This window comes from Acartia tonsa, chromosome 1 (genome assembly GCF_053477335.1).
Source record: "Acartia tonsa isolate MP-2025a chromosome 1, ASM5347733v1, whole genome shotgun sequence".
NCBI lineage: Eukaryota > Metazoa > Arthropoda > Copepoda > Calanoida > Acartiidae > Acartia > Acartia tonsa.
Genome location: NC_137260.1, coordinates 12461228 through 12574047, shown reverse-complemented (window position 1 = coordinate 12574047; position 112820 = coordinate 12461228). Strand labels below are relative to the sequence as shown.

The window sequence follows — 112820 nt, the reverse complement described above, 5'->3', positions numbered from 1 at the left end:
GTTTTTTAAGCAAACAAAAGCGCGTTTTGCTCTATCTGTGAGATATTATGAATAAGATAATGTTAAGATTTGATATTAAGATGAGAAAAATTTACGTTCACAGTCCCTTTAAAGACACAATACCTGTAATAATAATGTACAAACTTTTCAACCACTAATAATACCCTGGCCTTTCTAATTATAAGCCTAGGCAGAGCCATGCTGGTGATGCTAGCTCAAGCGTGTACCGTGGTTTCTGTAGAACTGTACTTCTGAAGCCAATACAGGGTTACGAAAGTTTAAATTGATGTTTTTTTTTTAATGTTAATATTAAATGTAATATAGTTTTGTAATGACATATAAAATATATATTCAATAGAATATAAAAAAAATATAGTGCATTCAATATTAAAAAAAAATATTTAAATATATATATAGTTGTTAACCATATATGAACATATATGAATCTATTTCCGGCCGGGTTCTTAAAAGATATTGCCGCGTTTTTTCGACATTTTTTACGCTATGAATAACAAGCGCGACATTCGCGAAATCTAAAAGAGTATACAATGATTTATTTAATTATTTCGCTTTTGATGGTACGGCCTTCATAGAAAAAAAAAGATTATCTTCAATCCATTTTTGCTGCATATTAATTAATGCATCTTTTTAGAGCTGTGTTAGACATTAGAAAAATTGCTAAAAAAATAATTTAAAATTCAGTATTTTTATGTTATATACTCTGTTTGAAATTCTATCGTCAACGTTCAATCAATCAATGTCTAAAAAACGCCGAAAAAATGTGGCATTCATCTTTTAAAAACCCATCTCGGTGGTATTTCCGGTTGGCAAAGACAACATAAATATAGAAATCATGAAACATTGTTGTTCCACAATTTTGCCACATTTTTAAACATCTTGCTTAAAAAAAATCTTCCTTGTAAATTCTACAAATTTAAATATTTAGAGAAAATTGAGTAGTAATTTACTTCTTGATTCAAAATATTTGATTAAATTGAATCAAAACTAATAATTATTTTTGGCACTCTATATTCAAATAATCATAAGCTTATCAATAGTGCGCATGCGCGCACAGAGGTGCCATAAATTTCAAAACTTAAAAATATAAGTTTTGTAGCGAAATTACTCTATAATTCGAAATCTCTGTCTTTCTTTTAGAAACATTCAGGGGAATATACGAAAGCTTATATTTATATTAAAGATGAAAAATCGATAAATTCAAATGCACACGGCACATCTGCATAAACACACCCTGGATTTTTTTTCTTTTAATTTTAATTCGTATGAAGCTAGCTCAAATAAGTAAATATTAAATTTGATATATTTTTGACGATGCGGGAGGATGTTTTAAAAGAAATGATGAAATAATTTTCAAGGTTTTAAAAAAAAGTTAGCTTCTTTTATGCGAAAAAATTCAATAAAAAGTAAAAATTTTTACCAAAAAGTTGGTCAAATTTTACCAAGTTTTTTTTTTTGTTAAAGTCCAAAAATCTGGACTTAGCCTAAAAATTTACCTTGTCAATTTTTACCAAAAAGTTGGTCAAATTTTACCAAGTTTTTTTTTTGTTAAAGTCCAAAAATCTGGACTTAGCCTAAAAATTTACCTTGTCAATTTTTACCAAAAAGTTGGTCAAATTTTACCAAGTTCATTTTTTTTGTCAGAGTCCAAAAATCTGGACTTAGCCTAAAAAAATACCTTGTCAAATTTTACCAACTTTTTGGTAAAAATTGACCAAATTGCGTTTTTTGTCTAAGTCCGAAAATTCGGACTTAACCTGAAAAATAGAGTTGTAAAATTGACCACATTTTTGGTAAAACTTCCAAAAGTGGTAAAATTTAAAAAAAAAAAAAAAAAATTTAAATTTAGGCTTCATTGTATAGAAGTCATTATTTTAAAGTACTACAACTGATTATGAAGAGCTGTTTTTAATTTAAAACACAAAAAACGGGGTTTTTTGTTTCGTCAAATTTTACAAAAAAAATGGTAAAAATTTACTACTTTTTTGGCTAAAATTTTTGCTGGTAAAATTTACCACGAAACTGGTAAATTTTACCAGGTTGACCAGCTTTACCACTTTTCTGGTAAAAGAATTTTTTTTTCTGGTATTTCGTAGAACCTGGGATATAAATTTTGACTCTTTAAAAAGTAAAATATCCCTTATCTTTAGTCCCTGAGTAAATGAATATATAATTTTTAAATCAAAATAAAGTACGCTAACTTTTCATCTCTGATTATATTTTGGCATTCAAAAGTTACAAAACATAGTTATAGTTTGATTTTAATGCTATAGTAATATTAACAAATATATTTTTTAATAGTTCTTGATACTTTTTAAAACTTGTTATATTCACTGATTACTTTGCCCATAGCCTCTAGAGGAAGGGCGGTTGAGGTCTGAAAATAGCCTAAAACCATCTTAAGATATTTGAAAAGAATCCAGAAAAGTGCAACTCATTCGGACCAGCATTATCCGAGATCTTTATCTTCAGACAAAAAACCTACTTCTTTATATTAAAGATCTAGCGCCTACGCCCCTAGAGGCCTCTCGGGGCACTTGAGGAAGGGGGAGTTGAATCCCAAAATCTGTTTTTTTATTAAGATTTAAAAAAAAAAAAATTTTTTTTGGGGGGGGGGGGAATTTTTTTTTCTAGGGGCGATTTCTCTTCGGAGGGTGGTGGTACTCTCCCCAAAAATAGTTATAACCTTCCCAGGACCTATGAGAAGCTACCCTGTTAAGAAGAACCCGTTCGGTTCAGCGGTTAGCGAGACCCTTTGATACAGACAGACAAACACACATCCTGTTACTTTATTTTAAGGATAGCATATAGAAAAGTCTATTGCAAGGTTTGCATTGCAAAGATGCTTCGCTTCTTGGGTTAACCCTATACTATAATAAGTTAGGGTCGAAGCGACAAGTATTTTGATAAAGTGCAATAAAATAGTCCCACTAACCCAGAGAAAATGTTCATGAACAATGTTGGAAAAACCATTAGTTTTCTTAATTTTCATTAAGTCCTTAATTTTAAATTTAATTAGATATCCTACATCCCATGCGTCTGCTACACGGGTAGAATCTTAATGGAAAATTATTTTTTTTAAAACCAAGATCAACTTTGTCCATTGGGCTTCATACAACTATAAATATCATGCTTACAATATATACAAAAAAAACTTTTTTTGGCAGGTATTGTCATTGCATCATCATATTTAAATAGATATCTGTAATACATGGTTTTACATGGGTGGAGGGGGGGGGGGGGGTGTAATGTGTAAATTTGTAATTTCTAAACGCCTTTCCTCTATCTCCCCTTAATTCCCCATCTACGGAAAATTTATTCAGAAAGGGAAGGATGCAGGTAACTTTTTTGGATGAATCTGCAATTCTACCACCTCTCAACCCCTCCAACAACCCATTTCCGTAGCTAAATCTTGAGCACGGCCTAAAAATAGATTCAAAAATTTATTATAATTCTAAAGTTTTTATTTATGCTATTATATGAGGTAGGAATGTTTTATGTCTGACCGTTAAGATTTTTTGAACAACGTTGAATCGATTGAGTTCTTCGGCAAAACTAGGGAAGCTTTATTTAGTCACTATAGGGTAATTTTGTGCTTTTTCATTTTTATCAGATAAAGTATTGCTTTTTTATATTTTACTGCATCCCTCCATCCCCTTCGAATACAAAGCCCCTATATACTAGAGTCGAAGCAATAAATTTATATTATATTATTTATATTTTATTATTTATATTACTTTAATGTCGAAGTAAATGGTCTCATTTTAACTTACTTATCCAAATATAGCAATTAAATCAAATTCCTTACTACAGCTTTTAGTTACGATTATTCTAAGTTTTTAGTCTGCTTACAAAAGGTGTTTAGTCAAAATATTGAGACGAAATTTTTGTTTGTAGTTTTAAGCGTCAGCTTTATTGTATTATTTTTTTAAATAAAAACTTTAACATTAAAAGTGTGATTTATTAGAAATAATAATTAATATTTAAAATGTAAAGCTAGCTCCTATTAAGTTGCGTGAAAAAAATCCCGATAATTCGTCTGCTTCCTGCATCCACTGCTTGAACCGGTTTCTGTGTCTGCTCTGAGTTGGAACTTTAGTGTTGTCAGTTACAACACGAATAAATAAAAGTAATAGTTTCAACATTTTGAGTTTTGACTTCCACCTAAGTTAAGGAGTCATAGTAGGTTATAATAGGTTTTTTATTAATTATTTTATAGTTTCTTATATTAAACTGTAACACTTATTACATTTCCCCCCATTTTATTGATTTATTTATATATTTTAGACAATTTAGATTAATAAAATGAAGTTATTTACGACAAAGAATATTTTACTTTTCTTTATTGTTTCACAGGTTGGTTAAATTTTGTTTATATTATTATGATTAAGTATATTTTAAGCTAAATTTCAATCTATTTTAACTAAATTTATGTATTTTTTTACTTAAGTATTTGTATAATTTTAAATTAGTTTGGACAGGTACATACTGTTCGGCTATATCATCAATATACAATTTCTATTTAGGTCAAAACAATTCGCCTCGCTAAAGTCTGTATTTAGCATTTTTTTTCGCCCTAGCTTACGCCCAATGTAATAATTGGATGTCTAACTAATAGAATAATGGGATGTAAGGTTGTCTGTTTTTAAGAAAAATCGTGTGACTTGGCCAATTTCATCGGTCGTATTTTTGTTCTCCATATATTAGATATATATATATGCTTAAGTAGTAGGTAGGATGTAGTTTTACCTAATAAAATGAAATTTCAGGTTTCTTAAATGTTAATGCTTTTAGGTATTAAAAATTTAAATTTAGACGTTCCTTTGTGTTCGTATGTCTGTTTCATGAAAGGACATTCTTTACATTCCATAAATGCATCAGTTTTCACAAAATGTAATCTTGTTATATTTAGTGTATGATTGGATTGAGCAGCGTGAGAGCGGAGGAAGATGAAGTTGATGAGGGAGAGGATGAAGGAGTTGTAGAGGTACGCAGCTCATATCTTTGTTAATACCAGCTACTCTAAAATTAAATTAACTTAGAATGTTCATCCGTCCGTACGTACGGGATTTCAGTATTTGATTGTACTGTGTATACCCCCCATAATCAATATATTATTACTTTGATATTGCACCAGTATTTCATGTACTCTAATAAAGTAATACTCGCAGCTGGCTATGCTGCAATGGCGATACCCCCTTTACCTAATATACTGGATGAACAATATTATCAATAAATGGGGCAATATAAGCAACTTCAATTGTCGACTAATTTCCCCTCGTCAATATACCCACGTATATTCTACATCCATTTGTAAATATGGACTTCCATCAATTCCTTGCTAATTTACATACCTAGTATTTTGAATATTGTGTAATTTCTGTAAATACATCAGCTAATCTTGAATAGTGTCAATTTTAGCCTTTTTTATTGTTATAAACTTATCTACAGCTTAAAAACAACGAACTTATTTCTTTAACCATTAGAGATAAGTGTCCCATAACTTATATACTAAAAATAAATTTAAATTTACTTTGCTAGGAGGAGGGAGGTGAGCCTGTTGAGCCTGAAGCTGACGCTGAAGAGACTACAACCTCCAAGGATGCCGACACAACGATTTTGTTCACTAAACCCGCTGGAACCACAAATATGGGTAAGATATAAAAAAAACATTTAACTAGAAAAATCTTGAATGTTTTAGACATATAGTTCCAACTTTTTTGAAGTCTTAGCGGACACACTGGCAAGTATTCCAATTTTTTTCATAGGCAATTAACATCCTTTTTAAATTTGAGTTAATCCTTAATTTTTTACAAACCTTATTGTCTCAGAACTGCCTGCTGGCCAGATTACCGAGTTCCTGGTTGGATTCACCAACAAGGGTGAGGGTGATATGATTGTGGACCATGTCGAGGCTTCCCTCAGATATCCCATGGACTTCACCTATCACATCCAGAACTTTTCTGCTGTTGTATATGAAAAGGTGAGTTGGCAAGTTCCCTTAAATGGGTTGGATAATAAAAAGAAGTGTTGAAACCTTTTTATTACCTAATCTATACCTAATAAAAAAAGGTAGACAGACTAAATTATAGTAAATTGATTTTTAGTTTTGTTTATTTTCTTCAATTATATTACGTCTAAGAAATTCTAATTCAAATTAAATGGTATAGGATGCAGGTAGGTAATAGAGTTTTACAAACAAAAGTTGTGTTTACTTACAAGTTTAAAACAAGATTAATTCCAGTTTTGCTTAATGAATAATTACAATGTCTTACGTTTATTTTAATTTAGACTGTGAAGCCTAAGCAACAAGCTACTGTGATCTACTCTTTCATCCCCGCTGACGCTTTCGCTGGTAGACCCATCGGTCTCGTCATCAACCTTAACTACAGGTCAGTCAAGAATAATTTCAGAAACTTTCATTTTAAGAAAATTAAAGAATAACTACCTGGGTAGTTTGATTGTCAAAACTATTAAAACAGATGTAGAGTCAAGTTAGATAAACTGAATAATATAATAGAGATGCTTCACTCATGATATATTGTACACAATCGCCCTTAAAATCCGCTTTCCAACAATTATATATGTAAATATAGGTAATAAGGGGGGTGGGGGGGTTTCAATGCAACCATCTCGTAATCATTGTATAAATGGCACTTAGAATTCAAATTTCGATCTGGAATTTTGCATGAGTAATCCTTGGTAGGTCTTTTTTCCCTAAATCGAACAAAAAGTTGGAAAAGTAAAGGCTAACGGCTTGCGGCTCAGCCGTTTAGCCATTTTTAGGCTATTTTCAAGGCAAATCATCACGAGACCAAATAATACTCTTTGCTGCTCCAAAACGTTTTTAAAGGTTCTAGCCGGTAGTTGCTGGTACTAGAAATCTAAAAATGATTTTTTTTGTATCATTTCACATGATTTAAACTAAAGTAAAAATATGTTTCAAAAAGTTGATTCCTACGTAATTTATGACAGATGTGCCCTAAAAATAGCCAAAAAACGGCTAAACGGCTGAGCCGTTAGCCGTTACTTTTTAACTTTTTGTTAGATTTAGGGAAAATACACCTACCAAGGAATAATCATGCAAAATTTCAGATCGAAATTCGAATTCTAAGTGCCATATATACATTGATTACGAGATAATGTTTGAATGGACGTTCAAGCTTTGTCAATGATCGATTATATAAGTGTTCAACCTAAAGCTTATTGACACAAAATCCTTTATTTTACAGAGATTCTTTCGGCAACTCCTTCATGGACCCCGTGTTCAACGAGACTGTGCAGATTGTCGAGTTTGACGAGGGATTCGACACCGAGACCTTCTTCATGTACGTGACCCTGGGTGGTGTTATTGTTCTCCTGCTTTTTCTCGTCTTCAACTATCTCTCAGGTATAGTCTACATTTAATGCAGAGAGGGAGAGGACATTGGGCTGTTTATTACACTAGTCCCCAAATTGTTATGATGGCGTTTTCTTATTCGTTGGCTTAACAACTTTGGGGACTTCAAGAGAATTTTGATCGGCAGGTTCATTGAGTTTAGTGTCCAAACGTTTCAACCAATAATTGTAATCTACTCAAGGGGTAATTTTGTCATTATCATAGGGGATGTACATTAAGGGGAGGGGGGGGGGGGGTAATGCAACCATCTCGTAGTCAATGATTAAATGGCACTTAGAATTCGAATTTCGATCTGAAATTTGCATGAATAATCCTTGGTAGGCCTATTTTCCCTAATTCGAACAAAAAGTTGGAAAAGTAACGGCTAACGGCTGGCGGCTCAGCTGTTTGCCTTTCTTTGGCTATCTTAAAACCAAAGTAGTCACGAAACCTATATCCATAATACTTTTTGTCGCTCAAAAACCTTATCAAACGGTTCTAGCCGGTAGCTGTTGGTACGAGAAATTTTAAAAATGGTTATTGCTATCATTTGACATGAATTAAACGAAAAATATGTTTTAAAAAGTTGATTTCTACGTAATTAATGATAAATTTGCCCTGAAAATAGGCAAAAAAAACGGCTAAACGGCTGAGCCGCCAGCCATTACTTTTCGAACTTTTTGTTTGATTTAGGAAAAATAGACCTACCAAGGATTACTCGTGAAAAATTCGAATTCTAAGTGCCATTTAATCATTGATTACGAGATAGTTGCATTACCCCCCCCCCCCCCCCATTTTATCGGCCATTGTCTTATCCATATAGATCCCTTCAATAAATGTCTATAGTTTTTAATAGTTAATGCGTCCCTTGAATCCAGGAAAACTTGAGAATGATCAAATTAAATTAAAAGCCACTGAATTAGAAATTTTATTGGATCAATGGTTCTAAGGATCTTCATGGACAGATAAAAACCTTGGGTACTATTTTAATAATGTAGCAATCTTTGCTAAGTATGAAAGTATCTTTTCTGTGAAATCTTTCTTAATAATGTTTTTATAATGGACAACTGCCATTTTTAAGTCAATACCTATTTGATTGATTTAAGGACCTGGCCTCCAAAACGTCTGGTTCCAAAATTTTATATGTCCTTTACCTATCCTGCTATTACATACCTAGTAGTTTTGTCTATCTCTAATGTTATTTTTGTTCTTATTTTGTGTAGAAATTAATATATTTGAAGATGCATAGGATTGCATTAACACTAATATTGTTTGCAGTAACGTTACTCTATAATTCTTTTTTTGTCTCTTCGTCCGTCTGTAACCCTATAATTCTCTATACCAATTAGCATCCAGTATGTAATTGACTTGCTCCGTCGGTCTATCAGTCATTCTACAAAAAAAAGACATAAAAAAGTGAAGAAATTCCTGAAAGGTTTCGTGATTTCCTGTTTTATTATAGGAGGAAGCAAGAAGAAACTTTCCAAGAAGGCTGCATTTGAGACTGGAACAGGCAAGGGCAACAGCAACGAGGTCGACTTTGAATGGATCCCCAAGAGCTCACTTCTGTCCACACCAGGAGGTAAGGAGATAATATTAGAGTATGTCCCCGCCCTGTGCCTAATTACAATTGGGTCTTAGAAAACAACCAATAGCCTTGGGAATAGTAAACAGCAAAGTTGCTACAAAAGAGCAGAAAGCAATTTGCTAGCAGACGAAAAAAGCTCCCAAACGGGGGAATTTTGATTGTTGTTTGGTTATACATCTATATTATAGATTTATTGAGACAATTTTAATATTAATTTGAAGGAGAAATTAAACAAAATATAGAGAGTAGGTATCAAGGGGCACTCGAGAAGGGGGAGTTAAATTCGAAAACCCCATTTTTAGATTTAAAATAAAATTATGTAGATTTTTTTGGTTGGGGTACAAACATCTCTCCATTTTTAATTTCATTTTTAAAAATCCATTTTTTTCGGAGTGGGCCGGGGGTGGGGGTTTGGGAAAACTAGATCGGTTCAGCGGTTATACAAACACGCAGAATCCTGTTACTTTGTTGTAAGGATTGTTTTCTTAACCTTAAAACTAATTGCATTTCAGGTAGCGGGTCACCTCGCCAGAGGAAGAACAAGAAGTCCGCAGCATCAGACACAGAATAAACAGGTATGTCCGCCGGTTTTTAGGGGAAGGGAGGGGGATTAAGGTAGCTTAAATACATCTTTAACTTAAATCTGTGAAAAAAATAATGTTAAATTATCCTGGGACCTTTTTAAAAAAAACTAAATTTAAAAATAAGTTTTCTTTAATCCAGCTACCTTTCTTCTCAAAATTGCTGTGCTTTTTTTCCGTAGAAAGTAGCTTAAAAAGATTTTTGCTTGAAAAGACAAGTAAGTTTCTGAGTAATTTGGTGAATCTTGTTAGAAAGTTTGCTTGTGGAAAATTGTGCTGAGCAAAGGATAAAGAAATTATTTAGAATTAGAAAAGTTTATTTTGTTAGTCAATGGAAATCTCTCAAGTAAGATCAGGGAGGGGTATTCTGGAGATTTTAATTTTTGGTTATTTTGTTTAAGGCTAAAATTAGTTTCAAACTGTATATTACATAATCTTTTCACTTAAAGGGGTAGTTTCACGAAATGCATTTGAACCTTATTTAGTGAACCGCATATTTTTTCCTGGTTAATTGGTTAAACTACATTTAAATGGCATACATTTGAAAGAATTTTAATTTTTTACCACTTTGTTTTAAAAATATAGTTTTGAAAATCGTCTTTTTAAATTGCATATATCACCAAAAACGATTTTCAAGTCTTGATATTTTAAAAACTATGTGGTAGAAAATTGAAGTTCTTTCAAATATATGCCATATAAATGTAGTCTAACCCATTAACTAGGGAAAAAAGCGGTTTACTAAATTAAGTTCAAATGCATTTTGTGAAACTACCCCTTTAATCAGTCCCCCCTCACCAACCCCCATTAAAAGCAGGTATAACTTGTACAAGGGGATTTATTCTTTTTTTTTTTTTTAATAAATTTTCACATCCTTTATTTAATCATTCATATTTTTTACCTCCTAATTTTATGCAATTTAGGTATTTCATTTTCATTTGAAATGTTTATAAAAGTAATTACTTGCCTATTCTTTTGCATTCACACAAAAACTTTGTCGTAAGTTAAGTCGTAACATAACAGAAACAAGGATGACATCATCCGTAACATCCAAGCTTATCAAAGCAGATGGTCTGACAAACTAAAATTAACAAATAAAGAGTAATAGGTAACGCATTTAATATCCAACAATAATTTGAAATCGACTGGCCAATCCTATTACTTTAAAATATCCGATAAGAGCTAAACTTTATCGACGGACCTACGGACGTATCCACCCCAATTAAAGAAAAGATTTAGGGTAGTGCGGGGTTATTCCGGTCAATTTTTTGCTTCAGCTTAAAAAAAACATACTTCCCAAAAACTTTTACCGGTTTTTAAGAGTGCAAATGAAAGATATGGCAATAACGAAGAGGCCTGTCTTGGTCTCGTTAAGATCTCGCAACTAGAAGTCGGTCAAAAATCGGTTTTAAGGGCGGCGGTTGGCCTATACCGGAATAGCCCCACCGGTGGGGCTATTTCGGTCAGTTGACTTTGGGGGGGTGGAACACCCCCTTAAAATATCTTTTTTTAACATTTTAAACTATGAGTAGAAAGCTGAGGTCATTAGCTTTCTAACGGTACTAGTCGCATGCAGATCAGAAAATTTTTTGACCACATTTTGCCCATTTTAAAAAAGTCGGTAAAATCGCAAAAAAACATCGATTTTTTTCATGCAAACTTTTTTTTAAAAATCATACTTTTTATTATATGATTAGGTTTTTTAAAGCTTTATACATAAATTAGAGGCAATTTCTGATTCGCAGGTCTTGGAATTTCTTGAAAAAAGTGATTTTTTCCAAAAAAAATTTAATTTTAAAAATCCTGCCAGTTTTGACAGCAGTTTTTGATACATTTTTTCTTGTCTCAAATTGGCTAGGATTGACCTACAAGGGTGGTTAAGGTGTCTAAAGATGCAAAATTACATGCGTGACAATTAACTCGAAATGATATGGGGTCTAACTCTAATATTTCAACACATTTTATGCAACAGGAATTTTGAAAATGCAAAATCTTGAATATGTACTCTAAATCTTGGAGATAGAACCCATATCCTGGGGAGTTTTTGTTAGGACATGCAAAGAGCTTTCTATAGACACCTTAAACACCTTTCTAGCTTAATCCTAGCCGATTTGACATAAAAAATCCAAACCGCGCAAAAATCGCGAACACCCTCTTATACGAAAAAGATGCAAGGGTTTCATATGGAATTTTAAATCTTCTAGCGGTCTTTCTAGATAGACATACCCCTTCTTACATGAGCCAATGCAGCTGATACATCTTCAGGCAAATATTTAAGGCGTTCCTTTGGGTGATATACTCTTCCCATTACTATAAAAATGTGTCTGAAAATTTTTTAATGTCTTTACAAATTGAAAAGCTTAGGCAACAAAACATGACATAATACAAGCAGTAAAATGACTAGTAATGTACATCACACAACAGGCAAGGCAATGATTAAAGCTTAGGTCATGTATTTAGGTTGTTTATGCTTCCAGATCACCTAAATTAAACATTAGGGTATTATAAAGTTATAAATACAGTAATAAAAAAAAGTAAAAAAAGTGACCGGAATAGACCCTTTTTTTGAGACGAAAAAAAAATTATGAAAAAATAAAGTTAGAACAACGCCTCCAATTGCAAACGATAAATGAATGCCATATCTTTCATTTTACAAAAACCCGGGGGTCAATAGGACTTACCATTTTTTCACAATTTTAGATTGAACATGGCCTATTTTGAAATTTTTTTTTTGCAAATTTTTTGCAACTTTTTGAGGGCAAAAAAATCATAGAAGGAGTGATCTGACAAAAATTTGCTGAAGTAAGAAATGAAAGTATAGGCAATAAACTACAACTTTGCTTTTCTGAAGATCTCTCGCAAACGTTTAGAACACCGTTAAAAAAGGGTTTTAAAAAAGTTGGTCGAGTGACCGGAATTAGACCCCCCTACCGCATTAACCCCGCACTACCCTACTTTTTTAAAGTTATAATATTTTCAAAGAAGTAAATATAGAGTTTAATAATATATAAACTTAGAAAAAGTTATTATTAAATGTTGCACAGTTTCTAGTATTGGTCAATCTATTTCCTAGAAAACTATGTAAGAAGTAAAACTTTTCTAAACATAAGCTTTTTGGCTTTACGTTAATTCATGCTTTTAAAACTACTGCATAGCTATTTATTAGAAAAAAGAAAATGACCTTATTAAAAGAATGGGTAGGTATCTATTTATTTATCGTATAGTATTATAGTTAAGTTTTCACGAATAATAAAATAGAAAAAAAATCGGATTAATTCAAGTTTTATTGGCCCACCGGGGGCCGGATATTCATCGGTTTTGAAGCTATACTGGAAAGTAATACAAAAATTGTCCTTGACTTTAAAGAAGATTTCGTAATACAGCCTTAGAAACACCGAAAGTTTTCAATCTAAAATTACAATAGATTAGGTAGAGTTTTTACTTTGATCTCACAATCTCAGCAGCATTTTTATGCATTTTTTAACAAAGGTCTTAGTTTAAGATCTTCTATCGACTGAAGTTTTATTTGGTTGTTGTCATTCTTGTTAAATCTACAAATTGTTTAGTAACAACATATTTTTTAGTTCTTATCTAAAATAAGAAGAAAATTATTGTGTAACATACTTAGGTAACCAAGAAATAATATTAAAGAAAGATTGATTTTTTTTTTATCAAACAGTTAGGGAGTTGAATCCATTTTTATAGAAGCAGAAATATAATCTATGATTATGGTTTGGACCCTCTAAAACTGTAATCTACCTTTCCACTTTCCCCTCTCTTGGTGAAGATATCTTCATCAAGAGAGGCAAAAGTGGAATCTTAAATTTCAAAAATCGTATCGGCGTTGAAGATATCTTCACCAAGAGAGGGGAAAGTGGAATCTTATATTTTAAAAATCGTATCGGCGTTGAAGATATCTTCACCAAGAGAAGGGAAAGTAGAATCTTACATTTCAAAAATCGTATCGGTGTTGAAGATATCTTCACCAAGAGAGGGGAAAGTGGAAAGGTAGATTACAGTTTTAGAGGGTCCAAACCATAAACATAGATTATATTTCTGCTTCTATAAAAATGGATTCAACTCCCTAACTGTCAAAGGTAGCGCAACCGCTATAAGTTTTTAAAGCCATAAATTCAGGAAGATGAAGAATAAAAATAATGCTTTCCTCGGATATAGAATGTACAATTATAAGATTAAAACCAGTTTTTTTAGCCCCGAGGTGCCGAAGGCACGGGATAAAAAACTGGTTTTAATCTTTTGATTGTACATTTTTATATTCGTAGAAAGCTGGATATAATACGATGCTAGACAGTTTTTTTCGTATGGATAAGAACCGGTTCCTATCCACCGGATTCGAATGAATACGAGAAAATACAGACTTTATTTAAAATGCTTTTTTTTTTATTGAAAACTAGCATAGAGGGATTTGATAAATCTTGAGGCATTTACAGCAATTAAAGTAGGTATTTTATGGGTATTTTGCTTACAACAGTATTTCCACTTATATCAATCTTTAAATGACATACGAACAAAGTAATGTATAGAGTAGCCATACTCACTTGGCAAGCATACTTTAAAACAAAATAATTGCTTCCACCTTTTTCTGATTTATTTTCATTGGAGAAAAAAGGATTATAAATTCTTGATTAGTAAGTTAGTACGTCATACTTAATCAGCAGATAAAGATTGCCAAATATATTAAGGAGTTACTACTACCTACTATTAAACAGAAATAAAGAAATTGAGGGATTTAGTTTTGATGTGTACAAAATGACAATGTTTACAAAGCCTTTTGTTAAGTATAATTTTTCATACCTAAGGACTAGGTATATTTTTTCCATTATATTCTTGGGTGGGACCAAATCTGCTACTACTACTATACATACATGAACATACATACTGACCTACATGTACATTCAAAAAAAAAATGTTATACTTATTCATTATTTTTTTTCAGGGTTGGGAAGTGGCCGCTGCATTGACCGCCAGCAAATATACCTGCCAAGTTGAATATTGCCAATGTAGCTCTGACAACATGGCTGTGCGCTCCTGTGACCAGCCTGGCGGTGGCAGCAGCAGCAACTACCTGCCCCCTCCTCCGTGTCCTATCTGTGACTGCCACTGCATACTTGTTTCCTGGCGCGGGGCACTCCCGCATTTTCTACCTGGATTTTCTACCAGCCCAGCTGTACCTTGCAAACTTTTTATCTATTCTCAATTTAAATGTTGTCTCAGCAACCTCAGTATTAAATGCCAGCACACCTATCTAGCCCCCAAATTCATGGCTCCAATGTTGTTGTAAGTTACTCAAAACATTGAGTTTTAAACAATTTTATTAATGGTTTATTTAACATGAATGCGGGGGCTCCGACACAGCAATGTGCCGAAAAATATTGTCCTTGTTGATCTTAATTTTTATTTGTGATTATTATTTTTTTATTTAAACACAAACCAGTTCAGTTTGGATGTTGTTTTATTTAAGCCTGTGTTCTGGAAATAAAATATGCATTTCAATTTTTTTCATTTAATTCTTATATTTATATATATGATGTTTCTGTTTGTAAAAGTGCTGCTACTCTGTGTTCATACCTCGTAATTAACACATGTGGTTTAATTTTTGTAATAAATGGATATAAATTAATAGGAACCAATATGATTTTTAGAGTATAAGGTTGTTTCTAAAAAATCTAAACACTTAGTTTTACGAGATCTCCTTATCAGCTATTTTTCCCCTTCTTTGCAGTTGGTTGATTTTATAAATTTTCAAATAAATTTTTATTTAAATAAGCTTCCAACGCTTTGTTGTGTAATTAGAGTATAAGAATAGAGGGGGCATGAGCTATACGTAACTCTACCCACAAGGCGGAGATCCTGTCCCGATTTCGTATTAAATCTTTGAAATCATTTAATAGTGTCGGTGATATGAACACAGCCGAGACGAAATGGGTCTCTACTACTTGGGCCAGATAGTTGTCTGGATTATATATAAAATTATTTCAACAGGAACTTAACCTTGCGGTACGATAATAGTTATTTCTCGTATCGTATTATAAACGGCTTTCCGCGGATATAAAATGTACAATTATAAGATTAAAACTAGTTTTAATCTTATGATTGTACATTTCTATATTCGTAGAAAACTGGATATAATACGGTGCTAGACATAGTTTTTTTCGTATGGATGAGAACCGGTTCCTATCCACCGGATTCGAATGAACGGTTTATAAATGGCTCTAACCCTTTGGGATTCAATTGATCTGGATTCGCCCCGATACTAAAAGAAAAGGTTAACAATACAAATTGCTATTTTTCTGACTGCTACAGATTCTCCAAAATTGGATTGTTAAAAGACTTATGTTATCCAAGGTCAGGAGTATAATATGAAAAGAATTCAAATAGAAACTAAATCAAACTATTACACAAGCTATTATCCTTATACTAAAGTAACAGGATGTTTGTGTGTCTGTCTGTGTGTTTGTTTGTACCGAAGGATCTCGCTAACCGCTGAACCGATCGGGTTCTCCTTAACAGGGTAGCTTCTCTTAGGTCCCGGGAAGGTTCATAACTATTTTCTTGGAGGTGGGACACCCCGAACTCCCCCAAAAAATGAAAAATCCCCCCCCCCCCGAATAAAATTTTTAAAACATTTTTTTAACTAAAAAAAAAAAATTCGCCCCCCACCAAAAAAATTTTTTTTTTACTTTTTCTTTAAAAATCTAAAATAAGAAATTTGGTTATTAAATTCGACTCTCTCCGCCTTAAGTGCCCCTAGAGGCCTCTAGGGGTGTAGCTGCTAGTACTTTATATTTCATTATCAAATTTAAGAAATAAATGTAACAAAGATATTTTTTCTCTAAAATTAACATTATATTTATTTAATGACAATTTCAGCAGAAAATTTAACTTTTAAGTATATATTAGGTAGCTTTGAAGAAAATTTGGCAGTTTCACTCAAAGTGCTTAGAAGAGCTCAGGACCCCCCTCAAATATTATAGATCAGGATAGGCTATGTTATGTCTTGCAGAGATTGGACTTAATACCTTTCCATCATTATTTTAAAAATATTTGGGGGGGGGGGGGTTGTGCTCGGTAGGCACTTTGAAAATTTTAAATTTTTAAAAAGCTTACAAAACTGTAAATAGAGGATATCAACATCAAGAATGTGATTGTGCAAGCAGTGGCGTGCACAGGGTTTTGTCAGGGAAAAATTGGACACTTATACAAAAAACGTAGGTGGCGTAAAACCAGGGATATAGAAAAAACAAAAATAACGGGATTATTTTTTTGGAAAGAAGGTACCTACGAATTTTCATTTGGTAGTTTATAAATTAGATGTTGTATTTTGAATTTTAAAAATTTAGTACGGAATTGTATCAACACCTTAACCCTAATTTTTGTACAATACAACACAGTACAGATATATCATTACAGCATAGTATCCAAAGAACTTGATAGAATGTTACCCAAGTGCATATTTATTTATTTATTTTGAATTTTAATTAGCAATGAAATTTTCAAATCAAATTTTTACTCATTAATAAAAATGCAAATAATACAAACTAAAATCTGTCTGAGGGAAACCCAACGATAGCTTTCTGACAGTTCAAATTACCAAAGTAAAAGATAAAAAATTTTGGGAGAGAAAAAACTTCATTTTAACAAAAGCCATTAATATATAGGTTTATAAAAAGTTATGTTTTTTACTTTAAACTAGCTACCTGAATTTGATTCTATACTTTATCTAGACACACACACACAGCTTTTTCATTAGCATTTTATACGAACCACTGCGCTATCCCAAAACTGGTTTACTAGGCTAGAAATAGGCCTAGGCTTGAAATAGGCCTGAAATAATATTTTCCTACGTTTCCCATCCCTTATCCCTGCGTAAAACAAAATAAGAAAAAGGCGTTAAATTATCCTCTGTGGAATGTGAGCCTTAGGGTCTAACGATAGACGAGGGGAGGTTATAATATAAGTAACATAGGCAGCATCATATCTCCCTTTTCTTTTCTTACAAATGGGGGGGGGGTTCAAATTCCTTATAAGAGGGGTAGGTTTTGATAAGGGGCAGTTAGAGCTGAAGTATTTATTTGCAGAATTCAGACGTAACTAAAATTTTATATAGAAGGAGTCTATCACATATGAAAACAATTTATTGAGTAAAACATCCAAGCTCTAAGCAGCAGTCATACAGAAATCCATTTTGTCAGGTAGAGTGCAGCCAGACCTCTGGATGATGTGTGTAGCCGCCCAAATTCCGCATCTGACCGCCACGTCCAGCGGCCGGCCCTGTACGTACTGCGCCAGAAAGCCGCCAACAAAAGCGTCGCCAGCTCCGTTTGTGTCAACAATTCTAAACAAATTATATTATATTAGCGGCTACGCCCTCAAAAGGCCTCTAGGGGCCCTTGAGGAAGGAAAAGAAGACTTCTCCTCCCCAACTTTTAATTGTAGTTTTAAAAGAAAAAGTTTTAAAAAGTTTGGGGGGGGGGAGCATTTTTTTATAGGGGTGATTTCAGTTAGGAGGGTGGTGGTACCCTCTCCAAACTATATTTAGACCTTCCCAGGTCCTATGAGAAGCAACCATGTATAGGAGAACCATATCGGTTCAGTGGTTAGCGAGATCCTTCGTAGACACACAGAGATCCTGTTACTTTATAATAAGGTTAGGGACGTATAAAAGGATTAGGTACAATGAAAAAAAAGACAAACCCTTAAATCAATTAAGCTTAGCCTACAAGACATAAAAAATAATTTGATCATTTTGAATATGATAATCATTCGTTTGATAACGGACCCTTAATAATAATAATAACAATATAAGTTTTGTAAATCATTATTGTTAAATATCATAATTTATAAATTTCATAAACACTTACACAAAATGTTTATGCGATTAAAGTTTAATAATCCATTTTTAATTAATTTATAATTAATTTGTTTTTAGGAATCTTAAAAAACAAGTTTAATTAGCTGTTTCATAAAAAATGAAAAGGATATTCAATCCTATTATTTAAAGTAGTAAGCTTTTTTGTCTGTAGCGAGAGATCTCGCTAACCGCTGAACCGATATGGTCCTACTTTATTTGAATCTATTTGTATTTTTCGGGGGATGGATTTAGGCTATTGCATTTTACAAAAAGTCTGGGTATGGTTTTAGGCTATATTGTGCCCTTAAACATTCCTTCGAATATAGATCCCCTAGATGCTAGGGGCGCAGCTGCTAGTATTGATGAAAAGTGAAGCTCACAATGTTAAACAAGCTGGGTATTAAAGAAGTGAAAGATAATTATTAATTATGGAGTAGTAGAATGAGAATCCTAACAAAAATCCAGACGCTTCAGAATAAATCTTATTCGCCTCATCGAAATTCTTCATGTGGATTATCTCTAACAATATAGCGTTAATTCTGTCTATAACCAAACATAAGAATCGATTTAGTGGTTAATGAGGTTCAGTGGTTAGCGAGGTCTTTCATTACAAACCAGACAGACAAACATCTTTTTTATAAGGATTTATGGACCCAAACAAACATCCATGAAAATCAAAACATGGTGTAACTATTCAAATTAAATGTATACTTGCCAGAAAATTAAATGTTACATTAATAGAATTTCTGATAATCTCAAGTTAATCTTTTAATTTTGAGTTGGCTAGTAAAACAAATCAAGGATACCTGACAACTGCCATAAGAAGCGATGAAAAGAAATAAATACAAATTAAAAGTTAGGAAGCCAAAGTAAATTCCATACCCGCCCCATTCCCCTCCTACAAAACCCTTAGTTAACAGTGAGATAGAAAGAAAATAATGAATTATATAGTAGTTTTTTAATCATGAAACATCATAAGCTAATTTCATTAGCAGCCTGGAAAATTAAATTCTATCAAAGTACTCAATCTCCTACATTGCTTTATGGACGAACAGACAGACAAATTTATTTGTATAAAAGATGCTTATATGTACGTTAGAGGAATCTTTTCCTACTTAAGCAACCAAGACAGACTGAAAAAGAAAAGCATAGGGTGGCTTTGTCAGAATAAAACGAACATCTCTTAATTAATCGAGGGAATTAAAAGATTTTCTTCGTCCTAGAGATTATTTACTTTTTTACATAAAAAAAAGAAAAAATCTATTCTATTAAAAAAAATGTCTGTCTGTTTGATGCACATAAAGATCTTGCTCACTAATCATAATTTTCATTCAGGGAAGCATAATATTGGCCTTGTCAAAGTTTTATCTATTTCTGGAGAGGGTGTGTCAACCTTGGCCCCCAAAACATTTAATAAATATTACTCATTGTTTTATGAATTTCGTGGTGGACTTGGTAATTTGTTGACAAACAAAGTGAGTTATAGAGAAGTTGATTCACAGAAACTTTCAAATTAAAGAGTATTTTTGCTCCTAAAATACTAAAAAGTTTTTGTTGTCTCGGGAAAAGAGGACTAATGAATTACTTAAAATGTTTTCCTGGTTGTTCAGATTACATTTGAAAAGAATTGATTGTACAGGACAATCAAATTTTATCTTTACGAAAAATACAGTGGAGCTTTAAAATTAAATTTCTTTAAATTAAAAAAAAATCCTTAAATGTAGTACTACAGCTCAGTTTTTTTTTCATTTTCAATTTATAAACGTTCTTTATTGCATCGTGTTATAGACAGATTCCCGCGAGTTATATAATGAAAAATGATAAGATTAATACCAGTTTTGCTGGAACCTACGGACCAAAGGCCCAGGGTGACAAAACAGGAATCAATTTATATTTTTATTTTAATATTCGTACAATATTGTCTGTAATACGATGCTATGCATAATTTTTCAAAAATAAAAATCTTAGCCGAATACCAAACTGCATAACTTTTGTGTCACTTGATTCCTGTGACGTCATAAAATGAGGAAGATGAGAGGAGAAGTGGGAAAGAAAACCCCTAAAAAAGAGATGGAGAATATGACGTCAAAAGTGGGGCAAAAGTTATGCAGTTTGGTCTTCGTCTGAATCTTACTGTCATTTTGACTTTTACAGAGCATTTGACTGTCTTTCTAAATTCAAAAAGAGAATAGTAGCTTTTGCTATAAAATTGTTATTAAATCTAACTTACCAAACGCATGGTATAATTAAACGAATATTTAAAAACCGTTTGACCTTAAAAGAGTAATTGACTGGAATCTTGCTCACAACTTTACAGAACTGATGAAAAAATTTACCTATCAGCGGAAAGTTTTTCTGCAGGGAATTCTAACACATTGCCTTGATATACACACACCACTGGATCGCTTCCCTGAAAAATTTAATTATATTGGGACAGAGCAAATTATTTTTATTTGTTTTGAAGTTACTGAAGTTTTCATTTGCTGGCAGGGGCGTCTATTTGGGGGTTTGTAAAACCCTACCCTAAAAAAAAGTATATCAAAAACCCTTATTTTACTCTCCTTCCCAAAAATAAAAAAAGTTTGAACGTCCTTGCGGGGAATTGTCAGATACGAATCTGGACCACAAAATTCATACAGGAAACTCTTACTGCAACTATATCTGGCACGTGAAATTATTTTGTCATGCATTTGTCTTTTGATTGGTTTGTGGAGATAAGGAAAGTGTCATATGTGACGTCAAAAAAATACGTCTGAAAAGGAAGGATGTGAGGAGAGGTGATAAGGAAACCCCTAAAAAAAAGATGGATTTAGACATAATTTTATGACGTCACACATGACACTTTCCATGTCTTATTTGTTTTTTCACCTGTGTAATGATAACCAGTCTTCCTTTAGATCCATTCACTTTGGGGAGCATGGAAATTCTTCGCGCAATTTCTCTAAAATTATATATTTTATATAGGAGAAACTTGGCTGTTATCTAAGATAGATGGCTAATTTTTATAGAGGTTTTTAAAAAAGTAAGAAAGGTAGGAAAATAGCCTAAAAACCAAACCTATTTAAATATCAGAATTATATAGCCTAATACCATCCATCAGGGACTCATAAGATGCTTCTATAAAATGGAGAACTCAATCAGTTGAGTATTTATAGAAATTTTAAGCTACATAAAAAACCTTAATCTATAATACAAAGTAGTACGATGTCTGTCTGTCTGAAGCTTAAAATCTCAGTAACCACTAAACCGATTGGGCTCTACTCTTCAGATAATATACCTACTGGTCCTGTGATGGTTTTAAGCTACTTTCTTAGGGGGTGGGACACCCCCAACCCCACCAAAAAATGAAATTTCCTCCCCCACCCCCCAATTTTTTTTTGATTTTTATTTTTAAATTTAGATAAAACAAAAATAGGTTGATCAAACCTCTTGGGGCAAAGTCCCTAGAGGCTAAGGGCGAAGCCGCTAGTACTTTATATAATAGGAGGATAAGTTTTCTAACCAATATATTGCCTTACTCTATAGATAACTTTGTCGAGTTGTCTGTATTACTAAAATATATTGGATGTAATTACAGTTCTCGATAGGCACTTTCAGGCAAAGCACAATCTATATAGTTTGTCTATTTTAAAATATTAAAATTAATTAATTATCTTACCGAAAAAAGTTATTATTATCTTATTTTTACATTTATACTAGGAACTGCTAATTTAGTAAAACCATATGATCAATTATATTACCTAATATTAGTATTAAACTTACGTAAATAACAAAATTAATGGTTTTTTAATGAATATTTAATATGAAAAAAATCAAAAGAAATCTGATGAGGATTCTTGCTAAAATCTTTATCAGGACTTCAAAGGATAGTTCAATGCTAAATTTATCTATCAATATCCAATTTGAATAAGGTCAGTTTTTAGGGCAGATTGGCTTATGTTAAGAATATCAAACCAATTGCAAATGCCAATATCTCAATAGTTATTGGCGGATAGTAAATGTAAAAATTATTAAGTAAAGAAGTATTAAAGAAGACTATTAAAGTCCCTCCACAGATTATGACGTCATACGATATAATAGCCAATGAGAAACCAGTCTACACTGTACTTGACCAATATGGTAAAATTTATGCTGGCCTCTCATTGGTTATTTTATCGTATGACGTCATATTTTGTGGAGGTACTTTTTTTCTTCTTCAAGATTAATTCCAGTTTTGATGAAGCTTTTTGTAGTAGGGGATAGATTATAAATTTTGGGCTAAAGTATCCCGAATGACGTCATATTAGAATAATTCATTACTCATACATATATGACATCATCCAGGATACTTCGGTCAACAGTTTTTAAATTTATCACAATTTTTATATGTATCAGAAAGTCCCGGGCTAACAAAACTATAATTAAGAGGATACAACACTGCAAATCCTATATCCTTTCTCCCTGAAGTGAAATATGAGGCTTCCTATATACGTATTTAGGCCTGTACTAAGTATTGACGTCAATCTATAGGTACCATCAAATTAATAACAGGTTAGATCACAATAAAGAGAAACTCTATCTTTTCGTTTTATAGTTTAAGCTTGAGATAAATATTCCCTTTACATTTTAAAAATCTTATATCTGCCATGTTTAAAATTTAAGTCTTCAAAACTCTACAAATTTTCATACGTTTATAAGTAGCGCAATAATAACAATAAAGTTTTTTTGTAATTTAAAAATGTTTTTGATATAACAATTAACTACTTTGAAACTTATTCTAGTTATTTACGTAGTTTATTTTTGAACAATTTTTAATTCCAAAGTTTTTAACATTCGATAAAGAAGAAAAGTTAATTTTGCGTAGAAAATCCTCTTTTTATGTATTAATATCAAATAACTAATAGGATACTGAAATATCTTTTAAAATAGCATATGCAGTGAATATTATGTTAATAGATTTATTGTAACTTGTATCTTACACGAATTTTTATGTTATCGAATAAAGTGAAACTTGCAGCAAGCTCCCTCATTCCACCCTTTCATCCCATCCCTTCCCCTCACACTGGATGAACGAACTGACCAATAAGAGAGTTACATGTTAGCAGCAAACTTAGTTGACGACAATTTTTCCCTTGTCATAACATCCACGTATATTCTACATCCATTTATGTTGTAGTCTCTAAGAATGTATTTTGAATTCTTTGTAAATGTGCATATGATGTCTATATGTCTGTCTGTTCTAATAGTTTTAATATCACGATTAAATTACAGGTGGATTAAATTAATAAAAAGCATCAATATTCTACATTTCAAATAAAAAACACAATCCTCTTATAGAAATATAGGTAAAGTATTAGCTTATTTTACAACTATTATTTTAATTTCCGCGGAAGGCTGTTTATAACACAATGCGATAAATAACTATTATCGAAATTATATGCATTTCATATTGCAGATTTCATACATAGTTTAAAATTAATAGAGCATTTCTAACATAATTTACGTTAATTACCATTGCGTATATAATCTTTACTAAAAATATGCATAATTATTTAAGCAAGAAAAAATCTTCGAAACCAATTATAAAAATCTTCCAAAATTTTGCAAAAAATCTCTGAAATTTTTCTAAACAAATTATCAGTTTAAAGCAATCAATCAACGCGACAAGTCAAAGTACTAAATTAACAATGGATTCAATCTTCAATATTTCTAATAACGAGAACAACATGAATGAGGATACACCTGTATCTAACAATGAAGCTACCAACACCGAAGTCCAAACTGAAGCAATCAACAACGAAGTTCCACCTGAAACTACCAACAACGAACTTCAAGCTGAACCTGAAAGCGCAACAATTCCAGTTGACGATACAAACAACAATTTAGTTGAAAACGAAGATATCTCAACTCTCTTTGCACATATTGCTGCTGTTATAGCTGACGATGCTGCTAACCAAGCAGCTGCTGATGATGAAATGGAAAATATGACAGGACATACAGAAGAAGGAGAAGAACAGCCATCGTTAAACCCTCTTCAAGTGGCTAAAAAGTCCTCTTCAAAAACCAAGAAAATGTCTGCCAAGATACGCAATCAGCCTCCAAGAGTAGCCGCTAAAAAATCCTCATCAAAAGCCAAGAAAATGTCGGTCAAGAGACGCATTCAGCCTTCAAGAATGGCCGCTAAAAAGGCGAACAAAGCTAGCAAAAAGAGTGCCAGAAATGCCCCGAAGAAAAATCTTCTTAGGAAGACAAAGAAGGGGAAGATTATTAAGCAAAAAAAGGTCAAGAAATCAGCAAAAGGAAGAAAGTAACATTATCACAATTTATTAAAATGTATCAAATTAAAAAAATATATTTATTTATTATATTCTAATGTGTTTTTTACATTTGTAAATTTTTTCTTATTTGAACGCATTTTTTGTAGCAGAGCTTCTCTATAAATCAAAATGTCTGCATGTTTTCTTGCGACTAAAACTACTTTGAATAATCGCCTAACCAAAGAGTATTCACTCATAATAAGATATGTTAGTATGTCTGTTCGCGATTGCGGTAAATTTAATAGCCCTTTCTTCGAAAATGTTGTTTTTTAGAATACCATTCAAGTATTAAAGTGATTCAATGTTCAATGGTCGACGGAAATTTTGAATGGTTTAAAATCAGGGCTTGGCAGCAGCACATGAGCCTAAATTTTAGGAACAGGTTTAGGCTGAATTTTAAAGTTATAATATTGCGATTTCACTGAAGTTACACGCGGCAGACGTTCAGCTGACAACCTCTGTTTGATATATTATTGTTAATCCACTAATGGATAGCATCTTTGCTTCTTATTATTCTTATTTTAAATGTTTTTAATAAGTGCAGAGTTTAATGTTTTCAATATTCGTGTGCGTTAATTTAGATTAGAAACCTTATAAATTGTAATTGAACAGAGATGACAACATCCATAAAAGCGAAGCTCTAAAACTGTTGGACAAACGAACATTAACACCTGTATATAGAGTGTCTGAACATAATTTAAATACATTTGTTGCAAAACTACTTTTAAATATAGGATACTGTTTAAGGACATTATAAAGACTTCATTATGTAGATGCTCCATAGGATAATTATATTAAAAAAAACATTTTGTCAATTAATTTAAAACTCAACTTGTTTTAAATGGACGTGTGAACATTCTGTTATAGAGCTTTCACGACCGACCTTAATAGAGAAAAGCTTAACTTTTAATAAAATTTTCCTTCTTAAAATGATGTTTAGATTAAATTAAAGGAAAGGGTACATATTATGTTTGTTGAGGAACAAAATTTTTTTACCCCCCCCCCCCCCAAAAAAAAACATTTACCCTGGGGGTAAAATTTGCTTGGGGGGGGGGGGGAATTATCCCCCCTTAAATCTGTTGGTAAGGGTAAATTTTTTTACCCCCCCCCAAAAAAAATTTACCCCCGGGGTAAAATTTGGGGGGGGGGGGGGGGTAATTTAAGCACTATTAAATATTTAGTAGTAAAAATGCACGCGCAGCACGCCAAAAAAATTTTTGTAAAGGGATTATTTGTTTAATTTTTTTTTGGGGGGGGGTGGTAAATACCCCCAAGGTAGGGGTAAATTTTAAAGAAAATTCTTTTTAAAACTAAAATTTAAAAAGGAGAGTGATCGACTACCGCTCCCCCCCCCCCCCTCCACAAAAAAATCCCCTCCCTCCCAAATTTTTTTACTTCTTTTTAAATCTAAAATAAAAAAATGGGTTAATCAAAGCCACTAGAGGGTAAGGACGAAGCCGCGAGTAGTAAATAAAGTATCTCCTTGCTCATTAGCCTTACCTAATATCTCTAGTATGAAGATTATGAACTTCAGCAAATGTAGTGGCTTCAGTCTCGTTTCCAAAGACAATATCAGCATATGGCATTACAGACATCATTTGATCCTGGGCAACGTCAAATTTAAGTTAAAGTTAATATAAAACTAGTACAAACATAGAAGCCTTTTTTAATTTCTCTTTGAAGAGAGAACGAAGGTTTTTTTCAATATTTAAAAACAATTATTACAGCTTAAATAATTCTTTTATATAAAAGTAACATGATCTGTGTGTTTCTATCTTTACTGAAGGATTTAGCTAACTGCTGAATTGGTAACGTTCTCCTTTTCAATATAGCTTGGCCCTGAGAAGGTTTATAACTATTTTGGAGTTGTACCATCACTCTCATAAGAGAGTTCACCCCAAGAAAAAAAAAACTATTCAAAAACTTTTACTTTTGAAAAGTAAAATTGAAAATTGGGGGAAGGTTGCAACCCCCCCCCCTCTAAAGTGCTTCTAGAGGCGCAAAGTTATGATTTATAATACCTCCCTTTCTATCATTGTCAAAATTTCAAAGTCTTTAATTCTGACACGGCTTTAAAAGTTATAGTTTTTCTAAAATTCAACTCTGCCTTGAAGAACTGGATAAGAAAAGGAGCTGAAAGGTTGAGACAGTAGGTTCTATTCGTTTCAGCACAGAATTTTCCAACCTAGAAAGAAATATATCATTACATAATAAGTTTTAGAGATTGGGCATTCCTCTTATTTAGTAACAGGATTTGTGTCTGTGTGTTTGTCTATCTGTACTGAAGGATCTTTCAAAACGATGAACCGATATTGACTATGGTTCCCCTTTACAGTGTAGCTTCAATACAAGATCCTGTGAAGGTTTATAACTATTTTGGGGGATGGTACTTTGGTCCACCACACTCCCAAAAGAGTTGCCCCTAGGAAAAAAACTCCCACAAAGTTTTGATTTTTCTCTTAAAACAAGAATTGAATGTCGGGGGAGGGGGGGGGGTCACACTTCCCCTTCACTGTTCGTCAATTGCCCCTATAATTAAAAGTTCTGGTTCTACATTTAGGTAATTTTTCTTATCTAAGAATGTATTAAATGGATTGGAATGGGCAATGCAATACAAATAAATCATTAACAGCTGATAAAAGGTTTTGATGATAAAATATGTTCAGGGTCATCTAAGCAAAGATTTTTCTAATAAAGAATATGAATTAAGATACAATATCCCCTTTACCATATATTTGCTGAGATACCAGCAAGGAGGGATGGGACATTGGGCTGTTTATTGTAATAGTCCCCAAAGTCTTATAATAACGTTTTCTTATTTGGTGGCTTAACAAACTTGAAGACTCTTATTTAAATTTGATTGGATTGTTCATTTAGTTAAGTGTCCAAAAAGTTCAACCACTAATTGAAATCTATGCGGGATATACATCAATTTATCGGTCCCTATCTTATCTCTTTTGATCCCTGGATACCAGCAATTCTTTCACAATCCAGGAATGGAACAATTGATAATTCTTACCCCGAAAGTACAGTCGTTGAATTCTGCCTTTGTTATATAGAAAATGTTGCAGGATACAAAATTTCGATTAAAGAAATTGTTCTTCCCCCTCCCTGTTTAAACTCACATGTTGAAAAATTTGTCATTACCAAAATTTGAAGAGTAAGAGGAATATTTGAAGTTTAAATGATGACTCCAAATCAAAAGTGTTCGCTGAAATTTGCACAATTTTTAGATTTTTGAGAAGATAAATCTCATTATCAATTTATTTAACAAAAAAAAAGTAGGAGGAGAAAGTCACTCAAAAATCAGACACGTGACGTCATAAAAATGAGGGAGATGAAATGAGAAGTGGAAAAGAAAACCCCTATGACGTCATATGGCTGATTTTTTAGTCACTTCTTCCCCCTACAACAAAAAATCAATATTAAATTTGAATGATTTATCTACATTTTTTTGTATCTATTTTTTTTAATTAATGGAAAAATGAAATAAACTAAAACTTGATTAGGTTAAATAAATGAAATGGTCAAGTGTCCTTACTAGTGACACACACAAAAAGACATTTTGGATGTTGGAATTTTAGAACTTGAAACCACCTTATCAGAAATATTAACTCAAATTTAAATTTTCCAGAATGTGCATGCGAATTAAAATAATATCTTCTCACATTTATTCATTCTTCAAAGTTAAAATAATTCATTTGTATATCCTTATATAAAAGTAATAGGATCTGTTTCTGTCTACCTGTCTGTTTGTTTGTACCGCTTAACCAATATGGTTCTTCTTTACAATGTAGCTTCTCATATGACCTGGGAAGGTTTAGAGCTATTTTGGGCGAGGGTACTACAAACCTCCCAAAATAATCACTCTAAATTTTTTTAAAATACTAAAATAAAAAATTGGGGGAGGGTGAGGTAGAATTTAACACCCTGCCACCTCAAGTGTCCCTAGAGAGACCTCAAAGGCGTAGTTGTTAGTAATTTATGAGCAACTCCAGTCAATTTAAAAGTAACGAACATTTAATTATAGAAAAGTTTTTTTCATGACAACCTATAAAAATGTCTCAAGAAACTGAAAAATCTGTGCAAAAAAACCTTTGTCTTATTGCAATGTAAGCTGCTAAATCTTAGATCCAATTATGTGCCATTAGAGGATGTGATGATATGTGGGAGTAGAGGGACAACAAAAAACTTACTTTCAGCATAGATTCAACAGAGACAGTGAGAAAGAACCCTGCAGAGTAGACTGTCTGTGCGTCTGTCACCACCTCCCAGTTGGCAGAGTTCTCCAAGTGGCTCACCGTGAAGTGATTGGCAGCATCCAGCTTTGTCACCAGGGATCTACAAATAGGAAAGTTGGTAAGGATTTCAAAGGTGGTTTGTAAAAAGTAGGCTTTGGCAGCCACCTTTAACTTTCAGGGAAATCAGTTTTAAGCAATATTCTAAAATCATCTGGTAGTTCTAAACCTGACTTAAATATGTCAATCCCTCGTTTAAAAATAATTTAAGTATTCAAACGGTTTTAAGTTTAATAAAAGGCTTGATAGCGGCTGTCGCGCGGCTGCTGAACCCTGAGCTTGATCTTTAAATCATTTTAGTGGCGATTCAGATCGGGGCGCGCCAAAATTTTAGCCAATCACAGCGCTGCATTTTGAAAATGCAGCGCTGTGATTGGCTTAAAGTTTGGCGCGCCCCGATCCAAATCACCCCTAAAATGATTTAAAGATCAAGCTCTGGTAAAAAAGTACAGAGTACAACAATGAAGAGGTTTGAAGCTTTATATCGTACTAGCGGCTTCGCCCCTAGCCTCTAGGGGCTTTGCCCCAAAACTAAATTTTAAGAAAATGATGTGAGTATGGGAATCATTACATCTTCTATTTCCTACCCAGCCGAAAAATTTTGAATAAGTCTCAAATCCCAGCTGAAAAAATTGAGAATGAGTCGCCAATTTTCGCAAATAAATGAATAACTCGCAAAATATATGCAAGGCCAAGAAAATAGCCTAAGTCCACCACAGGACCAGTAGATTTTTAAAAAACTACAATGCCACAAAATAAATATTCAGTTTCAAAATTTTTTCATTAAGTTTTAAGTCCATAGAAACTAAAGGATTTAAGTGATAAAAAATAAAAATATATAGTTATTTTTAATATTTAGAAGTCTGTTCAATACCTTCTGTAGGGAAAGAATATAAACATGATTACACACAGTGTCTCTTTTAACTACAATATAGAAAAAGTAAAATTGAGCCAAGTTTAAGGAAATTTTATGAAAATGTTTCATTTCAACTTTACACATAAAAAAATGGTTCATCACACCTGGGGAATTTTAATTCAAAATTTTTTCATACCTTAGTAAAGTTTGGGCTCAATATTGTTTTTATAAATTGTGAAATGCGAATGACTTCCACCCCCCCCCCCCTCCAAGGAATAATTTTCATCTTTTTAAAAATCTATCACATAGGTATTTAACTAGAAAGATGTATGTCTGTCTGAAGCTTAAGATCTCGGTCACTGCTGAACTGATTGGGATCTACTCTTCAGGTAATATTTCTACTGGTCCTGTGTTGTTTTTAAGCCATTTCTTAGGTATTAAGACACATCCAACCCCCCAAAAAGAAAAAATCCACCCCCCCAAAATTTTTTTTTGTAAATAAAAACAAAAAAGGCGGGTGGAGGAACCCTCACCGCACCAATGGCGTAGTCAACTTGAATAAAATCGTTTGTTTTACAAATTCGAACGAACGTTTCTATATAGGAGGGGGGCTTCCCAATACCTCTTGGGGCGAAGACCCTAGGGCCAAAGCCATTAGTTTATAAAACGGGGCTAATTAATTTTGAGAAATACGATAAGGAAATCTAACTTTAAATAGGAACAAGGGCATTTCATATAATTAGAGGATTGAGATGCATAACATGTCATAATCAAATCCAAATTTTTATTTTATGGTGGGGTTAGGATGTTTAGAATCCAGAAAAGGGATTGCAACAAAGTTTATTCTTTAAGTTGTAGAAAGTTTCTGGTTCATTCATTTCTGTCATTCAATTGAAATTGGATTTAACCTCTATCTCACAAATTCTCTAAGAACCCGGTATTAGTGTCTTAGAAATTATCTTAGTGACGTAACTAAAAACGAGGGATTAGAGGGGAGGTGGGAAAGGTAACCCCTAAAAAAGAGATGGATAATAGAGGTGATTGATAATTGATAATTGATAAAGAAAATGTAGGAAATAATTTATACTCTCTGTACTTTCTACCATAGATTAATAAATTTGTATTTTCTAGACAAGGATGACAACATCCATAAAAACGAAGCACAAAAATCAGAAGGTAGAACAAACGCACAATAGCTAGAGTGTCAGAACTTAATAAGCATAATATTAATTTTGAAGTCTAAATGAAATTGCACATAAATTTGTTGCAAAATTGCGTAAATATAGCATACAGTAAAAGGACATACTTCCGTGCAAAATTTGAAATCAATAGTATAATTCTAATATGTCTAATAAATGTTGTCAAAAAAAGGTTGAAAAAAGTCCGCATATTTGATTAAATTTTTCTTAAAATCCGCATATTATGTTGATAAAAACTATAATATATTATCACTAGCAGTAACATCACTAGAAGCTTTTAGGGTGGTAAGGGGGAAAGTTCATTCTTCCAATTTTCAATTTAAGTTTTAAAACAAAGAAGTAAAATTGCGGAGATGGTACTTTTTTTCTAAGTGTTATTTTTTTTTTGAGAGTGGAGAGCCCTCTTCCTAAATAGTTATAAACTTCTCTATACCTATAATAAGCTTCACTGTAAAGAAGAACCCTTTAGGTTCAGCGGTTAACAAGATCCGTTGCTACAGTCAAAAAAAGCTTAGCTTACTAATTTATATAATAGGATATAATAAAGTAACAGGATGTCTGTTTGTCTGTCTCTTTGTTTGTTTGTCTTTTTCTTTTAAAATCTAAAAAAATAAATTGGTTTATTAAATTGGACTCTCTCCTCCTCAAGTGCCCCAAGAGGCCTCTAAGGCGTAGCCGCTAGTAATAGGATACAGTAACAAAATGCTAATCCTTATATCAAAGTAAAAGAATGTTTGTGTGTGTGTGTCTATTTATATGGAAGGATCTTCCTAACTAATATGCTTCTCCTTTGCAGGGACATAGGTCATAGGTCATGGGAAGGTTTATAACTATTTTAGGATAGGGTACCTGCACCCTCACGCGCTTAGAAAAAAAACCACCAACATTTTTTAAATTTTTTTCTTTTAAAACTAAATTGTCCTTTTAAGTATATCTGTCAGACAGACAGACAATTATATGGAGCAGATCTGTATAAATATAAGGTATCTTGACTAAAACTTACAGCTGGCTATCTAAAAAAGCAGTCGTGAAAATAACATTTCTCCAACAATAAGGTTTTTTAAGCATGACCGACAGTCAGACAGACAAAATAATGTATAGAGTAGATGCAGGGGGGGGGGGGGGGGGAAGGGGTGATTACTTGAGGGCACCCTCAAATTTTGGAAGTCGTTAAGTAGATGCACATATATCTTGGGTATAGTCCCTTTCATGACAATGCCTCTTAAGGGACGTTTCTTGGTATTTTCACAGTAGATTTTATCCTATTTCTAGCCACTGCGGGGGGGGGGGGGCTCTATCCATGCGGGGCCATTTTCCTAACCCTGCAGGGCAATCACCTAACCTAACCTAAAATAATCCATCAAAAGCTACTGTAAAAAAAAATACATTAAAACACCCCTTAAAAGACATTTTCACTAAAAATTTCAGTTGTCTTTCTTCAATAGCAGCCAAAAAAACACACAAAGCATGTTTTAAATGGACGTACTGACTTTCTGTTAACAATGATAGAGTTGCTTATAAATTATACCTAACTGTCATAGGAATCATCATGAAGAGTTTGAAATTGATAGGATAATTCTAACATGTCTTGTTTAATAATCTAAAATCAATTAATAATTTTATCTAATTTCAATTTCAATTTATCTATGAAATAAATGTAAAGCTGTACAGGTTAAGGCTACTATCTGACTCAATACATTTCTTTTTCTCCTCTTTTTAGCAACCGAATGAAAGTAATTCTTTTCAATTCCAGATAATTATAAGAATTGATAACATTTGCTTAGATATTTATTTTATAAAAACATAGCAAAAAAAAATAATAACCGTATTATAATACAGGTATTAAATATTTATATACAAACAATAAAATTGAATATGAATTAAAATTAAGGATAGATCAATCAAATAATAATTATGTACAGTGTCAAAGGACTAAACAATCTTGTGAGAGGTAATATAACTTATGCATTTTAAAAAGATATTTGTTAAATAGACTGATTATTTAAAGACATATTTGTTAAATATGTTGCTCTACTGGATATCATTACCCTTGTTAGAATGTACCATTCATAAAGAAGGTTATTTTTTAATGGCAAAACTGTTTAAGCTAGCTTTTTTAACAATTACGTTCAAATTCCGTTAAATTTATTGATATAAATAATCTAATAATTGATTGTTTTGTTTTTATTCGTAATTGTCTTTTTTATATATACATTATTATGCTTAATTAAAAATTTCTGATAAACATCTCATTATATTTAAAGAAAAATTAGCTGTCTCTAAATTTAATATAGAAATAAAATTATTATGGAAAATCAATTGATATAAGGTATAAGTTAAAAAATACAGACGAATTTATAGATGTAATCTTGAAAAGATAGCTTTAATTTAAAATGATAAATATGCATTATTTTTACCAAAAACTAGACAAAACCCTTTTTTGTTGTTGTTGATAGCAATATCTTATTTCTTTACTCTCGTTTATATATAGTTTTAACCTAATATCTTTTGATTTAATTGTTATTGGTTTGAAATTTTGACTAAAAAGCTGGCTTAAAAAATAGCTCATATGTGATAAAATATATAGCATTTTGCGCTAACTTATGAGGGTGTTTATACAATAAGTATAATTATAAAAGCAAATATTTGAAAATTATTCAAAATCATTCAATGTTTAATGTAAGATTAAGCCAATTATTAATCACGAAATTACATATAGGTTTTTTATTATTTTGCTAAATAATCTATAAAATATTTACACATTGTAAGTCAACTCTTGAGTTATGTAAGAAGTACAATATCAGCTGATAGATCTTATTTCAATTTTGAAAGATAATTTTATAAAAAAAAAATAAAAAAAAGTTGATTTTGTTTTTTAAAAGTGAGCAAAAATAATGTAGAATTTTTAGAAATATTTTTAATATTTTTTATCACATTTAATGTAAGAATGTTGCTATTATCATATTCAAAATAAATGCTGTAATAAGCTTTAAAATATTTAAACACTAGTCTCTCATTGGACACCAAATGACGTCCAATAAGAAAAAGGAATAAAAATATTGGAAAGAAAATTATTTTATTTCAAAATTAATTCTTGGCATTTTGGAATAAAAAATATAGGGGAAAGAAAATTATTTATTTCAAATTTATTTCTGGTCTTGAAATAATATTCATTATTTTATTTTAATTCGAGTGTCAACCAATAAGAAATAGGCATGCTGTTTTAAAAGTTTGGAATAAAAATTATTATTTTTTGTTAATTCCTTTTTTCAGAGTATAAAATGAGAATAAATTTTCCAACATCATTATTGATTTCTAATTTAACATTTCATACAGTGGGTAATATTTATTTCAACATTTTTTGTCATTCAAAATCAAGTGTCACAAAAATAATAATATTTAACATAAAAAAGAAATTTTTAAAATAATTTTGTTTTCTTTATTTGTTGAAGATTTAAGCCCAAGCTTTTTCTGAGGGGGGAGACCCCCCTCAACCCCCCCTCTCCTGAGGGGGGAAACCCCCCTCGACGACCCCCCCCCTGACGCTCTCTTCTTAGGGGGGAGACCCCCCTCAACCCCCCCTCTCCTGAGGGGGGAAACCCCCCTCGACCCCCCCCCCCTGACGCTCTCTTCTTTAAAACTTTCATTATTTCTGTAATTTATTCTAACTATCTTATAAATTTCAAAACATGAGATAAAAAGGAAATAATTTGCTGTACATTATTAAAAAATTTAAAAATTGTAAAAAAAATTCCAACATGATTTTTAATTTTAAATACAAGAATATTTTTTCCTATATGATATGTTAAATTTAAATACAGGAATAATTTTGTACTGTGGAATTGAAGAAATAAATGCTGTACATTAGAGTGGCTTGATTTTCAATGATTTTCTAATTTTAAATGTGCTACATACACTTTCTGTCTGAACATCATATAAGAGACCAAAAAACGAAAAGAAAATATTTTGGATAATGGGGAGGCTCGCTGATGCATGTAAACTTTTAATGACACTTGTGGGGAGAATTTTTTTTTTTTTTTTTTTTGGGGGGGGGGGCAATTTTTTTTCTTTCAAAGTATAGCTTTATGTACCTTCCCAATTTTGTCTTGAAGAGTAGAATAAGAATAAAAAATCTGTTTTCAAAACTATTGATCCTAGCAAGAAAAATCCATAAAGAAATTTAAAAACCAAGAGATTTTACATTTAATTTAAGATTTTTCATGCTTGGATGAATATTTTTTAAAACCAATTTGATATTCTTATATTAATCAACAAGACAAATTCAAAAAGATGCATAAAGCAATACTTTGAAAGAAAAAAAGTTGCACCTCCAGAATAAACTTATAAAATTTTTAATGCATGGAAACACCTTCCCCCCATTTCCCCTCAAGGACAAAATAAATTTTTTATATTTAGGTTTCTTATATGACGTTTAAACTGTAGATGTTGATTACAAATTCAATGTCCAAAATTGATCCACTCTACTGTACATTGTTATAATTTAATATTTGATGTGGGTATAAACATTAGACATAGATGGTCAATCTGACCCCATTTTTTTCTTAAAAAGAAACCTTTGTTCACTTTTTGTTGTATATGAAACACAGCCCTATAGGCAACATTATTTGCAACTAAATTTTGCAATGATATAAATTTTAGAAAGATAACTTTATTATAAGAAATTAAATTATTTATAACTAACTTATTATATGTTGTGTCATATGCTTCACATTATATGATGGAAGAAATATTTTCTTCAAATATTTCACCCAAGGAAAGCTTTAACCTAAGATATTCAACAATTTATAGCTGATACATAATGTAAACAAAATTCCCTTGTGCTGTCTCTAGGTTATCTCTATTGTATAAATGAACGTACAAAAGAGGAGGAGAGAGAGAAGGAAATAGACAGAAAAGTGAGGGAGGGGGGAGGGGGAAGAAATATAGAGAAAATAGACAGAGATATTTATTGTCCACCCTTAGATGATGTAAATTTTTTGATAGACTTTTTTGAATTTAAGAAAAAGATAGAGAATGAGACAAAACCAAGTATCATATTTTATTAATATTGCTTATACAAGAAAGGTCATTCAAAATTATTTCACCAATATTAAGGTCAAGTGACAAAAATTTAAATTTCCACCTACTTCGCCCCCAGAGGGGGCAATAGTAGAAGGAAAATTTAAATTTTGATCACATGACCAAAATTGTTGAAATAATTTTAATATCCTTTCTAGCATTCACAATATTACGAAAATATGATAAATAACTATTAAAAGCACAAAAAATCTTGATTTCAGGCCTTTATTAACAATTCTTAAAAATCCTAGTAGTATCGACACATCCTATTTTTTTTACGTCACTAAGATAATTTCTAAGACACTAATACCGGGTTCATTCTCTAAGGATATTCTGCTCCACTTTGGCTCTCAAGGTTGACAAAAAGGTTGGTTGTCTTTATGGGTAAACAAGAATTTATATTTCCAAAGACAAATTTTCTATTGTTTAATTACATTTTTTGATCTCTCCTTCTTAATCCTATTCTAAATAAAATAAATGGTAACACTGAGTTATTTTTAGTTAAGCGGTTAGCAAGATCCTTCGGTACACAGACACAGATCCAGTTACTTTTATATAAGGATAAAGCTAAATGTGAAAGAAATTCGGTCTAAGAACAATGTTATGTGTCCTTCTTGTGTCCTACCTAAATAAATATTCTTGAAAAACTTAGAAACCACATGTCTCAACTCAAGTGATATTGGTAAAAACACGTAGACCATACATGCACATTTCCAGATTTTAAAAATCTATACTACACAAACAAAAAAGAACATTAAAAACATAATCATAATTTAAAAATATGATTTTTATTTTGCTGGATTTCGAACCTTATACATCAGGGTACACACTCTTGTGTCTAATTGTAAAGTAGATTAACATGTTAGATAAATAAAAAATCCGCCAAAAGAATATTCTACAAAACAAAGCGTCATATGCATAGTTATATAGTTACAGGCGTGTTTTAAATCAAGGACGTAAAACACTTGTCGTGTGATTTGAATATTTTATTGTAAAGTGCCATCATGATGTCAAACTTAGGCAAATCAATCATTGGAATTAAAAAATATAAGTAAAATTAATAAAGCTTCGACCATTGTTGTTCCATATAAAAGGCAAAAAAAGAAGCAGCTTATAGTACCTAATAAAAAATTACGTCATACAATACAAATGACCAATGATAGGCCAGTATACATTTTACAATTGGCCTATTCAAATGTATAATGGCCTATAATTGGTCATTTCATTTGTATTTTATATGTAGCGTCATTTTTTGTGAAGAACAATAAGATGCTTCGGGTAAAAACAGTTTTTTTCTCTTTACAATTTACGTTTTGTCTAAAAAAAAATGATATTGCAAAGAAAGATTTAGGTTTCTACATAATATTTCTATCAAAGGATCAAGTATACTAAATCTTTTTGTACTGTGCAATAGGTTACATAGAGTATTTTTTATCAGTTATGCATACTTCTAAACTCCACTCAGCAATCAGATTTCTTTTTGTTAATGGTAACTAAAAAAAAATTGGGGTTTTAAGCTTATATCATTTCTTAAGATAAATCTTTAAACCAATCTAAATATTATGTTTATCAAGTATCAATTCTAATCCAACTGTTTTTACAGTAAAGCAAGAAATGCATATAAACTTTCTTGTAAAAAATATCAAAATTGTGCAATATTATTAGGCTATAAAAAAGTTTGTAATTGAAAAAAAGTTATGTTATCCCTACTTATGGATATTGTCTCAGGGGCGTCCAAGCTTTTTTATTTGGGGGGGGGGGTAAAATTTTGAAAATAAATTTTTTTTTGGGGGGGTAATCTTAATTCATAGAGGCATTTTTTTTATTGGGGGGGGGGGGGGGCGTAAAAATTAAAAATCCAAAATTTTTTTGGGGGGGTTAATCACCCCATTACCCTCCCCCCCCCTTGGACGTCTATGATATTGTCACCTTTTTTCTATTTTCTACTCATCATTTCCTTTCAGAATAATATTTGATATTTTTGCAGTAAATTCTATAGAAACAAGGATGATAACATACACAAAAGTAAGTCTCTAAAAATCAAACAGACTAACATTGACATATTTTCCACAGAAATTTGATCTACTGGCGTTGATAATAAATTAACCATAACTATATCAAGTTTGAAATTGATAGAACAATTATGACATGCCTAATTCTAATGCTTTGGGCTGTTTGTTACAGATGTTGGACAGACCAACATAGATAAATAGAAAAATTCACAAAAGGAGAAATTTTCATAGTCCGATTACCTAAATAAACAAGGATTTATTTTATGTTTAGGCGAAGAAATAATATAAATTATTAGAATATCGTTATAATGATTGATATCTGTTTCCAGGCAGTCGTTATTGTCAGACAGAAGTACAGACAGACAGGCAGACAGACACAAACAATTATAGAATAAACTTTTAAGTAAAAATGCATCATTAAACTTAACCAAAAGTTGGTTTCAAAATGTCACAAATCAAATAGGAAAGATTTTTCTAAATTTTCTATTCTTAGCGGAAATGAAAAGAGATAAGTTGAGTAGATATGTGTTATAGGTTTATTGAAAGATATATATTAGGTGACCTTGGAATTGGGCCACAGTAGAGATAAAAAACGAGTGCTAGAAATTTAAATAATATTGAAAAGATTATAATCACTCTAAAAGGTATAAGCAATGATACCGTCCCACCTAATTTTGAAATGAAATAATTATAAGGGGGGGGGGGGGGGGGAGTTATTTTGGTTTTTATTGTTTATTGCTTAAGGGTAGGTTATATAGGATATGGGGTAGCCCTGCAAGGCTAAGGCCCACAGCAGAGGTTAGAAATAGTCAAGATTTCTGAACTGATTTAAGTAATTATTAAAACTTCATTTTAATGTCCACGAAAAGAATTCATCTTTATTTAAATTTACAGGTAAAAGTGCTCGGTGGAGTTCTAATATAGAGTTTAGAACCTATTTTTTTTGATGACTTTAACTTTTTAATTTTATGGGCTGGTTTCTGTACTCGAACATGGTCATAACCCGAAGTATTCTTTTATAGTGACACAATATATTATGATGACATTACATTTATGTAAACTAGATGAAAGGATTTATATAATTTTCATTTCTGATTGTAATATCTTTTCAGAATTCAGAATCAATTTAGAAATATCTGAATCTGATTTGATTAAAAGACTTCATATATTTAAAGTCTCTTAATTTTATTCGTTTATTCTTGTTTTAGTCTTTATACCTTATTCTCTACAAGATACTACGCTCCTAGCCTCTAGATGCAGAAAGGGGTTAGATAATACCTTTAAACCATCCCTAAACCTAAATCTAAAAAAAGGGCTAAAACAATCACAGGAACTATGTGAAGCTTCAAAGGTAGATCTCATTCGGTCCAGTAGTTATTGAGATCTTAAGTTTCAGACAAGAAAACCCTTACCTCTTTATATAATAGGACTAGAGTTGGCTCGATATAACTATCTCCCTATTGGCTAGTTTTCTATATGCATATATATTTTTCAATAAATATATTTTCCTCATCCGGCATTACTATTTAAACGGAATTAAATATTTAATAATTTAAATGATCTTAAAAAGATCTTTTAAATTATATTTTTTTCTTTACATTACCATCACCAAAGGGTTTATTATATGATTACAATTTTAGTTCAATATTTGAACACACAAAGTGTCGCCACAATCGAATTCTTTTAAAACAGAGTTTTCTTAAATTTATTATATCATAAATTTAAATTTTCTTTTTTATGATTAGAAATTAAATACTTCATTATAATGTAAATAGCAACATGAAATGAAAAAAATGAATTTGTTTTTAATAAAGTAAAATAATGGGTCTTATCGTTCTGGGCAATGAGAGTTTATTATGGATTATTGGACCACTATGAGTTTTCAACGAATAGTCCTTGGAAAACTTGAGCTCGTTTATAGACATTTATTTCCTATATAGATCTGACATGGATCTTGAAGCAATTAAGCAGGCCGTTTTGTACAGGTTAAAAATTGGAAGATTTCATTAAATAAAAGTTATCGCAAATATACTAAGTAAATAATTCATTCGGCCAGTCTTTTGTTTAAAGATTTTTTGACTATTATGAGAGATAGACGGCAACACTTTTTTGTTAAGATTACATTGACCTATAAAACAATTCTCCAGTCGATCTTTCTCCTTTAAGCTAGTCTCTAAAACTCTTTTGGACAGTAAAATAACTACCAGCTGCTATTTCAGATAGGCCGCTATAATTTGTAGCAATTTTTTTCTAATCTACTCTTGTCATCATTGTTTAATTTTTTTAGCTTGACAAAATAAATTTGGACTTTTTATAACTGCTCCTAAAATAACAGTAGTGGATTGTTGAAAAATCTTACCGAGGTCTTCAATGAAGAGCATTTTTCCATTTTGATTATTCATATGGAATATTAAAATAACTTTGCGAACTTAATTAATATTTACCTGTCTTGACCAGTGATTAGAACAGCACATCTGCCAGTAGGCTTGTTCACCTTCTGGTAAACTGGTTTCACTCCATCCTCACGGGCTTTATCCTCGAGAATTTGGGCTGTCTTGTCCTGCAATTAGTAAATACCTATTTAACAAGGATAACAATATCCATAAGTAGCAAAACACAATGATATTCTGGATGGGCATTCGCACAAAGTGCGTAAGGGATCAGATATTCAGTGGTCATAAACCAAAACAATAATTTAAAGAAGCATTTATTATTATTCATAGACATTCTAGTATGACAGAACAACCAACTTACTAAGTAAATTACATACTTGGTGCTCATTGATATAGGAAATATGCACAATAAATTTAATTGACAGAAAAGTCTAGTTTGTGAAAAGGTTGCGAGAATTTTTGATATGAAATCTGAAAAAGGGTTTTTGGTGAAGCATTTAAATTTGTTGCATTCATAGCGTTATTAAATGACAGAATTTTCGAACGTCTATTTTCTATGAAAAATCTAGATAAGGAATTTGTAAATGTTTAATCCTTTTTCACAAAAAGCACAAATTTTCTTTTCTTTACTTTACTTTTATCCATTTAAAATTAGTTTTACACAAACCTTTAACCTATAATTCTGATTAAAATTCCTGAGTTTATTTCTCTGTAAAGGACTTTATAGGGTTTAGGAATACTATGAAATATTTTATTATATTCCCAGATTCTACTGAGAGGGATTAGCTTTTACTTCCTATACAGATCTTATAAGATTAGAGATAAGTTCTGATACAATTCTATTCTGCAAGTAAAGCTGCATTATACAAAATGTTCGTATGTACGACAATCCATCCTCAAAGTACGTAAACAAAAAAGCTGAAACAATTCTTAAGAACTTGTGTTTCTGTTACTAGAGTACTCTAGGGGCACTTGAGGAAAAGGCTGAGGTTAAGTCGACCCCCGACTTTTAATTTCAGTTTTGATAAGAAAAAGTAAGGGAAAAATGTTGGTTGGGGTAATTTTTTTCTCCACAAAAAACGTTATAACCTTTCACTATAAGAAGCTTCTCTATAACAGAAAACCAGTGGTTGAAAAAAATCCTTCGCTACAATAAGACAAATGGACAGACCTAATGTTACTTTTGAATAAGTAATCTAGCCATACATCTTTATTTAAAAATGTTATTAGCTGCGCTCCATACAAATAAAATATTCTTATTGTGTCAGAATGAGTATGAAATCTTGCTGTTACTAACTCTAAAAAGAACTCTAAAACCCACCTTTTTAGGATTTAGTATATCACATATCTACTCTAGGTATAAATTGTACATATTTTTAAAAGCGAAGCTTTTCTATAATTAGGGTCTGTCCATCCGTACGTCCGTCCGTCCGAGACTGATAGCTTTTTTCGTTAATTTAAGCATGTTAGAATTATCCTATCGATTTCAAATTTTGCATGGTGATTACTGTAGTAGTGACTTAGAAAGCTTAGCAACTCTATAATCATTTTTTAAACATGTTGATTTTTCTACTTTTTTAACAACAAATATTTATGTTATCTAATTATCCGATTGATCTGATTTGATTGGTATATTGATTCCTTGGACAACAAAGTACAATATTTTAAGCGAAGCATTTCTATAATCAAGTACTAAAAATGTAAGTATGTCCATAACCATTATCCTGTATCAAGCAGTTTTTCATCAAATTTACTTACAATTTTGTTTCGACTATTATACATTTATTTTCTGATTATTCAGTTCTTACACTGAGTGTAAGTGTAAATGTCCGTTTGTCCTACCGTTTTAGAGCTTCGCTTTTATGGTTGTTGTCAACCTTGTTTTTTTAAATCGAACATTATTACAAAGTGAAGATGATTCCTGAAAGGGCATTGGACACTCAAAATGTAGTTACCCAAAGTTTTTATAAACAATTGTGTTCTTTTATGATTTAACTTAAAAGTGTTTGATAATTTTAGAAAGATTTAAAAAGCCAGTTAGTTTTAGCCATCTATCTTTTACAGATTTTGATTAGGGATAAATCTCGCTAAATTCTTAGTTAATTGAGAACTTCATTTAAGGCAAGCTTAACAAATACATCAGGATGTTATTGGGTTTTGAATTTGGGTCCTTCGGTGGTTTTCGGCAATTTTTATACCCCCTCACTCATCAATCAAATATATAGCATATTCATGATAGGAACGCAGCTGCTTGTGTAACATACAGACCATCAACAAAGTTATTTTTTTTTTATAAATTAAGCAGCTGCGGCTGCTGAGCCTTGAAAAATATTTACCTTGCCAACAGCGCCAAAATAAGAGGTGGCAAACTTCTTGCCAAGAACCCACTGGGCCACACGGATTGAGTTTTGAGTAGCACCGCCAGCTATGTAGTCAACCTTCACAAAACAAGAAAAACTTTAGTAAAAAGATAATAAACTGAGACATTGAGAAAGTTCAAACTTTATTCCTTTTCATTCGGTTGCTGAAAGATCTTGAGAATCATATAATTTTCATTTTAGTTACATTTTATTGAGATTAGCAATCCGTTTTTTTTGTTCTTTACTTAAATACTCTTATACATACAAATGACACTCGGTGAAGCTCAGAGTATATTGAATTGTTCCTTTTAAACCAAAATTTATTTTTTAGGGAGTGTGGAGACACTGGGATGTTTATTACAATAGTCCTCAAAGGTTTATATTAACGGTTCTCGACTTTACAACTTTGTGGACGTTCATTGTTAGTTCAATAAGTTGAGTCTCCAAACGTTTCAACCACTAATTGTAATCTACAGAAGGGGTAATCATCATGGTTTATTTGTTATTTTCTCTGTTAATACAAACCACTACTAATACTTGATGCAAAAGTGAAGTACGATATATCGATAACTATATATTTTAATTTCCTCCATAATACTTTTAGTCTTACTGCAAATACAATAGAAATACAAAAATACCTTATAACCATCCTGCAGATCTTTAAAAATCTGTTCATCTTCTGTAAGAATAGCATCATTTGATTTGAGATTATGTTTGGTGAGCAAGGAGGTTTTCACTACAGCTGAGATGTCCAACAGAGGGTTACCCATGCCCAACAAGATTCCTTCCTGAATTTAAAAAAAAAAATTGGCGACTTGGGTGTATATGTGTTGAATAATAAGGATTCAAGTAAAACTTTTTTTTTTAGAAGGATTAAGATATTTGGATTAGGTTTAGACTTTTAAAATTGTAACAGATTGATTTTCCTGAGCATTACAGATGACGGACGCGCAGCTGCTGAGCCCTAGTGTGAAAAAGCATATACATATAATATTCAATATTACCTTGACTTCCATTATGAGTTTTGTTTCAAAAAGTTATTCAACAGACCTAAAAATAAAAAAAAATATTATTTCAATTTATTATTTCTGATTAAACATATATAGTAGTAAATCTATTTTTTAAAAACTCATGCTTACAAACGTACTCCAACTATGCAAATGTAATTAAACTTTCAAAACTAACGTTATTAATGAATGAAAAAACAAGACTGCTTAAAACCAAAATGAAATTTTTAAAATAAAGTAATATATAAAGTAAGGGGATGATAGTTTTTCCTTCACCTAATATAACCTAACCTAACATGACCTAAAGTAACAAACAAAGACGAAAAAAATAATGGGGAGTGGATTTTTCTGCTTGACTCGGCACTTTTAGGGAAACCGCCTATAATGGTCTTACCAACATACAAGATTTGATAAAATATAACATAATAAATTACATATAGCATCTTTTTCTATATATGTAGTACTAAATGTACTCGCTATCCTGAAAAATCTCGTAAATGGCTTGACCGATCAGTTCACAATTTTCATGGAAGTTTAGTAGTGGTCATGGGTCTATTTGGCAACAAATTAAGAGCGAAGTGAAGCATTAAAGAACATGCTATGCATTTTTAAATTGGGTTTTAATTTGATTATAAAATTTTTACTCCTATTCATATTCAATTCATTAAAGTATTCATTGCTACTGTTTTTTACATACATATACTTTTTGGTATACATAGCCCCCACAAGGGTATAATTCCTTGTAGTATATTTCTAACAAGGATGACAACATCCAAGTAGCAAAGTTTTAAAATTATGGATGGACATACGGAAAAAATTAACTATAGAGCAGTGTAATACAAATTAAACATTAAAATAATATAAATGACGAAACCTTTTATTATTTATAATGTGAAAATCTAGGAATCGATCTAGCACAATAAAAATAAATAAATCTAAAAGAAACTCTGTGAAAATATGTAAAATGTGAACTTATTTAATCCATGAAAATTTCAGCCATCTATCTGGACTATGAGTTTAATAAAACCTTGAACACTTAAAAAAAAACTAGGAATCGAACTAGAACCCCAATCAATGAGCGAATCTCAATGAAATTTTATAGAAGTATTCAGAATTTGAACTTATTTATCCCCTGAAAATTTCAGCCGTCTATATTGAATGGGACTTGAGAAAATCATGAAAACTTAAAAATCTAGAAATCGATCTAGCACCCCAATTAATTGACATATCTTAATGTAACATGGTGAAAATATGAAGAATAGGAACTTATTTAATCTCTGAAAATTTCAGGCGTCTATCTTCAAAAGGAGTCGAGAAAATCACGTTTACCAAAAAACGTTTCAGACGGACATACGGACAGACGGACATTTCAAATTATAGAGTAGCTTCGCTTCTAAAAAGAATAAGGGGTTGGAGGTGAAAGTAGGGGCGGAGTTTTCTACAAATATTGAAATAAAAATCATTATTTTGTTAACCATCGGGGTCAACAAAACTGGTTAAAATCTTATAATTTTTCATTTTAACCCTTTACAGTCGGGCCCCTTGCCGCACCTTAATCGGTCGGGGGGGGGGGGGCGTTCAACGCCCCCCCCCCCTTATTATCTCAGTTCCTATTAGAGCTAGAGGGCTAAATTTTTGCAATTTGTGCAAGTCTATGGTTTGATAATGAATTTCCGACCTTTTATAAGTCTAAGTCAATTTTCGCTTCCTTCACCCTTTTATTTAACAACCTTTGTTTTTAGATCTTTTATTACTAAAAAATTTCAAACGGCTGTAATTTTCTTATTTTTGAACCTAGAAAAAATTTTTTTTTCCAGAAAATGTAAAATCTTTATGTAAATTTTACATTAGAAATATCAAAATATAAATTTCAGCGGCAGCAGCTGCCAGCCGCCGTAGTCGGCGGTCGGCGGGAAAACGGCGGCGGATCTTCATGAAATTTTAATACGTTATGTAGACATGTAAAAAAAGCTTAAGTTTAAAATTTGAAATTAAATTAAAAATTGCGGCCACAGGAACCTGAAAGTGACTTTAACACCTGTATTTCATATAAGGATGTACTACTAGAGGATTTTTTAGTATTTTGCTATGATAAAATGCTTTGTTTTAGTCAAAAAAAATATTTTTGCCCTTTACCTGGATGACTTTGCCAGGTTTGCTGGCATCCTGTGCCCGCCAGAATGGAGATATTCAAAAAATTCCAACTCTCAGTTATGTGTCATACTCATACTTAAAAAGTCAAGCAGTTTGGGCTCTTTATCTTTCACACACAGAAAATGAGATAGAAAAAACCGGATGGGGGGGCGTTCAACGCCTCCCCCCCCCCCCCCCCCACGACCGTTAAAGGTTAATTAATATCAACGGAAAGCTTTTTATAATACAATGCAATAGATAACTTAACTATTATAAAAAAATTAATATTTGATTGACAAAAAGTAGTCTGTAACCAATTTGTGTTAATTTATGTCAACCACGGGACTCGAGATTGAACCTAGTAAAAGTGTCTGACTCTGATTATAACGTAAATAAAAATTAGCCAATGAGAGGCCAGTATACACTGTAATTGACCAATGTTAAAATGTATAGTGACCTCTTATTGGCTAATTTTTTTACGTCATAATCAGAGTCAGACACTTTTACTAGGTTCCTCGAGATTGATTGTGCAGTGCACCAACTATAATTCAATCTCAGAAGAGCAGGGATATAGTGATGGGTCAATGGATAATTGATATTTCTAGCTATATGTCATAAACTTTAAGTACTAGAACCTATGCAACTTTCCTTATTTTGGCTAATAAAAAAGAGTTTTGGGCATACAAGCGCATAGAATGCAGACTAATCTAACTGAACATAACAAACATATAATACAAACAGATAATTTGAATAAAATTAAAAACAAGTTTATTTTGGTGGTAAAAAGATGTTTTTTTTAGTATACAGTAAACCATTCGAATCAAAAAATGGTTCGATCTGAACAAACCCAAAATTTACTATATTATTCTCTTTTTTTTATTTTGTGTTTTTTGTATTTATATTTTATACTTTACCTCGATTTTTTATTTATGTAATTCTGTTTTTTTGTAGGAATGTTCATACAAAATTTCACATATAAAAAAAAACTATTAGGTAAATTATTGGGAATTGCCAAAAAAATAGAAAATAAATTAATATGTTCGATTTAAAAAAAGGCACTAATAGTATTAATATTTGAAATATTCTTGATATAAAATGGATTTAGCCATGCCTATGCTACAAATATTATATTTATTGTCTATTTCTGTAAGTGTGTATGTCTGTTATTATCTTGCAACGCTTGGACAAATTGTTCAACAAAGTTAGGAAAGTTTGGAATTAGTCTAATAAAGGTTTAAAGCTATTTGTCGATCTCTTACATATACCTATAGAGATATTATCTAAAAAATCAGAAGTCAGATGGCTACCATTTTTTCTTCTCTTAAAAGGCACCTTAGTAGCTTGAGGCGAAGCTACTAGTGATCTAAATAATAAGTATATTTTTTTGCTTATGTACTTATTATTAGAGTTAATTAAAAATATCAAGCCCTACACAAATCTCACAATTTTTGGCTAAGAAATATTTTGCTAAATCTATTTTATTGTAAAAAAGTAAAAACTCTATTTGATTGTCTGTGTTAGGTAATTGTTTTACTTTTATATAGTGAACAGATATACTTCTGTATATTTTTGTTATATTTTTCATTTGTACAAAAATAATATAAAAAGTGTAAGACTATGATGTATTTTAAGAAGTAAAACGTTTCTTTAAGTGACCATTTCTGCCTGTCCTTAATGTAACAAGCCTTATTCTGAATTTTACAAAAAAAAATTCCCAACGCTACCTATGCATGATTAATTATGCTTGTTTTTATATTTACTTTTGCTATGTAATATTTACTATGTAAATTTAATCATGTCAAAAATTAACAGAAAACAAGGATGACAACTTTAATAAGAAGTGAAGCACAAAAAACCTAATTATATCAACAAAGTAACATAAATTCTTAATAAAAATTAACAAAATAAAACTACTTTTCTCATATTCATTAGAAACCAATTAATATCCGGCGAATTAGAACAGGTTCTCATCTATATGAAAATATTATTTATAGGATGCTGTGAGTATTGGTGCAAAAAATATGACGTAACAAAAAAAAATAGCCAATGAGAGGCACTATAAATTTTGCCATTGGTCAATAACGGCCTCTCATTGGCTATTTTTTTTTGTTACGTCATATTTTTTGCACCAATACTCACAGCATCTATTTATAGCATCGTATTATATCCAGTTTTCAACGAAAATAGAAATGTACAATCATAAGAATAAAATCACTTTTTATAATATTAATTGTACATTTTAATATCCGCGGAAAGGTGTTAATAATACAATGCGAGAATAACTTTTTCTATTACAGACACAAAAAGACCCTTATAATGAAGGAAAATTTAATTATAATATCTAAGCGAAGAACAAAGTTTTATTATCTTATCAAAGATGTGAGAATCAGTTACAGAAGATTGAGGGTGGGGAGGGTGGGGGGGGGATTCTCAGAGGATTTTGCCCCATGGTATGGTGTGTTTATCCTCCCTATACATTTTTGCTAAAACAAGGATGACAACATCCATAAAAGCGAAGCACTGAAACGGTAGGACAAACGGACAATAACACTTGTATAGTGTCAGAACTAAATAATCAGAATATAAATGTATAAGAATCGGAGGAAAATTGTAAGTAAATTTGTTGAAAAACTGATTGATACAGGATAATGTTTATGGACATATTTACATTTTTAGGACTTGATTATAGAGTTGCTTTGCTTATAACATTATACTTTGTTGTTCCACGAATCAACATACCAAAAATCAGATCAATCGGATGATTATATCACATAAAAATTTGTTGTTAAAAAAGTAAAAAAAATCAACATGTTTAAAATGGACGTACGGACATTCTTGTTATGATTATAGAGTTGCTACGCTTTCTAAATCGTACCTAACTACTAAAGGAATCACAATGCAAAGTTTAAAATCGATAGGACAATTCTAACATGCCTAAATTAACGAAAAAAGCTATCCGTTTGTGGCGGACGGACGGACGGACGGACGGACCGACCCTGATTATAGAAAAGCTTCGCTTTTAAAAACGCCGTCGAACCTTGTGCTACTTCCTATCATAGGTTGTAAACAATTCTTAAACTCAAAACTAGAAGTTTACTATATTGTCATGCGGTGTTTTGCTGGTTTTAATCAGGTTTGGCTTGGATACTCACACACACAAACACAATATTTTTGGTATTTTCTCCATGAATCCTTGTAGTCATGTGTGTTTTCAAAATGCCATTGAAAGCAACTAAAAACCAGTAGCCACCAATTTAGCAAAATACGATATGAGGCAAACTTAGTCCAAAGCCTTAATTCTTTGAAATATAGAAATGTTGCTTTTGAATTCGAAACTTTTTAAACAATATGAATTCAGATTTAAACAAATGTAAAATAATAATCATAGAATTTAAAAAAAGGGTTTTGAGTCAAAGGGTATACCCGCTGGTATAGGCCCCAATTGTGTTCAATTTATTTTAGAAATAGGAACAGGGGTTCTATGCTCGCTTGGTATTGGAGGGAAAGCACCAAACTATTCAACAAAATTAAAACATATAAAGAAAAATATAAAAATATACTTCATATTATTTTGTTAGGGCATGCTTTTCTAAAGTTGTAATCTGTTTTTGTTTAAAATAAGACATCTTCCCTTGACTACTGCAGTTATTTTGCTTTAGTGTTACTAATCAGGTTTTAGTTCAGAAACCTAAAATATATATACCAGTACAGTATGGCTTCAAAATCGATTAATATCCGCTGGATTATAACTGATTCTCAGGCATACAGAAAAATCATGTTTAAAGACAATTTTCCACGAATCATAAAAGTTGAATAGATTTGGGCCTTCGGTTTTAATCTTAAATTTTTACGTTTTAATATCCGTAGAGAGCTGTCTATAATACGATGCAATAGATAGATATTCAAGAAATATGAAATATGTTAAAAATGAAAAGGTTCCGTATATTAGAATTAAACTTGAACAAGGATGCATTAGTTGCGAAACATTGAAAATTAAACTTTTACAGGCAAACGAACAAACTGAGTTAGATGCAACTAACAAATTGGCTGAATCTTCTTCAGTCTTGTAAGTGAAGTAAAGGTGGGCAGACAGAAAAACAGACAAAATAAATATAGAAATCATGTATCACACCGTATTATAGTCTATGCCTTAAGTACGATTCAATAATAATTTTTTCTCGTATCGTATTATAAGCAGCTTTCCGCGGATATAGAATGTACAATTATAAGATTAAAACCAGTTTTTTTAGCCCCGAGATGCCGAAGGCAGGGGATAAAAAACGGGTTTTAATCTTATGATTGTACATTTCTATATTCGTAGAAAGCTGGATATAATACGATGCTAGAAATAAATTTTTCGTATTGATAAAACCGGTTCCTATCCACCGGATTCGAATGAATACGAGAAATAATATTAAAGCAACTACAAAGTATAATTTTTTAAAGGTATAACTTATTTTTTAAAATGTATTTTACAGAGTGGCTTCGCTACTAAAAATAAACATATGTCAGTTATTAATTGCATGAAGAGAAGCATAAACAAATGATAACGTCTGATAATTAGCGAATCTTCTGTATAAATAAAGATAATAATACGAATCTCCTAATGTTTCTTACTTGTGCAAAAAATGTAGGAGGAAGTAAAGAATACTCCCCCCCCCCCCCTCCACCCACTGATAATTTGATAGTTAATAATTTGTAAGATGCATAGTTGAATTTTTGTAGAAAAACTGTTAAATAAGGATATTGTTTAAAGGACATACTTACATTTTTAGGACTTGATAATAGAGATGCTTTGCTTTTAATATTGTATTGTGTAATCCTAGAAATCAGTATTCCAAAAGTCAGATATGTAGAATAATTATATCACTTGAAAATTGTTGTCAAAAAAGTTAAAGATCAACATGATTTAAATAAACATTTTTGGTAACGATTAAAGAGCTGAAAAGCTTTCTTGTATCTTACTATTAAAGAAATCGTCATTTATAGTTTTAAATCGATAAGACAAAGATGCCTGAATAAACGAAAAGAGCTAACCGTTATAAATGGACGGATCTTACCTAATTATAAAAAAGCTTCGCTTTTAAAAACTAATTGCACATTATAAAGTGTACATTAATATTACGAAATTGATCCAATTCTTCACTATAAAATGTATATACATAAATGTATGTACAAGTGTATTTTTAACTAATATATAAAATCAGGATTTTTCCACAACCTGTTGCTTGTCTGACGGCCACAAAACGAATGAGAAATTAAAAAGGATTCACAGCCTGTTTTATACCCTCGGTTTAGGCGTAGTGCTACTAAGACTTCAATTATGTATTTTTATATATTAATACAATTTAGTACTTAAATATAAAAACTAAAAAATTAATAAACCAAAAGTTAAAATGATTCACATTTTTTTTCATTAGAAAAATAATCTTAGATTTTTTTATTGTCAATATGAATATAAAATATAGAAAAGTTGTTATAGTTTGCTGCTAACTTTTTCATTAATCAAATTAAATTAACGATTATATAAGGGGAGTGTACCACTGTACCCCTCTACCATCCCGATAGAAATCGCCCCTTGAAAAAAGCCCTGTCCCTATACTACCCAACCTTTTTTGTTTCTTTTTCAAAACTGAAATATAAAGTGGATTTCTGGCTACACCCTTCCCCCAAGTGCTCCTAGAGGCCTCTAAGGGCGTAGCCGCTAGTTGTCTATAAACCGGAAAAAATTTGATAATAAATAGAAACTGTTCTCAATTTTTTTTTATTTTCCTGTAAATTTGTTGCGCCTAAACCTAATAGATCCCAGCGACTGTCTGTCTTCCTTACTTGATAGCGATTCCCATCTTATTATTTTTAACTTTGTTTTTGTATCTAAAAGTGTTTAATTAAAAATATGAATAAATAATTTTAATGAAATGAATGAAATAAAAATGAATTAATGATTTTATAAATATACCTATGTAACTTTTTTTGTTGTGAAAAAAAGTTAAGTATACAATTTTTTAAAACAAATTGAATATACATAATTCTATTTTTTGATCATTCAAAGTGTTCGTGAAAAAATATTTTCAGCAGTAACATCTATAATTGATGACAGGCAAATTTAGGGTTTAATTATGTACAGTAGATATTCTGTACATTTCTCGAGTATTACAAATATTTTTGAAAAGGTTTATCTAATATTATTTCATTAGAAGCAGCATTTTAGTAGTGCTTTTTTTACTTGCGTACATTAACAAAGTACAAGGTGACCCTATATTATACCAATGAAACATATTTTTGCACAAAAATCTATCGTCTACTTTCTATTTAAATTTAACTATATCTTTTCTTAGCGCTATAGTTCAGGAAGGGAGGGACATTGGGCTAGCTGTTTATTACACAAGTCCCTATATATTTAACTGTGCCCTTAAGTTTTAAATCACGGTCCCTTATAACTTTCTAAAAATGCACTTGAAAGTAAAACATAAAAAGAAAGAAAGAGTAAGAAAGAAATTTATAGAAAAAAAAGAGAAAGATAGAAAGAAATGAGGAGAAAGACATGATTAGATACAACTTAAAGAAACATAACATAGAATAAAAAAAAGAAAGATCAAGAATGAAAGAAAGTGGAAAAGAAAGAAAGAGAAAGAGATTAATTTCTACAAAGTAGAAGAAAAAAAGGTAAAGGAGGAAAGAGAGATTAAGTAAGAGAAAGAAAGAAAGAAGAGAAAGAAAGAAAAGAAAAGAAAGAAAGAAAGAAAGAAGAGAAAGAAAGAAAAGAAAAGAAAGAAAAGACAGAAAGAAAGAAAGAATGAAAGAAAGAAAGAAAGAATGAAAGAAAGAAAGAAAGAAAGAAAGAAAGAAAGAAGAGAAAGAAAGAAAAGAAAAGAAAAGAAAGAAAAGACAGAAAGAAAGAAAGAAAGAAAGAATGAAAGAAAGAAAGAAAGAAAGAAAGAAAGAAAGAAAGAAAGAAAGAAAGAATAAAAGAAAAAAGAAAGAAAGAATGAAAGAATGAAAGAAAGAAAGAAAGAGAGAAAGAATGAAAGAAAGAAAGAAAGAAAGAAAGAAAGAAAGAAAGAAAGAAAGAATGAAAGAAAGAAAGAAAAAAGAAAGAAAGAATGAAAGAAAGAAAGAATGAAAGAATGAAAGAATGAAAGAATGAAAGAAAGAAAGAAAGAAAGAAAGAATGAAAGAAAGAAAGAAAGAAAAAAGAAAGAATGTAAAAGAAAGAAAGAAAAAGCAAAAATAACTTATTTACAGGAATTGACCTTGTAACCCTTTAATTGAACTTAATGCTCGGGCCAAGAGCATCTTAAATAATGTAAAGTATTAAAGTATAAGTAAAGACATTTCCCCCGGTATTATATAAGTGTTCACACAAAGATTATAATACTTTTTTTTAGCAAATAATATCAAATGTTTGATTTAAAATCTTGAAATTGTCAAGGTTTAAATTTATGAAGAAAGCTACTTTTTATGCGATATATTCGCTCTTATTAAAGTAAATTGCGGAAAGTGAGAATAACTTTTTTTATATATATAGTTGAAATGTCATATGCTGTAATCATTTGACAGCTCCTCTTTAATGAAATTAAAGTTCCACCTATAAACTTTGAAGGGGACTTTAAAAGAAACAAACAAAAACAGCTTATGTTATTTTTTTAGTTTAACGTTTAAAAATTTCTAAATTTGTTTCAATTTCCCTAACTAAATTCAAAGCAAATCTTACGCATGCTTTAGATTACATGACAATTTGCTGCTTTAGTTTTAGCCGTTTTATATGCACACCGACAATGAAAATAGAATTATTGGCCGTCCGCCAATTCTTTACTTAGTAGTAAACTTTTACAAGTATCGACAACAGTTATTATTACACATTATATACTTATAATCATTATAATATAGATAGGGTTATTAATAATTATTAGAAAATGACAGGTTAGTGAACTTTTCCTTGTAATTATTGTTATTAATACAAAGCTTCTTTAAAACAATAATATTGATAATAATACACATTATCCTATATATGAAAGATTTACATTTTAAGTACTTCAAAATTTGTATAATTTTTGGGTATTTTTTGCCCTATTATATTAAGACACTATTATAGCTTCAAACTTTTTAAAAGCGAAGTTTTTCTATAATTAGGATAGGTCCGTCCGACTCCGTTCGTATGTCCTTGACGGATAGCTTTTTTCGTTAATTTAGGTTTGTTAGAATTGTCCTATCGATGTCAACTTTGCATGGTTATTCCTTTAGTAGTTAGGTACGATTTATAAAGCGTAGCAACTCTATAATCATTACCAGAATGACCATACGTCCATTTTAAACATGTTGATTTTTATACTTTTTTAACAACAAATTTTTATGTGATCTTATCATCCGATCAATCTGATTTTTGGTATATTAATTCCTGGGACAACAAAGTATAATATAATAAGCGAAGCAACTCTATTATCAAGTAAAAAATGTAAGTATGTCCACAAACATTATCCTGTATCAAGCAAATTTTCAAAAAATTTACTTACAATTTTGCTTTTACTCTTATACATTTATATTATGATTATTCATTTCTTACACTATATAAGTGTTAATGTCCGTTTGTCCTACCATTTCAGTGCTTCTCTTTTATAGATGTTGTCATCCTTGTTAGACCTTAATTTAATTCTGGTTCTTTTGACAGAGGCTGCTGTGAGTCATTTGCTTATTTTAGCAAAACATGTTATTAGGGCATAATATGTTTTTTTTTAAACCATAAAAAAACTCCCCAGACCAATAAGAAATAGGATACTACTGAATAATTTATGTCAAGAGTAAGTTAGTAAATCAATCAATTACACTTTCATTTGCTTCAAATGTGGTTTTCTATATAAGCTGATGTTTTGTTTTCTATTGTATTATTTTTTGTTGTGACATTCTAGATGATGTGTCATCCTTGTTATATTTTCTAATGACGCACGGTTTTATTCAGAAAAATATTTAGTTTTTACCATCTTATAAGCAATAGGATTCTTGTTACTAAATATGCAATAAGGATGACAATATAAGTTATAAAAAAAGTCGATCGCGATTTTAGATTAATGGATTGATTGTCAAAAATGTTTGAGTACTTTTAAACATGATGATTCTCTAAGCTTCAGCTAATAAAAGTTTGAAAAGGCTTCACATTTACAATTTATTAGAGAATCCCTTAGGCCTAAATATAAAAAAGTAAGTTTCTTTAAAAACACCACATGAGTTCCAAAAGAACGTATTCTATTATTTATAAAAAAGTTTTTTTTAATGTACGTTAAGATAAATGTAATAAAATCATTGAATATGCTGGCATAAGAAAATGAGAAACTAAAACTTTGTCTGATCCAAAAAATCTATATAACTTTACTCATTTTAGAGTTAGGTAGAGAGGTTTTTATTGATGAAAAAAAAGAAAACTTCAAATAGTAATTAATGTAAAAAAGGGAAAGTCGTAAACGGAAATACAAAAAAGAAAATATATTTTTGTAAACCTTATCACTACCCTAAGTTTAAAAATTTGCAATTGTTAAGAATAGCTATTGCAAAAAAAAACTCTGGCCTAGTTAAATATAATTATCCGGTAAATTCTTGTATTTTAAAGTTTTTGCTTATTATTCCCCTAAATGAATATAGATTGAGTACTAAGAAGCCTGTATTTTAAGATAATAGCTAAAATCAGAAATGGATTTGCTCTAAAGATATTATCCTAAGATACAATAAATCTTTTTATACAAAGTATATCGAAGTCCGTCTGTCCGCTCATAATTCCCTCAGCGCTGAATTTATAAGGTTTGGCTTCTCAGGGAACATTTTCTTATTTTCTTAGGGTGTGACATGTGAGACAGTTATTCACTAAAAATAAAGTATAAAGTAACACTACGTACATCCACAGAAAGGTCAAATGATATGAATCGCCCTACCTAATCAAACAAGTCAGACACATATTCTTGCCTTTTCGTATATTGCTTAAGGAAAATAAATTATAAGATACAGGCTTTTCATATCCTATCATATAAAGTAGTAAGCTTTTTTTGTCTGTAGCGAAGGATCTCGCTAACCGCTGAACCGATATGGTTCTCCTTTAGAGTGAAGCTTCTTATAGGTCCCTGGGTGGTTTTCGGCTGTTTATTTTTTATAAAAAAAGTCGTTGTAAAGTTTTAAGTTATTTTTCTGCACTTTCATGTCCCTTCTAATTCTAGATACTAGGGACGCAGCCGCTAGTAATATTATAGAGAGCTACGCTTTCTTAATTATACCTACCTGCTCAAGGAATTATCATACAAAGTTTGAAGCGATTCTAATATGACCAGAGCTATTTATTATGAATGGTTTATTGAAAATAAAAAATATTCCCTTTATGCAAAAAATATTACTAACCAAAACTTGTATAAGTAAGAATAGTATAAACTGTGCAGTTTTACTGTTCAATCAAATCCGCAAAATTTTAAAATCTTTACGAATTACATAATGTAAGAAGATAATATTATTTGGCAGTTTCCTTATGTTGCCTAGTCGAACAAAGAAACCCTTTGAAGGAGGGGTCGAGGGTGGGGGTAGATTTTCGTTTATTAATTTAGGCCAGGTTAGATTAGGTTATATTGAGTACTGGTAGCCCCGTAGGATTATAGCACCACAGGTATATGTTCTCCGCAGAGGCTATATTTTTTTGTGATATTGTAACAAAGTAAAATCTTTTATTAATACGAAATATTATTATATACAACCCTTCTAATTTGATATCTACGGATGATATAAAAACTCGGATCAGGGAGAGAAAGAGAGGGGGGCAATGGACAGTAAATTATCCCTAAAGTTTGCCAAAAAATTACTCGTTTGTTTAAAAAACTAATTAAGGAATAAGATCACATCTTAATTGGTTGCTGCAAACTAGTAGTCAACACTTATCCTTAAATAAGTTTGATCTACAGAAGGATTAATTCTGTTTATCGTAATTCAGATTGAACAACAATTTATTGTCCATTGTCTAATTCCTTATGATCCCTGGAAAAACTGCACGATTTTCATATTTCAAAACCATGTTTCCGTTGCAATATTACAAATCTGTCAAAAATCAATTACCATTGAAAAAGTATTGTTATGGATGATGTCATCCTTGTAAAATCAGCAAGGAAATACAAGTTAATAGTAAAGAAAGTAAATACTCTTCAAGAAAAAACATTATTTATTACCTATTCTAGATAAAAAAAACAGCCCTAATTCAATTATTGTATGGATATTTCATTACCTTAAACCATGGTATTGATATTCTACATATATTACTCTGTGTGCGTTGAATTCACTTATATAGATAATTATTGCTCTAAACTGTTGATATTCAATATTATTCTATGTGTTAGATCTAATAATTTATATGGATTTTTAATACTCTAAACTATGGTATTTTACAGGGTATTGGTATTCTGTATTACTCTGTGAGTGTTTAATTCAATTATTTGGATATTTTATAACTTTAAACCAGGGTATTGATATACTATATTATTCTGTGTTAGATTTAATCATTTATATGGATATTTTAATACTCTAAACAAGGGTATTTTACAGGGTGTTGATATTCTATATTATTCTGTGTGTGTTGTATTACTCTAAATCATGGCATAGATATTCTATGTATATTACTCTGTGTATGTTGAATGCAATTATATGGATATTTTATTACTCTAAACTTGGGTGTTGATATTCTATATTATTCTGTGTATGTTCAATTCAATTATATGGATATTTTATTACTCTAAACTTGGGTGTTGATATTCTATATTATTCTGTGTATGTTCAATTCAATTATATGGATATTTTATTGCTATAAACTGTGATATTGGTATTCTAAACCAGGATATTGAAATTCTATATTATTCTGTGTGTGTTGAATTCAATTATATGGATATTTTATTACTCTAAACTTGGGTGTTGATGTTCTATATTATTATGTGTATGTATAATTAAATTATATGGATATTTTATTACTCTAAACTTGGGTGTTGATATTCTATATTATTCTGTGTATGTTCAATTCAATTATGTGGATATTTTATTGCTTTAAATTGTGATATTAGTATTCTAAACCAGGATATTGAAATTCTATATTATTCTGTGTGTGTTGAATTTAATTGTATGGATATTCTATTACTCTAAACTTGGGTGTTGATATTCTATATTATTCTGTGTATGTTCAATTCAATTATATGGATATTTTATTACTCTAAACCAGGAACACTGAGACATATAATTTACAATAAATCTTACTCTTCCAGCATTAATTCAACTCTACTGGAAATATTTTTCAAATATCTTTTATACCATTTAACAAAATCTAACAGAAACCTATTATATTTAATCAAATAAGCTTGACATAACTGCTTGAAGGTGCTCTCGTTTGTGCTTGAATACCATGATATAGAGTGGTTAAATTTTACGTATGTTTGTCCGTTAAGATCTCATCAACCACTACAGAGAGACTTCATGTATTCAGATAAGCATTACAACGTCCATTTTTATTCTTACATTAAAGCTCTATAAATATAATGCCTCCAAGATGCTATGGGCGTAGCTGCTATCTATACGTTTTTACAAATTAAATTTTATCAGCTAATCTAGATTAGACTATCAGAAAAAAATATATAAATTAGAAATATAATTGTATAAAACTAATTAATTTTAAATACTTTCAGTAACAAGTATAAGTTGTTGCGTGTGTGCGGAGAAATCCCCAACTCCTGTTCAGTGTGCTACATGCGAACAAAGGAAAATAAATAGATTAATTTACATGCACTAGGAAACTGAAGAATAATAATTTTGATAACAACTTAATTTTCCTGTAACTTTGAAACCAATTGATATCAGCCATAGTGAAAAATAATGTTTCAAAAATATTAAAGTAAATATTATTAAATTTGATATACGCGGAAAGCTGTGTAAAAAAGGTAAAATTATTGTGCCTCTTTTTTTTGGTAAACTTTTAGTTGAAAATTAATGTTAAAATGCAAATGGAAGAAACTTATTTTCGTAATACAAAAAGGTAAAGCCTAGCAGCCGCTCGTCAGACAACTGTAACCACCAAGAAAATAGTCATTTTATTACTTTAAACTTTAACTATATGTCATTTAATTGCCCAGTACAAAAAAATAATATAATTTTAGGCGTATGCGCTGCTGAAACGCGGCTGCCGAGCCCCGCTGAAAATTGTTCTAAAGTTTTGTAAATGTTAACTATTTATTTATTTGTAAAGTTGTTACTGCTCTAGCACTTGTAAACTTAAGGATAGTACAAGGTAAGATAGAAAGATAGGCAAACAGAAAATAGATAGACAAACAGAGCAGGGGCGTCCAAGCTTTTTATTTTGGGGGGGATAAAAATTTTTTAATGGGGGGGTAATTCGGTTTTGGGGGGGGGGGTAAAATGGCGCGCGAAGCTCGCCGCAAATTGTTTTACCCACCCCAAAATTTTTACCCCGGGGGTAAAATTTGCTTGGGGGGGGTAATTACCCCCCCTGAAATCTGTTGGCAGGGGTAAAATTTGTTTACCCCCCCCCCAAAATTTACCCCCGGGGTAAAATTTTTGGGGGGGGTAATTTAAATGTTATCAGAAATTTAGTATTAAAAATGCGCGCGAAGCGCGCAAAAATTTTTTTTGTTAGAGATTTTCCATTTTCGGGGGGGTATTTACAATCAATCTTTTCAAATTCAAATTGAACTATCCAAACAGGTTTTAATTTGAGAATACGTTGCGGCTAACGCCCGAGCCCTGGTTAAGATAGATAAAACATAATTATAACTGTTTTTAATTTCTTGTAAGATATAATTAAAATTATAGAGAGAAGCACAAGTGCCTACCCTATACTATTCACCATGAAGATAGATGTGGCCGACTTCTTATTGCAGCCAGGTAAATAAATGCATGCAGGGATACAAGGATAGGTAGAAAATTAACGTTAAAAAAATATAAAAATTTGGAATTAATATTTGTACACACGTCCAATCTAGGACTTAAATATTTCTTTTCATTTTTAAGTTATTCAAGAGAGATTTTTGGGTTGCATGACAAAAGTAAAAAGATAACTATTTATGTATAAATTTGTGGAATTTTTAATGTTTAAATGATTTCTTATTTTAGGGATATAAAGGCTGGAGAGATATTGTTTACAGATACACCGGCAGCTGTTGGTCCTGACAACAATCCTAAACCTGTCTGTCTCACATGTTACAAGAGAATACCTGGCATGACCTACAGATGCAGGTACTATTTCATATCTGTTGGTCCTGATAATAATACTAAACCTGTTTGTCTCACATGTTACAAGAGAATACCTGGCATGACCTACAGATGCAGGTACTATTTCATATCTGTTGGTCCTGATAAAAATCCTAAACCTGTTTGTCTCACATGTTACAAGAGAATACCTGGCATGACCTACAGATGCAGGTACTATTTCATATCTGTTGGTCCTGATAATAATACTAAACCTGTTTGTCTCACATGTTACAAGAGAATACCTGGCATGACCTACAGATGCAGGTACTATTTCATATCTGTTGGTCCTGATAAAAATCCTGAACCTGTCTGTCTCACATGTTACAAGAGATGTAGGTACTATTCATATCTGATGGTCCTGATAATAATCCTAAACCTGTTTTCTCACATTCTACAATAAAATAACTGGCATGACCTACAATGAAGGTACTGTTTCATATCTGTTGGTCCTTAAAGTAATTATAAATCTGTATGTCCCTACATGATACATGAGAGTACCTGGCATGACCTACAGATGCAGGTACTATTTCATATCTGTTAGTCCTTATAATAATTATAAATCTGTATGTCCTACGTGCTACATGAGAGTACCTGGCATGACCTACAGATGCAGGTACTATTTCATATCTGTTAGTCCTTATAATAATTATAAATCTGTATGTCCTACGTGCTACATGAGAGTACCTGGCATGACCTACAGATGAAGGTACTGTTTCATATCTGTTGGTCCTGATAAAAATCCTGAACCTGTCTGTCTCACATGTTACAAGAGAATACCTGGTATTACCTACAGATGAAGGTACTATTTTATATCTGTTGGTCCTGATAATAATAATCTTAAACCTGTCTGTCTCACATATTACAAGAGAATACCTGGTATGACCTACAGATGAGGGTACTGTTTCATATCTGTTGGTCCTGATAATAATCCTAAACCTGTCTGAATCACATGTTACAAGAGAATACCTGGCATGACCTACAGATGCAGGTACTGTTTCATATCTGTTAGTCCTTATAATAATCATAAACCTGTCTGTTTCACATGTTACAAGAGAATACCTGGCATGACCTACAATGAAGGTACTGTTTCATATCTGTTGGTCCTTATAATAATCCTAAACCTGTCTGTCTCACATGTTACAAGAGAATACCTGGCATTACCTACAGATGCAGGTACTATTTCATATCTGTTGGTCCTGATAATAATCCTAAACCTGTCTGTCTCACATTCTACAATAGAATAACTGGCATGACCTACAATGAAGGTACTGTTTCATATCTGTTGGTCCTGATAGTAATTATAAATCTGTATGTCCCTACATGCTACATGAGAGTACCTGGTATGAGCCTACATATGAGGGTACTGTGCCATACATGTTGGTCCTGATAATAATTATAAACCTGTCTGTCTCACATTCTACAATAGAATAACTGGTATTGTACAGATGCAGGTACTGTTTCATATCTGTAGGTCCTGATAATAGTCACAAACCTGTCTGCCTCACACGGTGGACTTTTTATAAATTATTTGCAGCAATTTTCATTTTTCTCCCAAATAACAACATTTTTAGGTCAGGTGTGTATGGAAATTTTAATTAAAAATTAATTTGTTAACTTTTTCTAAACAGCAATTCTATATATAGATATTTCTTGAAATAAAATAAAAAGAGTTAAAGATAAAAGGAAACCTAGACTTTTCCTTATGAAACAATTCATGCAAATCAATTATACAATCACATTTAAATAATTTAGAAACGTGAATCCTAATTTTCATACCAAGAACAATTGTGTGTTAAATAGAATAGACAAAACAAATTTAAATATCAAAATGGATCTGTCAACTTTGGATGAGGTCGACTTTTCCTTCTCCTACCAGTGCAGTGCCCCTAAAGGGTTCTAGGGGGCGTAGCCGCTAGTTATTTCTAAGGTAGCTGCGTTTTATCTCCTTCCCATGCCCAGTAGCCCAAAACCTCCCTTCAACCTACCTGACATTGTATAAAAATTAATCTAAACACGTACTTAATAAATTTTTTCAAAATATATTTTAAATATTCATTGGTATAATTGTTTCAGACATTGCAGTTGGCCTCTTTGCAGTCCGTACTGTCAGGTAAATTGATTTAGAAATATTGGTCCAGCTGTTAGAGCGATCTTTCTGTACATACATAGTTCAACCCTTCAACCAAAATTTTTTCTCAATTTATCAAATAAGAATTAACTTTAGCTAGATTCAGCTCATTTTAACAGCTTATGAATTCGTGTTATCAAATTAAATGTTTTTTTAATCATGCATCAGGATCTATAATTAAGTGAAGATTACAAAAAAACACCAGCACCACTTTTGTTATAATATAAAGAAACCATTTGATAAAGTTTTAATCTATTTAAACAATATTCAAAAAGAAGGATTAAGATGAATCACTTTTATGTTGAAGGGATTATTTCTTTTGATGATTTGCTTTTTCTTTCAAAAAAGAATATATGCTAAAAATATTAATTTCTGCAAAAAGTTAGATTAAAAAAAATTTAACTAGAAATTATTTTAGAAATTAATTAGTGAAGGAGATATAAATTTTTCTTCTAGCTATGACTCTTTCAATCCATTAAATAATCTCTTTTTCTATCTTGTATTTTTTTATGAATATAAAAAATCTTTTTAGTTTCCTATTTTCCTGTCTACCTTGCTCTTATCCATCTATTAAATGTACAGAAGATGTCCTTCAATGTATTTCCTTATCATTCTCTCTCTATCTATATAGTATGAAGAGGGATCTCAAAAGAGAGAATGCTCATTCTATCTCTGGACTATCTATATGTCTATCTAGTTCTCTATTTATCTATATATCTATATTTTTAACAATGTATCTATCTATCTATTTATATCTCTAGCAATGTATCTTTCTGTCTAATAATATATCTATCAATGTATCTATCTATTTATATCTCTAGCATTGTATCTATCTATCTAGAATGAAGAGGGACCTCAAAAGAGAGAGTGCTCATTCTATCTCTGGACTATCTATATGTCTATCTATCTATCTATTTATCTATATATCTATATTTCTAACAATGTATCTATCAATCTATTTATATCTCTATCAATGTATCTATCTATTTATATCTCTATCAATGTATCTATATATCTAGGATGAAGAGGGACCTCACAAGAGAGAATGCTCACTTTTTCAAATTCACTCCCCAAGGTATAATTCTTTTCTAAAGCAGAGATAGGTTAATGGCAAATAAATTCATAGCTCAGATATAATATATTATATTTTAACAAGTATACAGGAATAGGTATGTGTAAGAAAAATGTATTCCATATGTAAAATATATTAATGAATATAGAATTTGCATGGATATTATGAATATATATGAGTATTGCTAACATGGAATATCTATTGGTCAGTTTTTTCATCCAGTAGGATGGGGTAATGGAAGTGGGTGGGCACTTAGTAGTTTTAGCCCGCTGCGAGTTTTACTTTATTAGAAAACATGAAAATCTGGTGTAAGATCCAAGTAATACTAATATATCATTATCCATTAATTTATTACTTTGATACATGGGTATGTATAAGGCACATATGAATCATTGAATATACATATACTAGAAATACTTTGTTTCTAAATTAGGGAAACAGGTGGACAAAATAATTTAAAGATTAGATGGGCATATGTCATAGGAATCTTTACTAAAAATTTCGGAGTCGAAAAAAAACTTCGTGACTGATGCACAGACGGACGGACATTGTGAATTATGGGGTAGCTTAGCTACTAAAAACATGATGCTTTTGTTTAGTAAATTTAGGTAAAAGTAAGAAAAGCTCCTTAAGAATAGTTCCCCGTAATGATAAGACCCTACAAGGGATTTTCACTGTTTTTAAAAAGTTTAAAAAGACCTGTTTATAAAGAAGCTAGTAAAAGTGGCTGACTAAGATTATGACATAAAAAAATAACCAATGAGAGGCCACTATAAATTTTACTATTGGTCAATTACAGTGTATACTGGCCTCTCATTGGTTATTTTTTTTGACGTCATAATCTGAGTAGGCAACTTTTACTGCTTCGTTTATAAATTACTTTTACCGTCCGTTTGGTTAATTTTTTATGTGATAAAAATTGTCTTTTTACCGATCGCTGCTGAGATGTTCTTTCTTGTTAAAAGTAAAACAACGCTCAATATTTATCTAAATCAAAGTCGTACTTGTTTAAGGTACAAATAAAAAGGCCTACGCTTACCTTAACTAATTTAATTATATATACATTTGTAAAATGTCTGACAAATCTATTCCCAAAAGTATGTAAGTCCTATTCAACCCATTTAGTTGGTTTAGATAGGTACGCGAATGTAACACTGTGTATCACAAAACCTCTCCTACTTTTATGTGCAATAGATATAGTTGAGTATATTGATGATTTACTAAGCTTAGAAACCTAATAATCTTTTAAAATAAGAAATTAAAATATTTGTTTTGAAATAATCGATATATTATTATTTAGATGTTGCACCAGATTTGAAAGTATTCTAACAAAGTGATACTAGCAACTGGCTAAAAACGATACCCCTCATCCATGCACTTTGCCCCATCCCCTCCCCCTCTTACTGGATGAACAAACTGACCAATAAATGAGGTTCATATTAGCAACAACCTAATTTGACTACAAATTTTCCCAAGTCAATATATCCACGAATTGTATATGTACTTAATTAAAACTAAAATCTTCCTTTTAGAATATTAGCTTCCCAATACACAGTTATGATTTCATGTACCTTACTAATAAAAACGTGAATATGGCCTAAATCAATTCCCAATACACAGTTAAAATTTCATAAAACTTACCAAAAAAAAAAACACGCGAATAGGGCCTAAATCAATTATATTTGCCAAGTACATACCAGGATATTCAGTGCAAATCTGTATTTAGGAAAATATAACATATGTACATTATTTTGTACACTTCATTTTAAAGGCAAACGAATCTTATATAAAATATTATTCACATATTATGTTTTTTTTCCCATTATTCACTTACTCAGGGATCTAATGGAATAAGACAATGTCCGATGCATTATTAATGTACATCCTCAATGTTGATACACAAAATTATCCATTCTGTAGATTAACATTTGTGGTTTAAACGTATTAACACTTAACTTAATGAACCAACCAATCAAAATTCACATAGGTCCCAAAAGTTGTTATTTCTGCGAATATAAAACTTTGGGGACTAGTGTAATACACAGCCCATTGTACCCCTCCCTCTTTGTCAAGTGTTTCTGTATTACTATAAATATTTACACTGTTGTCTCTGATTTAAATTATTTACATAGTTATTAGAAGAAGTAATAAACAAGGATGACAACATCCATAAGTAGCGAAGCACAAAATAATCATTAATGGAAACACATCTTAATAAAAAATATCTTAAATAGCAGCAGAGAAAATGAATCACTCTTCCTCTATACCGTTACAACCTGACAGACAAAAAAATCATGGAGTAGCTTCGCTACTAATAATGTGGCTGTTTAATTGATAAAGTTGGGGAAAACTAAATTATACCAAAAGTCAATAGATTAGATAGTTGTTTAAAAAAATATAAAACAAGGATGATAACAACCATCAAAACGAAGCTCTAAAGTGATATGACAAACGAAATAAACAAAATATAATTTTGTATAAGTCTTAACAAAACTGTAAGCTAATTTGTTGCAAAAAGTACAGGATACTGTTTAGGACATACTTACATTTTTAGGGCTTGATTAAAGAGACGCTTCGCTTAAAACATTGTACTTTGTTGACCTAAAACTCAGTATTCCAAAAATCAGAAGAATGTGATGATCATATTACGTAAATAATAGTTGTCAAAATAGTTAAAAGTCAGCATATTTTGGTTAGACGTACGAACATTTTTATAAAGATTAAAGAGTTGCTACACACTCTAAATCATACCTTACTATTACAGGAATATTCATGTAGAGTTAGAAATCGATCGAAAAATTCTAACGTGCCTTAATTAAGTAAAAAAACAATCCGTTTGGACGGACCGACTACAATTGTTGAAAGGCCTCGCTTTTAATTATTTGGTATAGAAGCTTGGTCAGATACTTGTATCTATAATACAAAGTAGAATGATGTCTGTCCGTCCGTCCCTTAGGATCTCGGTAACCAATGAACCGATCGGATTCTACTCATCAGGGTATATACCTATTGGTCCTGTGGTGGTTTTAAGCTATTTCTTGGGGGGGTGGGACACCCCCAACCCCCCAAAAAATGAAAATTCCCCCCCTCCCCAAAAAAGGTTTCTAGTGCTGCCCATAAATTAAAGGCAGCACCAGAATTTTTTTATATTTTAAAAATATTACCCCAAACATTCTTTGAAACCCCATAAAATACACCTCTCAGAATTTTTAAAAATACATGAGATTAACCCTGTCTAAAAAAGCTTTGACATCTTTAGTCTGCTTGTTACTTTAAATCTCTATAAGATTTTTAATTCTTAAATTCCCTATCTTTGAGGAAAAGTACAATTTTCTTTTCCTCATTAAAGCCTAAACTAGACCAAACTTTACAGATACATTTCTATAAATAATCTATAACAAGAAAAGTTTGTGGCCGACTGCAGTTCATGTTTTGGAACGTGAACACAAGTAGTGAGGCAAGGATTTGATGATACGTTGTCATTAATTTATATTAGTTACTAGCGGTTTCGCCCCTAGCCTCTAGGGGCTTTGTCTCAAGAGGTAATTAAAAAAATGTAGTACATGTGGTGGATCTTCATCTTCATCATCTGCATAAAAAAAAAGATGAGGGGGAACTCTTTTTTGGGGGTGGGGTTGGGGGTGTCCTACGCCCCAAGAAAATAGCCTAAAACCACCACAGGACCAGTAGGTATATTCCCTGAAGAGTAGAATCCGATCGGTTCAGTGGTTACCGAGATCTAAAGGGACAGACGAACAGATGGACAGACAGACAGACGGACAGACAGACAGACATCAAGCTACTTTGTATTATAGATTAGGATCCTACAAAGTACAGTGTAAGAATGTAATTGTAAACACATGTAGGTGTTTTTATACAGGTAACAGGGATCTAAAGGGATAAGACAATAGTCATTAAATTGATAATACCCTAATGATGATAAACAATAATACCCCTTCAGTAGATTACAATTAGTGGCTTAAACGTTTGAACACTTAATGAACCAATTAATAAAAAATTAATAAGAGTCCCAAAAGTTGTTAAGCCTACAAATAAGAAAATATTACTATAAACTTTGGGGACTGGTGTAGTAAACAGCCATCCATCCCTGCGTTAAATAGCAAAGAGAACATCTCTCTAGATTTTTTTGTTAAAAAATCTTACTGAACTTTATAATCTTAACTTTATTGTAATTTGTATTCCTCTTTAAATCGATAATTTCATATGTTTCTTTCAAACTTTCAATTTGCAATTTTTATATTTGCAAGCATTTATAGGCTTGATAGCTAAAAATAGTTGCAACGTCCAAAAATAATGAAATATAATGATTTAATTTTAAAAAATATCAGCTTAACTCCAAAGCAGAAAGTTTCTGCACTGTCTTTATGTCCTTCTGTCTTTTGCCTTCAGATTATAAAAGATGACAATATTGCTTTTATGATCCCCTCAATTTTTTTTGAAGCTTCGAAACGTTTAGGTAAGGTTTTAATTGTCAATGTAAAATTGTGTTAAAAAACAAAAATAAGTCAATAATCTTTTTTGTTATTATTCTTTTTTTTGTTATTTGTTGTTCTAAAGATTATCCTATTTTATCCAGAAATAAGATTCCCTTTCCTTCTTAAGCCTTGTTAATGGTAATATTTGAGTGTTGGAATACAAACAATGTAGCAGATTTTGCAATATTTCAGTAGATTTTCAGTGTTGATATTTTATGTTTACAATATTCGTTTGCAAATACTTATAATTGCATTGTAATAATTATATTCGGCTACCAAAACTGGTTCTTATAATTTCTTATTTTAATATCCTCGGCAAGGTGTCTATAATATGATATGTATGGTGTTATACAGTCGACATCAACCAAACTATATATCGAATGTCTAAGGTTATAAAGAATTCGAAAAATTGAAATCTAAGAAAGATGGGTTTATTTTAACTTTGTGTAAGTTAAAAAAAAATTCTTTCAATATAATTTTACTCTTTTCTTGGTAATTCATTACTTGTTAAACAAATTTCTTGTTTCTTCGGAAATATTTGCTAATTTTCAGGTTTATATTTTTTGTTTTTATGTCAAGTCATCCTGGGATAGGTCTAGACTTTAAAAATGACGCTGGTATAATCATGCGGGTCAGGCAATAAGGGATTAATAAAGTAATATGATTTATGTGCTTTTAAAGTTTTTTTTTATCTTAGAGAGTTTTTAGATCGTGATATGATTATAGTTTTCTAACGGATATTCCTAATGCTGAGCATTTTAATCCTAAAAGTAACAGTATTTCTGCCTGTCTATCTTTCTGTCTGTCTGTCTGTCTGTAATGAAGGATCTTTTTACCCGATATGGTTCTTCTTTGCAATTTAACTTCTTATAGATCCTTGAATGGTTTATATCCAATTTGAGGGTGGGTATCACCGTCATCCCAAGAGAAGAGAAAAGTACTCCCCACACAATATTTTTTTCTTTTTTCTTTTGAAAACTAAAATTGAAAAATGGGTAGGAGGTCGACCCCTCCCCCCCCCCCCCCACTCCACATTAAGCGCCCCTAGTGGCTTTTCAGAGTATACCATGAAGAAGGACACATGACTTGAAGTTCAAAATAATTATTTTATTTAATCTCTTATCCCTGTTGGTCCGTGCGTCGTATTGATGAATACAGTACGCCAGGGAATAAAGGGAATGGAACATCAACAATGTTTTTTGTAGAGAGACTACAATAATGGGATTATTCCCCCCAAAATATCTATCTTTGACACAAACTCTTTTACAAAAACAACTTCCCGAATAAAAGAAAAGTACATTTCTCTCCATTTGTGTCTATTTAAAAAGAAAAGAAAAGTACAATTTTCTCCACGAGGGCTAAATTGGAAGATTTTTAAAATTTTAAATAAAAATTTTAATCTGTCAGGGAGAGAAATAATCACAAAAAAACTTAAAACCTGTTTGATATAAAACAAGGATGACAACATCCATATTAAGCGAAGTTCGTGGATGGGACTGACCGTCATTGGTGTTTTCTTCAAACGACCGAAAATTTAATTTTGATATCTTTAACAGAAAAAATTTTGGAATTCGGACCAAAAACACTAAAGATATGGGGGAAAATGTAAAAATTATAAAAATAGCCAAAAACCTGCAAAAATGTAATCTGACTGTCATTGTTGATTTCTTCAAACAAAGGGGAAATTTAATTTTGATATCTTTAACTGAAAGAATTTTGAAAATCGGTCCAAAAACACCAAAGATATGGGGGAAAATATAAAAATAGCCAAAAACCTGCAAAAAGACAGTCTGACAGTCATTGTTGTTTTCTTCAAACGACGGGAAATTTAATTTTGATATCTTTAACTGAAAAAATTTTGAAAATCGGATCATAGACGCCAAAGATATGGGGGAAAATGTGGAAAACAAGAAAAATAGCCTAAAACCTGCTAAAAAGCTGTCAGACCGCCAATGATGTTTTTAAGTTAATTGTGCTCCTTAATTATGGGAATGTTGTCAAAAAATGTCAGCATTCTATCTATTATAGGAGCTGAGTAAATCCCATTTCCCCTATAGCGTTGGACTGACGGACGGACGGACTGACTGACGGACAGACAAAGTGAACTATAGAGTAGCTTCGCTACTAAAAAAGACGTTTTTTTTTAAAAATAGGAATGTTTTTTAATCATTACAAAGACCATGAATTAATATTTTTTACCCAAGGGAGTAAAGGAATGATGAATAGCTCATCCTTCATTCCCGAATTTGAATATAATACATTTCTGACCAACAATCATATTATTAGAATCATAAAGTAGCTATATAAAAAATTGGTTTATTTCAACTTAAAAATAGTTTATCAAATCAACATCCCTAATACCCTGTGTATAGACAGCATTTCTTGAAATCAAAAGTTTTCTATTTATGAATGATTCTTCAAATGCAATCACTATAGTCTAAAAGAAACATAAATTCCTTGTGAAATATTTTTCTTTATTCAAAATGAATTCAAAGTTATAAAGAGTTTTCAAATTTTTTTTCTTCAAAATTTAGCAATATTCTAAAGAGCAAAGCTTCTCTATAATACTGGCGTGTGAATTATTATGTTTTTCTGGAAAGCTTATCTAACCTTTTTAAAATCTAACTCTTTTAAATGTATTTAATATAAAGACTTTTTTTCAGAATACTTGATTTATTTGAAGCTAAAAATAACTTGCTAGTTGCTTTATCAGACAAAAATTGTAATGGTTAAATAGTTTTTGTACTATTGTTATTCTTTTTTACATAAACTAACTGATAATAAATACCAGTTGCATTTTAAACAAAAACTTTATTATTTTTACAAGTCATGAAACACCTTCATTTTTATTGGAAAAGGATAGGTATTTAAAAAAAATCTTGAGTGGCGGCCGATCCGTTTTTTACATTTGTTCAGCTTCAATAATAGTAATAAAAATAACACAATAGAATACGATACGATATGAAAATCAATTCATTTTGCAAAGGGCAAATTCGAATGTAGTGCTAAGAATCTTATATTTTTACAGACACAACACATTACAGAATGAGTGAATTTAAGCAATTCTAACAACATCTTGCATGCCTTAGTAAAATTGATTTTTTAAATACTGTTTATAATAGGATAAAGTTATTGTGTAAATAAATCAAAAAGAAACAATAACTTTTCCAATTAAATACGTCTTTGTAAATTTTATTATTCATCAATAAAGTAAAAAATACTAATATCATCAGGAATTTTAAAGGTTAAGACAATGAATGATAAATTGATGTACATTATAAAAAAAATTTATATTTATTATGTTGAATTATTGGTTGAAAAGTTTGAACCATGTCTCCTCCCCAAACCATGTAAAAACTTACTTGGAGTGGTTATACTTTAAAAAAACCAGGACTGACAAATAATAAACAAAACAATGAATTAAACCTATATTAATATAACATAAACGCCATTACCAATTCTACCAAGAAGTCAAAAGTTTTGATACTGCTGGTTTTACCAGAAAAATCAATAAACATTTATTAGGAATGGCTTCGAAACTGATTGATATCCGTATGATTAGAATCGGTTCTCAGCCATCATGTACAACACCGTATTACAGAAATTTTCTACACATACTATAATAAAAATCTTAATATTGATTCAAATTTGGTAAGCCCGTGACTACAGCCCCTCGGGACTAACAACACTGATTTTGATCTTATTTTAATATTCGCAAAAAGCTGTGTATAAACAATTATTCTTTACCTAGGTTTAACATCGATGATTACCGTGCTACCTGTCCTTCCTACAATGCTATTATGGTCTTAAGGTAAAAGTTATTTGATAGAAATCAGCTGTATAACTTGCTATTTGTCATCGCGTCAAATACTTTGTTTTAGTCTAAAGTGCACAAATTAACAATGAGAGCGGAGAGATCTGACAATTGCGCTAGTCCCCAAAATTTTATATTAACGGTTTCTAGTTCGTTGGCTTAACAACCCTGGGGACTTTAGTGAATTTTGATCTGTTGGTTCTTTTAGTTGAGTATTCAAACGTTTCAACCACAAACTTTAATCTACAGAAAGGGTTGTTTTGTGTATCATCAATTGCGATGAACATCATTTTATCGGCTATTGTCTTATGCCTTTGGATCACTGGTTTCAGAAGCGAGCTATCTTAGTAGCGTCTTTCTCACATTAAAATAATGAACCTTTAATGTAGATAAAAATTTTCTTTATTTTTCTGTCAAAATATCTTGTAAAAATTCGTAATTAACCCTATACAAGATTTCACAAATGCCATTCCCCCAAATTAGACTTCTAGGGGCGTTGCCGCTAGTACTTTAAGATATCTAATTATGTATGTATTTTCTATTTAGATCACTCTATAAATAAAAAAAAAGATTGGGCCTTTAATAGAATAAAGCAAATATTTGGAGCTTACATAAACAGATTTTTAAGAAAATAAATGATTGAAAACAAAGAAAACCATTACATTGTATTTGTCGAGGAAAGGGGGGTTATCAAATCTTACACAACATGGATGGAATTATCCAAAAGCAACAAAGCTTTTTTTTAAATTAATAAACCAAAAGAGTAGTTAATCAGATGGATGGACAAAAATAAATGCTTATTTGACATAAAAATCTTTCAGTGACATTTTATACATCCATGTTTCATAACAGCCAGGAAAATAATAATACTTATTTACTACATAACCATATTGTCCATAAACGTTTCACATTCTGACAGACAGACGGAAATTTGGAATAAAAGAACAGTTACGCTATAAAATATATAATGAATACTGAAGAAACAATTATCTTGTAAAATAAAAGATATATGTATATATATTTGTATGTTTAAGAGATGAGTTTATGTTTGATTGGGATAAGATAACAGCTGTTCAATGTGTTGTGGTTTTCAAACCAACAACGTCATAACAAAGACACTAAAAATGAATCATATTGATGAACGATTAAGACAACAGCTCATGAGGAATAGGCAATATGCCTTCTCTTGATAAACTAATTCAGCTATAACCAATGTAAAACTGTATGTAGACATCCGGATAAATTCTGTACAAAAAAAACACATTTTTATTATCTATAATACAAAGTAGAACGATGTCTGTCTGTCTGTCCCTTGAGATCTCGGTAACCACTGAACCGATAGGATTCTACTCTTCAGGGTATATACCTATTGGTCCTGTGGTGGTTTTAAGCTATTTTCTTGAGGGGTGGGACACCCCCAACCCCCAAAAAACAAAAAAATCCCCCCCCCATTTTTTTTTTTGCTTAAGATTTCCTTGGTCCTTTAACGGATTTCGCCTTAATTTTTTTTATCACCTCTTGGGGCAAAGCCCCTAGAGGCTAGGGGCGAAGCCGCTAGTATATAATAAATCACATGATATTTCACTATTTCTTTTTTTTCTTTCTAAAAAAAGTACTTTTTTTCACATATAATGGTTAAAATAAGTTTTTGTTTTTTAACGTAACGTCATCAATGAAATTAGTTGCATCTCCAAAATATTATACAGAAATAATTATTTGGTTGTTTTAATCTTTTAGTATTAGGTAATATTTGAGTAATGGGTTTGTTTTTACCTATCATTTTAAATAATTAACCTTTTTATAGCAAAATTGAATTTTTTTACCATATTGGAACTTTGGCTTATTTTTAGGGCTATCTGATTCTTGTTCGGTAATAGAAGTACTTTCCTAACCACTTACAGAAAATATTTTAGATTTCTAGTAAACAAAACAAATTGAACAATACCTATTTACAAAAGTAACAAAAGGTTCTATTTTATATAAAGACTAGCGGCTTTGCCCCTAGCCTCTAGGGGCTTTGCCCCAAGAAGTGATCAAAATTTTTTTTTGCCAAGTTCGTAAAAGGACCAAGGAAATCTTCAGCAAAAAACAATGGGGGGGATTTTGTTGTTTTTTGAGGGGTTGGGGGTGTCCCACCTCCCAAGAAAATAGCCAAAAACCACCACTGGACCAGTAGGTATATTCCCTGAAGAGTAGAATCCGATCGGTTCAGTGGTTACCGAGATCTTAAGAAACAGACAGACAGACAGACGGATAGACATCATTCTACTTTGTATTATAGAATATAAAGATAATACGCATAGAAGGATAAATGAGCTAAGTTTCTTTCAATTTTCAAAATATCAAACTTTTTAATACCCATATCAAAATTTAAAAGTCCTAATAGAGATTACTTAAACAAGTGTTTAACGATCCTCAAAAACTCATTTTCCCTGGCCGATACAAAAGTACAAAATAATCTTTTCTGTTTTAGAATATGTACAGGTTTTTTGTGCTATACAGCCAGCTAATTAGTAATTATTATTTGATTTTTAGTTTAAGTTTAGGAACTGATTAATATTCTTATTTAGGTTGTTATGGTTGAGAGATAATTAATAATATCAAGGTTTAGGACCTAATTAATATTCTTATTTAGGTTGTTATGGTTGAGAGATAATGATGTAAAAGTTTGGGACCTGATTAATATTCTGATGGACCATCTGGAGATTGATAAACAAATCACAAAAACAAAGGAAAATATCCTTTCTCTGAATAGGAATACAGTTTTGTTAGTTGTAGCATAGCAATTCTTTAATAACATATCTTTTTATATGTTTGTCTGACTTAATTCTTTTTTATTTACATGAATAGGAACTAAAATTTAAAGTTTAATTATTAATTATTAGGAGTTACCTAATTGGTAGAGGAAAAACTATAATCTTAGTATACAGTTAATCCTTAGAGTTAAATGCCATAAATTCATAGGGATTTGTTGTTATTGATAAATCATAACACAATGAAAATATCTTACCTACAATCACATAAAATTATCCTTGCTATTACAGATTATCTTCTTTATTTATCCTTCAAAATTTCTATATATCTACAGTTCTACAAAAAAAAACATATGAATTATTGAGTTAGGAAAATGACAAATGCAAATATATCTTTGTTTGCATACAAAATTTTCTTCCTCTCGTCAGAAAAAGCGAAGCTTGTCTACAATTATGATCAAATCGTGTAACGGATAGCTCAAATCGTGAAACGGATAGCTCTCGTCGTTAATTTAGGCATGTTTGAGTTGTTCTATCGATTTCAAACTTAGCATGCTGATTCTTGTAGTAGTAAGGTAAGATTAAGAAAGCTTAGACTTATTATATGTACATTGTAAATGTGTATTTGGCTTATTCAATTCTGACACTCTGCAAGTGATGATATTGGTTTGTCTTAACATTTTAGAGCTTCACTTTTATGGATGTTGCCATCCTTGTTTGATAAAGCAGCTACTCACTAATTAGGTATCTTAAATACATCTATTATTTAAAATGACAAAATTGGTTCTTATAAAACATATATTTTATAGTTCTTTTAGTTTGATTTTATTATTATTACAATAATAAATCCTCTTTTATTTATGTAAAACTAATTATCTACGTAAAGTTGAATATTTCTTTTCTATTTAATTAAATAATGATCATATTTCTTGTAATCTTAAACCACGAGAAGGAAATTAGAAAGAAGGCGCCTTTCTTAAAGTGTCTAGTAGGGCACATACCCCCCCCCCCTCCCCACGTTATTTTTAGAACTTTATGATAGCTATGATAGGTTAGTTTATATTAAACATAGGGTATTTCCTCATTGTTCGGGCATCTTAGGTATAGACCCAGCTGTGGGTAGAAATATAATAAACCCCCACCCTTGCAATTGTTTTAAATTTTTTTTAACAATCAGGGGTGGAAGAATTTTGGGCTCGCTACGCCACTATGGAGAGCTCTAACCCTTAGGACCATTGCCTCTCGAAGGCTCACAAAATTCAAACCTAATTTACCTATCCTAATTATAGCTGCTGTATTTACTTGAACATGGTTTTATCTTTATTATTTTGTTTATTATTTAATAAGACGCTAGTTATGTTATTATCTCGAGATAAAAGAAAATAACAAAAGATCAACAATGAAAACAACATCTAATATATCTATAAAACAGTGGGGATAATGAAAATAGGTTTTTACCCCTTTTTTAACAATATAATAAATCATGTTTAAAGTCTTTATTTATGTTCCATTAAATTAACAATAATAGATCTTTTCAAATTCTATCCTATTGTTCATGATTTATGGTACCAATTGCTCTTTATATTTATTACACAAAATTTAGGAGACATAAAATTTATTGTTTTTTAACAAGATATATAATTCCCCCTTCAAAAAACTTTTAATTATAAAATGATATTTGTATAGAAAGGAGTAATATCATTTATTCGTGAGCATTGTAAACTGATACAGTTCTCGGAACAAGAAATTCTTCATGTGATGGGTAAGATTTCAATTTTAGTTACGCTGCTACTCAATAACTTGTGTTATGTCATACGTACCTTCATAAAAGATTTTTTTGGTTTTGGGAATATTTAAAAAAAAAATTTTTCTCCAATTTTCTTTTCAAAAATTGGTGTGAAAATGCATAGAGCTATTTCTGGCTCTACAATACCTGTGTTTTTTTTTTATATGCGGTAAGTGTCATGTCTGACGTCATATAAATAGGCATATTATCCATATCTTTTAAAACGGGTTTCCTTTCCCACTTTTTCTCTTACTTCCTTTTAAGGCATATTTTTATGACGTCACACATGACACTTTCCGCATATCCGTTTTTAATTATCATATTTTAATATATCTATGTTTCAGGAGTTGTAGATACAAATGCTTATATTATTGGAGAAAATCCTAACAAAGACGTTGATTTACAGGTAAACACATCTTTTAATAGTACCAAAGACAAACAGCCAGTCTTATTTATAGATCTATTGATATGCTCTGATTATAGAGTAGCAATGCAATGAACAATGAAAATACAGATCTCTAAAGTACACTTATTGCCACGTAATACATTTATTAGAATTTCTTAAGTATCTTTATTCATCCATACGGATAGCTCTTATAGTTAAATAGATCGCTAATTTAGTTATATTAGTACAGGCCTATTAATTTCAGACTTTGCATGATATTTTCTAACAGTAAGGTAGAGATTGCCGTACCATCTTGTGTCATCTTTAGGACAGATTTAGGCGAAATTATTGTTTAGAATATTTTATTCGTTGTTATTTTACATAATTAAATCATCGTTTGTGTTTGTTTAGTTGAGCTTCGTTGTCAACCTTATCAAAGTTCTATAAAAAAAATACTTAAATTTTCATTTTGTAGGGTTTGTTTCCGATCACCTCAATTCTGAACCATTCCTGCTCTTCTAACACAATCTGCTTTGCCAGGAAAAGTTTTAAATTATTTGTTTAAACAATTAAGTATCTAGTTAGTTAGATGTTAATAGGGATGAGACAATGGACTTTAAATAATAAATTAACGTATTCACATAATATTTTAAAGTACATACATGCAGATTAAAACAGAGTAAGTATTTTTGTTATGACACAGCTCAATATGATATTAAAGATACGCTTTAAGAAAATTTACTCTCCTATGTAGGTTAAAAGCTATTTTGTTTTTAGGGAAGCGGGAAGGGAGGGGGGAGCTTTTTCACAGAATGTCCAAAACACTGACCACTGACCAGTATCCATGAATTCTTTTTTTTGTTGATTATTTATATATTACCTGACGCACATACAACTTTAATTAAAATAAAACTTTTAACCTTGCAGAAATGATTTCAAATTTGCCTGCCGTGCTGTTACAGATATCAAAAAAGGTAAACAATAATTCAAATTTGTTTTCTTTTTAATTTAAACCCACCCCTACTTCCCTGTATTTTGTAATTTAGAAAAGGTGAGGTTTGGTAATATTCATAAGATTCCCGTAAATATATTTTTAAAAATAAAAGGGGGAAGAAATATATTTTTTGGACCATTAGATAATTTAATGAATATTTCACCGAAAATGAATAATAGAAAAATTTCTAATATTTTGTAATGAAAATATTTGGAATTTTTAAACAATTATCTTCTTATGTAACAATTAGCTTTAAAAACAAAAACAATCATATCAACAACTCATTTTATTACATCTTTAAAATACTAGCTGCTACGCCCCTGGAGCGGTTAGGAAAATAGCTTAAAACCATCACAGGAAGCTTACCTGTAAAAAGTGAACCAAAATATGATCAACAGTTATTAGGATCTTAAGCTTCAGACAAAAAGACCTTACTACTTTATATAATAGGATAATGTGTTTAATCAGATAGCAGATTTAATGGGAATTTATTATCTTTAATTTCCTTAAAGAATGTAGAAACACGGAAGAATAAAGGCATTCAAAGGGCATTGTTCTTAAAATTTAATAAACAAAGAAAATAAATCTTTAAATATCTTTAATTTTATTTGAAGGAGGTGGAACTTTATTTTTGTAGATACATAACTTAAAATCACTCTTTTTTGTCTCCATCAAGTTTTTTTAAATTTCATCTAAGCCAGAATCATTATTTGGGGTATAGTCCTTTCCATGACATCGCTCCATATGGGGCGATGATTTTCTATAGCTCCTTCAAGGAGCTATAGCATAGCCTCTTATCATATGGAGCGATGTGAAAGCCCCTTTTAAGGAGCGTTCATATCGCCCCTTATGATAAGAGGCTATGCTATAGCTCCTTCATGGCCTCTTAATAGCTCCTTTGAAGGGGCGTTAATATCGCCTCTTATGATAAGAGGCTATACTATAGCCCCATGATGGCTCCTTCATAGCCTCTCCATCGCCCCTCCGTAGTCCCTTACCTTAATTTATATAACATCCCACTTGATGGCCCCTACATCGCTCCTCCATCGCCCCTTCTCCAAATTTATATTACATTGTACTTTGATGGCCCCTACATCGCTCCTACATCGCCCCTTCATCGCTCCTACATCGCTCCTTCATCGCTCCTTCTCCAAATTTATATTAAATTGTACTGTGATGGCCCCTACATCGCTCCTACATCGCTCCTTCATCGCTCCTACATCGCCCCTCCATCGCTCCTCCATCGCTCCTTCATCGCTCCTTCTCCAAATTTATATTAAATTGTACTGTGATGGCCCCTACATCGCTCCTACATCGCTCCTTCATCGCTCCTACATCGCCCCTTCATCGCTCCTTCTCCAAATTTATATTACATTGTACTTTGATGGCCCCTACATCGCCCCTCCATCGCTCCTACATCGCCCCTCCATCGCTCCTTCATCGCTCCATCTCCAAATTTATATTACATTGTACTTTGATGGCCCCTACATCGCCCCTCCATCGCTCCTACATCGCTCCTTCTCCAAATTTATATTACATTGTACTTTGATGGCCCCTACATCGCCCCTACATCGCTCCTCCATCGCTCCTTCATCGCTCCTACATCGCCCCTTAATAGCCCCTTACCTTAATTTATATAAAAAAGCCCCTACATAGCCTCTCCATCGCCCCTTAATAGCTCCTTACCTTAATTTATATAACATAGCCCCTACATAGCCTCTCCATCGCCCCTTAATAGCCCCTTACCTTAATTTATATAACAAAGCCCCTACATAGCCTCTCAATCGCCCCTTAATAGCCCCTTACCTTAATTTATATAGCATAGCCCCTACATAGCCTCTCCATCGCCCCTTAATAGCCCCTTACCCTAATCTATATAACATAGCCCCTACATAGCCTCTCCATCGCCCCTTAATAGCCCCTTACCTAAATTTATATAACAAAGCTCCTATATAGCCTCTCCATCGCCCCTTAATAGCCCCTTACCTTAATTTATATAACATAGCCCCTACATAGCCTCTCAATCGCCCCTTAATAGCCCCTTACCTTAATTTATATAACATAGCCCTACATAGCCTCTCCATCGCCCCTTAATAGCCCCTTACCTTAATTTATATAGCATAGCCCCTACATAGCCTCTCCATCGCCCCTTAATAGCCCCTTACCCTAATCTATATAACATAGCCCCTACATAGCCTCTCCATCGCCCCTTAATAGCCCCTTACCTAAATTTATATAACAAAGCTCCTATATAGCCTCTCCATCGCCCCTTAATAGCCCCTTACCTTAATTTATATAACATAGCCCCTACATAGCCTCTCAATCGCCCCTTAATAGCCCCTTACCTTAATTTATATAACATAGCCCTACATAGCCTCTCCATCGCCCCTTAATAGCCCCTTACCTTAATTTATATAGCATAGCCCCTACATAGCCTCTCCATCGCCCCTTAATAGCCCCTTACCCTAATCTATATAACATAGCCCCTACATAGCCCCTTCATCGCTCCTTCTCCAAATTTATATTACATTGTACTTTGATGGCCCCTACATCGCCCCTACATCGCTCCTCCATCGCTCCTTCATCGCTCCTACATCGCCCCTTAATAGCCCCTTACCTAAATTTATATAACAAAGCTCCTATATAGCCTCTCCATCGCCCCTTAATAGCCCCTTACCTTAATTTATATAACATAGCCCCTACATAGCCTCTCAATCGCCCCTTAATAGCCCCTTACCTTAATTTATATAACATAGCCCTACATAGCCTCTCCATCGCCCCTTAATAGCCCCTTACCTTAATTTATATAGCATAGCCCCTACATAGCCTCTCCATCGCCCCTTAATAGCCCCTTACCCTAATCTATATAACATAGCCCCTACATAGCCTCTCCATCGCCCCTTAATAGCCCCTTACCTAAATTTATATAACAAAGCTCCTATATAGCCTCTCCATCGCCCCTTAATAGCCCCTTACCTTAATTTATATAACATAGCCCCTACATAGCCTCTCAATCGCCCCTTAATAGCCCCTTACCTTAATTTATATAACATAGCCCTACATAGCCTCTCCATCGCCCCTTAATAGCCCCTTACCTTAATTTATATAGCATAGCCCCTACATAGCCTCTCCATCGCCCCTTAATAGCCCCTTACCTTAATTTATATAGCATAGCCCCTACATAGCCTCTCCATCGCCCCTTAATAGCCCCTTACCCTAATCTATATAACATAGCCCCTACATAGCCTCTCCATCGCCCCTTAATAGCCCCTTACCTAAATTTATATAACAAAGCTCCTATATAGCCTCTCCATCGCCCCTTAATAGCCCCTTACCTTAATTTATATAACATAGCCCCTACATAGCCTCTCAATCGCCCCTTAATAGCCCCTTACCTTAATTTATATAACATAGCCCTGTATAGCCTCTCCATCGCCCCTTAATAGCCCCTTACCTTAATTTATATAACATAGCCCTACATAGCCTCTCCATCGCCCCTTAATAGCCCCTTACCTTAATTTATATAGCATAGCCCCTACATAGCCTCTCCATCGCCCCTTAATAGCCTCTTACCTTAATTTATATAATCCTTACCTTAATATATATAACATAGCCCCTACATAGCCTCTCCATCGTCCCTAAATAGCCCCTTACCCTAATTTATATAACATAGCCCCTACATAGCCTCTCCATCGCCCCTTAATAGCCTCTTACCTTAATTTATATAACATAGGCCCTACAAAGCATCTCCATCGCCCCTTACCTTAATTATATAACATAGCCCCTACATAGCCTCTCCATCGCCCCTTAATAGCCTCTTACCTTAATTTATATAACATAGCCCCTTCATAGCCTCTTCATCGCCCCTTACCTTAATTTATATAACATAGGCCCTTTATGGCTCCTGTACAGCCTCTGTAATTGTATTGCCCCTTCATTATAGAAGGTAGGGCATTAAGGTAAGGAAGGAATGTGACCCTCTACAGTTTTAAATTTAAGTTTTAAAAGGATGACAAGGATGACAACATTTATAAAAGCAAAGCTCTGAAACGGTAGAAAAAAGTTTAATGAACATTAATAATGTAGAATGTCAGAACTGAATAGTCAGAACATAAATTTAAAATTCGAAACAAAATTGTAAGTAAATTTATTGAGAAATTGCTTACATCCAGGAAAATGCTTAAGGACGTACTCACATTTTTTGGACTTGTTTATAGATATGATTCGCTTATAACATTCTATTTTGTTGTCCTAGGAATCAGTATCCCAGAAATCAGATTAATCGGATAATTTTGATACATAAAAATTTGTTGTAAGTTAATAATTAGTATGCTTAAAATGGACGTACGGATATTCTGATAATGATTATAGACTTTCTAAATCGTACCTTTCTACTACAGGAATCACATGCCTAAATTAACGAAAATAGCTAACCGTTACGGACGTACGGACTGATCCTTAATATAGAAAAGCTTTGCTTTTAAAAAGTTAAAAAGATTTTTTGAGGGGATGGGGTAATATTTTTCTTGGGGTGAATTTTCTGGGAGGGTGGAGATACCCTCCCTCGAAATAATTATAAACCCTCTATGAACTTAAAAGAAGCTTCACTGTAAAGGAGAACCATATAGGTTCAGCGGTTAGCTTTTCTACAGACAAAAAAAGATTACTACTTTATATAATAGGTTATGAAAAAGGAAAAAAAAGCAAGATAACAAGGATAACAACATTCACAAAAGCAAAGCTCTAAAATCAGGAGGTCAAACATAAATTTTGTTAAAATTAGCGTAAATCTATAATACAAAGTAGAATGATGTCTGTCCATCCGTCTGTCTGTCTGTTTGTCCGTCTGTCTGTCAGTCCCTTAAGATCTCGGTAACCACTGAACCGATTATATTCTACTATTCAGGGATTATACGGGCATAATTTTATTTTTAGTATTTGATTATAATACTAAACCTTGTTGTCCTAAGAAACATTACTCCAAAACCCAGATGAATGGGACAATGATATTATACAAAAAAAATGGACGTACATACTTTCTAGTAATGAATATAGTATTGTACCCAACTGTTATAGAAATCATTCTGCAAAGTTTGAAATCGATAGGATATTTATAACATGTCTAAATTAAAGAAAATGTCGTCTAACCGTTTGGACGTACGGACAAACCAATCCTTACTATAGAAAAGTTTCGCATTTAAAAAGGAAAATTATAATGAAAATATAATGAATTAATAAAATAAATATAAATAATATAATAACATAATGAAATAAAGAAAAAAAAATAAACTAAGAGAATGAAATTTTTTAGTTAAATAGAATATTGAATAAGGATCATATAATGGACAAACAGACAAAGTAAGTTATAGAGCAGACTTTAAGAGAATATGCTATTACTCAAAGATTATCACGAAACCTAAGTCTTTTGAAGCATAATTGAGAGACAGACAAAATAATTTATAGACTGGATATACATATGTCATGGGAATATTCACTAAAAATCTCAACAGTCTATCTTTAACAATAGCAGAGAAAACCACATGCTTAACTTAATGAGAAGAGCAATGACGAAAGGACTAACCCTAATTGTAGAAAAGTTTCTCTTTTAACAAAAAAAGTATTTTTTTTTTGGTCTGAAGCTTAAAAATTTCATAAACTGACTAAATTCTCCATTTAAGGGAAGCTTCACATAGGTCATGGGATGGTTTTTTGCTATTTCATTTTCAGATTTAAGCCCCTAATTGGTTTAGGCTATTTTTCTGCCTCCTTACATTAAAAAGAGCGCAGCTGCAAGTGAATAAGAAAAGAGAAATATAAAAGAAGAATACATATTATCCTATTATATAAAGTAGTAAAACATAAACAAACGTTGGAGTGGACAAACCTAGGAATGGGACAATCGTCGGAGTGGACATTGCTTATGTAAAACGCAGGAGTGTCTTTAATTTTATTTATAAGATAAAAATCTTTCAAAACAAAAAAAAAATCTTGAATATCTTTTCTCACAGACTGAAATTTTAAAATCAGTCTGACAGTTTTCCAAAGTAGGTAAGTTCTATCGAAAGGCAAAGGTTTGAAACAGATAGAACATTTCATTAAACTAAAACATATTTTTTTCTCACATTGTTTACAACTGTCAAATATGTTTTTTTATATGCCTAACCCCTGCAGGGGGCTTATTTGTATATTTATATCTTAACCTAACCTAACCTGTGTAGAAATAACTAAACAAATGTTGTTGAAACCTAATTTTTAAGATATTATAGACACTTCTGCGTTTTACTTATATAATGTCCACTCCGACATTTGTCCGAAATATCCTGCGTTTGTCCACGTTAGTAAGGCTTTCTGTTCTGAAACTTAAGATCTCAATAACTACTAAACAGATTGCGCTTTCTATTTCAGGTAAGCTTAATATTTGTCTTGTAATGGCTTTAGGCTATTTTATTTTAAGTCGAGGGATGGTTTTAGGCTATTCTATTTTAAGTCCTGGGAAGGTTTTAGGCTTTTATTCATTCCCCTTTGAATACAGAGCCAATAGATGCTGGGGGCGTAGCCGCTAGTCGATATACAAAGTTTTTTTTTGTCTGTAGCAAAGGATCTCGTTTGCTCCTAAACCGATATGATGTATGTCTGTCTGTCTATATCGTAGGATCTTGCTAACCGCTGAGTCCTGAGATGATTTTAAGATAGTTTATTTTTTTTCCTTATAATAAAATAACAGGATATTTGTCCATAAAAAGCGAAGCAATATCTTAATTTTTGTTGTTGGAACTGTTATTCAGTTGATTATACCGAGGATCTAAAGGAATAAGACAATGGCCGATAAATTTTTATCCTTCCCTAATAACGATACACAAAATTGCAACACTACAACCAAAATATGACAAAAGTCCCCAAAGTTTTGAGCCAACGAATAAGAAAACTTCATTATAAAACTTTGGAGACTATTGTAAAAATTGCCTAATGTTTCCTTTCTCCCTGAGATTATACAGACTATCCTTAAACTAATATTTACATTAAAGTAACAGGATGTTTATCAGTATCAACTGAACCGATATGCTTCTCCTTTACATTGAAGCTTATTTTACTCGCAGGAAAAGTTTTCATTTTGGGGAGGGGACCAACACTTTCAGCCCCCGGAAGGTATCACTTCCCTTAAATTCTTAACCTTCCCCCTCCCCCCCCCTCTCCACCACATCTATTCATTAAAGTACTCCTAGGGTCATCTATGGGATTAGCCGTTAGTGACTTAAAAATAATTCAAGTGCAATGATATATTTACCAAATTAATACGATAATTTTGTATACATTTTTTATGAAAAAAAATTATTTTGCCAAAGGCAGCCAAAAAATAAGCAGCAAATATTTCAAAAATGCTCTGATAATCAGAGATCTACAGGGATAAGACGAGTGTCGATAAAATGATATATATACATATATACAGTGTGTTTTTTTATGAGAACTTTTTTGAAAGCAATTTTACCTTACTTATAGTTATCAGAATTTAATGATTAATGGCTTATTCTCTTCTTTTTTTATAACCTTTAATAGAAAAGCAAAAAATATTTCAGTTTTTATTCAAAAAGTACAGTAAATTAAAAAATTTAAATCTTAGGTGTCAACATCTAAAAATGGTTTTAGTGCATTTTTCTTATAATCTACCTTTGCAAGAATGGCTGCAAAACGCTTCAAAGTTGAGATATAGAGCTAAAAATTTATATAGATACTATTTGTGACATGTACTAGAACATTTTGAAATTTGAAGGCCATATCTCAACCAGGGAGGGAATACTGGCCCCCCAATGTACTCCCTCCATTCTTGGAAAGGGTAGAAGATTTGAGCATTAGAAAAATGCGCTAAAACCATTTCTCGTATTCATTTGAATCCGGTGGATAGGAACCGGTTCTCATCCATACGAAAAAACTATGTCTAGCATCGTATTATATCCAGCTTTCTACGAATATAGATATGTACAATCATAAGATTAAACCCAGTTTTTTTAGCCGGTGCCTTCGGCACCTCGGGGCTAAAAAAACTAGTTTTAATCTCATAATTGTACTTTCTATATCCGCGGAAAGCCGTTTATAATACGATGCGAGAAATAACTATTTTAGATGTTGACACCCATGTTTTGAAATTTTGAATTTACTGTACTTTTTAAATAAAAACTGAAATATTTTTTTGCTTTTCTGTTAATGGTTATAAAAAACGAAGAGAATAAGCCATTAAATTCTGATAACTATAAGTAGGGTAAAATTGCTTTCAAAAATGTTCTCATAAAAAAAACACTTTATATATATGTATGTTTATATATTAATTATTCCCATTGATGATTCACAAAATTACCCCTTCTTTAGTTTAGAATTAGTGGTTGAAACATTTAGACACTCAACTTAATGAACTAAACAATCACTAAACAATAAAAAGTCCCCAAGGTTGTTAATCTAACGAATAAGAAAACGGTATTATAAAACTTTGGAGACTAGACAGCACTCTTGGATAAGCCAACTTATAACACTTTGGGAACTATCCCAATCCTCCCTGGCGAAATGACAATGAGATTTTTTGGTAAATTTGTGGCAAACTTTATTCTTAATAAATTAGCACTTGCCAAAATTATACTGGAGAGATATTTCATTGAAGAATAAATCTTTTTTTTTGCCCAAACTTTTCGTCAGCCAATAATAACAGATAAGTTAAACATTGTAAAAATAATATAGTAACTTAACTCGAGTTGTCGAGAAATTAGGTCCTGAGATGGTTTTAGGCCTGGAAAGGTTTATAACAATTTTATCTGTATTTCTTAAAATAAATTAACAGAATCTTTGTCTGTATGTATGAATGTCTGTCTGTACCGAAGGATCTTGCTAACCGCTGAACCAATATGGTTCTCCTTTACAGTGAAGATTCCTATAGGTCCTGAGATCGTTCTCCTTAATAGGGTAGCTTCTCATAGGTCCTGGGGAGGTTAATAACTATTTTATTTTAATCCTTATAATAAAGTAACAGGATCTTTGTCTGTATGTATGTCTGTCTGTACCTTGCTAACCACTAAACCGACATGGTTCTCCTTTACAGTGAAGCTTCCTATGGGTAATGAGATGGCTTTAGGCCATTTTATTTTTAATCCTTATAAAAAGTAACAGGATCATTGTCTGTATGTATCAAAGAAGATCGCTAACTGCAGAACCGATATGGTTCTCCTTTATAGGGTAGCTTCCAATAGATCCTGGGAAGGTGTATAACTGTTTTGAAGGAGGATATAAGGGGCTATTAAGGGGCGATGGAGAGGCTATATAGAGGCTATGTTATATAAATTAAGGTAAGGGGCTTTTAAGTGGCGATGGAGGGCTATTAAGGGGCGATGGAGAGGCTATGTTATATAAATTAAGGTAAGGAGCTATTAAGGGGCGATGGAGAGGCTATGTAGCGGCTATGTTATATAAATTGGCTATTAAGGGGCGATGGAGAGGCTATATAGGGGCTATTTTATATAAATTAAGGTAAAGGACTATTAAGGGGCGATGGAGAGGCTATATAGGGGCTATGCTATATAAATTAAGGTAAGGGGCTATTAAGGGGCTATGTTATATAAATTCGGGTAAGGGGCTATTAAGGGGCGATGGGGAGGCTATGTAGGAGCTATGTTATATAATTAAGGTAAGGGGATATTAAGGGGCGATGGAGAGGCTATGTAGGGGCTATGTTACATAATTAAGGTAAGAGGCTATTATGGGGCGATGGAGAGGCTATGTAGGAGCTTTGTTATATAGATTAAGGTAAGGGGCTATTAAGGGGCGATGGAGAGGCTTTGTAGGGGCTATGTTATATAGATTAGGGTAAGGGGCTATTAAGGGGCGATGGAGAGGCTATGTAGGGGCTATGCTATATAAATTAAGGTAAGGGGCTATTAAGGGGCGATGGAGAGGCTATGTAGGGCTATGTTATATAAATTAAGGTAAGGGGCTATTAAGGGGCGATTGAGAGGCTATGTAGGGGCTATGTTATATAAATTAAGGTAAGGGGCTATTAAGGGGCGATTGAGAGGCTATGTAGGGGCTATGTTATATAAATTAAGGTAAGGGGCTATTAAGGGGCGATGGAGAGGCTATATAGGAGCTTTGTTATATAAATTTAGGTAAGGGGCTATTAAGGGGCGATTGAGAGGCTATGTAGGGGCTATGTTATATAAATTAAGGTAAGGGGCTATTAAGGGGCGATTGAGAGGCTATGTAGGGCTATGTTATATAAATTAAGGTAAGGGGCTATTAAGGGGCGATTGAGAGGCTATGTAGGGGCTATGTTATATAAATTAAGGTAAGGGGCTATTAAGGGGCGATGGAGAGGCTATATAGGAGCTTTGTTATATAAATTTAGGTAAGGGGCTATTAAGGGGCGATGTAGGAGCGATGAAGGAGCGATGGAGGAGCGATGTAGGGGCGATGTAGGGGCCATCAAAGTACAATGTAATATAAATTTGGAGAAGGAGCGATGAAGGGGCTATGTAGGGGCTATGTTATATAGATTAGGGTAAGGGGCTATTAAGGGGCGATGGAGAGGCTATGTAGGGGCTATGCTATATAAATTAAGGTAAGGGGCTATTAAGGGGCGATGGAGAGGCTATGTAGGGCTATGTTATATAAATTAAGGTAAGGGGCTATTAAGGGGCGATTGAGAGGCTATGTAGGGGCTATGTTATATAAATTAAGGTAAGGGGCTATTAAGGGGCGATGGAGAGGCTATATAGGAGCTTTGTTATATAAATTTAGGTAAGGGGCTATTAAGGGGCGATGGAGAGGCTATGTAGGGGCTATGTTATATAGATTAGGGTAAGGGGCTATTAAGGGGCGATGGAGAGGCTATGTAGGGGCTATGCTATATAAATTAAGGTAAGGGGCTATTAAGGGGCGATGGAGAGGCTATGTAGGGCTATGTTATATAAATTAAGGTAAGGGGCTATTAAGGGGCGATTGAGAGGCTATGTAGGGGCTATGTTATATAAATTAAGGTAAGGGGCTATTAAGGGGCGATGGAGAGGCTATATAGGAGCTTTGTTATATAAATTTAGGTAAGGGGCTATTAAGGGGCGATGGAGAGGCTATGTAGGGGCTATGTTATATAGATTAGGGTAAGGGGCTATTAAGGGGCGATGGAGAGGCTATGTAGGGGCTATGCTATATAAATTAAGGTAAGGGGCTATTAAGGGGCGATGGAGAGGCTATGTAGGGCTATGTTATATAAATTAAGGTAAGGGGCTATTAAGGGGCGATTGAGAGGCTATGTAGGGGCTATGTTATATAAATTAAGGTAAGGGGCTATTAAGGGGCGATGGAGAGGCTATATAGGAGCTTTGTTATATAAATTTAGGTAAGGGGCTATTAAGGGGCGATGTAGGAGCGATGAAGGAGCGATGGAGGAGCGATGTAGGGGCGATGTAGGGGCCATCAAAGTACAATGTAATATAAATTTGGAGAAGGAGCGATGAAGGGGCTATGTAGGGGCTATGTTATATAGATTAGGGTAAGGGGCTATTAAGGGGCGATGGAGAGGCTATGTAGGGGCTATGCTATATAAATTAAGGTAAGGGGCTATTAAGGGGCGATGGAGAGGCTATGTAGGGCTATGTTATATAAATTAAGGTAAGGGGCTATTAAGGGGCGATTGAGAGGCTATGTAGGGGCTATGTTATATAAATTAAGGTAAGGGGCTATTAAGGGGCGATGGAGAGGCTATATAGGAGCTTTGTTATATAAATTTAGGTAAGGGGCTATTAAGGGGCGATGGAGAGGCTATGTAGGGGCTATGTTATATAGATTAGGGTAAGGGGCTATTAAGGGGCGATGGAGAGGCTATGTAGGGGCTATGTTATATAAATTAAGGTAAGGGGCTATTAAGGGGCGATGGAGAGGCTATGTAGGGCTATGTTATATAAATTAAGGTAAGGGGCTATTAAGGGGCGATTGAGAGGCTATGTAGGGGCTATGTTATATAAATTAAGGTAAGGGGCTATTAAGGGGCGATGGAGAGGCTATATAGGAGCTTTGTTATATAAATTTAGGTAAGGGGCTATTAAGGGGCGATGTAGGAGCGATGAAGGAGCGATGGAGGAGTGATGTAGGGGCGATGTAGGGGCCATCAAAGTACAATGTAATATAAATTTGGAGAAGGAGCGATGAAGGGGCTATGTAGGGGCTATGTTATATAGATTAGGGTAAGGGGCTATTAAGGGGCGATGGAGAGGCTATGTAGGGGCTATGCTATATAAATTAAGGTAAGGGGCTATTAAGGGGCGATGGAGAGTCTATGTAGGGCTATGTTATATAAATTAAGGTAAGGGGCTATTAAGGGGCGATTGAGAGGCTATGTAGGGGCTATGTTATATAAATTAAGGTAAGGGGCTATTAAGGGGCGATGGAGAGGCTATATAGGAGCTTTGTTATATAAATTTAGGTAAGGGGCTATTAAGGGGCGATGTAGGAGCGATGAAGGAGCGATGGAGGAGCGATGTAGGGGCGATGTAGGGGCCATCAAAGTACAATGTAATATAAATTTGGAGAAGGAGCGATGAAGGGGCTATGTAGGGGCTATGTTATATAGATTAGGGTAAGGGGCTATTAAGGGGCGATGGAGAGGCTATGTAGGGGCTATGCTATATAAATTAAGGTAAGGGGCTATTAAGGGGCGATGGAGAGGCTATGTAGGGCTATGTTATATAAATTAAGGTAAGGGGCTATTAAGGGGCGATTGAGAGGCTATGTAGGGGCTATGTTATATAAATTAAGGTAAGGGGCTATTAAGGGGCGATGGAGAGGCTATATAGGAGCTTTGTTATATAAATTTAGGTAAGGGGCTATTAAGGGGCGATGGAGAGGCTATGTAGGGGCTATGTTATATAGATTAGGGTAAGGGGCTATTAAGGGGCGATGGAGAGGCTATGTAGGGGCTATGCTATATAAATTAAGGTAAGGGGCTATTAAGGGGCGATGGAGAGGCTATGTAGGGCTATGTTATATAAATTAAGGTAAGGGGCTATTAAGGGGCGATTGAGAGGCTATGTAGGGGCTATGTTATATAAATTAAGGTAAGGGGCTATTAAGGGGCGATGGAGAGGCTATATAGGAGCTTTGTTATATAAATTTAGGTAAGGGGCTATTAAGGGGCGATGTAGGAGCGATGAAGGAGCGATGGAGGAGTGATGTAGGGGCGATGTAGGGGCCATCAAAGTACAATGTAATATAAATTTGGAGAAGGAGCGATGAAGGGGCTATGTAGGGGCTATGTTATATAGATTAGGGTAAGGGGCTATTAAGGGGCGATGGAGAGGCTATGTAGGGGCTATGCTATATAAATTAAGGTAAGGGGCTATTAAGGGGCGATGGAGAGTCTATGTAGGGCTATGTTATATAAATTAAGGTAAGGGGCTATTAAGGGGCGATTGAGAGGCTATGTAGGGGCTATGTTATATAAATTAAGGGAAGGGGCTATTAAGGGGCGATGGAGAGGCTATATAGGAGCTTTGTTATATAAATTTAGGTAAGGGGCTATTAAGGGGCGATGGAGAGGCTATGTAGGGGCTATGTTATATAGATTAGGGTAAGGGGCTATTAAGGGGCGATGGAGAGGCTATGTAGGGGCTATGCTATATAAATTAAGGTAAGGGGCTATTAAGGGGCGATGGAGAGGCTATGTAGGGCTATTTTATATAAATTAAGGTAAGGGGCTATTAAGGGGCGATTGAGAGGCTATGTAGGGGCTATGTTATATAAATTAAGGTAAGGGGCTATTAAGGGGCGATGGAGAGGCTATATAGGAGCTTTGTTATATAAATTTAGGTAAGGGGCTATTAAGGGGCGATGTAGGAGCGATGAAGGAGCGATGGAGGAGCGATGTAGGGGCGATGTAGGGGCCATCAAAGTACAATGTAATATAAATTTGGAGAAGGAGCGATGAAGGGGCTATGTAGGGGCTATGTTATATAGATTAGGGTAAGGGGCTATTAAGGGGCGATGGAGAGGCTATGTAGGGGCTATGCTATATAAATTAAGGTAAGGGGCTATTAAGGGGCGATGGAGAGGCTATGTAGGGCTATGTTATATAAATTAAGGTAAGGGGCTATTAAGGGGCGATTGAGAGGCTATGTAGGGGCTATGTTATATAAATTAAGGTAAGTGGCTATTAAGGGGCGATAGAGAGGCCATATAGGAGCTTTGTTATATAAATTAAGGTAAGGGGCTATTAAGGGGCGATGGAGGAGCGATGTAGGGGCCATCAAGTTGCAATGTAATATAAATTTGGAGAAGTAGCGATGAAGGGGCGATGTAGGAGCGATGAAGGAGCGATGGAGGAGCGATGTAGGGGCCATCACAGTACAATTTAATATAAATTTGGAGAAGGAGCGATGAAGGAGCGATGAAGGAGCGATGGAGGGGCGATGTAGGAGCGATGTAGCAGCGATGTAGGGGCCATCAAGTTGCAATGTAATATAAATTTGGAGAAGGAGCGATGAAGGGGCGATGTAGGAGCGATGAAGGAGCGATGTAGGAGCGATGTAGGGGCCATCACAGTACAATGTAATATAAATTTGAAGAAGGAGCGATGAAGGGGCGATGTAGGAGCGATGGAGGGGCGATGTAGGGGTAATCAAAGTACAATGTAATATAAATTTGAAGAAGGAGCGATGAAGGGGCGATGTAGAAGCGATGGAGGGGCAATGTAGGGGCCATCAAAGTACAATCTAATATAAATTTGGAGAAGGAGCGATGGAGGAGCGATGTAGGAGCGATGTAGGGGCCATCAAGGGACTAAGATATATATAATAGTGAAGGGGCCATGAAGAGGCGATATTTAATTAAATAGCCCCTTGGGATAAGAGGACATATCATCTCCTCTTTAGAAGGGGCGATAAATGAGCGATAAAGGATCATTTAATCGCCTCTTAGGGCAAGGGGCTATTAAATCGCTCCTTTCAAGGAGTCATAACATCGCCTCTTGTTATATGGGGCTATTAAATCGCTCCTTTCAAGGAGCCAATACATCGCCCCTTGTCATAAGAGGCGATCAATTAAAATCATCGCTCCATATGGAGCGATGTCATGGAAAGGACTATACCCATTATTTGTATAACTAATTTACTTTTAAAGGTTTCAAGGTAGACAAAATTAGCATAAAACCACGATAACGGGCTTGTCTTAAAAGCGAATTAGATGTTTAGTTTATATTGCTATAAACTGGGTTTTAATTAACATCCTCACTATTTTAGGAGAAGAGTTAACAACAAACTATTTACATTACCATTACCATTTCTTTGGCTTATCTTACAGGTAAGATTATTTTAAACAAGACAACTTTAATTAAAGAAAATCTTGACAGATTAAATTCATGGCTTTTTATCTGTTAATTTTAGATCTCTTGAATTACTATCTTTGGCTCTTCGTCTGTTTTATTTATGATCTCATAAACAAAGTGTTTACTGACACTTTACCTGTTAAATTTTAGATCTCCTGTACTAAGTAATCACTGGCACTTAACCTGTTTTATTTTAGATCTCCTGAACTAAGTGATCACTAACACTTTATCTGTTTTATTTTAGATCTCCTGACCTAAGTGATCACTGACACTTTACCTGATTTATTTTAGATCTCCTGACCTAAGTGACCACTGACACTTTACCTGTTTTATTTAGATATCTTGAGCTAGGGGATCATTGACACTTTACCTGATTTATTTTGAGTCTCCTAAACTAAGTGACCTCTAACACTTTAACTGTTTTATTTAGATCTCTTGAGGTAAGGGATCATTGACACTTTACCTCTTTTTTTTAGATCTCCTGAGCTAAGTGATCACTGGCACTTTACATGTGACTGTAAGAGATGTAAAGATCCTACAGGGAAGCAATGTCCATAATTGATATTTGTCTTGTAAACTTTTTATTCTTACAGTATGATGTGTTTGTGAATTAAACATGTTACCTATCTTGATCCAGGGGACACATTATTTCACGCTTTAGACGCTGACATAGGATTACAAACTATTATAGATACAAACATTTCTTCCCTCTAATTTAACAATCTAATTATATCTTTTGTCCAAATCCTGTAAAAAATATGTCTAAAAGGTCAAAAAATTAAAATACTGTTTTTAGTAAAATTAAAAGTAAAAATTTATCTATCATTTATCTAACTGTGGGTACTTACTACTTAGCCATCTTATTATAAATGGATAATGCTTGAAACAGAATTTGGAACAATGAGTGATGCTTTGGTTTGTCCTGACTGTACACAGGGAAGATTAACTCCACTTAATAATCAAAGGTATGACTCAAGGTATGATGATAATAAAGTATCACCACGCTGTATGAGATACCTTATTTTTTATACATTCAAAAGTTATACTTGTATATTGTTAATTTTATAAAAGAAAGTTTTGTTTTTCGAATATGTATTCCGGATCATGGAAGAAAAGCGTAGTGGCGGTTTACGTCGTATTTTCACAGTAGCTTTTATCCTATTTCTAGACCCTCCGACGCGATCATTTACATTTACCTAACCTAATCTAAATTTAATTTGAAAAACATATACAGACAAAATTACATATAATGATATAACTAGGAGTATGAGATATTTATTTACATTATCATAGTTTAGTAACTTGTAATTGAGATAGGAAAAATCTGTTTATTTTATTATTGTAAAAATCAAGAAGGTCTGAAGAAAAATAGTTTTTTTTTGTCCAGAAATTTTAACAGTTACGATGAAAATTGGATTGAAATTGTAAGGGTATAATGGTTGTTTTAATTCTAATTTAAAATACAGTCTGCTTTGCTTAATGTTAGCGATTTATCCTTAGCGGCTAAAATTGGTTGGATAAATGAGAATATATTGAGAAAAGATGAAAGAAATTTTCCAGTGACGATTGTCCAATCTAATATTACAAGATTAATAAAACTTTAGAAACCTTTTTGCCCAGATTTAATAGAAATTTCATAGTTACAAAAACCCATTAAAAGTTTTCCTTCCAATTCTATTCCAATTCGATAAGTTTAAATTTGTAGAAAGTATTAATGGGAATTTTCCTTCTGATCAAGATTATTTTGAAATAGAAGATTATTATGATTTACAATAATATTAGTAGCGAGTTTTCTTACTAATTTTGTGCGTCTTTTTGCTTTTTATTTCCCAATTTTTTTATCTACTTACTTTTCAGCAAATTTAGTTATTAAAACTAAAAAGAAATACTCAGCCACCAGCTTCAATATTGGAAAATCTGCAGCAGCCAATCGGCATCTGTACTCCAAGTTGAACTTGAAATCCTTACCTTTTTAATTCAGCCTCAGTCACATTTCCTTCAATCCCAAAGGCTACTGTAAAAATTCTTTGCTTCTATTTCATTAATTTTTAACGATCTACAACTAGACTTTGATATTTAAGAACTTTTGCATACTATTTTATTCTAACTTTTTGCCACATCCATAGAGAAAAAAATAAAAGAGAGGAATCGAAGCAACTAGAAGACGAAAATAGGCAGTGGGCCTAGAGGCCTACTCAGCGCTGTTGCCGCGCTAAAATTTATTGCTATTCCACTACTTTTCAAATGGGAGGATTAAAAATTATTTAAAAAAATATTTTTTTACTTTTTACTATTTCCATATTTAGGGCAAGAATATTAGATTAGATATTTTCGTTTTAATGTTTTAATTAAAAATTACATAGAATTTTATTTTTATTCAAAAAAATTTGTTCATGAAAGATGAATCCTTCTATTTCTAAAAAGGGGGAAATTTTTTTCATAATGAACATTCAGCTGATTCTGACCGCCCACGGCTGTTTGCTAAATATCGCTTTTCTTTTTATTCACATTATTATTTATGATTGACTTACAAAAAGCCCTGGGCGGTTTTTGATTTTCGTCTGCTTCTAAATTTAGGGATGGGGAAGTAGTATTTTACCATGAAAAAGGGGTGAGTATTCATCCTCTTATCCTTTTTCCTTATGGCCACATCTCAATGTGTATCTTTTAAAGTGCTTTATTATCATATTATTTCTATTTTTCCCTATTTCTAATTAAATTATAATTAAAATTTGAAACTAATTATCAAGAAATGTATTCTTACATAAATATATCTCAATATGCATTTATTTTTAAACTTTAATTTAAACCCTTTGAAGTCTTTAATAGAGGTAGCAAAAGAAAAAAGATAAATCGTTTCATGAAATGTGTAATCTATTGCTCACAGTTATTTTAACCAAAAGTTAGGTGTTGGAGAATATAAGAATAAAAAATCTAAGTTTCTATTTCTCACATGAAGCATGAAGTTTTATTATTAGTTGCTTTATTTATGTCTAAGTAATGACAATACACTATGAAAATAGATTAAATTTGTTTGTCATAAAAAAAAAAAACATTGTATTTGTAGATTTGGAATGTAATTGATAATTAACATAAATATTTCTAACTATTCTTCCCACAAAAACCTAAATTTTTCTCAAGTCAACTGTGTTTGAATGAAATGATGATATCATCATACTTGCTACGTCAAAAACTTGAGAATTTAATTAATGAAAAAAAATAATATTTTTATTTTTGAAAATCAGAGAACAGATTAAAATTTATAAGATACAAAAACTCACTCTTAGTCAACAATTTGCCATTAAGTAGCACAACCTTAAAAAGTTCCCCTTTTTCTAGATGTCTCTTACGTACGGACAGCCGTTAATGAATACCCGGCAGTTGTATCATTGTGACATAACAAGGATTAAACAAAAAATGCATCTGTCAAATCCTTTTAAAATTTTACCCAAAAGTAAAATTAATTTTGGATTTAAAATTTCATTTTGAGAAACAATTTAAAACATTTATGTAACTCTAAAATTGATATATTAATTTCTAGATGTACATTCATCGAATGTTGAAAATTTTTCCAATTCATAATAGTTTTTTAAAACCATTTTTCTAACCATTGGTCATAAAAATCAGGGGAAAATCTAAAGTAAAAATTTCTTTTAAAAGAAATATTTGGTTTATGGAAAGGAAACGTAGTAATGGGTTTCTTCATATTTTCACAGTAGCTTTTCTTTTATTTCTAGTCCCCGCGGAGGCTCTAACCCTGCGGGGCAATGATTAGCTTTTACCTACCCTGACCTAAAATAACCTATCAAAAGCTACTGTAAAAATTCTTTCCATGATCTGAATATTTTTTTAAGATAAACAATTTCCACAGGTAAACCACACAGGGTTGGATATGCTATCATAAAATTTGCCATACGATAAAGTTGACATTATCATACTCCATACAACAAATTTATATAAATTCATACTTTTATGTAAAATCTAAATTTATAAACATTCATGTTCCGGACTTTTGTTAAAGTTTTTTTTGTTGATTTTGTTTATTATTTTTCAACACAATAACAACTATTCATCTTGGAATTTTTGTCTTAGATCATCAAAAATATTCATAAAATAGCAAAGCTACCATAGACGATTGGACTGTTTATTAAACTAGTCCCCAAAATTTTAAAATAGTGTTTTCTTATTCGTTTGCTTAAAAACTTTAAGGGCTTTTATTGAATTTTGATTGGTTGGTTCATTAGATGAGTGTTCAAACGATTCAACCACTAATTGTAATTTATAGAAGGGTTAATTAAATCATAATTACCGGCTATTGTCTTGTCCCTTTTAGATCCATGGGTATTAATATTGGTATTACTCTCTTTTATGCAAGTAATAAGCTATTTATATTTATCTTTTATAAAATATTTTATCAAATGTTATTATTTCAGTGATAGCGAATGGATATGTGGAATGTGTTACAGCAGTCAACCTAGAACCTTTATAGTCAATACCATCAATTCATGGTAATATTTTTACGGGTATATTTATATTTTAGTGTTTTTTTAGAGTTTTTTTATTAATACAGCATATTAATCTTCTTTAATTAAAATTATCTGCAAGAGAGAAATATTTGATATTTATGAAATAAAAATAGTTTTGCATTTTCCTTCAAAGTGACTAATATAGCACTTTATTTTTTTTTAAATTGAAAATTAGGGTAGGGAGTTGTTAGTTTGTTTGATTATTACTTTGTGTTCAGTTAGGTTAGATTATATAGTGGGTATTGGATAGTCCGCAGTTTTAGGGCACCACAGGTAAAGTCTCCGTGGGGTTAGAGCGGCAGGATTAAATTTTTTAATCTATTTTGAGGAGAAATCATTTTTTAATTTTATATCATGATTGAGTTGTACAAACAAAAAATGTTCAAATTTTCTCACTAATTTTAATTTACAGAAGAATGATTATGTTTTTCATCAGTAGATGTATCTATCAATTTAACGTCTGTTGTATTATCTCTTAGAAACTCTGACTTGAATGTTTAATATTTCTTTTAAGTTCCTTGTATCGAAGTTCAATATAAATTTAATCAAATTTAATTATTTCTTTTTATAAACTTTTGGGAATAGTCCCTTTCGTAACATCGTATTTTTAAAATGGCTTTTTATAGGTTATTTCAGGTTAGGTTAGGTTATATTGGGTTATTTGATTGCCCCACAGGGTTAGATAATTGGTCCCCGCAGGGTTAGAGCCCCCCCCCCCCACAGGGGCTAGAAATAGTAGAAAAGCTACTGTGAAAAATACGAAGAATCGCCCCATAAGGTGCGATGTTACGAAAGGGACTATACCCAAACTTTTTTAGGTCATACAATTTTTAAGTACAATTTTTGAGTACAACACATATCATAAACTTCCATGTTAAAGAACAAAACATAATTGTGTAAAATTTAAAAAAAAATACCTCCGTTTTATTTTAAATACAATCAGAAAAATATTACTTCAGAACTATTCTTATCTTTACTAGCATAGTAAAGTAAACCAAATAATTCAATATTTATTATTGCTTAAAAAAACAGTCTATAGTTATGACAGTTTGGCGGAAGCTATGGGACACCCAAAAAATCATTCTACATATACCTTTTTTACAAAATAAACAAAATCCCTAAGATTTAAGCTCATAGATTAAAAGTAAAGTCATGTATGTTTTTTCTTTTGTAATCCTATAATATGAAGTAGTATGTTTTTTGTCTGAAGTGTAAGATCTTAAAAATTGCAGGAGCGACTTGGTTGTACTCTTCAGAGAAGCTTTGCAATTGCCTTGATGGGATTTTAGGCTATTTTACGGATCTCCCCGACAGTACATTATAAATAAAGTTGCTACCTATAATAATTAACTATTAAAAATACATCAAAATCCTTTAATGTTTGCTTTCCAGGATTTTTCATCCTTTTCTCTCTACGTAGGTGGAATACTTTGGAAGATCACCCGAAGCATGATATTGGAAAATTAATGGAGCTATTAACCTCTATGGAGAAGGTTTTTGACAAGAACCATTATTATTGTCTTGAGGTGAAAAGAAGAATTATTGAAAATATAGGTAAATACATTTAGAATACTTCTCTTTGTTAAAAGCACAGCTACAGCAAGAGTATGTCCAGTCGTAAGTCTAAAGATGTTAAAATGGATATAGAATATACGTGGATATTTTGACAGGAGAAAAACTGTCGTCAAATAAGGTTGCTAACATGAAAATCATTTATTGGTCTGTTCGTTTATCCAGCAGTTGGGGAGGGGATAGGGTAAAGGGGGTGGATTGGGTGTATCGTTATTTTAGTTTTAGCCATTTTAGCAAATATATATTTCCCTATGAAGATGTAATAAGAGATTTGGTAATGGACGATTAATAATGTTCTTCAAAATTATGATAAACCATAGACTAATCTTATTATAAGTTTCCGATATCTTTATTGACACGTAAGTTAATTGAAGAATAGCTGCAAGTAACTATTTAATATTAGAATCTTTTGTTCATTTTTATTTAAAAATGTCTATTAACGTTTTATAATTAATTTTCATTTAATAAAAAAAAGAAACCTATTATCTTTTTTATGATTTTTCCCTCTTTTTGGAAATTTATGGAATTTCTTCAGAGTAATATTTTTAAGTGGCATATTTAATATTATAATATTATCAAAAGCGAGGCTACTCTATAATAAAAGCCTAAAATTAAGAATATTATTATATTTAAGCTTCGCTTTTATGGATGTTGTCATCTTTGTCATATTAACGATTATAAAAGTTTAATCATTCTTATCTAATGATTATTTCTATCTTATTAAATGCTATATATAATGTGTATTTAAGCTTAATCTCTATTAATTTTTATACACAGTAGAAAATCTACATTAAAAAATACCATTTCTAAAAGATTCATGACGTATTGCTATCGTAGTTGTAAAGTAGGTAGATATTATACTTCTAAAAAACCTCTTACATCAAACGTTGTTAGAATCTAAAGAGGATATTACAAACTAAAGAAGTGTTTTTTCAACCATAAAATCATTATCTTTGGGATTAATTATTTATTAAATATCATAAGAGGGAATTAAAAATCTATTTATAAAAACTCTTTAAAAAATATCAGCTTTGAAACTAAACTAATTTCAATCAAGGGTAGTTATATCATGAGTAGCGAAGCAAGAAAATTATTGAAATCTTTATGATGAGGCCACGCATCTACTCCTGGACTTTATCGCGTTATAACTAAAGACGTTAAAACTCATATTTTCTATTGCTGTACTATATTCAGTTGCGTACGACATGGTTAATTGAAATGCCTTGGCCAATCAACAGACTTAACTGAGTGCCATGGACAGTTTCTTTAAACAAAAATATTACTCTAAGTTATCTTATTCAACTATAAGTCGATAATTAAAGGGATGAAATAATAGAAGATAAATAGATTTAAACCCACAATTATAAGAAACAAAATTTCCCCTTGCATAACAAATATTATTGGTGGGAAAGTTTGGACACTTATACTTTGTACAACCCAATCAAGCATTTAGTGTTATCTATCGACGGGCGTTCGAACACACCGCAGTCATAGAATAGCTGCACTACAACAAAATTACATTTTTTTGTGACAAAAACAAATAAATTTCCTCCTGTTGCTCCAAACTTAATTACGTTTCTAATTAACTTTAAAGTAACGTGTCTCTCTCATTTTCAACATCTAGAAAAATAAAGAAAACTTTATTTATATTTAATTTACACTAGATTGTTAAACTAGCGGCTACGCCCCTAGAGACATCTAGGGACACTCGAGGGTGGGGAAAGTTGTCATTTTTCCTAGGGGCGATTCCTCTCAGGAATATGCAGATACCCTAATCCAAAATAGTTATAAACCTACCCAGTACCTATGAAAAGCTTCACTGTAAAGGAGAAGCATAACGGTTTAGCATTTAGCGAGATCCTTCGCTACAGACAAAAAATCTTACTACTTTATATAATAGGATAAAAGATGGCGAACACAAACCAACTCCCACGTTTTATAACTACGATATCTTATTATTCAGCTCAAAAGCTTTGAGTTTTCTTTATTTAATTTTGATTGCTGGATTCCAAATCAATAATGTCCGATAATTTTTATATACAGAAGGGACAATCATTAATAAGTATTATTTGAATTTATACTCTATATTTTCTTATCCATTAAGATCCAAGATATTTTAAGATACTGATCTCTAAAACTATTCTTTATATAAAAAATATAAGTTTGACTTCAACAAAACTTTTGATAGAGATTATTTTAATAATTAGCAGGGATCTAAGGGGATAAGACAATGGCCGATAAATTTATGTACATCCGCAATTATGATACATCAAATTACCTCTTCTGTAGATTAGAATTAGTTTTTGAAACTTAAGGACACTCAATAAAGTGATCTAACCAATCAAAATAAGAGCGAATAACGAATATAAAAACGTTATTATAAGACTTTGGAAACTTGTGTTATAAACAGCCAAATGTCCCCTCCCTCCTTGAATAATAAGAAATAAACTAAAATTAATTTATACTGTTTAACATCTTTTTTTTACCTGAAAGTTGTTTTTGCTGCTCTTCTTGGAATTCAATTTTATCTCACTAAAAAAAAATATTTAGGAGAAGTAAAAGGTTTTGACTACGAGAACGTGCCAATGGTTTGGTTAGAGAAAAAAGTTGAATTTTGTGAGGATCATCTGAAGATTCAACAGATTGTGGCCCCTGGGGTTTCTGAATACTGTGCTTACATGTCAGGTACCTAACTTTCTATCTTTTATATGTCTATCTAGTTTCTAGATGTCTAGCGTTTATATAACTATTAGAAATAGAATCTTATAAAGTTCAATATATTTTTTACAAATTGCTCTCAAACTAATTCTAATTTTTAACTAACTAGTTGTTGCATCCCTAGTATCTGAGGGGTAGTAAAATTTCCTATGAAAATCCATATTTTTTTACCATTACCTCGTAAGGGCGGAATTCTTCTTCGATTTAAGTGATCATCTAGAGCATCATCCACGTGTTATGGGATGCGATACTCTAACACCCAGGGAGTAAGGGAGGGGACAATGGGCAATTAATTCAATATAAGAGTTTTCGCTGAAAAGCAATGAAAACCAGATTTATCCAGAAAATTTGACCAAAATTGTAAGGGAATCATGGTAATATAATTTAGAACAAAATTAGTTCTAAGAAAAAAATCATTTACTTGAAAATTAAATTACCAGTACATCACAATGTAGTAATATTCTGTAATTAATCACAAGAAAAATCGTGTTTAGAACTTCGTCAACCCTTTTCATATATTTTTAAATGCCACCTAAATTCAAGGGAGTGGATACAAAAACGCGACAAACAAAACTGCGACAGTTACAAAACCACCCCATAACAAAACCGCGACAATAACAAAAGACCAACATTAAAAAGTCTTAATGCTAGAAGGTCATGGCCGCAAAGCTCGGCCCCCTGGCCTGCCTAGCCGCGGGCGCTCAGCCCCCTTGCCTATAACCTAACTTAACCTTAAATAAACATTTAATAACAATTTAATGTACATTAACTTATTTATAGTTTAGAATTTCGTGGATTTTACAAAAAGTGGTTGGTAGATTTTTTTCAAATTTTTAATATTTTTTTACAATATTTAGGTAAGGTTAGGTTAGTTTATAGGCAAGGGGGCCGAGCGCCCGCGGCTAGGCAGGCCAGGGGGCCGAGCTTTGCGGCCATGACCTTCTAGCATTAAGACTTTGTTGAATGTTGAATTATAAAAAATTTCTACATAGTTATATTTTTGTTATTTTCGCGGTTTTGTAACTGTTGCGGTTTTGTTACTGTTGCGGTTTTGTTATGGGGCGGTTTTGTAACTGTCGCGGTTTTGTTATGGGGCGGTTTTGTTTGTCGCGGTTTTGTATCCACTCCAATTCAAGGGGTTCGTATATTGTTTAATACATAAATTTAACAGTAGAGTTTCTATACATGAAATGGCATTTTCTTGGGAAAAGTATTTGTTAAAACAAGCCTTTTAATAAAAAAAATTTCTGTCTGCTATATTCAAAACTAACTAAGCTAGTTAGCAGGGCATTAATGCGCTAGTACCCAAAGTCAGGCAGAGCCTGCTGAATTCTTGCACATTCACTTTAAGCCAGTACCCAAAGTCTGAGACTCTTACCCCCTGCTAACACCCAAGGATATTAGGTTAAGTAACATCCATCAGACAACCAACCCTATGATTGCACGACCTTTGTCTGAGAAGTCCTAACTCTGCATGGTAGTGAGTTGCGCCTGTTTATGGGCCAGGGCATTCCCCCTACTCTAACTATTTATGTTGCACACCTGACATAGCAGCAGTAGGAACCATTTTTAACGTCTTTTATAAAAAAAACCTAAAATTTGATTCAGATTTCAACATAAAAATTCTTTCCAACTTATATATCTTGATATACATATATGTGTAGGTCACTGTGGGGAAGCTATGTACTGGTTGTATAAGAAGAAATATGTGGCAATGCAAATTAATGGAACTGAATTAGCAACATTTATGCAGGTTATAACATTTACATAAAATATTAGCATACTTAAATTGAGAAAAATGTATCTGGCACATTTATTATTCTTTTTTCAAACTATTTTCTTTGTAATTTCATAATTTATATTGGGCTAGCGGCTAGCTTCCTAGAAGCACTTGTCGCCCGTCCCCCTCCCAACTTTTAATTTATTATTTAGAAAAAAAAGAAAAGTAAGAATATTTGTTTGGGGTGAGGGGCATATCAATCCAGCGTTTAGCGAGATCCTTCTGTTGAAAAACAGACAAACAGGGTGAAATCCTGTTACTTTTATATAATAATTAATAATTTCTCTTGCACCCCCCTCACATTACTTTATTCTTTTAGATAACTTATTTCGTGAAAAGTCCCCTTCGTAACATCGCCCCATAAGGGGCGATTCTTCGTGTTTTTAAAATGGCTTTTTTAAGGTTATTTTAGGTTAGGTTAAGTTATATTGGGTTAGGTTATTGCCCCACAGGGTTGGGTAATTTGCCCCGCAGGGTTAGAGCCCCCCCCCCCGCAGGGGCTAGAAATAGGAGAAAAGCTACTGTGAAAAATACGAAGAATCGCCCCATAAGGTGCGATGTTACGAAAGGGACTATACCCCTTATATCTAGCCCCTGCGGAGGGCTTTAACCTGGTACTTGCATCGTTGGACTCTCTGAACCTTTACATAACCTAATCTAAATTAAAATATCATTTTTCTATATTAAAAATTAATTTGTGGAATCATATTTGGTAATCCAATGTTTCTCTGAATGATATATTATTAGTTATTATGCAGAATTATTGTTTTTATAAACATTTTTGTTAGATAGTTAAAAAGATTATTTTTTTTTGGATATGCGGAAAGTGTCATGTGTGATGTCATAAAAATACGTTTCTTATCCATCTCTTTTTTAGAGTTTTACTTAATTACTTCTCTTCTTACCTTTTCTTTCTTAGACGAAGACATATGACACTTTCCGCATATCCGATTTTTTTTTGTTTGAATATTTCTTCATTTTTTTAAAAAAAAGAGGCAACATGTTTTTGTAAAACTTTGTCATAAATGTAAATGGTTGAATATTTCAGAAAGTGGCTGAATATTTGTATAAAGTTGTTGAAATATGGGGTACATACAGGTAAAATAAATTTAAATTTCATCATATTTTAAAGTACAGCATGAAATGATATTGGGTTGGCCTAGAAGTTTCTAAGTTTCCTACGTCTTCATCTATGTCTATGTAAACTAAGGAAACTCCTAGGCTAGCGAGAGAAACTTTATAAGATTTTCCCTATTAAGATGTTTTTTATTGATTTTAGTTTTATTTATTTGCAATTTCTGACGAAGCCCAATCTGCACAACTTTTGGAACACTTTTGATTCCTGTGACGTCATAAAAATGAGAGATTCCCCATCTCTTTTTTAGGGGTTTTCTTTCCCACTTCTCCTCTCATCTCCCTCATTATTATGACGTCACAGGAACCAAAAGTGGTGCAGATTAGGCTTTGTCCAATTTCGTTTTAAATCCTTTATCTCTAGTTATTCATCGCATCGTATTATAGAAAACATTTTATTCCCTTTAGGCGCGGGCCAACTAAACTGATTTATCGAAGATTGATCGTTTTTAAAAACTTAGTGTTTTAGACAAATTTATCTTGTGGTTCCTTAGGTTATGATGATTAATTTCCAAATTATAGGAGGAGATCAAGTGAGAGATTGAGAGCTGAGGAAGCAAGATCTTTTATAGACATCATACACGACAAATATTGTCAAACTAAGTTTAAATATATGGCAGACAGGAAAATGCAATTTTTAATCAATGTAGAGTGGCTACGCCGTTTAAAATCACTTTGCTGGCAGAAAACTTAAAGAGGGTCTATGTAACATCCTTATGGCAAAATTACTTTCATGCACCTTTTTCGTAATTTAAAAACATAATTGTTTTAGATTCTATGACTTTGATTAGGCTTTAGTTATTTTATACCGGTATGTTTCGTTAACATTATTAGGATCAGTCATCTTAAAGGATAAGAGTATAAATTTATATACATCCCCAATGATGATAAACAAAGGTTTAAATTATTTGAAATTACCTTTTCACTGCAAGATTGAACCAACCAATTAAGATTGAATTAAAGTACCCAAAGTATTTTAACCAACAAATGAGAGTACGAGTTTGTAAAACTTGTGTAACTAGCATGATTTACAATTCCTGACTAAGTTGTATAAGTTTCATAAGCGTCTACAAAATAAGTTAGCTTCTAAAGCATATGCAGCAAAGTTTTGTATCGGTTAATAGTTTTAGAATAGTTGGATATCCATATGGACGAACCCCAAACTGTCCCACTTTGAGAAAGACGATTCCAGTGACGTAATATACGTTTCGGGAGAGAAAAAGGTAAGGGGGAAGGAAAATCTCTTCAAAATAGATGGGAGAAAAGGGAAGAGATTTTTTACCCCCTTCCCTAAACGTATATGACGTCACTGGAATCGTCTCAAAGTGGGACAGTTTGGGGTTCGCCTCCATATGTAGTTCTTCATTAAAGAGACTCTGGAGTCTGCACGGACAAGAGCAAGTAATCCATTTTGACATTTTGAACTCAACAAAACATCTGGTGATTTCAAAATAAAACTTGGTTTACAATTGTATTTTTTCTCCTAAAAATGAGGTATAATTAAAAGTTTATTGTTTAATTGTCTATATTTAGATTATTTATTACTAAAAATGCTAAATATCACTGGTTTTTGTTCACAGTTTTAATTGTTTACTTAGTTATAGAATAGCTCTTCAATTATTCTTTCTCAACACTTGTCCCTGTCCTTAAGTTTCAGAGTATCTTAATGAAATACTTTGAGTAGACTTTGTTTTCAATATTATATCAGGAATTAATGGAAAAGACAATGGATACTATTTTAATCTAAAGGGATAAGACAATGGCCGATAAATTTATGTACATTCCCAATAATGATATACAAATCAACCTCTCTGTAGATAAAAATTAGTGGTTGAAACGTTTGAACCAACCAATCACCAATTAAAGTCCCCAAAGTTGTAAAGCCAGCTAATAAGAAAATGTTATTCTAAAACTTTGGGAACTAATTTGAAAAACAGCCCAATGTCCCCTTCCTCCCAAATTAGTCTACTCCTAAGTTCTGATGTGTAAATTTTTTTTGTTATTTATCTTGGCAGGGTGATGGTACCCTCCCCAAAAATAGTTATAAACCTTCCCGGGACCTATAAGAAGCTACCCTGTTAAGGAGAACCCGCTCGGTTCAGCGGTTAGCGAGATCCTTCAATACGGACAAACAAACACACGTCCTGTTACTTTATTATAAGGATTGTCTTATCCTTGATGTTATGCAGACTTCTCAGTAAAGTTATGGCAAAGTCAACACAAACTAAATTTTGATATACACCTTCGAGACACTTATTACATAATATATCAGATTTATAATTAATTCTTTAATTTCTAAATAATGACCCTTTCTCTTCCTTTTCAAAATATACTGTAAGAGGGTTCTTTTACCCTCCCTAGAGATCCCCCATCCCCCCCCCCAAAAAAAAAAAAAATGCATCAAAAAAAATTAAAAACTATTGTTAATTCTGAAAATATAAGCTTTATGCCAAAGTAAAAATCTTAGAACTGCCTTCATGTAATTGCTAATTATTATCAATAATTTAAATTTTAAAATTAACTTCTTTTGAAATTTAAGGCTCTGACTTTTGATGCGGCTGAGGTTGGTCGCAGCTCCATGAGTGTGGCTGCGGTTGTATTAATTTTGGAAACGGCTGCATATGTGCAGCTTAGATTACATCCAGAGATTCTATATCCAATGATTTAATGTCCCAAGATTTTGATTAATCCTGGTACTAAAATTCTTCTTGAAGTTAAAAATTGCATTTTATCAGAATTTTGCACGAATCAGCTGAAATGTGAAATTAGAATATTTTCTCATTCTAAACCATCATATAACATATTATAATAACAAGATGTCCAACAAATTCATAGTAAACATTTTCTTTAATTTAAAAACATGCTATAATTGTAAAATTAACTCATTTTGTTGGACACCTTGTATCAACAGTTTAGATATTCATATAATTCATTATTATAATTTTATACTGTAATATTTGTACGTTTGATTTAAATAAATTTAGATGAAGTATGGATTGTGCTATTGTTGTTTTAAATTCATTTAATCTAGAGGTTTCGTGATTTTAAAGATAATTAAATTTAGTGAAAATGTTCTGTTAAAATGGATATATTAATTGGATCTCACACCAGATTTTTCATTTTCTCTAATAAAGTGAAACTAGCAGCGGGCTCTTTGCCCCACCCCCTCCCCTCCTACTGGATGAACGAACTAAACAATAAACGATGTTCATATTAGCAATCTAAATTGACGACAATTCCCCCCCCCCCCCCTGTAATAATATCGACGTATATTCTACATCCATTGCTATTAAAGTTACTTTTATTTCTACCTTTATAAAAATAAAAATTTACAAAGGCATAAATTGTTTTTAACTAAATCGACCATGTTTTATTAATTGGATTTTATGAGAAAATTTTAATGGATTTTTAAATCAAATCTATTCAAAATTAAATAAATTAAAGAATTCGCTTTAATACAGATTTCTTAACATTTATTGGGAATTTCTCAAAAACTTTAAATTTCTTTAGCTAATTTGAATTGCAAAGAAATCACTTAAAATTTAAATAATTTAAAGGTTTTAAATTTAACACATATCCTTGAAACTATAGACGCCACTTCAAATATTATAAAATCAAGGATTTAAATTAGCACTTTCGGGTATAGTCCCTTTCGTAACATCGCACCTTATGGGGCGATTCTTCGTATTTTTCACATTAGCTTTTCACCTATTTCTAGCCCCTGCGGGGGGCTCTAACCCTGCGGGGCCAATTACCTAACCCTGTGTGGCAATCACCTAACCCAATATAACCTAACCTAACCTAAAATAACCTTTAAAAAGCCATTTTAAAAATTTGACAAATCGCCCCTTATGGGGCGATGTTACGAAAGGGACTATTCCCGCATTTTCGTTTAGTTCTAATCTTTAAAAGCGATGATTTCTATAATTAGGGTTTTATGTAGTACATAAGTAACGGTATATTCTTTTTAATAGCTTTTTTAATGTTAGAAATATTTCAAACTTTGAATAATGATTCTTGTAACAGTTAGGTACGTTTTAAAAAGCGTAGTAACTCTTTAATCGTTACCAGAAAGTCCTTACGTTGATTTGAAACTTATTATAACTTTTTTGATAACAACTTTTTGTACGATATAAGAATCATTTTCATATATCCGATTTTAGGAATATTGTATATTATGTACAAGGTACAATATTAAAAAGTGATTTATCTCCAAGATCAACTCCTAAAAATGTAAGTTTGTCCTCAAAAAGAATGTGCATGTCCGTTTGTTCTGCCGTTTGATTTTAGGATGTTGTCATGCTTGCTTTGTTGCTACCTAATTGCTAACAAGATTGAAAACAAAATTAGAATTCTGAATTATCAAATAAACGTTATTTAAGCCTTTTATCTCATATTTGCAATTTATTAGCAAATTTAAAATAAAACTTAAATTTTCTAAATTGCTTAACATATTTGTAAGATTTTAGTTTGAGAAGATTTTAAAAAGATTTATTCTTAACTTAACTCTTAACATTCGGATCCCTTAATGATTTATTGGTCGGTGGTAGGAAGGTGGGGGCACATCCCCTGTTATTTCAGCTCCCAGCTTAGATATATCAGATAAGCTAAACTTTATTATTAAAGTCACAGGAGTTATCTAAAGATTGCTGGAGACCTGGAGGATCAGGAACTGCAGGATTATACCTGAAACCTGAAATTGACTTGAGCACCTATATTTCATGTTGTTTTACTATTATGGGATATTTTTTATTTGGCAACATAAAATGCTTTGTTTAAAGTTTTGCTCTTTACCTGGATGACCCTACCAGGTTTGCAGACATCCTTTTCTCGCCATTATAAATACAAATACTCAGTTATTTGTTATATCCATATTTAAAAAGTCAGTTAGTTATAGCCGTCAATCTTATAGTTTTATCTGAATAAAAGCAAAGGCAAAGGCTAGAGATGAACTTGATGAATATAGTACATTTGATCCAGGCCTAGCTATTCTTACAATCAATTCTACAAAAAAAAATCACGAAACCTTTGAAAGTTAGGTTGGAGTATATCTTGTTTTTTTATGTAACTGAAGATGGATGGGTAAGAAGGTGGAGGAAAACTGGAATGGGGTTGTGGGGAAATTTTCCTTTAGAATTATTTTTCAGAATATCATTCCCTTTTCCCTGCATTTGATCTAATTTAAAGCTTTTAAAGCTGGGAGAACAATTAGGAGACATCAAAAAGAAGTATAAACCATAATTAATTCAGAATAATGCCAATGATTTGTATTATATAGCAGTGTAATAATCATTATGCTACCACCCATCCCTATTGAATACTCCGTCCTAGAAATACTTCTAAAATCTAGTAATAATCTAAAGTAAATAATGTATACTAGTTAAATATAAAAAGTTAATGATAATATCTGGATATGATATTAATGCAAGATATTTCATATTTATGTAAACAAATGTTTTTAAGCATGATCATTATGTTCAGCAAGAGCCAAGAACAAAATTCCTTAAAACAGCTTATTTTAATCTAAACTGAGCTACAGCTGTTAATAAACAAAAAAACTTCTTGTATGCAGCTGCCGGTTGATTTTCTTCTAGTGGTTTTCTGAGGCCGCGGTGTGTTGTAATTATTGCTAGATCTCATATAGTTCTAAATCTCTAGACCTTTCCCTTTTTATATAAATTGTTTGTTATTATTGTTTTACTAATTTTCATTTGACAATAATGACTGTATAAATAAATTTAAATGTAATACAATAGCGCGTCCATGACTCTAACTGATGTTCTTAAAGTTAAATGTTCTAGAATTTATGTGAAGATTAAACTCGAATTACATATGATAGTGTCTTTTGATATAATATTTTTAATTTCATAATTTTGTTTCATATTTTATAGAGCAAAAACTGATCAACAATATATCTTAAAGAAGACTAGGCTTTTTAAACATCAAAAAACTTTTTTTTAATTTGATCGAAAATGAACATAAGGAAAATTCTCTAAGATTAAAACCAGTTTTGTTAGCCCCGATAGGTGGAAGGCCCAGGCAAATAAAACTGATATTAATTTTGTGATTCTTAGTTTATCAATCATGGAAAATTGTCTGTAATACGATGCATGATACATTGGTTCTAATCCAGGGGATGTTAATTAGTTTCGAAGCCATACTGGAAAATGAGTGTTAATGACTAAATTTAATTTTATAAAAAAAAAGCTTTATGAACGTGTTATAGTGTCTTAAATAGAATAAAACAACTGCCTAGTTGTCTGGAAGGCATGGGATGCCAGCAACCTGGATGGGTCATCTTGGTAGAGAGCAAAATATAGGTGTTCAAGCTTATTCCAGGTTCCAGGTATGATCCCCTAGGTTTTATGCTTCAAATTTTAATATCATGAATTATCAAAATATTGGAAAAATTCGCAGCCGTTTGCATGCCCTATGCTTAAAACCAAACATTTGACATACCACCTAAAGATAGTATTTACTTTAAATTCTTATTTAAGCTTTAAAAAAAGATTTAACCTTTTAAGCTAGGAGGTAAAAAAGAACCTAAAACATATATAGCCTTCAGAACAAGACAGAAGCTTGGAGGGTCTCCCCCCCCCCCCCTCTTGACCGAAGGTTCGATTCCCGCTGTTAATGAACCTAGTAAAAGTGTCTGACTCTGATTATGACGTAAAAAAAATAGCCAAAGAGAGGCCAGTATACACTGTAATTGACCAATGGTAAAATTTATAGTAGCCTCTCATTGGCTATTTTTTACGTCATATTCATAATCAGACACTTTTACTAGATTCGCTGTTAATGGTTATTAAGGAAAAACTTATTTCTCTGAACTATCAAAACGTTATATAGTCATTTTAATTTCCTACAAAGAATAAAAATGATAAAGAAAAGTTGACACAGAGACAAGGAGCGAGGGACTGGGAGAGAACAAATTCACAATCCTCATTTCCCCCCGAAAATTTAACAGCTATTAAAGACTAAGTTTTAAGTAGATATGTGGTATTCGGCAACCGTGAGCCATGCCTATGGCACCCCTGACCGGGGTTCGGTGGAGGGTCAATGGCCCTCCCCCGAGTCCTGGGGAAGGGGTCTGACGACCCCCTCCCTATGCTTAAAATTAATGATTGAATCTGCCAAGTTTATTATGGTTAACTGTATTGTTAATTCCCCCCACCCCTTCCAGGGATGGGGGATCATTATTGCCCAAACTGACTATTGAGTATGTATTATAATGCTTTTATGTTATGATTATTTATTCCTATCTGTGTAGTTATTGTTTGTTGTATATAGCTTTAGTACCCTTTAGACCTGCAATAAAGTGACAACTGAAATAGATGTTGATTATTATTTGGTGAATGCTAGAGAAGCGTAGCTTCTCTATAGTCAGGTGTCCACGTCTGTCACACTGCCGTAATCTAATTGAACTCCGGTGTCTGCCCTTTATCCTCGGCGGATACCACAACTTTTGGTGACAGCTGTGTGAGATTACGGCGAACCACAAGTGTAGAGCAGACGCGCAGCTGAGGCTAAGGTACTCCCAGCAGTGAAACTGGCAAAACTGACACAAGCAACCTGAATTACCCACCCTGGACAGCAAGGTCTAACTCTGCATCCGGCAGTTGTGGAAGTGACACAGCGAAACTTGACGAAGAACCGCGAGAAGCGCCGACATCTAACGGAGAATTGAGCGCTCAAAGGGCTGAAACAGGCCTGCGGACCGGCTGAAACAAGCCAAATAAGTGTAAACGGCTGAAAATAGGCCAATTTTACTGCAAGAGATAGCAGGATCCGAACCAGTGGCGCTAGCAGGACGGGACATTCCCTGCCGCCATCAGCCGGATTTGGATCAGCGGCGCTAGCAGGACGGGACATTCCCTGCCGCCGATAGGCTGAAACACGCCACATAGCTGCGAGCTGCGAGCCAACATACGAGTGTAGTGCACCAAAACAGAGAAAACTACGTCAACTCCAAGTATCCTGA

General features: G+C 32.2%; 3 protein-coding genes across 6 annotated transcripts; 2 read left to right on the top strand and 1 right to left on the bottom strand.

Annotated features, from left to right (window-relative positions):
• Positions 1–4084: 4084 nt before the first annotated feature.
• On the top strand, positions 4085–15076 carry l(1)G0320 (signal sequence receptor subunit 1 l(1)G0320). Its single transcript, XM_080152568.1, has 9 exons — positions 4085–4374; positions 4931–5005; positions 5560–5671; positions 5850–6001; positions 6310–6410; positions 7251–7408; positions 8859–8978; positions 9497–9559; positions 14520–15076. The coding sequence occupies exons 1-8, from the start codon at positions 4324–4326 to the stop codon at positions 9553–9555; spliced, it is 828 nt and encodes a 275-aa protein (XP_080008694.1). The 5' UTR covers positions 4085–4323; the 3' UTR covers positions 9556–9559; positions 14520–15076.
• A 2560-nt stretch (positions 15077–17636) lies between these two features.
• LOC145313235 (uncharacterized) lies at positions 17637–51342 on the bottom strand. 2 transcript variants are annotated; one of them, XM_080152547.1, is made up of 11 exons: positions 51289–51342; positions 43932–43977; positions 43566–43715; positions 42904–43005; positions 40619–40734; positions 28927–29071; positions 26838–26915; positions 26231–26334; positions 21303–21375; positions 20771–20844; positions 17637–17918 (listed from the first exon to the last, which is right to left on the bottom strand). In XM_080152547.1, exons 2-11 carry the CDS (start codon positions 43941–43943, stop codon positions 17741–17743), a joined length of 1032 nt encoding a protein of 343 aa, XP_080008673.1. In that variant the 5' UTR covers positions 43944–43977; positions 51289–51342; the 3' UTR covers positions 17637–17740. The 2 variants fall into 2 exon arrangements, with proteins under 2 accessions (XP_080008673.1, XP_080008681.1); XM_080152555.1 differs by lacking the exon at positions 51289–51342 and adding an exon at positions 44809–44869.
• A 2543-nt stretch (positions 51343–53885) lies between these two features.
• On the top strand, positions 53886–107841 carry LOC145313201 (SET domain-containing protein SmydA-8-like). Of its 3 annotated transcripts, none has more exons than XM_080152503.1 (23): positions 53886–53990; positions 58754–58826; positions 59311–59352; positions 59895–59966; positions 60195–60317; positions 62406–62442; positions 63480–63535; positions 71780–71839; positions 74478–74574; positions 76282–76357; positions 76726–76787; positions 77242–77306; positions 77694–77740; positions 93024–93084; positions 93586–93650; positions 93999–94074; positions 97543–97617; positions 99056–99189; positions 101758–101892; positions 103590–103678; positions 104754–104803; positions 105362–105463; positions 107575–107841. In XM_080152503.1, exons 1-23 carry the CDS (start codon positions 53984–53986, stop codon positions 107600–107602), a joined length of 1632 nt encoding a protein of 543 aa, XP_080008629.1. In that variant the 5' UTR covers positions 53886–53983; the 3' UTR covers positions 107603–107841. The 3 variants fall into 3 exon arrangements, with proteins under 3 accessions (XP_080008629.1, XP_080008623.1, XP_080008638.1); XM_080152497.1 differs by having other exon boundaries at positions 93999–94086; XM_080152512.1 differs by lacking the exons at positions 53886–53990; positions 58754–58826; positions 59311–59352; positions 59895–59966; positions 60195–60317 and adding an exon at positions 61242–61320 and having other exon boundaries at positions 93999–94086.
• Positions 107842–112820: the final 4979 nt, after the last annotated feature.

Coding starts and splice junctions, on each gene's coding strand:
- LOC145313201 (XM_080152497.1), top strand. Junction 59,353..59,894: donor AAACTTAAGGATAGTACAAG/GTAAGATAGAAA, acceptor TTAAAATTATAG/AGAGAAGCACAAGTGCCTAC. Junction 104,804..105,361: donor GAAATATGGGGTACATACAG/GTAAAATAAATT, acceptor TCCAAATTATAG/GAGGAGATCAAGTGAGAGAT.
- LOC145313235 (XM_080152547.1), bottom strand. Junction 26,916..28,926: donor CTGTTGAATCTATGCTGAAA/GTAAGTTTTTTG, acceptor ATTTCTTTCTAG/GTTGGAAAATTCTGTGCTGA. Junction 20,845..21,302: donor GACTGGTTATCATTACACAG/GTGAAAAAACAA, acceptor TAAATTTTTCAG/GGAAGCGATCCAGTGGTGTG.